The 144179-nt window shown below is 43.0% G+C and overlaps 2 protein-coding genes across 2 annotated transcripts; one reads left to right on the forward strand and one right to left on the reverse strand.

Moving 5' to 3' along the window:
• Positions 1 to 36654: 36654 nt before the first annotated feature.
• gareml (GRB2 associated, regulator of MAPK1-like) lies at positions 36655 to 88077 on the forward strand. The gene is made up of 8 exons (XM_041865626.2): positions 36655 to 36905; positions 37769 to 37909; positions 60146 to 60276; positions 63563 to 63728; positions 64431 to 64645; positions 64821 to 65420; positions 86860 to 87020; positions 87230 to 88077. Exons 1-8 carry the CDS (start codon positions 36791 to 36793, stop codon positions 87807 to 87809), a joined length of 2109 nt encoding a protein of 702 aa, XP_041721560.1. The 5' UTR covers positions 36655 to 36790; the 3' UTR covers positions 87810 to 88077.
• A 914-nt stretch (positions 88078 to 88991) lies between these two features.
• On the reverse strand, positions 88992 to 92665 carry LOC121552860. Its single transcript, XM_041865943.2, has 2 exons — positions 90811 to 92665; positions 88992 to 90774 (listed from the first exon to the last, which is right to left on the reverse strand). Exons 1-2 carry the CDS (start codon positions 91645 to 91647, stop codon positions 90655 to 90657), a joined length of 957 nt encoding a protein of 318 aa, XP_041721877.1. The 5' UTR covers positions 91648 to 92665; the 3' UTR covers positions 88992 to 90654.
• Positions 92666 to 144179: the final 51514 nt, after the last annotated feature.

Genomic DNA, 144179 nt, shown 5'->3' on the forward strand with positions numbered 1-144179 from the left:
CAGTTTAGTTCAGTAGAGTAGTTCAGTTTAGTTCAGTAGAGTAGTTCAGTTTAATTCAGTAGACTACAGTACCGTTTAGTTCAGTAGAGTAGAGTACAGTTTAGTTCAGTAGAGTAGAGTACAGTTTAGTTCAGTAGAGTACAGTACAGTTTAGTTCAGTAGAGTAGAGTTCAGTTTAGTTCAGTAGAGTAGAGTTCAGTTTAGTTCAGTAGAGTGCAGTTCAGTTTATTTCAGTAGAGTACAGTACAGTTTATTTCAGTAGAGTAGATTTTCGTTTAGTTCAGTAGAGTTCAGTTTAGTTCAGTAGAGTAGAGTTCAGTAGAGTACAGTTAAGTTTAGTTTAGTGGAGTAGAGTTCAGTTTAGTTCAGTAGAGTACAGTTCAGTTTAGTTCAGTAGAGTAGAGTTCAGTTTAGTTCAGTAGAGTAGTTTAGTTCAGTAGAGTAGTTCAGTTTAGTTCAGTAGACTACAGTTCAGTTTAGTTAAGTAAAGTAGAGGACAGTTTAGTTCAGTAGAGTACAGTACAGTTTAGTTAAGTAAAGTAGAGGACAGTTTAGTTCAGTAGAGTGCAGTTCAGTTTATTTCAGTAGAGTACAGTACAGTTTATTTCAGTAGAGTAGATTTTCGTTTAGTTCAGTAGAGTTCAGTTTAGTTCAGTAGAGTAGAGTTCAGTAGAGTACAGTTAAGTTTAGTTTAGTGGAGTAGAGTTCAGTTTAGTTCAGTAGAGTACAGTTCAGTTTAGTTCAGTAGAGTAGAGTTCAGTTTAGTTCAGTAGAGTAGTTTAGTTCAGTAGAGTAGTTCAGTTTAGTTCAGTAGACTACAGTTCAGTTTAGTTAAGTAAAGTAGAGGACAGTTTAGTTCAGTAGAGTACAGTACAGTTTAGTTCAGTAGAGTACAGTTCAGTTTAGTTCAGTAGAGTAGTTCAGTTTAGTTCAGTAGAGTAGTTCAGTTTAGTTCAGTAGAGTAGAGTTCAGTTTAGTTCAGTAGAGTGCAGTTCAGTTTAGTTCAGTAGAGTACAGTTTAGTTTAGTAGAGTAGAGTTCAGTTTAGTTCAGTAGAGTACAGTTCAGTTTAGTTCAGTAGAGTAGTTCAGTTTAGTTCAGTAGAGTAGTTCAGTTTAGTTCAGTAGAGTAGAGTTCAGTTTAGTTCAGTAGAGTGCAGTTCAGTTTAGTTCAGTAGAGTACAGTTTAGTTTAGTAGAGTAGAGTTCAGTTTAGTTCAGTAGAGTACAGTTCAGTACAGTTCAGTTTAGTTCAGTAGAGTAGTTCAGTAGAGTTCAGTAGAGTACAGTACAGTTTAGTTCATTAGAATACAGTACAGTTTATTTCAGTAGAGTAGAGTTCAGTTTAGTTCAGTAGAGTACAGTTCAGTTTAGTTCAGTAGAGTACAGTACCGTTTAGTTCAGTAGAGGTAGAGTACAGTTTAGTTCAGTAGGGTACAGTACAGTTTAGTTCAGTAGAGTAGAGTTCAGTTTAGTTCAGTAGAGTACAGTTTAGTTTAGTTCAGTAGAGTACAGTACCGTTTAGTTCAATAGAGGTAGAGTACAGTTTAGTTCAGTAGGGTACAGTATAATTTAGTTCAGTTCAGTAGAGTAGAGTTCAGTTTAGTTCAGTAGTGCAGTTCAGTTTATTTCAGTAGAGTACAGTTCAGTTTATTTCAGTAGAGTACAGTTCAGTTTAGTTCAGTGGAGTAAAGTTCAGTTTAGTTCAGTAAAGTACAGTTTAGTTCAGTAGAGTAGAGTTCAGTTTAGTTCAGTAGAGTAGTTCAGTTTAGTTCAGTAGAGTAGTTCAGTTTAATTCAGTAGACTACAGTACCGTTTAGTTAAGTAAAGTAGAGGACAGTTTAGTTCAGTAGAGTACAGTACAGTTTAGTTCAGTAGAGTACAGTTCAGTTTAGTTCAGTAGAGTAGTTCAGTTTAGTTCAGTAGAGTAGTTCAGTTTAGTTCAGTAGAGTAGAGTTCAGTTTAGTTCAGTAGAGTGCAGTTCAGTTTAGTTCAGTAGAGTACAGTTTAGTTTAGTAGAGTAGAGTTCAGTTTAGTTCAGTAGAGTACAGTTCAGTTTAGTTCAGTAGAGTAGTTCAGTTTAGTTCAGTAGAGTAGTTCAGTTTAGTTCAGTAGAGTAGAGTTCAGTTTAGTTCAGTAGAGTGCAGTTCAGTTTAGTTCAGTAGAGTACAGTTTAGTTTAGTAGAGTAGAGTTCAGTTTAGTTCAGTAGAGTACAGTTCAGTACAGTTCAGTTTAGTTCAGTAGAGTAGTTCAGTAGAGTTCAGTAGAGTACAGTACAGTTTAGTTCATTAGAATACAGTACAGTTTATTTCAGTAGAGTAGAGTTCAGTTTAGTTCAGTAGAGTACAGTTCAGTTTAGTTCAGTAGAGTACAGTACCGTTTAGTTCAGTAGAGGTAGAGTACAGTTTAGTTCAGTAGGGTACAGTACAGTTTAGTTCAGTAGAGTAGAGTTCAGTTTAGTTCAGTAGAGTACAGTTTAGTTTAGTTCAGTAGAGTACAGTACCGTTTAGTTCAATAGAGGTAGAGTACAGTTTAGTTCAGTAGGGTACAGTATAATTTAGTTCAGTTCAGTAGAGTAGAGTTCAGTTTAGTTCAGTAGTGCAGTTCAGTTTATTTCAGTAGAGTACAGTTCAGTTTATTTCAGTAGAGTACAGTTCAGTTTAGTTCAGTGGAGTAAAGTTCAGTTTAGTTCAGTAAAGTACAGTTTAGTTCAGTAGAGTAGAGTTCAGTTTAGTTCAGTAGAGTAGTTCAGTTTAGTTCAGTAGAGTAGTTCAGTTTAATTCAGTAGACTACAGTACCGTTTAGTTCAGTAGAGTAGAGTACAGTTTAGTTCAGTAGAGTAGAGTACAGTTTAGTTCAGTAGAGTACAGTACAGTTTAGTTCAGTAGAGTAGAGTTCAGTTTAGTTCAGTAGAGTAGAGTTCAGTTTAGTTCAGTAGAGTGCAGTTCAGTTTATTTCAGTAGAGTACAGTACAGTTTATTTCAGTAGAGTAGATTTTCGTTTAGTTCAGTAGAGTTCAGTTTAGTTTAGTAGAGTAGAGTTCAGTTTAGTTCAGTAGAGTACAGTTAAGTTTAGTTTAGTGGAGTATAGTTCAGTTTAGTTCAGTTGAGTACAGTTCAGTTTAGTTCAGTAGAGTAGAGTTCAGTTTAGTTCAGTAGAGTAGTTCAGTTTAGTTCAGTAGAGTAGTTCAGTTTAGTTCAGTAGACTACAGTTCAGTTTAGTTAAGTAGAGTAGAGTACAGTTTAGTTCAGTAGAGTACAGTACAGTTTAGTTCAGTAGAGTACAGTTCAGTTTAGTTCAGTAGAGTAGTTCAGTTTAGTTCAGTAGAGTAGTTCAGTTTAGTTCATTAGAGTACAGTACAGTTTTGTTCAGTAGAGGACAGTACAGTTTAGTTCAGTAGAGTAGAGTTAATTTTAGTTCAGTAGAGTACAGTTCAGTTTAGTTCAGTAGAGTACAGTACCGTTTAGTTCAATAGAGGTAGAGTACAGTTTAGTTCAGTAGGGTACAGTATAATTTAGTTCAGTAGAGTAGAGTTCAGTTTAGTTCAGTAGAGTAGTTCAGTTTAGTTCAGTAGAGTAGTTCAGTTTAATTCAGTAGACTACAGTACCGTTTAGTTCAGTAGAGTAGAGTACAGTTTAGTTCAGTAGAGTAGAGTACAGTTTAGTTCAGTAGAGTACAGTACAGTTTAGTTCAGTAGAGTAGAGTTCAGTTTAGTTCAGTAGAGTAGAGTTCAGTTTAGTTCAGTAGAGTGCAGTTCAGTTTATTTCAGTAGAGTACAGTACAGTTTATTTCAGTAGAGTAGATTTTCGTTTAGTTCAGTAGAGTACAGTTAAGTTTAGTTTAGTGGAGTAGAGTTCAGTTTAGTTCAGTAGAGTACAGTTCAGTTTAGTTCAGTAGAGTAGAGTTCAGTTTAGTTCAGTAGAGTAGTTTAGTTCAGTAGAGTAGTTCAGTTTAGTTCAGTAGACTACAGTTCAGTTTAGTTAAGTAAAGTAGAGGACAGTTTAGTTCAGTAGAGTACAGTACAGTTTAGTTCAGTAGAGTACAGTTCAGTTTAGTTCAGTAGAGTAGTTCAGTTTAGTTCAGTAGAGTAGTTCAGTTTAGTTCAGTAGAGTAGAGTTCAGTTTAGTTCAGTAGAGTGCAGTTCAGTTTAGTTCAGTAGAGTACAGTTTAGTTTAGTAGAGTAGAGTTCAGTTTAGTTCAGTAGAGTACAGTTCAGTACAGTTCAGTTTAGTTCAGTAGAGTAGTTCAGTAGAGTTCAGTAGAGTACAGTACAGTTTAGTTCATTAGAATACAGTACAGTTTATTTCAGTAGAGTAGAGTTCAGTTTAGTTCAGTAGAGTACAGTTCAGTTTAGTTCAGTAGAGTACAGTACCGTTTAGTTCAGTAGAGGTAGAGTACAGTTTAGTTCAGTAGGGTACAGTACAGTTTAGTTCAGTAGAGTAGAGTTCAGTTTAGTTCAGTAGAGTACAGTTTAGTTTAGTTTTGTAGAGTACAGTACCGTTTAGTTCAATAGAGGTAGAGTACAGTTTAGTTCAGTAGGGTACAGTATAATTTAGTTCAGTTCAGTAGAGTAGAGTTCAGTTTAGTTCAGTAGTGCAGTTCAGTTTATTTCAGTAGAGTACAGTTCAGTTTATTTCAGTAGAGTACAGTTCAGTTTAGTTCAGTGGAGTAAAGTTCAGTTTAGTTCAGTAAAGTACAGTTTAGTTCAGTAGAGTAGAGTTCAGTTTAGTTCAGTAGAGTAGTTCAGTTTAGTTCAGTAGAGTAGTTCAGTTTAATTCAGTAGACTACAGTACCGTTTAGTTCAGTAGAGTAGAGTACAGTTTAGTTCAGTAGAGTAGAGTACAGTTTAGTTCAGTAGAGTACAGTACAGTTTAGTTCAGTAGAGTAGAGTTCAGTTTAGTTCAGTAGAGTAGAGTTCAGTTTAGTTCAGTAGAGTGCAGTTCAGTTTATTTCAGTAGAGTACAGTACAGTTTATTTCAGTAGAGTAGATTTTCGTTTAGTTCAGTAGAGTTCAGTTTAGTTTAGTAGAGTAGAGTTCAGTTTAGTTCAGTAGAGTACAGTTAAGTTTAGTTTAGTGGAGTATAGTTCAGTTTAGTTCAGTTGAGTACAGTTCAGTTTAGTTCAGTAGAGTAGAGTTCAGTTTAGTTCAGTAGAGTAGTTCAGTTTAGTTCAGTAGAGTAGTTCAGTTTAGTTCAGTAGACTACAGTTCAGTTTAGTTAAGTAGAGTAGAGTACAGTTTAGTTCAGTAGAGTACAGTACAGTTTAGTTCAGTAGAGTACAGTTCAGTTTAGTTCAGTAGAGTAGTTCAGTTTAGTTCAGTAGAGTAGTTCAGTTTAGTTCAGTAGAGTAGAGTTCAGTTTAGTTCAGTAGAGTGCAGTTCAGTTTAGTTCAGTAGAGTACAGTTTAGTTTAGTAGAGTAGAGTTCAGTTTAGTTAAGTAGAGTACAGTTCAGTTTAGTTCAGTAAAGTACAGTTCAGTTTAGTTCAGTAGAGTAGTTCAGTAGAGTTCAGTTTAGTTCAGTAGAGTACAGTTCAGTTTAGTTCAGTAGAGTACAGTACAGTTTAGTTCAGTAGAGTACAGTTCAGTTTAGTTCATTAGAGTAGTTCAGTTTAGTTCAGTAGAGTAGTTCAGTAGAGTACCGTTTAGTTCAGTAGAGTAGAGTACAGTACAGTTCAGTAGAGTATTTTTCAGTTTAGTTCAGTAGAGTACAGTTCAGTTTAGTTCAGTGTAGTAGTTCAGTTTAGTTCAGTGGAGAAGTTCAGTTTAGTTCAGTAGAGTACAGTTCACTTTAGTTCAGGAGTGTACAGTACAGTTTAGTTCAGTAGAGTAGAGTTCAGTTTAGTTCAGTAGAGTAGAGTTCAGTTTAGTTCAGTAGAGTAGTTCAGTTAAGTTCAGTAGAGTAGTTCAGTTTAATTCAGTAGAGTAGTTCAGTTTAGTTCAGTAGAGTAGTTCAGTTTAATTCAGTACAGTAGTTCAGTTTAGTTCAGTAGAGTACTGTCACGATCGCTGACTGATGAAGCGGACCAAGGCGCAGCGTGATATGCGTACATTCCTTTAATAGTACTTAATACACGATACAAAACAACAAAACAAACGATACGTGAAGTCCTGGGTTGAACACAAACCTTCCGGAACAAGATCCCACAATAAACTGTGCCAAACAGGCTGCCTAAGTATGGTCCCCAATCAGAGACATCAAGCTACAGCTGCCTCTGATTGGGAACCACCCTGGCCAACATAGATATACACGAACTAGAACAAAACATACAAAACTATAACAAAGAAAAATCCACACCCTGGCTCAACATATAAGAGTCCCTAGAGCCAGGGCGTGACAAGTACAGTTCAGTAGGCTACAGTACAGTTTAGTTCAGTAGAGTACAGTTCAGTTTAGTTCAGTAGAGTACAGTACAGTTTAGTTCAGTAGAGTACAGTACTGTTTAGTTCAGTAGAGTAGGGTACAGTTTAGTTCATTAGAGTACAGTTCAGTTTAGTTCAGTAGAGTAGATTTCAGTATAGTTCAGTAGAGTAGAGTAGAGTACAGTTTAGTTCAGTAGAGTAGTTCAGTTTAGTTCAGTAGAGTAGTTCAGTTTAGTTCAGTAGAGTTCCTTTCAGTTTAGTTCAGTAGAGTTCAGTACAGTTTAGTTCAATAGAGTAGAGTTCAGTTTAGTTCATTAGGGTACAGTACAGTTTAGTTCAGTAGAGTAGAGTACAGTTCAGTAGGGTACTGTTCAGTTTAGTTCGGTAGAGTAGAGTTCAGTTTAGTTCAGTAGAGTAGAGTTCAGTTTAGTTCAGTAGAGTAGAGTTCAGTTTAGTTCAGTAGAGTACAGTACTGTTTAGTCAGTAGGGTACAGTACAGTTTAGTTCAGTAGAGTACAGTACTGTTTAGTCAGTAGGGTACAGTACCGTTTAGTTCAGTAGAGTAGAGTACAGTGAAGTTCAGTAGAGTAAAATACAGTTTAGTTCAGTAGAGTACAGTTCAGTTTAGTTCATTAGGGTACAGTACAGTTTAGTTCAGTAGAGTAGAGTACAGTTCAGTAGGGTACTGTTCAGTTTAGTTCGGTAGAGTACAGTACAGTTTATTTCAGTAGAGTATTTTTCAGTTTAGTTCAGTAGAGTAGAGTTCAGTTCAGTTCAGTAGAGTACAGTTCAGTTTAGTTAAGTATAGTAGTCCAGTTTAGTTCAGTGGAGAAGTTCAGTTTAGTTCAGCAGAGTACAGTTCAGTTAGTTCAGTAGAGTACAGTACAGTTTAGTTCAGTAGAGTTCAGTTTAGTTCAGTAGAGTACAGTACAGTTTAGTTCGGTAGAGTACAGTACCGTTTAGTTCAGTAGGGTACAGTTCAGTTTAGTTCAGTAGAGTAGAGTTCAGTTTAGTTCAGTAGGGTACAGTACAGTTTAGTTCAGTAGAGCAGAGTTCAGTTTAGTTCAGTAGAGTAGAGTTCAGTTTAGTTCAGTAGAGTAGAGTTCAGTAGAGTACAGTTCAGTTGAGTTCAGTAGGGTACAGTTAAGTTTAGTTCAGTAGGGTACATTACAATTTAGTTCAGTAGAGTAGAGTTCAGTTTAGTTCAGTAGAGTAGAGTTCAGTTTAGTTCAGTAGAGTACAGTACAGTTTAGTTCAGTAGGGTACAGTTCCGTTTAGTTCAGTAGAATAGAGTTCAGTAGAGTAGTTCAGTTTAGTTCAGTATAGTAGAGTTCAGTTTAGTTCAGTAGAGTTCAGTTTAGTTCAGTAGAGTAGAGTTCAGTTTAGTTCAGTAGAGTACAGTTTAGTTCAGTAGAGTAGAGTTCAGTAGAGCACATTTACATTTCGTCATTTAGCAGACGCTCTTATCCAGAGCGACTTACAGTTAGTGCATACATAATTTTTATTTTTATTTTCATACTTGTCCCCGTTCAGTAGAGTACAGTACAGTTCAGTAGAGTAAAGTACAGTTAAGTTCAGTAGAGTAGAGTTCAGTTTAGTTCAGTAGGGTACAGTTCAGTTTAGTTCAGTAGAGTACAGTACTGTAAAGTTCAGTAGAGTAGAGTTCAGTTTAGTTCAGTAGAGTACAGTACAGTTTAGTTCAGTAGAGTACAGTACTGTTTAGTTCAGTAGAGTACAGTACAGTTTAGTTCAGTAGAGTACAGTTCAGTTTAGTTCAGTAGTTCAGTTTAGTTCAGTAGAGTAGTTCAGTTTAGTTCAGTAGAGTAGTTCAGTTTAGTTCAGTAGAGTACAGTTCAGTTAGTTCAGTAGAGTACAGTTCAGTTAGTTCAGTAGAGTATAGTTCAGTTTAGTTAAGTAGAGTACAGTACAGTTTAGTTCAGTAGAGTTCAGTTTAGTTCAGTAGAGTACAGTACCGTTTAGTTCAGTAGGGTACAGTTCAGTTTAGTTCAGTAGAGTAGAGTTCAGTTTAGTTCAGTAGAGCACAGTACAGTTTAGTTCAGTAGATCAGAGTTCAGTTTAGTTCAGTATAGTAGAGTTCAGTTTAGTTCAGTAGAGTAGAGTTCTGTAGAGTACAGTTCAGTTGAGTTCAGTAGGGTACAGTTCCGTTTAGTTCAGTAGAGTACAGTTTAGTTCAGTAGGGTACAGTACAGTTTAGTTCAGTAGATCAGAGTTCAGTTTAGTTCAGTAGAGTAGAGTTCAGTTTAGTTCAGTAGAGTAGAGTTCAGTAGAGTACAGTTCAGTTGAGTTCAGTAGGGTACAGTTCCGTTTAGTTCAGTAGAGTACAGTTTAGTTCAGTAGGGTACAGTTCCGTTTAGTTCAGTAGAGTACAGTTCAGTTCAGTAGAGTAGAGTTAAGTAGAGTAGTTCAGTTTAGTTCAGTATAATAGAGTTCAGTTTAGTTCAGTAGAGTTCAGTTTAGTTCAGTAGAGTACAGTACAGTTTAGTTCAGTAGAGAAGAGTTCAGTAGAGCACATTTACATTTACGTCATTTAGCAGACGCTCTTATCCAGAGCGACTTACAGTTAGTGCATACATTATTTTTATTTTTATTTTCATACTTGTCCCCCGTTCAGTAGAGTACAGTACAGTTCAGTAGAGTAAAGTACAGTTTAGTTCAGTAGAGTAGAGTTCAGTTAAGTTCAGTAGGGTACAGTACAGTTTAGTTCAGTAGAGTAGAGTAAAGTTTAGTTCAGTAGGGTACAGTTCAGTTTAATTCAGTAGAGTAGAGTTCAGTATAGTTCAGTAGAGTACTGTTCAGTTTAGTTCAGTAGAGTAGTTCAGTTTAGTTCAGTAGAGTTCCTTTCAGTTTAGTTCAGTAGAGTTCAGTACAGTTTAGTTCAGTAGAGTAGAGTACAGTTTAGTTCAGTAGGGTAGAGTTTAGTTCAGTAGAGTACATTACAGTTCAGTAGAGTACTGTTCAGTTTAGTTCAGTAGAGTACAGTTCAGTTTAGTTCAGTAGAGTAGTTCAGTTTAGTTCAGTAGAGTAGTTCAGTTTAGTTCAGTAGAGTACAGTACAGTTTAGTTCAGTAGGGTAGAGTACAGTTTAGTTCATTAGAGTACAGTTTAGTTCAGTAGAGTAGAGTTTAGTTCAGTAGAGTACATTACAGTTCAGTACAGTACAGTTTAGTTCAGTAGAGTACTGTTCAGTTTAGTTCAGTAGAGTAGAGTTCAGTTTAGTTCAGTAGGGTACAGTACAGTTTAGTTCAGTAGAGTAGAGTACAGTTTAGTTCAGTAGAGTACAGTACAGTTTAGTTCAGTAGAGTACAGTACCGTTTAGTTCAGTACAGTACATTTTAGTCAGTAGGGTCCAGTACAGTTTAGTTGAGTAGAGTTCCGTTTAGTTCAGTAGAGTAGAGTACAGTTTAGTTCAGTAGAGTACAGTACAGTTTGTTCAGTAGAGGACAGTACAGTTTAGTTCAGTAGAGTAGAGTTAATTTTAGTTCAGTAGAGTACAGTTCAGTTTAGTTCAGTAGAGTACAGTACCGTTTAGTTCAATAGAGGTAGAGTACAGTTTAGTTCAGTAGGGTACAGTATAATTTAGTTCAGTAGAGTAGAGTTCAGTTTAGTTCAGTAGAGTAGTTCAGTTTAGTTCAGTAGAGTAGTTCAGTTTAATTCAGTAGACTACAGTACCGTTTAGTTCAGTAGAGTAGAGTACAGTTTAGTTCAGTAGAGTACAGTACAGTTTAGTTCAGTAGAGTAGAGTTCAGTTTAGTTCAGTAGAGTAGAGTTCAGTTTAGTTCAGTAGAGTGCAGTTCAGTTTATTTCAGTAGAGTACAGTACAGTTTATTTCAGTAGAGTAGATTTTCGTTTAGTTCAGTAGAGTTCAGTTTAGTTCAGTAGAGTAGAGTTCAGTAGAGTACAATTAAGTTTAGTTTAGTGGAGTAGAGTTCAGTTTAGTTCAGTAGAGTACAGTTCAGTTTAGTTCAGTAGAGTAGAGTTCAGTTTAGTTCAGTAGAGTAGTTTAGTTCAGTAGAGTAGTTCAGTTTAGTTCAGTAGACTACAGTTCAGTTTAGTTAAGTAGAGTAGAGTACAGTTTAGTTCAGTAGAGTACAGTACAGTTTAGTTCAGTAGAGTACAGTTCAGTTTAGTTCAGTAGAGTAGTTCAGTTTAGTTCAGTAGAGTAGTTCAGTTTAGTTCAGTAGAGTAGTGTTCAGTTTAGTTCAGTAGAGTGCAGTTCAGTTTAGTTCAGTAGAGTACAGTTTAGTTTAGTAGAGTAGAGTTCAGTTTAGTTCAGTAGAGTACAGTTCAGTTTAGTTCAGTAAAGTACAGTTCAGTTTAGTTCAGTAGAGTAGTTCAGTAGAGTTCAGTAGAGTACAGTACAGTTTAGTTCATTAGAATACAGTACAGTTTATTTCAGTAGAGTAGAGTTCAGTTTAGTTCAGTAGAGTACAGTTCAGTTTAGTTCAGTAGAGTACAGTACCGTTTAGTTCAGTAGAGGTAGAGTACAGTTTAGTTCAGTAGGGTACAGTACAGTTTAGTTCAGTAGAGTAGAGTTCAGTTTAGTTCAGTAGAGTACAGTTTAGTTTAGTTCAGTAGAGTACAGTACCGTTTAGTTCAATAGAGGTAGAGTACAGTTTAGTTCAGTAGGGTACAGTATAATTTAGTTCAGTAGAGTAGAGTTCAGTTTAGTTCAGTAGTGCAGTTCAGTTTATTTCAGTAGAGTACAGTTCAGTTTATTTCAGTAGAGTACAGTTCAGTTTAGTTCAGTGGAGTAAAGTTCAGTTTAGTTCAGTAAAGTACAGTTTAGTTCAGTAGAGTAGAGTTCCGTTTAGTTCAGTAGAGTAGTTCAGTTTAGTTCAGTAGAGTAGAGTTCAGTTAAGTTCAGTAGGGTACAGTACAGTTTAGTTCAGTAGAGTAGAGTAAAGTTTAGTTCAGTAGGGTACAGTTCAGTTTAATTCAGTAGAGTAGAGTTCAGTATAGTTCAGTAGAGTACTGTTCAGTTTAGTTCAGTAGAGTAGTTCAGTTTAGTTCAGTAGAGTTCCTTTCAGTTTAGTTCAGTAGAGTTCAGTACAGTTTAGTTCAGTAGAGTAGAGTACAGTTTAGTTCAGTAGGGTAGAGTTTAGTTCAGTAGAGTACATTACAGTTCAGTAGAGTACTGTTCAGTTTAGTTCAGTAGAGTACAGTTCAGTTTAGTTCAGTAGAGTAGTTCAGTTTAGTTCAGTAGAGTAGTTCAGTTTAGTTCAGTAGAGTACAGTACAGTTTAGTTCAGTAGGGTAGAGTACAGTTTAGTTCATTAGAGTACAGTTTAGTTCAGTAGAGTAGAGTTTAGTTCAGTAGAGTACATTACTGTTCAGTAGAGTACAGTACAGTTTAGTTCAGTAGAGTACTGTTCAGTTTAGTTCAGTAGAGTAGAGTTCAGTTTAGTTCAGTAGGGTACAGTACAGTTTAGTTCAGTAGAGTAGAGTACAGTTTAGTTCAGTAGAGTACAGTACAGTTTAGTTCAGTAGAGTACAGTACCGTTTAGTTCAGTACAGTACATTTTAGTCAGTAGGGTCCAGTACAGTTTAGTTGAGTAGAGTTCCGTTTAGTTCAGTAGAGTAGAGTACAGTTTAGTTCATTAGAGTACAGTACAGTTTTGTTCAGTAGAGGACAGTACAGTTTAGTTCAGTAGAGTAGAGTTAATTTTAGTTCAGTAGAGTACAGTTCAGTTTAGTTCAGTAGAGTACAGTACCGTTTAGTTCAATAGAGGTAGAGTACAGTTTAGTTCAGTAGGGTACAGTATAATTTAGTTCAGTAGAGTAGAGTTCAGTTTAGTTCAGTAGAGTAGTTCAGTTTAGTTCAGTAGAGTAGTTCAGTTTAATTCAGTAGACTACAGTACCGTTTAGTTCAGTAGAGTAGAGTACAGTTTAGTTCAGTAGAGTAGAGTACAGTTTAGTTCAGTAGAGTACAGTACAGTTTAGTTCAGTAGAGTAGAGTTCAGTTTAGTTCAGTAGAGTAGAGTTCAGTTTAGTTCAGTAGAGTGCAGTTCAGTTTATTTCAGTAGAGTACAGTACAGTTTATTTCAGTAGAGTAGATTTTCGTTTAGTTCAGTAGAGTTCAGTTTAGTTCAGTAGAGTACAGTTAAGTTTAGTTTAGTGGAGTAGAGTTCAGTTTAGTTCAGTAGAGTACAGTTCAGTTTAGTTCAGTAGAGTAGAGTTCAGTTTAGTTCAGTAGAGTAGTTTAGTTCAGTAGAGTAGTTCAGTTTAGTTCAGTAGACTACAGTTCAGTTTAGTTAAGTAGAGTACAGTACAGTTTAGTTCAGTAGAGTACAGTACAGTTTAGTTCAGTAGAGTACAGTTCAGTTTAGTTCAGTAGAGTAGTTCAGTTTAGTTCAGTAGAGTAGTTCAGTTTAGTTCAGTAGAGTAGAGTTCAGTTTAGTTCAGTAGAGTGCAGTTCAGTTTAGTTCAGTAGATTACAGTTTAGTTTAGTAGAGTAGAGTTCAGTTTAGTTCAGTAGAGTACAGTTCAGTTTAGTTCAGTAAAGTACAGTTCAGTTTAGTTCAGTAGAGTAGTTCAGTAGAGTTCAGTAGAGTACAGTACAGTTTAGTTCAGTAGGGTACAGTACAGTTTAGTTCAGTAGAGTAGAGTTCAGTTTAGTTCAGTAGAGTACAGTTTAGTTTAGTTCAGTAGAGTACAGTACCGTTTAGTTCAATAGAGGTAGAGTACAGTTTAGTTCAGTAGGGTACAGTATAATTTAGTTCAGTAGAGTAGAGTTCAGTTTAGTTCAGTAGTGCAGTTCAGTTTATTTCAGTAGAGTACAGTTCAGTTTAGTTCAGTAGAGTACAGTACCGTTTAGTTCAGTAGAGGTAGAGTACAGTTTAGTTCAGTAGGGTACAGTACAGTTTAGTTCAGTAGAGTAGAGTTCAGTTTAGTTCAGTAGAGTACAGTTTAGTTTAGTTCAGTAGAGTACAGTACCGTTTAGTTCAATAGAGGTAGAGTACAGTTTAGTTCAGTAGGGTACAGTATAATTTAGTTCAGTAGAGTAGAGTTCAGTTTAGTTCAGTAGTGCAGTTCAGTTTATTTCAGTAGAGTACAGTTCAGTTTATTTCAGTAGAGTACAGTTCAGTTTAGTTCAGTGGAGTAAAGTTCAGTTTAGTTCAGTAAAGTACAGTTTAGTTCAGTAGAGTAGAGTTCAGTTTAGTTCAGTAGAGTAGTTCAGTTTAGTTCAGTAGAGTAGTTCAGTTTAATTCAGTAGACTACAGTACCGTTTAGTTCAGTAGAGTAGAGTACAGTTTAGTTCAGTAGAGTAGAGTACAGTTTAGTTCAGTAGAGTACAGTACAGTTTAGTTCAGTAGAGTAGAGTTCAGTTTAGTTCAGTAGAGTAGAGTTCAGTTTAGTTCAGTAGAGTGCAGTTCAGTTTATTTCAGTAGAGTACAGTACAGTTTATTTCAGTAGAGTAGATTTTCGTTTAGTTCAGTAGAGTTCAGTTTAGTTCAGTAGAGTAGAGTTCAGTTTAGTTCAGTAGAGTACAGTTAAGTTTAGTTTAGTGGAGTATAGTTCAGTTTAGTTCAGTAGAGTACAGTTCAGTTTAGTTCAGTAGAGTAGAGTTCAGTTTAGTTCAGTAGAGTAGTTCAGTTTAGTTCAGTAGAGTAGTTCAGTTTAGTTCAGTAGACTACAGTTCAGTTTAGTTAAGTAGAGTAGAGTACAGTTTAGTTCAGTAGAGTACAGTACAGTTTAGTTCAGTAGAGTACAGTTCAGTTTAGTTCAGTAGAGTAGTTCAGTTTAGTTCAGTAGAGTAGTTCAGTTTAGTTCAGTAGAGTAGAGTTCAGTTTAGTTCAGTAGAGTGCAGTTCAGTTTAGTTCAGTAGAGTACAGTTTAGTTTAGTAGAGTAGAGTTCAGTTTAGTTCAGTAGAGTACAGTTCAGTTTAGTTCAGTAAAGTACAGTTCAGTTTAGTTCAGTAGAGTAGTTCAGTAGAGTTCAGTAGAGTACAGTTAAGTTTAGTTCATTAGAATACAGTACAGTTTATTTCAGTAGAGTAGAGTTCAGTTTAGTTCAGTAGAGTACAGTTCAGTTTAGTTCAGTAGAGTACAGTACCGTTTAGTTCAGTAGAGGTAGAGTACAGTTTAGTTCAGTAGGGTACAGTACAGTTTATTTCAGTAGAGTAGAGTTTAGTTTAGTTCAGTAGAGTGTAGTTCAGTTTAGTTCAGTAGAGTACAGTTTAGTTTAGTAGAGTAGAGTTCAGTTTAGTTCAGTAGAGTACAGATCAGTTTAGTTCAGTAGAGTACAGTTCAGTTTAGTTCAGTAGAGTAGAGTTCAGTTTAGTTCAGTAGAGTAGAGTTCAGTTTAGTTCAGTAGAGTGCAGTTCAGTTTATTTCAGTAGAGTACAGTACAGTTTATTTCAGTAGAGTAGATTTGAGTTTAGTTCAATAGAGTACAGTACAGTTTAGTTGAGTAGAGTACAGTACAGTTTAGTTCAGTAGAGTAGAGTACAGTTTAGTTCAGTAGGGTAGAGTTTAGTTCAGTAGAGTACATTACAGTTCAGTAGAGTAGAGTTCAGTTTAGTTCAGTAGGGTACAGTACAGTTTAGTTCAGTAGAGTACAGTACTGTTTAGTTCAGTAGAGTAGAGTACAGTTTAGTTCAGTAGAGTAGTTCAGTTTAGTTCAGTAGAGTTCCTTTCAGTTTAGTTCAGTAGAGTTCAGTACAGTTTAGTTCAGTAGAGTAGTGTACAGTTTAGTTCAGTAGGGTAGAGTTTAGTTCAGTAGAGTACATTACAGTTCAGTTGAGTACTGTTCAGTTTAGTTCAGTAGAGTACAGTTCAGTTTAGCTCAGTAGAGTAGTTCTGTTTAGTTCAGTAGAGTAGTTCAGTTTAGTTCAGTAGAGTACAGTAAAATTTAGTTCAGTAGAGTAGAGTTCAGTTAAGTTCAGTAGGGTACAGTACAGTTTAGTTCAGTAGAGTAGAGTAAAGTTTAGTTCAGTAGGGTACAGTTCAGTTTAATTCAGTAGAGTAGAGTTCAGTATAGTTCAGTAGAGTACTGCTCAGTTTAGTTCAGTAGAGTAGTTCAGTTTAGTTCAGTAGAGTTCCTTTCAGTTTAGTTCAGTAGAGTTCAGTACAGTTTAGTTCAGTAGAGTAGAGTACAGTTTAGTTCAGTAGGGTAGAGTTTAGTTCAGTAGAGTACATTACAGTTCAGTAGAGTACTGTTCAGTTTAGTTCAGTAGAGTACAGTTCAGTTTAGTTCAGTAGAGTAGTTCAGTTTAGTTCAGTAGAGTAGTTCAGTTTAGTTCAGTAGAGTACAGTACAGTTTAGTTCAGTAGGGTACAGTACAGTTTAGTTCAGTAGAGTAGAGTTTAGTTCAGTAGAGTAGAGTTTAGTTCAGTAGAGTACAGTACAGTTTAGTTCAGTAGAGTACTGTTCAGTTTAGTTCAGTAGAGTAGTTCAGTTTAGTTCAGTAGAGTTCCTTTCAGTTTAGTTCAGTAGAGTTCAGTACAGTTTAGTTCAGTAGAGTAGAGTACAGTTTAGTTCAGTAGGGTAGAGTTTAGTTCAGTAGAGTACATTACAGTTCAGTAGAGTACTGTTCAGTTTAGTTCAGTAGAGTACAGTTCAGTTTAGTTCAGTAGAGTAGTTCAGTTTAGTTCAGTAGAGTAGTTCAGTTTAGTTCAGTAGAGTACAGTACAGTTTAGTTCAGTAGAGTAGAGTACAGTTTAGTTCAGTAGAGTACAGTACAGTTTAGTTCAGTAGAGTACAGTACCGTTTAGTTCAGTACAGTACATTTTAGTCAGTAGGGTACAGTACAGTTTAGTTGAGTAGAGTTCCGTTTAGTTCAGTAGAGTGCAGTTCAGTTAAGTTCAGTAGAGTAGAGTACAGTTTAGTTCATTAGAGTACAGTACAGTTTTGTTCAGTAGAGGACAGTACAGTTTAGTTCAGTAGAGTAGAGTTAATTTTAGTTCAGTAGAGTACAGTTCAGTTTAGTTCAGTAGAGTACAGTACCGTTTAGTTCAATAGAGGTAGAGTACAGTTTAGTTCGTTAGGGTACAGTATAATTTAGTTCAGTAGAGTAGAGTTCAGTTTAGTTCAGTAGTGCAGTTCAGTTTATTTCAGTAGAGTACAGTTCAGTTTATTTCAGTAGAGTACAGTTCAGTTTAGTTCAGTGGAGTAAAGTTCAGTTTAGTTCAGTAAAGTACAGTTTAGTTCAGTAGAGTAGAGTTCAGTTTAGTTCAGTAGAGTAGTTCAGTTTAGTTCATTAGAATACAGTACAGTTTATTTCAGTAGAGTAGAGTTCAGTTTAGTTCAGTAGAGTACAGTTCAGTTTAGTTCAGTAGAGTACAGTACCGTTTAGTTCAGTAGAGGTAGAGTACAGTTTAGTTCAGTAGGGTGCAGTACAGTTTAGTTCAGTAGGGTACAGTATAGTTTAGTTCAGTAGAGTAGAGTTCAGTTTAGTTCAGTAGAGTGCAGTTCAGTTTAGTTCAGTGGAGTAGAGTTCAGTTTAGTTCAGTAGAGTACAGTACAGTTTAGTTCAGTAGAGTACAGTTCAGTTTAGTTCAGTAGAGTACAGTACAGTTTAGTTCAGTAGAGTAGAGTACAGTTTAGTTCAGTAGAGTACAGTTCAGTTTAGTTCAGTAGAGTACAGTACAGTTTAGTTCAGTAGAGTAGAGTACAGTTTAGTTCAGTAGAGTACAGTACAGTTTAGTTCAGTAGAGTACAGTTCAGTTTAGTTCAGTAGAGTAGTTCTGTTTAGTTCAGTAGAGTAGTTCAGTTTAGTTCAGTAGAGTACAGTACAGTTTAGTTCAGTAGAGTACAGTTCAGTTTAGTTCAGTAGAGTAGTTCTGTTTAGTTCAGTAGAGTAGTACAGTTTAGTTCAGTATATTTCAGTACAGTACAGTTTAGTTCAGTAGGGTAGAGTTCAGTTTAGTTCAGTAGAGTAGTTCAGTTTAGTTCAGTAGAGTAGTTCAGTTTAGTTCAGTAGAGTAGAGTACAGTTTAGTTCAGTAGAGTACAGTACAGTTTAGTTCAGTAGAGTACAGTACAGTTTAGTTCAGTAGAGTACAGTTCAGTTTAGTTCAGTAGCGTAGTTCAGTTTAGTTCAGTAGAGTAGTTCAGTTTAGTTCAGTAGAGTAGAGTACAGTTTAGTTCAGTAGAGTACAGTACAGTTTAGTTCAGTAGAGTACAGTACAGTTTAGTTCAGTAGGGTACAGTACCGTTTAGTTCAGTAGGGTACAGTACAGTGTAGTTCAGTAGAGTAGAGTTCAGTTTAGTTCAGTAGAGTAGAGTTCAGTATAGTTCAGTAGAGTAGAGTTCAGTTTAGTTCAGTAGGGTACAGTACAGTTTAGTTCAGTAGAGTAGAGTACAGTTTAGTTCAGTAGAGTACAGTACAGTTTAGTTCAGTAGAGTACAGTACAGTGTAGTTCAGTAGAGTAGAGTTCAGTTTAGTTCAGTAGAGTAGAGTTCAGTTTTGTTCAGTAGGGTACAGTACAGTTTAGTTCAGTAGAGTAGAGTACAGTTTAGTTCAGTAGAGTACAGTACCGTTTAGTTCAGTAGAGTACAGTACTGTTTAGTTCAGTAGAGTACATTTTAGTCAGTAGGGTACAGTACGGTTTAGTTGAGTAGAGTTCAGTTTAGTTCAGTATAGTGCAGTTCAGTTAAGTTCAGTAGAGTACAGTACAGTTTAGTTCATTAGAGTACAGTTCAGTTTTGTTCAGTAGAGTTCAGTTCAGTTAAGTTCAGTAGGGTACAGTACAGTTTAGTTCATTAGAGTACAGTTCAGTTTTGTTCAGTAGAGTAGGGTACAGTTTAGTTCAATAGAGGTAGAGTACAGTTTAGTTCATTAGAGTACAGTACAGTTTAGTTCAGTAGAGTAGAGTTAATTTTAGTTCAGTAGAGTACAGTTCAGTTTAGTTCAGTAGAGTACAGTACCGTTTAGTTCAATAGAGGTAGAGTACAGTTTAGTTCAGTAGGGTACAGTTCAGTTTATTTCAGTAGAGTACAGTACAGTTTATTTCAGTAGAGTAGATTTTTGTTTAGTTCAGTAGAGTTCAGTTTAGTTCAGTAGAGTGCAGTTCAGTTTATTTCAGTAGAGTACAGTTAAGTTTAGTTTAGTGGAGTAGAGTTCAGTTTAGTTCAGTAGAGTACAGTTCAGTTTAGTTCAGTAGAGTAGAGTTCAGTTTAGTTCAGTAGAGTAGTTCTGTTTAGTTCAGTAGAGTACAGTACAGTTTATTTCTGTAGAGTACAGTACAGTTTATTTCAGTAGAGTAGATTTTCGTTTAGTTCAGTAGAGTTCAGTTTAGTTCAGTAGAGTGCAGTTCAGTTTATTTCAGTAGAGTACAGTACAGTTTATTTCAGTAGAGTAGATTTTCGTTTAGTTCAGTAGAGTTCAGTTTAGTTCAGTAGAGTGCAGTTCAGTTTATTTCAGTAGAGTACAGTACAGTTTATTTCAGTAGAGTAGATTTTCGTTTAGTTCAGTAGAGTTCAGTTTAGTTCAGTAGAGTAGAGTTCAGTTTAGTTCAGTAGAGTACAGTTAAGTTTAGTTTGGTGGAGTAGAGTTCAGTTTAGTTCAGTAGAGTACAGTTCAGTTTAGTTCAGTAGAGTAGAGTTCAGTTTAGTTCAGTAGAGTAGTTCAGTTTAGTTCAGTAGAGTAGTTCAGTTTAGTTCAGTAGACTACAGTTCAGTTTAGTTAAGTAGAGTAGAGTACAGTTTAGTTCAGTAGAGTACAGTTCAGTTTAGTTCAGTAGAGTAGTTCAGTTTAGTTCAGTAGAGTGCAGTTCAGTTAAGTTCAGTAGAGTAGAGTACAGTTTAGTTCATTAGAGTACAGTACAGTTTAGTTCAGTAGAGTACAGTACAGTTTAGTTCAGTAGAGTAGAGTTAATTTTAGTTCAGTAGAGTACAGTTCAGTTTAGTTCAGTAGAGTACAGTACAGTTTAGTTCAATAGAGGTAGAGTACAGTTTAGTTCGTTAGGGTACAGTATAATTTAGTTCAGTAGAGTAGAGTTCAGTTTAGTTCAGTAGTGCAGTTCAGTTTATTTCAGTAGAGTACAGTTCAGTTTATTTCAGTAGAGTACAGTTCAGTTTAGTTCAGTGGAGTAAAGTTCAGTTTAGTTCAGTAGAAGTACAGTTTAGTTCAGTAGAGTACAGTTCAGTTTAGTTCAGTAGAGTAGTTCAGTTTAGTTCATTAGAGTACAGTACAGTTTAGTTCAGTAGAGTACAGTTCAGTTTAGTTCAGTAGAGTACAGTTCAGTTTAGTTCAGTAGAGTACAGTACCGTTTAGTTCAGTAGAGTACAGTACAGTTTAGTTCAGTAGGGTGCAGTACAGTTTAGTTCAGTAGAGTACAGTACAGTTTAGTTCAGTAGAGTAGAGTTCAGTTTAGTTCAGTAGAGTGCAGTTCAGTTTAGTTCAGTGGAGTAGAGTTCAGTTTAGTTCAGTAGAGTACAGTACAGTTTAGTTCAGTAGAGTACAGTTCAGTTTAGTTCAGTAGAGTACAGTACAGTTTAGTTCAGTAGAGTAGAGTACAGTTTAGTTCAGTAGAGTACAGTTCAGTTTAGTTCAGTAGAGTACAGTACAGTTTAGTTCAGTAGAGTAGAGTACAGTTTAGTTCAGTAGAGTACAGTACAGTTTAGTTCAGTAGAGTACAGTTCAGTTTAGTTCAGTAGAGTAGTTCTGTTTAGTTCAGTAGAGTAGTTCAGTTTAGTTCAGTAGAGTACAGTACAGTTTAGTTCAGTAGAGTACAGTTCAGTTTAGTTCAGTAGAGTAGTTCTGTTTAGTTCAGTAGAGTAGTACAGTTTAGTTCAGTATATTTCAGTACAGTACAGTTTAGTTCAGTAGAGTAGAGTTCAGTTTAGTTCAGTAGAGTAGTTCAGTTTAGTTCAGTAGAGTAGTTCAGTTTAGTTCAGTAGAGTAGAGTACAGTTTAGTTCAGTAGAGTACAGTACAGTTTAGTTCAGTAGAGTACAGTACAGTTTAGTTCAGTAGAGTACAGTTCAGTTTAGTTCAGTAGCGTAGTTCAGTTTAGTTCAGTAGAGTAGTTCAGTTTAGTTCAGTAGAGTACAGTACAGTTTAGTTCAGTAGAGTACAGTACAGTTTAGTTCAGTAGAGTACAGTACAGTTTAGTTCAGTAGGGTACAGTACCGTTTAGTTCAGTAGTACAGTACAGTGTAGTTCAGTAGAGTAGAGTTCAGTTTAGTTCAGTAGAGTAGAGTTCTGTATAGTTCAGTAGAGTAGAGTTCAGTTTAGTTCAGTAGGGTACAGTACAGTTTAGTTCAGTAGAGTAGAGTACAGTTTAGTTCAGTAGAGTACAGTACAGTTTAGTTCAGTAGGGTACAGTACAGTGTAGTTCAGTAGAGTAGAGTTCAGTTTAGTTCAGTAGAGTAGAGTTCAGTTTAGTTCAGTAGGGTACAGTACAGTTTAGTTCAGTAGAGTAGAGTACAGTTTAGTTCAGTAGAGTACAGTACCGTTTAGTTCAGTAGAGTACAGTACCGTTTAGTTCAGTAGAGTACATTTTAGTCAGTAGGGTACAGTACGGTTTAGTTGAGTAGAGTTCAGTTTAGTTCAGTATAGTGCAGTTCAGTTAAGTTCAGTAGAGTACAGTACAGTTTAGTTCAGTAGAGTACAGTTCAGTTTTGTTCAGTAGAGTTCAGTTCAGTTAAGTTCAGTAGGGTACAGTACAGTTTAGTTCATAGATACAGTTCAGTTTTGTTCAGTAGAGTAGGGTACAGTTTAGTTCAATAGAGGTAGAGTACAGTTTAGTTCATTAGAGAACAGTACAGTTTAGTTCAGTAGAGTAGAGTTAATTTTAGTTCAGTAGAGTACAGTTCAGTTTAGTTCAGTAGAGTACAGTACCGTTTAGTTCAATAGAGGTAGAGTACAGTTTAGTTCAGTAGGGTACAGTTCAGTTTATTTCAGTAGAGTACAGTACAGTTTATTTCAGTAGAGTAGATTTTGTTTAGTTCAGTAGAGTTCAGTTTAGTTCAGTAGAGTGCAGTACAGTTTATTTCAGTAGAGTACAGTTAAGTTTAGTTTAGTGGAGTAGAGTTCAGTTTAGTTCAGTAGAGTACAGTTCAGTTTAGTTCAGTAGAGTAGAGTTCAGTTTAGTTCAGTAGAGTAGTTCTGTTTAGTTCAGTAGAGTACAGTACAGTTTATTTCTGTAGAGTACAGTACAGTTTATTTCAGTAGAGTAGATTTTCGTTTAGTTCAGTAGAGTTCAGTTTAGTTCAGTAGAGTGCAGTTCAGTTTATTTCAGTAGAGTACAGTACAGTTTAGTTCAGTAGAGTAGATTTTCGTTTAGTTCAGTAGAGTGTCAGTTTAGTTCAGTAGAGTGCAGTTCAGTTTATTTCAGTAGAGTACAGTACAGTTTATTTCAGTAGAGTAGATTTTCGTTTAGTTCAGTAGAGTTCAGTTTAGTTCAGTAGAGTAGAGTTCAGTTTAGTTCAGTAGAGTACAGTTAAGTTTAGTTTGGTGGAGTAGAGTTCAGTTTAGTTCAGTAGAGTACAGTTCAGTTTAGTTCAGTAGAGTAGAGTTCAGTTTAGTTCAGTAGAGTAGTTCAGTTTAGTTCAGTAGAGTAGTTCAGTTTAGTTCAGTAGACTACAGTTCAGTTTAGTTAAGTAGAGTAGAGTACAGTTTAGTTCAGTAGAGTACAGTTCAGTTTAGTTCAGTAGAGTAGTTCAGTTTAGTTCAGTAGAGTAGTTCAGTTTAGTTCAGTAGAGTAGAGTACAGTTTAGTTCAGTAGAGTACAGTACAGTTTAGTTCAGTAGAGTACAGTACAGTTTAGTTCAGTAGGGTACAGTACAGTTTAGTTGAGTAGAGTAGAGTACAGTTTAGTTCAGTAGAGTACAGTTCAGTTTAGTTCAGTAGAGTACAGTACAGTTTAGTTCAGTAGAGTAGAGTACAGTTTAGTTCAGTAGAGTACAGTACAGTTTAGTTCAGTAGAGTACAGTTCAGTTTAGTTCAGTAGAGTAGTTCTGTTTAGTTCAGTAGAGTAGTTCAGTTTAGTTCAGTAGAGTACAGTACAGTTTAGTTCAGTAGAGTAGAGTACAGTTTAGTTCAGTAGAGTACAGTACAGTTTAGTTCAGTAGAGTACAGTACAGTTTAGTTCAGTAGGGTACAGTACAGTTTAGTTCAGTAGAGTAGAGTTCAGTTTAGTTCAGTAGAGTACAGTACAGTTTAGTTCAGTAGAGTACAGTACAGTTTAGTTCAGTAGAGTAGAGTACAGTTTAGTTCAGTAGAGTACAGTACAGTTTAGTTCAGTAGAGTACAGTTCAGTTTAGTTCAGTAGAGTAGTTCTGTTTAGTTCAGTAGAGTAGTTCAGTTTAGTTCAGTAGAGTACAGTACAGTTTAGTTCAGTAGAGTACAGTTCAGTTTAGTTCAGTAGAGTAGTTCTGTTTAGTTCAGTAGAGTAGTACAGTTTAGTTCAGTACAGTACAGTTTAGTTCAGTAGGGTAGAGTTCAGTTTAGTTCAGTAGAGTAGTTCAGTTTAGTTCAGTAGAGTAGTTCAGTTTAGTTCAGTAGAGTAGAGTACAGTTTAGTTCAGTAGAGTACAGTACAGTTTAGTTAAGTAGAGTACAGTACAGTTTAGTTCAGTAGAGTACAGTACAGTTTAGTTCAGTAGAGTAGAGTACAGTTTAGTTCAGTAGAGTACAGTACAGTTTAGTTCAGTAGAGTACAGTTCAGTTTAGTTCAGTAGAGTAGTTCTGTTTAGTTCAGTAGAGTAGTTCAGTTTAGTTCAGTAGAGTACAGTACAGTTTAGTTCAGTAGAGTACAGTTCAGTTTAGTTCAGTAGAGTAGTTCTGTTTAGTTCAGTAGAGTAGAGTTCAGTTTAGTTCAGTAGAGTAGTACAGTTTAGTTCAGTAGAGTACAGTGTAGTTCAGTAGAGTAGAGTTCAGTTTAGTTCAGTAGAGTAGAGTTCTGTATAGTTCAGTAGAGTAGAGTTCAGTTTAGTTCAGTAGGGTACAGTACAGTTTAGTTCAGTAGAGTAGAGTACAGTTTAGTTCAGTGGAGTACAGTACAGTTTAGTTCAGTAGGGTACAGTACAGTGTAGTTCAGTAGAGTAGAGTTCAGTTTAGTTCAGTAGAGTAGAGTTCAGTTTAGTTCAGTAGGGTACAGTACAGTTTAGTTCAGTAGAGTAGAGTACAGTTTAGTTCAGTAGAGTACAGTACCGTTTAGTTCAGTAGAGTACAGTACCGTTTAGTTCAGTAGAGTACATTTTAGTCAGTAGGGTTAAGTACAGTTTAGTTGAGTAGAGTTCAGTTTAGTTCAGTATAGTGCAGTTCAGTTAAGTTCAGTAGAGTACAGTACAGTTTAGTTCAGTAGAGTAGTTCAGTTTAGTTCAGTAGAGTACAGTACAGTTTAGTTCAGTTGAGTAGGGTACAGTTTAGTTCAATAGAGGTAGAGTACAGTTTAGTTCATTAGAGAACAGTACAGTTTAGTTCAGTAGAGTAGAGTTAATTTTAGTTCAGTAGAGTACAGTTCAGTTTAGTTCAGTAGAGTACAGTACCGTTTAGTTCAATAGAGGTAGAGTACAGTTTAGTTCAGTAGGGTACAGTATAATTTAGTTCAGTAGAGTAGAGTTCAGTTTAGTTCAGTAGAGTGCAGTTCAGTTTATTTCAGTAGAGTACAGTACAGTTTATTTCAGTAGAGTAGATTTTCGTTTAGTTCAGTAGAGTTCAGTTTAGTTCAGTAGAGTGCAGTTCAGTTTATTTCAGTAGAGTACAGTACAGTTTATTTCAGTAGAGTAGATTTTCGTTTAGTTCAGTAGAGTTCAGTTTAGTTCAGTAGAGTAGAGTTCAGTTTAGTTCAGTAGAGTACAGTTAAGTTTAGTTTAGTGGAGTAGAGTTCAGTTTAGTTCAGTAGAGTACAGTTCAGTTTAGTTCAGTAGAGTAGAGTTCAGTTTAGTTCAGTAGAGTAGTTCAGTTTAGTTCAGTAGAGTAGTTCAGTTTAGTTCAGTAGACTACAGTTCAGTTTAGTTAAGTAGAGTAGAGTACCGTTTAGTTCAGTAGAGTACAGTACAGTTTAGTTCAGTAGAGTACAGTTCAGTTTAGTTCAGTAGAGTGCGGTTCAGTTTAGTTCAGTAGAGTACAGTTTAGTTTAGTAGAGTAGTGTTCAGTTTAGTTCAGTAGAGTAGTTCAGTTTAGTTCAGTAGAGTAGTTCAGTTTAGTTCAGTAGACTACAGTTCAGTTTAGTTCAATAGAGTAGAGTACAGTTTAGTTCAGTAGGGTACAGTCCAGTTTAGTTCAGTAGAGTAGAGTTCAGTAGAGTGCAGTTCAGTTTAGTTCAGTAGAGTACAGTTTAGTTTAGTAGAGTAGAGTTCAGTTTAGTTCAGTAGAGTACAGTTCAGTTTAGTTCAGTAGAGTAGAGTTCAGTTTAGTTCAGTAAAGTACAGTTCAGTTTAGTTCAGTTCAGTAGAGTTCAGTACAGTTTAGTTCATTCGAGTACAGTACAGTTTAGTTCAGTAGAGGTAGAGTACAGTTTAGTTCAGTAGGGTAGTTCTGTTTAGTTCAGTAGAGTAGAGTTCAGTTTAGTTCAGTAGAGTAGTACAGTTTAGTTCAGTAGAGTACAGTGTAGTTCAGTAGAGTAGAGTTCAGTTTAGTTCAGTAGAGTACAGTTCAGTATAGTTCAGTAGAGTAGAGTTCAGTTTAGTTCAGTAGGGTACAGTACAGTTTAGTTCAGTAGAGTAGAGTACAGTTTAGTTCAGTGGAGTACAGTACAGTTTAGTTCAGTAGGGTACAGTACAGTGTAGTTCAGTAGAGTAGAGTTCAGTTTAGTTCAGTAGAGTAGAGTTCAGTTTAGTTCAGTAGGGTACAGTACAGTTTAGTTCAGTAGAGTAGAGTACAGTTTAGTTCAGTAGAGTACAGTACCGTTTAGTTCAGTAGAGTACAGTACCGTTTAGTTCAGTAGAGTACATCTTTAGTCAGTAGGGTACAGTACAGTTTAGTTGAGTAGAGTTCAGTTTAGTTCAGTATAGTGCAGTTCAGTTAAGTTCAGTAGAGTACAGTACAGTTTAGTTCAGTAGAGTAGTTCAGTTTAGTTCAGTAGAGTACAGTACAGTTTAGTTCAGTTGAGTAGGGTACAGTTTAGTTCAATAGAGGTAGAGTACAGTTTAGTTCATTAGAGAACAGTACAGTTTAGTTCAGTAGAGTAGAGTTAATTTTAGTTCAGTAGAGTACAGTACAGTTTAGTTCAGTAGAGTACAGTACCGTTTAGTTCAATAGAGGTAGAGTACAGTTTAGTTCAGTAGGGTACAGTATAATTTAGTTCAGTAGAGTAGAGTTCAGTTTAGTTCAGTAGAGTGCAGTTCAGTTTATTTCAGTAGAGTACAGTACAGTTTATTTCAGTAGAGTAGATTTTCGTTTAGTTCAGTAGAGTTCAGTTTAGTTCAGTAGAGTGCAGTTCAGTTTATTTCAGTAGAGTACAGTACAGTTTATTTCAGTAGAGTAGATTTTCGTTTAGTTCAGTAGAGTTCAGTTTAGTTCAGTAGAGTACAGTTAAGTTTAGTTTAGTGGAGTAGAGTTCAGTTTAGTTCAGTAGAGTACAGTTCAGTTTAGTTCAGTAGAGTAGAGTTCAGTTTAGTTCAGTAGAGTAGTTCAGTTTAGTTCAGTAGAGTAGTTCAGTTTAGTTCAGTAGACTACAGTTCAGTTTAGTTAAGTAGAGTAGAGTACCGTTTAGTTCAGTAGAGTACAGTACAGTTTAGTTCAGTAGAGTACAGTTCAGTTTAGTTCAGTAGAGTGCGGTTCAGTTTAGTTCAGTAGAGTACAGTTTAGTTTAGTAGAGTAGTGTTCAGTTTAGTTCAGTAGAGTAGTTCAGTTTAGTTCAGTAGAGTAGTTCAGTTTAGTTCAGTAGACTACAGTTCAGTTTAGTTCAATAGAGTAGAGTACAGTTTAGTTCAGTAGGGTACAGTCCAGTTTAGTTCAGTAGAGTAGAGTTCAGTAGAGTGCAGTTCAGTTTAGTTCAGTAGAGTACAGTTTAGTTTAGTAGAGTAGAGTTCAGTTTAGTTCAGTAGAGTACAGTTCAGTTTAGTTCAGTAGAGTACAGTACAGTTTAGTTCAGTAGAGTACAGTTCAGTTTAGTTCAGTAGAGTACAGTACAGTTTAGTTCAGTAGAGTAGAGTACAGTTTAGTTCAGTAGAGTACAGTACAGTTTAGTTCAGTAGAGTACAGTTCAGTTTAGTTCAGTAGAGTAGATTTTCTGTTTAGTTCAGTAGAGTAGTTCAGTTTAGTTCAGTAGAGTACAGTACAGTTTAGTTCAGTAGAGTAGAGTACAGTTTAGTTCAGTAGAGTACAGTTCAGTTTAGTTCAGTAGAGTACAGTACAGTTTAGTTCAGTAGAGTACAGTACAGTTTAGTTCAGTAGAGTAGAGTTCAGTTTAGTTCAGTGGAGTACAGTACAGTTTAGTTCAGTAGAGTACAGTACAGTTTAGTTCAGTAGAGTAGAGTACAGTTTAGTTCAGTAGAGTACAGTACAGTTTAGTTCAGTAGAGTACAGTTCAGTTTAGTTCAGTAGAGTACGTTCAGTTTAGTTCAGTAGAGTAGTTCAGTTTAGTTCAGTAGAGTACAGTACAGTTTAGTTCAGTAGAGTACAGTTCAGTTTAGTTCAGTAGAGTACGTTCTGTTTAGTTCAGTAGAGTAGTACAGTTTAGTTCAGTACAGTATTTCAGTTTAGTTCAGTAGGGTAGAGTTCAGTTTAGTTCAGTAGAGTAGTTCAGTTTAGTTCAGTAGAGTACAGTTCAGTTTAGTTCAGTAGAGTAGAGTACAGTTTAGTTCAGTAGAGTACAGTCCAGTTTAGTTCAGTAGAGTAGATTCAGTACTTCAGTTTAGTTCAGTAGAGTACAGTACAGTTTAGTTCAGTAGAGTAGAGTTCAGTTTAGTTCAGTAGAGTACAGTACAGTTTAGTTCAGTAGAGTACAGTTCAGTTTAGTTCAGTAGAGTAAGTTCTGTTTAGTTCAGTAGAGTAGTACAGTTTAGTTCATTCGAGTACAGTACAGTTTAGTTCAGTAGAGGTAGAGTACAGTTTAGTTCAGTAGGGTAGTTCTGTTTAGTTCAGTAGAGTAGAGTTCAGTTTAGTTCAGTAGAGTAGTACAGTTTAGTTCAGTAGAGTACAGTGTAGTTCAGTAGAGTAGAGTTCAGTTTAGTTCAGTAGAGTAGAGTTCTGTATAGTTCAGTAGAGTAGAGTTCAGTTTAGTTCAGTAGGGTACAGTACAGTTTAGTTCAGTAGAGTAGAGTACAGTTTAGTTCAGTGGAGTACAGTACAGTTTAGTTCAGTAGGGTACAGTACAGTGTAGTTCAGTAGAGTAGAGTTCAGTTTAGTTCAGTAGAGTAGAGTTCAGTTTAGTTCAGTAGGGTACAGTACAGTTTAGTTCAGTAGAGTAGAGTACAGTTTAGTTCAGTAGAGTACAGTACCGTTTAGTTCAGTAGAGTACAGTACCGTTTAGTTCAGTAGAGTACATTTTAGTCAGTAGGGTACAGTACAGTTTAGTTGAGTAGAGTTCAGTTTAGTTCAGTATAGTGCAGTTCAGTTAAGTTCAGTAGAGTACAGTACAGTTTAGTTCAGTAGAGTAGTTCAGTTTAGTTCAGTAGAGTACAGTACAGTTTAGTTCAGTTGAGTAGGGTACAGTTTAGTTCAATAGAGGTAGAGTACAGTTTAGTTCATTAGAGAACAGTACAGTTTAGTTCAGTAGAGTAGAGTTAATTTTAGTTCAGTAGAGTACAGTTCAGTTTAGTTCAGTAGAGTACAGTACCGTTTAGTTCAATAGAGGTAGAGTACAGTTTAGTTCAGTAGGGTACAGTATAATTTAGTTCAGTAGAGTAGAGTTCAGTTTAGTTCAGTAGAGTGCAGTTCAGTTTATTTCAGTAGAGTACAGTACAGTTTATTTCAGTAGAGTAGATTTTCGTTTAGTTCAGTAGAGTTCAGTTTAGTTCAGTAGAGTGCAGTTCAGTTTATTTCAGTAGAGTACAGTACAGTTTATTTCAGTAGAGTAGATTTTCGTTTAGTTCAGTAGAGTTCAGTTTAGTTCAGTAGAGTAGAGTTCAGTTTAGTTCAGTAGAGTACAGTTAAGTTTAGTTTAGTGGAGTAGAGTTCAGTTTAGTTCAGTAGAGTACAGTTCAGTTTAGTTCAGTAGAGTAGAGTTCAGTTTAGTTCAGTAGAGTAGTTCAGTTTAGTTCAGTAGAGTAGTTCAGTTTAGTTCAGTAGACTACAGTTCAGTTTAGTTAAGTAGAGTAGAGTACCGTTTAGTTCAGTAGAGTACAGTACAGTTTAGTTCAGTAGAGTACAGTTCAGTTTAGTTCAGTAGAGTGCGGTTCAGTTTAGTTCAGTAGAGTACAGTTTAGTTTAGTAGAGTAGTGTTCAGTTTAGTTCAGTAGAGTAGTTCAGTTTAGTTCAGTAGAGTAGTTCAGTTTAGTTCAGTAGACTACAGTTCAGTTTAGTTCAATAGAGTACAGTACAGTTTAGTTCAGTAGGGTAGTTCAGTTTAGTTCAGTAGAGTACAGTACAGTTTAGTTCAGTATGGTACAGTATAGTTTAGTTCAGTAGAGTAGAGTTCAGTTTAGTTCAGTAGAGTTTTTTTTATTTTTTTTTATTTCACCTTTATTTAACCAGGTAAGCCAGTTGAGAACAGGTTCTCATTTACAACTGCGACCTGGCCAAGATAAAGCAAAGTAGTGCAATAAAAACAACACAGAGTTACATATGGGGTAAAAAAAAACATAAAGTCAGAAATACAACAGAAAATATATATACAGTGTGTGCAAATGTAGCAAGTTATGGAGGTAAGGCAATAAATAGGCTATAGTGCAGAATAATTACAATAGTATTAACACTGGAATGCTAGATGTGCAAGAGATTATGTGCAAATAGAGATACTGGGGTGCAAAAGAGCAAAATAAATAACAATATAGGGATGAGGTAGTTGGGTGGGCTAATTTCAGATGGGCTGTGTACAGGTGCAGTGATCGGTAAGGTGCTCTGACAACTGATGCTTAAAGTTATTGAGGGAGATAAGAGTCTCCAGCTTCAGAGATTTTTGCAATTCGTTCCAGTCATTGGAAGCAGAGAACTGGAAGGAATGGCGGCCAAAGGAGGTGTTGGCTTTGCGAATGACCAGAGAGATATACCTGCTGGAGCGCAGACTACGGGTGGGTGCTGCTATGGTGACCAATGAGCTAAGATAAGGCGGGGATTTGCCTAGCAGTGATTTATAGATGGCCTGGAGCCAGTGGGTTTGACGACGAACATGTAGTGAGGACCAGCCAACAAGAGTGTACAGGTCACAGTGGTGGGTAGTGTATGGGGCTTTGGAGACAAAACGGATGGCACTGTGATAGACTACATCCAATTTGCTGAGTAGAGTGTTGGAGGCTATTTTGTAAATGACATCGCCGAAGTCAAGGATCGGTAGGATAGTCAGTTTTACGAGGGCATGTTTGGCAGCATGAGTGAAGGAGGCTTTGTTGCGAAATAGGAAGCCGATTCTAGATTTAACTTTGGATTGGAGATTCTTTATGTGAGTCTGGAAGTTGAGTTTACAGTCTAACCAGACACCTAGATATTTGTAGTTGTCCACATACTCTAGGTCAGACCCGTCGAAGTGGTGATTCTAGTCGGGTGGGCGGGTGCTAGCAGCGTTCGATTGAAAAGCATGCATTTAGTTTTACTAGTGTTTAAGAGCAGTTGAAGGCTACTGAAGGATTGTTGTATGGCATTGAAGCTCGTTTGGAGGTTTGTTAACACAGTGTCCAATGAAGGGCCAGATGTATACAAAATGGTGTCGTCTGCGTAGAGGTGGATCTGAGAGTCACCAGCAGCAAGAGCGACATCATTGATATACACGGAGAAAAGTGTCGGCCCAAGAATTGAACCCTGTGGCACCCCCATAGAGACTGCCATAGGTCCAGACAACAGGCCCTCCGATTTGACACACTGAACTCTATCTGAGAAGTAGTTGGTGAACCAGGCGAGGCAGTCATTTGAGAAACCAAGGCTATTTAGTCTGCCAATAAGAATGCGGTGGTTGACAGAGTCGAAAGCCTTGGCCAGGTCGATGAAGACGGCTGCACAGTACTGTCTATTATCAATCGCGGTTATAATATCGTTTAGGACCTTGAGCGTGGCTGAAGTGCACCCGTGACCAGCTCGGAAACCGGATTGCATAGCGGAGAAGGTACGGTGGTATTCGAAATGGTCGATGATCTGTTTGTTAACTTGGCTTTCGAATACTTTCGAAAGGCAGGGCAGGATGGATATAGGTCTGTAGCAGTTTGGATCTAGGAGTGTCACCCCCTTTGAAGAGGGGGATGACCGCGGCAGCTTTCCAATTCGGGGGATCTCAGACGTTATGAAAGAGAGGTTGAACAGACTAGTAATAGGGGTTGCGACAATTTCGGCGGCTAGTTTTAGAAAGAAAGGGTCCAGATTGTCTAGCCCAGCTGATTTGTAGGGGTCCAGATTTTGCAGCGCTTTCAAAACATCAGCTGTCTGAATTTGTGTGAAGGAGAAGCGGGGGGGGCATGGGCAAGTTGCAGCAGAGGGTGCAGAGTTGGTGGCCGGGTTAGTGGTAGCCAGATGGAAAGCATGGCCAGCTGTAGCAAAATGCTTGCTGAAATTCTCGATTATTGTAGATTTATCGGTGGTGATAGTGTTTCCTAGCCTCAGTGCAGTGGGCATCTGGGAGGAAGTGCTCTTATTCTCCATGGACTTTACAGTGTCCCAAAACTTTTTTGGAGTTAGTGCTACAGGATGCAAATTTCTGTTTGAAAAAAGTTAGCCTTTGCTTTCCTGACTGCTTGTGTATATTGGTTCCTAACTTCCCTGAAAAGTTGCATATCGCGGGGGCTATTTGATGCTAATGCTGTACGCCACAGGATGTTTTTGTGCTGGTCAAGGGCAGTCAAGTCTGAGAGAACCAGGGGCTATATCGGTTCTTAGTTCTGTATTTTTTTGAATGGGGCATGTTTATTTAAGATTGAGAGGAAATTACTTTTAAGGAACAACCAGGCATCCTCTACTGACGGAATGAGATCTATATCCATCCAGGATACCTGGGCCAGGTCAATTAGGAAGGCCTCCTCGCTAAAGTGTTTTAGGGAGCGTTTGACAGTGATGAGGGTGGTCGTTTGACCGCGGACCCGTTACGGACGCAGGCAATAAGGCAGTGATCGCTGAGATCCTGGTTGAAGACAGCTGAGATGTATTTAGAGGGTATGTTAGTCAGGATGATATCTATGAGGGTACCCATGTTTACGGATTTAGGGTTGTACCTGGTAGGTTCGTTGATAATTTGCGTGAGGTTGAGGGCATCTAGCTTGGATTGTAGGATGGCTGGGGTATTAAGTATATCCCAATTTAGGTCACCAAGCAGTACAAACTCTGAGGATAAATGGGGGGCAATCAATTCACATATGGTGTCCAGGGCACAGCTGGGGGCTGAGGGGGGTCTGTAGCAAGCGGCAACAGTGAGAGACTTATTTCTGGAAAGGTGGATTTTTAGAAGCAGAAGCTCAAACTGTTTGGGCACAGACCTGGATAGTATGATGGAGCTCTGCAGGCTATCTCTACAGTAGATTGCAACTCCACCCCCTTTGGCAGTTCTATCTAGACGGAAAATGTTATAGTTGGGGATGGAAATGTCAGAATTTTTGGTGGCCTTCCTGAGCCAGGATTCAGACACTGCTAGAACATCAGGGTTGGCAGAGTGTGCTAACGCAGTGAATAACTCAAACTTAGGAAGTAGACTTCTGATATTTATGTGCAAGAAACCAAGACTTTTGCGATTACAGAAGTCATCAAATGATAGCGCCTGGGGAGTAGGAGTGATACTGAGGGCTGCAGGGCCTGGGTTAGCCTCTACATCACCAGAGGAACAGAGGAGGACTAGAATAAGGATACGGCTAAAGGCTTTAAGAACTGGTCTTCTAGTGCGTTGGGTACATAGAATAAAGGGGGCAGATTTCCGGGTGTTATAGAAAAGATTCAGGGCATTATGTACAGACAAGGATATGGAAGGATATGAGTAAAGTGGAGGTAAACCTAAGCGTTGGGTAACAATGAAAGAGATAGTATCTCTAGAGGCATCAATTGAGTCGGTCTCTGAGTGTATGGGGGAGGGACAAAGGAGCTATCTAAGGCAGGTTTAGCTAGGCTGGGGGTCTACAGTGATATAGTACAATTAGAAATAACCAAAACAACAATAAACTAACCATGTTTGGGCTGAGGCTAAACATAAACAGGATGTAGTACCGTAAAAAGGAACAGTCCAGCAGATATCAGCTGTATAGCTGAGTTATCATAAGGTCCGGTGGTGAAGCACTTGTGAGTAAGAGGCCACGGATAGCGTGTGCTAGCGGGCCAGGGCTAGCAGATGGATGGAATCTTCGTGGTTAACGTCGTAACCACAGACGATTTCGTCGGCAGACCAGTCGTGTAGGATCGGCGGGGCTTCGTGTCAACACTAGGTGGTCCCGTCCGGTTGACAGAGAGGTAGATAGCCGGGAGATGGGCCTAGCTCAGGATGATTAGCCAGACCACAGCGTCCGTTTTGTTGTAGCCAGCTGGTAGCGATGAATCCGGAGTTAAAGGTCCAGTGATTCAGTGATTCCGGCGGAAAAACTGATATGATCTGGGTCGATAACGCGTGTGCAGACTGGCCGAATATCCGGTGATCAATGTCCAATGATTAAAATTAATCCCGCGAAAAAAAATCCAATGTTTTGGGTGAAACACCGCTAGCTGTGGCTAATAGCAAGTAGCTAGTTCAGTAGCTAGTTCAGTTTAGTGAGTAAGAGGCCACGGATAGCGTGTGCTAGCGGGCCAGGGCTAGCCGATGGATGGAATCTTCTTGGTTAACGTCGTAACCACATCAGACGATTTCGTCGGCAGACCAGTCGTGTAGGATCGGCGGGGCTTCGTGTCAACACTAGGTGGTCCCGTCCGGTTGACAGAGAGGTAGATAGCCGGGAGATGGGCCTAGCTCAGGATGATTAGCCAGGCCACAGCGTCCGTTTTGTTGTAGCCAGCTGGTAGCGATGAATCCGGAGTTAAAGGTCCAGTGATTCAGTGATTCCGGCGGAAAAACTGATATGATCTGGGTCGATAACGCGCTGTGCAGACTGGCCGAATATCCGGTGATCAATGTCCAATGATTAAAATTAATCCCGCGGAAAAAATCCAATGTTTTGGGTGAAACACCGCTAGCTGTGGCTAATAGCAAGTAGCTAGTTAGCTGGCTAGCTAGTTTCAACTGGAGATTCTAGATTCTAGATAAAGGTAAGTCAAAAATAGAATAGAATCCGTTCCACATTGAGTGAGGCGGGTTGCAGGAAAGTATATTTTGTAGAAGGATGAAAAGTCTGATAGGGAAATATGTACGAAAAATACAAAAAAACAGGGTATTTACAGGCTATTTACAGACACACGACAGAAACAGGACTGCACTACTTCGCCATCTTGGAATTGAGCTTGGAATTGCAGTTCAGTTTATTTCAGTACAGTACAGTACAGTTTATTTCAGTAGAGTAGATTTGAGTTTAGTTCAGTAGAGTTCAGTTTAGTTCAGTAGAGTAGAGTTCAGTTTAGTTCAATAGAGTACAGTTCAGTTTAGTTCAGTGTAGTAGAGTTCAGTTTAGTTCAGTAGAGTACAGTTCAGTTTAGTTTAGTTCAGTAGAGTAGAGTTCAGTTTAGTTCAGTAGAGTTGTTCAGTTTAGTTCAGTAGAGTAGTTCAGTTTAGTTCAGTAGACTACAGTTCAGTTTAGTTCAGTAGAGTAGAGTACAGTTTAGTTCAGTAGAGTACAGTACAGTTTAGTTCAGTAGAGTACAGTTTAGTTTAGTAGAGTAGAGTTCAGTTTAGTTCAGTAGAGTACAGTTCAGTTTAGTTCAGTAGAGTAGAGTTCAGTTTAGTTCAGTAGAGTAGTTCAGTTTAGTTCAGTAGAGTAGTTCAGTTTAGTTCAGTAGACTACAGTTCAGTTTGGTTCAGTAGAGTAAATTTTAGTTTAGTTCAGTAGAGTGCAGTTCAGTTTAGTTCAGTAGAGTACAGTTTAGTTCAGTAGAGTAGAGTTCAGTTTAGTTCAGTAGAGTAGTTCAGTAGAGTTCAGTAGAGTTCCTTTCAGTTTAGTTCAGTAGAGTACAGTTCAGTTTAGTTCAGTAGAGTACAGTACAGTTTAGTTCAGTAGAGTAGAGTTCAGTTTAGTTCAGTAGAGTAGTTCAGTTTAGTTCAGTAGAGTACAGTACATTTTAGTTCAATAGAGTACAGTTCAGTTTAGTTCAGTAGAGTAGAGTACAGTTTAGTTCAGTAGAGTACAGTACAGTTTAGTTCAGTATAGTAGAGTTCAGTTTAGTTCAGTAGAGTAGAGTTCAGTTTAGTTCAGTAGAGTACAGTTCAGTTTAGTTCAGTAGAGTACAGTACAGTTTAGTTCAGTAGAGTAGAGTTCAGTTTAGTTCAGTAGAGTAGAGTTCAGTTTAGTTCAGTAGAGTACAGTTCAGTTTAGTTCAGTAGAGTACAGTACAGTTTAGTTCAGTAGAGTAGAGTTCAGTTTAGTTCAGTAGAGTAGAGTTCAGTTTAGTTCAGTAGAGTACAGTTCAGTTTAGTTCAGTAAAGTACAGTACAGTTTAGTTCAGTAGAGTAGAGTTCAGTTTAGTTCAGTAGAGTACAGTACAGTTTAGTTCAGTAGAGTAGAGTTCAGTTTAGTTCAGAAGAGTAGAGTTCAGTTTAGTTCAGTAGAGTACAGTACAGTTTAGTTCAGTAGAGTAGAGTACAGTTTAGTTCAGTAGGGTACAGTACAGTTTAGTTCAGTAGAATAGAGTTCAGTTTAGTTCAGTAGAGTAGAGTTCAGTTCAGTAGAGTAGAGTTCAGTTTAGTTCAGTAGAGTACATTAAAGTAAAGTAGGGTACAATACAGTACACTTTACTGTACTGTGCTCTACTGTACTGTGATCTACTCTGCTGTCCAATCTTGTGAAATATAGATGTCCATGATTGGTTCAGATTTGGTCCGGTCTTGACCAAACCAAATCTTAACCAATTATAGACATCTTTGTTTTGGCCAAATATAGGCCGGGCCGGACCGGACATCTGTTGACTTTGAAATTAAGGCCGGTCCAGAACAGACCAAATCTGAACCAATCATAGATGACATGATCTGGACACAGTGATCAGGACCAAGAAAATACGCCCAAAAGACGTCACTGTTGGTAAATGCTTAGTGGGAGGTCTGTAGTAGAAGTCAGTCATTGATATTATGATTCCGTTAGATTAATTCACTGCTACCACAGGCTTCAGTCCGCTCCCTCAACCATTCACTGCTACCACTGGCTTCAGTCCGCTCCCTCAACCATTCACTGCTACCACTGGCTTCAGTCCGCTCCCTCAACTATTCACTGCTACCACAGGCTTCAGTCCGCTCCCTCAACCATTCACTGCTACCACAGGCTTCAGTCCGCTCCCTCAACTATTCACTGCTACCACAGGCTTCAGTCCGCTCCCTCAACCATTCTCTGCTACCACAGGCTTCAGTCCGCTCCCTCAACTATTCACTGCTACCACAGGCTTCAGTCCGCTCCCTCAACCATTCACTGCTACCACAGGCTTCAGTCCGCTCCCTCAACTATTCACTGCTACCACAGGCTTCAGTCCGCTCCCTCAACCATTCACTGCTACCACAGGCTTCAGTCCGCTCCCTCAACTATTCACTGCTACCACAGGCTTCAGTCCGTTCCCTCAACCATTTACTGCTACCACAGGCTTCAGTCCGCTCCCTCAACCATTCACTGCTACCACAGGCTTCAGTCCGCTCCCTCAACTATTCACTGCTACCACAGGCTTCAGTCCGTTCCCTCAACCATTTACTGCTACCACAGGCTTCAGTCCGCTCCCTCAACCATTCACTGCTACCACAGGCTTCAGTCCGTTCCCTCAACCATTTACTGCTACCACAGGCTTCAGTTCGCTCCCTCAACCATTTACTGCTACCACAGGCTTCAGTCCGTTCCCTCAACCATTCACTGCTACCACAGGCTTCAGTCCGCTCCCTCAACCATTTACTGCTACCACAGGCTTCAGTCCGTTCCCTCAACCATTCACTGCTACCACAGGCTTCAGTCCGCTCCCTCAACCATTCACTGCTACCACAGGCTTCAGTCCGTTCCCTCAACCATTCACTGCTACCACAGGCTTCAGTCCGCTCCCTCAACCATTGCACGACAGTTTGAGCATTTCAGTTGAGCTCATTCAGTAAACAACTCGCCCGGTCCCCTAGGTCTACTGGAGGATCTGCTGGAGTCAATGATTGGCTGTTCATGGGGAGGGAGTGACGCTCCATTAGAGAGAGAGAGAGATTGGAGGAGGAGGACATGTCCACGAGGAGGTTCCCACAGGAACAGAGCTAGCGAGCTCCCCACCTTGCACTTTCTCTCTCAAAAATGGCGAGACTCTCTGCGCGAGCAGCAGCACCCCGGTGTAGAGAGGTGTGGGGTATGATGACATCGAGCCGGTATGAGATATGATGGAGAAGCTTTGGGCCAGCCTGTTGGAGGTGTCATGGAGCCCGGCATCAGTTCCGTTAGATGCTGTGGTCAGCAAGGTCCGCTTGCCCTGTCTCGTCCGCCTGGCGCCCGGTAAGACCAGCCCTCTGGGATGTACCTCACACACTCCTCTATCCTCCCTTCTATCTCAATCTAGCCTCAGTGGTTTTCTATCTGACAATACACTTCTCTTAGTCTAACAATAGGGCTAAGTCTTATCACAATATCGTCTGGTAAACTGAACCATGTCTACAGACAGTGGAGAATAATAATATCTGAACTGTTGAGATGAACGGGGAGACGTTCACATCCATGGGAAAAAAATAGTTTATACAAATGTGCAAACGTTCTTTGGGTAAGTCTATGTTCTAAGCTGTATTAAAGATGACTAGTTGTCATCATGTCTTCAGTTTAACCATCAGTACCCAGTCAGTTGTTTAACAGTTTGGCCAAACCACCACAAAGTGTCTGTTGTGTAACTAAAGTCCTGCTCTGCTTTTCATATGTAAATGATGTAATCTGCCAGTGAATGTTCTGAATACTAACGAACTGCGTGAGGAAACCTAGGGCCAGATATTCTACACTGAACAACCCCCCCCTACACACACACACACCCTTTAAACCAAAAACACTATCTTCACTCAAGCGCTGCTATTTACACCCTGTTGGACCAGACACGGTTATTAATGTGAGAACATGACCTCTGTGTAGGCAGACAGACAGGCAGACAGGCAGACAGACAGACAGACAGACAGACAGACAGACAGACAGACAGACAGGCAGGCAGGCAGGCAGGCAGGCAGGCAGGCAGGCAGGCAGGCAGGCAGGCAGACAGACACCAAGTGGGTATTTATTTACAGGGCTGTTGACCCCACAGTGGGTTGTCACACACACACACATACACACAGTCAGGTCAGTGTGTTAATGGTTGTGTGTGTGTGTGTGTGTGTCTCTAGGGGAGTGTGTCGAGGGTCTGTGTGAGGATGATATGGTGCTACTCCACTCCTGTCGTCAGTGGACCACCGTCACCGCTCTCTCTCTGGAAGAAGGACACTACGTCATCGGACCAAAGATAGACATCCCTCTCCAGTACCAGGGTGAGAACACACACACCTCTCCACTACCAGGGTGATAACACACCTCTCCAGTACCAGGGTGATAACACACCTCTCCAGTACCAGGGTGATAACACACCTCTCCAGTACCAGGGTGATAACACACCTCTCCAGTACCAGGGTGATAACACACCTCTATAGTACCAGGGTGATAACACACCTCTCCAGTACCAGGGTGATAACACACCTCTCCAGTACCAGGGTGATAACACACCTCTCCAGTACCAGGGTGATAACACACCTCTCCAGTACCAGGGTGATAACACACCTCTCCAGTACCAGGGTGATAACACACCTCTCCAGTACCAGGGTGATAACACACCTCTCCAGTACCAGGGTGATAACACACCTCTATAGTACCAGGGTGATAACACACCTCTCCAGTACCAGGGTGATAACACACCTCTCCAGTACCAGGGTGATAACACACCTCTATAGTACCAGGGTGATAACACACCTCTACAGTACCAGGGTGATAACACACCTCTATAGTACCAGGGTGATAACACACCTCTCCAGTACCAGGGTGATAACACACCTCTCCAGTACCAAGGTGATAACACACCTCTCCAGTACCAGGGTGATAACACACCTATATAGTACCAGGGTGATAACACACCTCTCCAGTACCAGGGTGATAACACACCTCTATAGTACCAGGGTGATAACACACCTCTCCAGTACCAGGGTGATAACACACCTCTATAGTACCAGGGTGATAACACACCTCTCCAGTACCAGGGTGATAACACACCTCTCCAGTACCAGGGTGATAACACACCTCTCCAGTACCAGGGTGATAACACACACACCTCTACAGTACCAGGGTGATAACACACCTCTATAGTACCAGGGTGAGAACACACACACCTCTCCAGTACCAGGGTGATAACACACCTCTCCAGTACCAGGGTGAGAACACACACACCTCTCCAGTACCAGGGTGATAACACACCTCTCCAGTACCAGGGTGATAACACACCTCTCCAGTACCAGGGTGATAACACACCTCTCCAGTACCAGGGTGATAACACACCTCTCCAGTACCAGGGTGATAACACACCTCTATAGTATCAGGGTGATAACACACCTCTCCAGTACCAGGGTGATAACACACCTCTACAGTACCAGGGTGATAACACACCTCTCCAGTACCAGGGTGATAACACACCTCTCCAGTACCAGGGTGATAACACACCTCTCCAGTACCAGGGTGATAACACACCTCTCCAGTACCAGGGTGATAACACACCTCTATAGTACCAGGGTGATAACACACCTCTCCAGTACCAGGGTGATAACACACCTCTCCAGTACCAGGGTGATAACACACCTCTCCAGTACCAGGGTGATAACACACCTCTCCAGTACCAGGGTGAGAACACACACACCTCTATAGTACCAGGGTGATAACACACCTCTCCACTACCAGGGTGATAACACACACACCTCTCCAGTACCAGGGTGATAACACACCTCTCCAGTACCAGGGTGATAACACACCTCTCCAGTACCAGGGTGATAACACACCTCTATAGTACCAGGGTGATAACACACCTCTCCAGTACCAGGGTGATAACACACCTCTATAGTACCAGGGTGATAACACACCTCTATAGTACCAGGGTGATAACACACCTCTCCAGTACCAGGGTGATAACACACCTCTCCAGTACCAGGGTGATAACACACACACCTCTACAGTACCAGGGTGATAACACACCTCTCCAGTACCAGGGTGATAACACACCTCTACAGTACCAGGGTGATAACACACCTCTACAGTACCAGGGTGATAACACACCTCTCCAGTACCAGGGTGATAACACACCTCTCCAGTACCAGGGTGATAACACACCTCTCCAGTACCAGGGTGATAACACACCTCTATAGTACCAGGGTGATAACACACCTCTCCAGTACCAGGGTGATAACACACCTCTCCAGTACCAGGGTGATAACACACCTCTCCAGTACCAGGGTGATAACACACCTCTCCAGTACCAGGGTGATAACACACCTCTCCAGTACCAGGGTGATAACACACCTCTATAGTACCAGGGTGATAACACACCTCTCCAGTACCAGGGTGATAACACACCTCTCCAGTACCAGGGTGATAACACACCTCTCCAGTACCAGGGTGATAACACACCTCTATAGTACCAGGGTGATAACACACCTCTCCAGTACCAGGGTGATAACACACCTCTCCAGTACCAGGGTGATAACACACCTCTCCAGTACCAGGGTGATAACACACCTCTCCAGTACCAGGGTGATAACACACCTCTATAGTACCAGGGTGATAAAACACCTCTATAGTACCAGGGTGATAACACACCTCTATAGTACCAGGGTGATAACACACCTCTATAGTACCAGGGTGATAACACAACTCTATAGTACCAGGGTGATAACACACCTCTCCAGTACCATGGTGATAACACACCTCTCCAGTACCAGGGTGATAACACACCTCTCCAGTACCAGGGTGATAACACACCTCTCCAGTACCAGGGTGAGAACACACCTCTCCAGTACCAGAGTGATAACACACACACCTCTAGAGTACCAGGGTGATAACACACCTCTCCAGTACCAGGGTGATAACACACCTCTACAGTACCAGGGTGATAACACACCTCTACAGTACCAGGGTGATAACACACCTCTCCAGTACCAGGGTGATAACACACATCTATAGTATCAGGGTGATAACACACCTCTCCAGTACCAGGGTGATAACACACCTCTCCAGTACCAGGGTGATAACACACCTCTCCAGTACCAGGGTGATAACACACCTCTATAGTACCAGGGTGATAACACACCTCTATAGTACCTGGGTGATAACACACCTCTATAGTTCCAGGGTGATAACACACCTCTCCAGTACCAGGGTGATAACACACCTCTCCAGTACCAGGGGGATAACACACCTCTATAGTACCAGGGTGATAACACACCTCTCCAGTACCAGGGTGATAACACACCTCTCCAGTACCAGGGTGATAACACACCTCTCCAGTACCAGGGTGAGAACACACCACTCCAGTACCAGGGTGATAACACACCTCTCCAGTACCAGGGTGATAACACACCTCTCCAGTACCAGGGTGATAACACACCTCTCCAGTACCAGGGTGATAACACACCTCTATAGTACCAGGGTGATAACACACCTCTCCAGTACCAGGGTGATAACACACCTCTCCAGTACCAGGGTGATAACACACACACCTCTCCAGTACCAGGGTGATAACACACCTCTCCAGTACCAGGGTGATATACACACACCTCTCCAGTACCAGGGTGATAACACACCTCTATAGTATCAGGGTGATAACACACCTCTATAGTATCAGGGTTATAACACACCTCTATAGTACCAGGGTGATAACACACCTCTCCAGTACCAGGGTGATAACACACCACTCCAGTACCAGGGTGATAACACACCTCTCCAGTACCAGGGTGATAACACACCTCTCCAGTACCAGGGTGAGAACACACCTCTCCAGTACCAGGGTGATAACACACCTCTATAGTATCAGGGTGATAACACACCTCTATAGTATCAGGGTGATAACACACCTCTATAGTACCAGGGTGATAACACACCTCTATAGTACCAGGGTGATAACACACCTCTCCAGTACCAGGGTGATAACACACACACCTCTACAGTACCAGGGTGATAACACACCTCTATAGTACCAGGGTGATAACACACCTCTCCAGTACCAGGGTGATAACACACCTCTATATTACCAGGGTGATAACACACCTCTATAGTATCAGGGTGATAACACACCTCTATAGTACCAGGGTGATAACACACCTCTCCACTACCAGGGTGATAACACACCTCTCCAGTACCAGGGTGAGAACACACCTCTCCAGTACCAGGGTGATAACACACCTCTATAGTACCAGGGTGATAACACACCTCTATAGTACCAGGGTGATAACACACCTCTATAGTACCAGGGTGATAACACACCTCTCCAGTACCAGGGTGATAACACACACACCTCTCCAGTACCAGGGTGATAACACACCTCTCCAGTACCAGGGTGATAACACACCTCTATAGTACCAGGGTGATAACACACCTCTATAGTATCAGGGTGATAACACACCTCTATAGTATCAGGGTGATAACACACCTCTATAGTACCAGGGTGATAACACACCTCTATAGTACCAGGGTGATAACACACCTCTCCAGTACCAGGGTGATAACACACACACCTCTACAGTACCAGGGTGATAACACACCTCTATAGTACCAGGGTGATAATACACCTCTCCAGTACCAGGGTGATAACACACCTCTCCAGTACCAGGGTGATAACACACCTCTATAGTACCAGGGTGATAACACACCTCTATAGTACCAGGGTGATAACACACCTCTATAGTACCAGGGTGATAACACACCTCTCCAGTACCAGGGTGATAACACACCTCTCCAGTACCAGGGTGATAACACACCTCTATAGTACCAGGGTGAGAACACACACACCTCTCCAGTACCAGGGTGAGAACACACACACCTCTCCAGTACCAGGGTGATAACACACCTCTCCAGTACCAGGGTGATAACACACCTCTCCAGTACCAGGGTGATAACACACCTCTCCAGTACCAGGGTGATAATACACCTCTCCAGTACCAGGGTGATAACACACCTCTCCAGTACCAGGGTGATAACACACCTCTCCAGTACCAGGGTGATAACACACCTCTCCAGTACCAGGGTGATAACACACCTCTCCAGTACCAGGGTGATAACACACCTCTCCAGTACCAGGGTGATAACACACCTCTATAGTACCAGGGTGATAACACACCTCTCCAGTACCAGGGGGATAACACACCTCTATAGTACCAGGGTGATAACACACCTCTATAGTACCAGGGTGATAACACACCTCTCCAGTACCAGGGTGATAACACACCTCTCCAGTACCAGGGTGATAACACACCTCTCCAGTACCAGGGTGATAACACACACACCTCTACAGTACCAGGGTGATAACACACCTCTATAGTACCAGGGTGATAACACACCTCTATAGTACCAGGGTGATAACACACCTCTCCAGTACCAGGGTGATAACACACCTCTATAGTACCAGGGTGATAACACACCTCTCCAGTACCAGGGTGATAACACACCTCTCCAGTACCAGGGTGATAACACACCTCTCCAGTACCAGGGTGATAACACACCTCTCCAGTACCAGGGTGATAACACACCTCTCCAGTACCAGGGGGATAACACACCTCTATAGTACCAGGGTGATAACACACCTCTATATTACCAGGGTGATAACACACCTCTATAGTACCAGGGTGATAACACACCTCTATAGTACCAGGGTGATAACACACCTCTCCAGTACCAGGGTGATAACACACCTCTATAGTACCAGGGTGATAACACACCTCTACAGTACCAGGGTGATAACACACCTCTCCAGTACCAGGGTGATAACACACCTCTCCAGTACCAGGGTGATAACACACCTCTCCAGTACCAGGGGGATAACACACCTCTCCAGTACCAGGGGGATAACACACCTCTATAGTACCAGGTTGATAACACACCTCTATAGTACCAGGGTGATAACACACCTCTCCAGTACCAGGGTGATAACACACCTTTATAGTATCAGGGTGATAACACACCTCTCCAGTACCAGGGTGATAACACACACACCTCTCCAGTACCAGGGTGATAACACACCTCTCCAGTACCAGGGTGATAACACACCTCTATAGTACCAGGGTGATAACACACCTCTCCAGTACCAGGGTGATAACACACCTCTCCAGTACCAGGGTGATAACACACCTCTATAGTACCAGGGTGATAACACACCTCTCCAGTACCAGGGTGATAACACACCTCTCCAGTACCAGGGTGATAACACACCTCTATAGTACCAGGGTGATAACACACCTCTCCACTACCAGGGTGATAACACACCTCTCCAGTACCAGGGTGATAACACACCTCTCCAGTACCAGGGTGATAACACACCTCTCCAGTACCAGGGTGATAACACACCTCTCCAGTACCAGGGTGATAACACACACCTCTCCAGTACCAGGGTGATAACACACCCCTCCAGTACCAGGGTGATAACACACCTCTATAGTACCAGGGTGATAACACACCTCTCCAGTACCAGGGTGATAACACACCTCTCCAGTACCAGGGTGATAACACACCTCTATAGTACCAGGGTGATTACACACCTCTCCAGTACCTAGTTGATAACACACCTCTCCAGTACCAGGGTGATCACACACCTCTATAGTACCAGGGTGATAACACACCTCTATAGTATCAGGGTGATAACACACCTCTATAGTACCAGGGTGATAACACACCTCTCCACTACCAGGGTGATAACACACCTCTCCAGTACCAGGGTGAGAACACACCTCTATAGTACCAGGGTGATAACACACCTCTCCAGTACCAGGGTGATAACACACCTCTCCAGTACCATGGTGATAACACACCTCTATAGTACCAGGGTGATAACACACCTCTCCAGTACCAGGGTGATAACACACCTCTCCAGTACCAGGGTGATAACACACCTCTATAGTACCAGGGTGATAACACACCTCTCCACTACCAGGGTGATAACACACCTCTCCAGTACCAGGGTGATAACACACCTCTCCAGTACCAGGGTGATAACACACCTCTCCAGTACCAGGGTGATAACACACCTCTCCAGTACCAGGGTGATAACACACACCTCTCCAGTACCAGGGTGATAACACACCCCTCCAGTACAAGGGTGATAACACACCTCTATAGTACCAGGGTGATAACACACCTCTCCAGTACCAGGGTGATAACACACCTCTCCAGTACCAGGGTGATAACACACCTCTATAGTACCAGGGTGATAACACACCTCTCCAGTACCTAGTTGATAACACACCTCTCCAGTACCAGGGTGATCACACACCTCTATAGTACCAGGGTGATAACACACCTCTATAGTATCAGGGTGATAACACACCTCTATAGTACCAGGGTGATAACACACCTCTCCACTACCAGGGTGATAACACACCTCTCCAGTACCAGGGTGAGAACACACCTCTCCAGTACCAGGGTGATAACACACCTCTCCAGTACCAGGGTGATAACACACCTCTATAGTACCAGGGTGATAACACACCTCTATAGTACCAGGGTGATAACACACCTCTATAGTACCAGGGTGATAACACACCTCTCCAGTACCAGGGTGATAACACACACAAATCTCCAGTACCAGGGTGATAACACACCTCTATAGTACCAGGGTGATAACACACCTCTCCAGTACCAGGGTGATAACACACCTCTATAGTACCAGGGTGATAACACACCTCTCCAGTACCAGGGTGATAACACACCTCTCCAGTACCAGGGTGATAACACACCTCTCCAGTACCAGGGTGATAACACACCTCTCCAGTACCAGGGTGATAACACACCTCTATAGTACCAGGGTGATAACACACCTCTCCAGTACCAGGGTGAGAACACACCTCTCCAGTACCAGGGTGATAACACACCTCTATAGTACCAGGGTGATAACACACCTCTATAGTACCAGGGTGATAACACACCTCTATAGTACCAGGGTGATAACACACCTCTCCAGTACCAGGGTGATAACACACACACCTCTCCAGTACCAGGGTGATAACACACCTCTATAGTACCAGGGTGAGAACACACACACCTCTCCAGTACCAGGGTGAGAACACACACACCTCTCCAGTACCAGGGTGATAACACACCTCTCCAGTACCAGGGTGATAATACACCTCTCCAGTACCAGGGTGATAACACACCTCTCCAGTACCAGGGTGATAACACACCTCTCCAGTACCAGGGTGATAACACACCTCTCCAGTACCAGGATGATAACACACCTCTCCAGTACCAGGGTGATAACACACCTCTCCAGTACCAGGGTGATAACACACCTCTATAGTACCAGGGTGATAACACACCTCTCCAGTACCAGGGGGATAACACACCTCTATAGTACCAGGGTGATAACACACCTCTATAGTACCAGGGTGATAACACACCTCTCCAGTACCAGGGTGATAACACACCTCTCCAGTACCAGGGTGATAACACACCTCTCCAGTACCAGGGTGATAACACACACACCTCTACAGTACCAGGGTGATAACACACCTCTATAGTACCAGGGTGATAACACACCTCTATAGTACCAGGGTGATAACACACCTCTCCAGTACCAGGGTGATAACACACCTCTATAGTACCAGGGTGATAACACACCTCTACAGTACCAGGGTGATAACACACCTCTCCAGTACCAGGGTGATAACACACCTCTCCAGTACCAGGGTGATAACACACCTCTCCAGTACCATGGTGATAACACACCTCTCCAGTACCAGGGGGATAACACACCTCTATAGTACCAGGGTGATAACACACCTCTATAGTACCAGGGTGATAACACACCTCTCCAGTACCAGGGTGATAACACACCTCTATAGTATCAGGGTGATAACACACCTCTCCAGTACCAGGGTGATAACACACCTCTCCAGTACCAGGGTGATAACACACACACCTCTCCAGTACCAGGGTGATAACACACCTCTCCAGTACCAGGGTGATAACACACCTCTATAGTACCAGGGTGATAACACACCTCTCCAGTACCAGGGTGATAACACACCTCTCCAGTACCAGGGTGATAACACACCTCTATAGTACCAGGGTGATAACACACCTCTCCAGTACCAGGGTGATAACACACCTCTCCAGTACCAGGGTGATAACACACCTCTATAGTACCAGGGTGATAACACACCTCTCCACTACCAGGGTGATAACACACCTCTCCAGTACCAGGGTGATAACACACCTCTCCAGTACCAGGGTGATAACACACCTCTCCAGTACCAGGGTGATAACACACCTCTCCAGTACCAGGGTGATAACACACACCTCTCCAGTACCAGGGTGATAACACACCCCTCCAGTACCAGGGTGATAACACACCTCTATAGTACCAGGGTGATAACACACCTCTCCAGTACCAGGGTGATAACACACCTCTCCAGTACCAGGGTGATAACACACCTCTATAGTACCAGGGTGATAACACACCTCTCCAGTACCTAGTTGATAACACACCTCTCCAGTACCAGGGTGATCACACACCTCTATAGTACCAGGGTGATAACACACCTCTATAGTATCAGGGTGATAACACACCTCTATAGTACCAGGGTGATAACACACCTCTCCACTACCAGGGTGATAACACACCTCTCCAGTACCAGGGTGAGAACACACCTCTCCAGTACCAGGGTGATAACACACCTCTCCAGTACCAGGGTGATAACACACCTCTATAGTACCAGGGTGATAACACACCTCTATAGTACCAGGGTGATAACACACCTCTATAGTACCAGGGTGATAACACACCTCTCCAGTACCAGGGTGATAACACACACACCTCTCCAGTACCAGGGTGATAACACACCTCTATAGTACCAGGGTGATAACACACCTCTCCAGTACCAGGGTGATAACACACCTCTATAGTACCAGGGTGATAACACACCTCTCCAGTACCAGGGTGATAACACACCTCTCCAGTACCAGGGTGATAACACACCTCTCCAGTACCAGGGTGATAACACACCTCTCCAGTACCAGGGTGATAACACACCTCTCAGTACCAGGGTGATAACACACCTCTCCAGTACCAGGGTGATAACACACCTCTCCAGTACCAGGGTGATAACACACCTCTCCAGTACCAGGGTGATAACACACCTCTCCAGTACCAGGGTGATAACACACCTCTCCAGTACCAGGGTGATAACACACCTCTCCAGTACCAGGGTGATAACGCACGTCTATAGTACCAGGGTGATAACACACCTCTCCAGTACCAGGGTGATAACACACCTCTATAGTACCAGGGTGATAACACACCTCTCCAGTACCAGGGTGATAACACACCTCTATAGTACCAGGGTGATAACACACCTCTACAGTACCAGGGTGATAACACACCTCTCCAGTACCAGGGTGATAACACACCTCTCTAGTACCAGGGTGATAACACACCTCTCCAGTACCAGGGTGATAACACACCTCTCCAGTACCAGGGTGATAACACACCTCTATAGTACCAGGGTGATAACACACCTCTCCAGTACCAGGGTGATAACACACCTCTCCAGTACCAGGGTGATAACACACCTCTATAGTACCAGGGTGATAACACACCTCTCCAGTACCAGGGTGATAACACACCTCTATAGTACCAGGGTGATAACACACCTCTCCAGTACCAGGGTGATAACACACCTCTATAGTACCAGGGTGATAACACACCTCTACAGTACCAGGGTGATAACACACCTCTCCAGTACCAGGGTGATAACACACCTCTCTAGTACCAGGGTGATAACACACCTCTCCAGTACCAGGGTGATAACACACCTCTCCAGTACCAGGGTGATAACACACCTCTATAGTACCAGGGTGATAACACACCTCTCCAGTACCAGGTAGTCAGATCTCATAGTTTTACCAATTTGACTTCATATTCCAACGTTTGTCCACATTTCTCATGGTGTATTTCCCTATAGTTGTCTTGGTATTTAGTTTTAATTATTGTGATAGGCTCACATTTTACTGGTACGGTATATCCCCATTATTTATTTTATCCCCGTTATATATCCCCGTTATATATCCCCGTTATATGTCCCGTTATAAATCCCCATTATATATCCCCTTTATATATCCCCGTTATATATCCCCGTTATATATCCCCGTTATATATCCCCATTATATATCCCCGTTATATGTCCCGTTATATATCCCCATTATATATCCCCGTTATATATCCCGTTATATATCCCCATTATACATCCCCGTTATATATCCCCGTTATATATCCCCATTATTTATTTTATCCCCGTTATATATCCCCGTTATATATCCCCGTTATATGTCCCGTTATATATCCCCATTATATATCCCCATTATATATCCCTGTTATATATCCCCATTATATATCCCGTTATATATCCCCGTTATATATCCCCATTATTTATTTTATCCCGTTATATATCCCTGTTATATATCCCCATTATATATCCCGTTATATATCCCCATTATATATCCCCGTTATATATCCCGTTATATATCCCTGTTATATATCCCCATTATATATCCCGTTATATATCCCCGTTATATATCCCCGTTATATATCCCCATTATATATCAACATTATATATCCCCGTTATATATCCCCGTTATATATCCCCATTATATATTTCCCCGTTATATATCCCCATTATATATCCCCGTTATACAGTGGGGAAAAAAAGTATTTAGTCAGCCACCAATTGTGCAAGTTCTCCCACTTAAAAAGATGAGAGAGGCCTGTAATTTTCATCATAGGTACACGTCAACTATGACAGACAAAATGAGATTTTTTTTTCCAGAGAATCACATTGTAGGATTTTTAATGAATTTATTTGCAAATTATGGTGGAAAATAAGTATTTGGTTAATAACAAAAGTTTCTCAATACTTTGTTATATACCCTTTGTTGGCAATGACACAGGTCAAACGTTTTCTGTAAGTCTTCACAAGGTTTTCACACACTTTTGCTGGTATTTTGGCCCATTCCTCCATGCAGATCTCCTCTAGAGCAGTGATGTTTTGGGGCTGTCGCTGGGCAACACGGACTTTCAACTCCCTCCAAAGATTTTCTATGGGGGTTGAGATCTGGAGACTGGCTAGGCCACTCCAGGACCTTGAAATGCTTCTTACGAAGCCACTCCTTCGTTGCCCGGGCGGTGTGTTTGGGATCATTGTCATGCTGAAAGACCCAGCCACGTTTCATCTTCAATGCCCTTGCTGATGGAAGGAGGTTTTCACTCAAAATCTCACGATACATGGCCCCATTCATTCTTTCCTTTACACGGATCAGTCGTCCTGGTCCCTTTGCAGAAAAACAGCCCCAAAGCATGATGTTTCCACCCCCTGCTTCACAGTAGGTATGGTGTTCTTTGGATGCAACTCAGCATTCTTTGTCCTCCAAACACGACGAGTTGAGTTTTTACCAAAAAGTTCTATTTTGGTTTCATCTGACATTCTCCCAACCCTCTTCTGGATCATCCAAATGCACTCTAGCAAACTTCAGACGGGCCTGGACATGTACTGGCTTAAGCAGGGGGACACGTCTTGCACTGCAGGATTTGAGTCCCTGGCAGCGTAGTGTGTTACTGATGGTAGGCTTTGTTACTTTGGTCCCAGCTCTCTGCAGGTCATTCACTAGGTCCCCCCGTGTGGTTCTGGGATTTTTGCTCACCGTTCTTGTGATCATTTTGACCCCACGGGGTGAGATCTTGCGTGGAGCCCCAGATCGAGGGGAGATTATCAGTGGTCTTGTATGTCTTCCATTTCCTAATAATTGCTCCCACAGTTGATTTCTTCAAACCAAGCTGCTTACCTATTGCAGATTCAGTCTTCCCAGCCTGGTGCAGGTCTACAATTTTGTTTCTGGTGTCCTTTGACAGCTCTTTGGTCTTGGCCATAGTGGAGTTTGGAGTGTGACTGTTTGAGGTTGTGGACAAGTGTCTTTTATACTTATAACAAGTTCAAACAGGTGCCATTAATACAGGTAACGAGTCTAGGACAGAGGAGCCTCTTAAAGAAGAAGTTACAGGTCTGTGAGAGCCAGAAATCTTGCTTGTTTGTAGGTGACCAAATACTTATTTTCCACCATAATTTGCAAATAAATTCATTAAAAATCCTACAATGTGATTTTCTGGATTTTTTTTCCTCAATTTGTCTGTCATAGTTGACGTGTACCTATGATGAAAATTACAGGCCTCTCTCATCTTTTTAAGTGGGAGAACTTGCACAATTGGTGGCTGACTAAATACTTTTTTTTCCCCACTGTATATCCCCGTTATATATCCCCGTTATATATCCCCGTTATATATCCCCATTATTTATTTTATCCCGTTATATATCCCCATTATATATCCCCGTTATATATCCCCATTATATATCCCCGTTATATATCCCCGTTATATATCCCCGTTATATATCCCCATTATATATCCCCGTTATATATCCCCATTATATATTCCCGTTATATATCCCCGTTATATATCCCATTATATATCCCCATTATATATCCCCATTATATATCCCCGTTATATATCCCCATTATTTATTTTATCCCCGTTATATATCCCCGTTATATATCCCCATTATATATCCCCATTATATATCCCCGTTATATATCCCGTTATATATCCCCGTTATATATTCCCATTATATATCCCCATTATATTTCCCCATTATATATCCCCATTATATATCCCGTTATATATCCCCGTTATATATCCCCATTATATATCCCTGTTATATATCCCCATTATATATCCCTGTTATATATCCCCATTATATATCCCCGTTATATATCCCCATTATATATCCCCGTTATATATCCCCGTTATATATCCCCATTATATATCCCCATTATATATCCCCATTATATATCCCCGTTATATATCCCCATTATATATCCCCATTTTATATATCCCCGTTATATATCCCCATTATATATCCCCGTTATATATCCCCATTATTTATTTTATCCCCGTTATATATCCCCGTTATATATCCCCATTATATATCCCCGTTATATATCCCGTTATATATCCCCGTTATATATTCCCATTATATATCCCCATTATATTTCCCCATTATATATCCCCGTTATATATCCCGTTATATATCCCCGTTATATATCCCCATTATATATCCCTGTTATATATCCCTATTATATATCCCTGTTATATATCCACATTATATATCCCCGTTATATATCCCCATTAGTGGATCCCCATTAGTGTCATGGTTAGAATTAGGGTTAGGAGCTAGGGATTGTTTTAGGGTTAGGAGCTAGGGTTCGTTTTAGGGTTAGGAGCTAGGGTGAAGGTTAGGTTTTTGGGTTAAGGTTAGGGTTAGGGGTCATGGAAGTGAACTGTGTGTCCCCACAAGGTTAGTTGTACAAGACATTGTGTGCGTACGCGTCTATGAACGTGCAGACATTCCCAAACGTTCCCGTTGCATTCCATTTGTAACCTGATCCTAAACTTCCTCTCCCGGGAATCCTCCTCCAGTCGGCATGACGATGGAGTGAGGATGTCATCCTGTTGTCTTCCAACTCCACATGGTCAGACCTAGGCCCATATTCCCCTAGCCCCTAGCCCCTAGCCTCTAACCCATAGCCCCTAACCCCTAACCCCTAACCCCTAACCCCTAACCCCTAGACCCTAACCCCTAGCCCTTTACCCCTAGCCCATAACCCCTAGCCCATAACCCCTAGCCCCTAGCCCCTAACCCCTAGCCCTTTACCCCTAGCCCATAACCCCTAGCCCATAACCCCTTACCCCTAGCCCCTAGCCCCTAACCCTAACCCCTTGCCTTAACCTTCTCCTCCACTGCACTCCATACCTCTAGACTCTTCAGATTCAAATATGGACATGAAAGTTTCACTGCTCTTTTTCATTCCTCCTTAATCAGAGACTGATTCATTAACAGATAGAACAGCAGTAGTGTAATGTATAATATAATCATAATATATGTAATTTAACAGACACTTTTATCCAATGCGACTTAGTCATACATTTTACATATGGGTAGCCCCTGTGAGAATCAAACCCACAACCTTTAGGGCTGCAAGTAACATGCTCTACCGACTGTACTGCACTCCACACTGAGATACCCCTGCTGTAGAACTTAGATATGAAAGGGTTAGACATGGAAGAGTTAGATATGGAAGAGTTAGATATGGAAGAATTATATACAGTGGGGAAAAAAAGTATTTAGTCAGCCACCAATTGTGCAAGTTCTCCCACTTAAAAAGATGAGAGAGGCCTGTAATTTCCATCATAGGTACACGTCAACTATGACAGACAAATTGAGATTTTTTTTCTCCAGAAAATCACATTGTAGGGTTTTTAATGAATTTATTTGCAAATTATGGTGGAAAATAAGTATTTGGTCACCTACAAACAAGCAAGATTTCTGGCTCTCACAGACCTGTAACTTCTTCTTTAAGAGGCTCCTCTGTCCTCCACTCGTTACCTGTATTAATGGCACCTGTTTGAACTTGTTATCAGTATAAAAGACACCTGTCCACAACCTCAAACAGTCACACTCCAAACTCCACTATGGCCAAGACCAAAGAGCTGTCAAAGGACACCAGAAACAAAATTGTAGACCTGCACCAGGCTGGGAAGACTGAATCTGCAATAGGTAAGCAGCTTGGTTTGAAGAAATCAACTGTGGAAGCAATTATTAGGAAATGGAAGACATACAAGACCACTGATAATCTCCCTCGATCTGGGGCTCCACGCAAGATCTCACCCCGTGGGGTCAAAATGATCACAAGAACGGTGAGCAAAAATCCCAGAACCACACGGGGGGACCTAGTGAATGACCTGCAGAGAGCTGGGACCAAAGTAACAAAGCCTACCATCAGTAACACACTACGCCGCCAGGGACTCAAATCCTGCAGTGCCAGACGTGTCCCCCCTGCTTAAGCCAGTACATGTCCAGGCCCGTCTGAAGTTTGCTAGAGTGCATTTGGATGATCCAGAAGAGGATTGGGAGACTGTCATATGGTCAGATGAAACCAAAATAGAACTTTTTGGTAAAAACTCAACTCGTCGTGTTTGGAGGACAAAGAATGCTGAGTTGCATCCAAAGAACACCATACCTACTGTGAAGCATGGGGGTGGAAACATCATGCTTTGGGGCTGTTTTTCTGCAAAGGGACCAGGACGACTGATCCGTGTAAAGGAAAGAATGAATGGGGCCATGTATAGTGAGATTTTGAGTGAAAACCTCCGTCCATCAGCAAGGGCATTGAAGATGAAATGTGGCTGGGTCTTTCAGCATGACAATTATCCCAAACACACCGCCCGGGCAACGAAGGAGTGGCTTCGTAAGAAGCATTTCAAGGTCCTGGAGTGGCCTAGCCAGTCTCCAGATCTCAACCCCATAGAAAATCTTTGGAGGGAGTTGAAAGTCCGTGTTGCCCAGCGACAGCCCCAAAACATCACTGCTCTAGAGGAGATCTGCATGGAGGAATGGGCCAAAATACCAGCAACAGTGTGTGAAAACCTTGTGAAGACTTACAGAAAACGTTTGACCTGTGTCATTGCCAACAAAGGGTATACAGTAATCCCTCGTTTATCGCGGGTTACGTTCGAAAATGACCCGCGATAAGTGAAATCCGCGAAATAGAAAACTTTTTTTTTTTACAATTAGCAACTATTACATGTATACAAATACAGTGACTCACGTGTAGGCCGTTTCACTGCTCTTCAGACTGGGCCGCTGCATCCTGACTGCGCTCTGCAGTGTTCTCTTCTTCTGAAGCCCGCGGTGCAGGTGTGTTTGTTCGGGAGAAGAACATAGTGATAGGCAGCTGTTGTCGCTCTTTTTTCTTCTTTGCAAAAAGATCCTTGTACACCGACATGCCACCATCGATTACGTTGGAGAACTGTAACGAACGGCTCATCAAAGGGTCCCATTTCATTAGGAGATGTTCGAAATTACAAGATAATTTGGCCAACTTAATGTAAATTTGCCAAGCTGTTTTATGTACGTACACATAACTGCACGAGACGACAAAATGATAGCACAATTCGTAGCATGTTTTGATACAAGAAGCGGGAGTGAGTTTTTAGCGAATCAGAATGCAGAGCACAATGCACCAAAAAAAAAATGCATTATGAAAATCCGCGAAATAGCGAATCCGCGATAAGTGAACCGCGAAGTGGCGAGGGATCACTGTATAACAAAGTATTGAGAAACTTTTGTTATTGACCAAATACTTATTTTCCACCATAATTTGCAAATAAATTCATTAAAAATCCATTTTTTTCATTTTGTCTGTCATAGTTGACGTGTACCTATGATGAAAATTACAGGCCTCTCTCATCTTTTTAAGTGGGAGAACATGCACAATTGGTGGCTGACTAAATACTTTTTTTCCCCGCTGTATGGAAGGGTTAGATATGGAAGGGTTAGGGCTGAGGGGAAGGAAGGTTAGGAAGGGGAAACGAGAAATCTGTCTTGTTGTGGATCATGAGAGGAGGAGGAGGAGGAGGAGGAGGAGAGAAAGAGTAGGGGATGAAGAGGATGAGGGAAAGAGAGATGTGGATGAGGAGGAGAGAGGGGGAGGAGAAAGAGAGAGGGGAGGAGAAAGTGAGAGAGGGGAGGAGAAAGAGAGAGAGGGGGAGGAGAAAGAGAGAGAGGGGAGGTTTACATCGAAAGTTTACATACACTTAGGTTGGAGTCATTAAAACTAGTTTTCAACCACTCCACAAATTTCTTGTTAACAAACTATAGTTTTGGCATGTCGGTTAGGACATGTACTTTGTGCATGACACAAGTAATTTTTCCAACAATTGTTTACAGACAGAATTTTTCACTTATAATTCACTGTACCACAATTCCAGTGGGTCAGAAGTTTACATACACTAAGTTGGCTGTGCCTTTAAACAGCTTGGAAAATTCCAGAAAATGATGTCATGGCTTTAGAAGCTTCTGATAGGCTAATTCACATCATTTGAGTCAATTGGAGGTGTACCTGTGGAAGTATTTCAAGGCCAACCTTCAAACTCAGTGCCTCTTTGCTTGACATCATAGGAAAATCAAAATTAATCAGCCAAGACCTCAGAAAAAAAATTGTAGACCTCCACAAGTCTGGTTCATCCTTGGGAGCAATTTCCAAACGCCTGAAGGTACCACGTTCATCTGTACAAACAATAGTACGCAAGTATAAACACCATGGGATCACGCAGCCTTCATACCGCTCAGGAAGGAGACGTGTTCTGTCTCCTAGAGTTGAATGTACTTTAGTGCGAAAAGTGCAAATCAATCCCAGAACAACAGCAAAGGACCTTGTGAAGATGCTGGAGGACACAGGTACAAAAGTATCTATATCCACAGTTAAACAAGTCCTATATCGACATAACCTGAAAGGCTGCTCAGCAAGGAAGAAGCCACTGCTCCAAAACCGCCTTAAAAAAACCAGACTACAGTTTGCAACTGCACATGGGGACAAAGATCGTACTTTTTTGAGAAATGTCCTCTGGTCTGATGAAACAAAAATAGAACTGTTTGGCCATAATGACCATCGTTATGTTTGGAGGAAAAAGGGGGATGCTTGCAAGCCGAAGAACACCATCCCAACCGTGAAGCACGGGGGTGGCAGCATCATGCTGTGGGGGTGCTTTGCTGCAGGAGGGACTGGTGCACTTCACAAAATAGATGGCATCATGAGGAAGGAAAATTATGTGGATATATTGAAGCAACATCTCAAGACATCAGTCAGGAAGTTAAAGCTTGGTCGCAAATGGGTCTTCCAAATGGAAAATGACCCCAAGCATACTTCCAAAGTTGTGGCAAAATGGCTTAAGGACAACAAAGTCAAGGTATTGGAGTGGCCATCACAAAGCCCTGACCTCAATCCTCTAGTAAATTTGTGGGCAGAACTGAAAAAGCTTGTGCAAGCAAGGAGGCCTACAAACCTGACTCAGTTACACCAGCTCTGTCAGGAGGAATGGGCCTAAATTCACCCAACTTATTGTGGGAAGCTTGTGGAAGGCTACCCGAAATGTTTGACCCAAGATAAACCATTTAAAGGCAATGCTACCAAATACTAATTGAGTGTATGTAAACTTCTGACCCACTGGGAATGTGATGAAAGAAATAAAAGCTGAAATAAATCATTCTCTCTACTACTATTCTGACATTTCACATTCTTAAAATAAAGTGGTGATCCTAACTGACGTAAGACAGGGAATTTCTACTAGGATTAAATGTCAGGGATTGTGAAAAACTGAGTTTAAAAGTATTTGGCTAAGGTGTATGTAAACTTCCGACTTCAACTGTACATACCCCAACCAGAAGCCATGGATTACAGGCAACATCCGCACTGAGCTAAAGGGTAGAGCTGCCGCTTTCAAGGAGCAGGACTCTAACCCGGACACTTATAAGAAATTCCACTATGCCCTCCGACGAACAATCAAACAAGCAAAGAGTCAATACAGGACTAAGATTGAATCATACTACACCGGCTCTGATGCTCGTCGGATGTGACAGGGCTTGAAAACTATTACAGACTACAAAGGAAAGCACAGCCGCGAGCTGCCCAGTGAAAAAAGCCTACCAGACAAGCTAAATCACTTCTATGCTCGCTTCGAGGCAAGCAACACTGAAGCATGCATGAGAGCATCAGCTGTTCCGGATGACTATGTGAGTAAGACTTTTAAGCAGGTCAACATTCACAAGGCCACTGGGCCAGACGGATTACCAGGACGTGTACTCCGAGCATGCACTGACCAACTGGCAAGTGTCTTCACTGACATTTTCAACATGTCCCTGTCTGAGTCTGTAATACCAACATGTTTCAAGCAGTCCCTGTGCCCAAGAACACTAAGTTAACCTGCCTAAATGACTACCGACCCGTAGCACTCACGTCTGTAACCATGAAGTACTTTGAAAGGCTGGTCATGGCTCACATCAACACCATTATCCCAGAAACCCTAGGCCCACTCCAATTTGCATACCGCCCCAACAGATTCACAGATGATGCAATCTCTATTGCACTCCACACTGCCCTTTCCCACCTGGACAAGAGGAACACCTACGTGAGAATGCTATTCATTGACTACAGCTCAGCGTTCAACACCATAGTGCCCTCAAAGCTCATCACTAAGCTCAGGACCCTGGGACTAAACACCTCCCTCTGCAACTGGATCCTGGACTTCCTGACGGGCCTCCCCCGGGTGGTAAGGGTAGCAACACATCTACCACGCTGATCCTCAACACGGGGGCCCCTCAGGGGTGCGTGCTCAGTCCCCTCCTGTACTCCCTGTTCACCCATGACTGCATGGCCAGGCACGACTCCAACACCATCATTAAGTTTGCCGATGACACAACAGTGGTAGGCCTGATCACCAACACCGATGAAACAGCCTATAGGGAGGAGGTCAGACACCTGGCCATGTGGTGCCAGGATAACAAACTCTCCCTCAATGTGATCAAGACAAAGGAGATGATTGTGGACTACAGGAAAAAGAAGAGGACTGAGCACGCCCCCATTCTCATCGACGGGGCTGTAGTGGAACAGGTTGAGAGCTTCAAGTTACTTGGTGTCCACATCACCAACAATCTATCATGGTCCAAACACACCAAGACAGTCGTGAAGAGGGCACGACAAAGCCCATTCCCCCTCAGGAGACTGAAAAGATTTGGCATGGGTCCTCAGATCCTCAAAAGGTTCTACAGCTGCACCATCGAGAGTATCCTGACTGGTTGCATCACCGCCTGGTATGGCAACTGCTTGGCCTCCGACCGCAAGGCACTACAGAGGGTAGTGCGTACAGCCCAGTACATCACTGGGGCCAAGCTTCCTGCCATCCAGGACCTCTATACCAGGCGGTGTCAGAGGAAGGCCCTACAAATTGTCAAAGACTCCAGCCACCCTAGTCATGGACTGTTCTCTCTGCTACTGCATGGCAAGCGGTACCATAGCGCCAAGTCTAGGTCCAAAAGGCTTCTTAACAGCTTCTACCCCCAAACCTTAAGAGGCTTTTGCAATTATGTTAGCACAGCTGAAAACTGTTGTGCTGATTAAAGAAGCAATACAACTGGCCTTCTTGAGACTAGTTGAGTATCTGGAGCATCAGCAATTGTGGGTTTGATTAATTTTCTTCTGAAACTCGTCAGTCTATTCTTGTTCTGAGAAATGAAGGCTATTCCATGCGAGAAATTGCCAAGAAACTGAAGATCTCGTACAACGCTGTGTACTACTCCCTTCACAGAACAGTGCAAACTGGCTCTAATCAGAATAGAAAGAGGAGTGGGAGGCCCCGGTGCACAACTGAGCAAGAAGACAAATACATTAGAGTGTCTAGTTTGAGAAACAGATGCATCACAGGTCCTCAACTGGCAGCTTCATTAAATAGTACCCGCAAAACACCAGTCTCAACGTCAACAGTGAAGAGGCAACTCCAGGATGCTGACCTTCTAGGCAGAGTTGCAAAGAAAAAGCCATATCACAGACTGGCCAATGAAAAGTAAAGATTAAGATGGGCAAAAGAACACAAACACTGGACTTTTTTGCAACTCTGCCTAGAAGGTCAGCATCCCGGAGTCGCCTCTTTTCACCTGTAGTTTTCGGCGCATGTGGCAAATAAAATTTGATTTGATTTGATTTGGGAAATATAGAGGAGGAGGAGGAGAAGAGAAAGAGAGAAGGAGAGAAAGAGAGAGGGGAGGAGGAGAAATGAAAGAGTGAGGGAGGAAAAGAGAAAGAGAGAAAAAGAGGAGAGAAAGAGAGAGGGGGAGGAGAGAAAGAGAGAGGAGGAGGAGAGAAAGAGAGAGGAGGAGGAAGAGGAGAAGAGAAGTATAGAGGAGGAGGAGGAGAGAAATATAGAAGAGGAGGAGGAGGAGGAGGAGGAGGAGGAGGAGGAGGGCTGCTTTTGTTGCTCTGTATCCTGGGGTTGTTCTGTGTGTGTGTGTGTGTGTGTGTGTGTGTGTGTGTGTGTGTGTGTGTGTGTGTGTGTGTGTGTGTGTGTGTGTGTGTGTGTGTGTGTGTGTGTGTGTGTGTGTGTGTGTGTGTGTGTGTGTGTGTGTGTGTGTGTGTGTGTGTGTGTGTGTGTGTGTGTGTGTGTGTGTGTGTGTGTGTGTGTGTGTGTGTGTGTGTGTGTGTGTGTGTGTGTGTGTGTAGGGGGGTTGCTATCCATCCGTCAGCCTGGTCTCCTGAGCTGTGGAGTGTTTGTTTAATCATCTCCATGTTGATCTCTGCTCAGTGTGAGAATGGAGCTTCTTTAACGGTTACCATGAGAACCCTGTTGACTTCGGATTGGCTGAGAGAGGTCAGAATTCACTGTTGCTCCTCCAGAAGGATGTGTGTGTACCAACAGTAGGTTTCCATAGTGACACACACACTTCTTGGAAACTTGTTGGGACAGTTTATTTTTCAGTTTATTTTTCTCTCTGACTAAAATCCCTGTCTCCTCCATGTGTGTGTGTGTATGTGTGTGTATGTGTGTGTGTGTGTAGGTAGATTCCGTCTAGTTGATGAAGACAGAGACGTCAGGGATCCCGTCCAGTATTTTTCCTCGGTGGAGGAAGTGGCCGGAGTGTTCCCTGACCGAGTCTTCACCATGGAAACCATCAGCTTCACTGTCAAGGTCAGGGGTTAGGGGTCAGGGGTAGGGTTTTTTTAAACATATTTTAGTTCCTGCTTTGCTTCAATGGGTACACTCGCAATGTCCGCCAGTCTACCCATTCTGCCATCATTGACTTGAATGGGGACACCCGGTCTATTCATTCTATTTCTATGGCAGCACATACAGTCAGGATTTTAAAATGTTTTGTTGTTTGAACGGTTATTACGGTGATCGCGGTCATTTGACTGGCCAATTACCATCATCCAAAATTCCATGACCATCACAGCCCTGGTCAGGGGTCAGGGGTTAGGGGGAGGAGCTACAACACTACTCAGCTATATACAATAGGGTTAGGGGGAGGAGCTACAACACTACTCAGCTATATACAATAGAGTTAGGGGGAGGAGCTACAACACTACTCAGCTATATACAATAGGGTTAGGGGGAGGAGCTACAACACTACTCAGCTATATACAATAGGGTTAGGGGGAGGAGCTACAACACTACTCAGCTATATACAATAGGGTTAGGGGGAGGAGCTACAACACGACTCAGCTATATACAATAGGGTTAGGGGGAGGAGCTACAACACGACTCAGCTATATACAATAGGGTTAGGGGGAGGAGCTACAACACTACTCAGCTATATACAATAGGGTTAGGGGGAGGAGCTACAACACTACTCAGCTATATACATGACAAACACTGGGTTAACTATACATGACAAACACTGGGTTAACTATACATGACAAACACTGGGTTAACTATACATGACAAACACTGGGTTAACTATACATGACAAATACTGGGTTAACTATACATGACAAACACTGGGTTAACTATACATGACAAATACTGGGTTAACTATACATGACAAACACTGGGTTAACTATACATGACAAACACTGGGTTAACTATACATGACAAATACTGGGTTAACTATACATGACAAATACTGGGTTAACTATACATGACAAACACTGGGTTAACTATACATGACAAATACTGGGTTAACTAAACATGACAAATACTGGGTTAACTATACATGACAAACACTGGGTTAACTATACATGACAAATACTGGGTTAACTATACATGACAAACACTGGGTTAACTATACATGACAAATACTGGGTTAACTATACATGACAAACACTGGGTTAACTATACATGACAAATACTGGGTTAACTATACATGACAAACACTGGGTTAACTATGTGTGTGGTCCTCTGTAGCTCAGCTGGTAGAGCACGGCGCTTGTAACGCCAAGGTAGTGGGTTCGATCCCCGGGACCACCCATACACAAAAAAAAAAATGTATGCACGCATGACTGTAAGTCGCTTTGGATAAAAGCGTCTGCTAAATGGCATATTATATTATTATTACATGACAAATACTGGTCTATGTATCTGTGGTGTGTGTGGGTTGGTTCTTCTCTCCTTGTGGGGACCTAAAATCCCCAAAATCCCCACAAGGAGAGAAAAACAAGGATAATTCTCCTTCTTGGGGACATTTCCCACATCCCCATGAGGACAAAGGCTATTTTAAGGTCAGGAGTTAGGTTTAGGGTTAGGAGTTAGGTTTAGGGTTAGGAGTTAGGTTTAGGGTTACGGTTAGGAGTTAGGATTAGGGTTAGGAGTTAGGTTTAGGGTTAGGAGTTAGGTTTAGGGTTAGGGTTAGGAGTTAGGTTTAGGGTTACGGTTAGGAGTTAGGAGTTAGGTTTAGGGTTAGGAGTTAAGTTTAGGGTTAGGAGTTAGGAGTTAGGTTTAGGGTTAGGAGTTAGGTTTAGGGTTAGGGTTAGGAGTTAGGTTTAGGGTTAGGGTTAGGAGTTAGGTTTAGGGTTAGGGTTAGGAGTTAGGTTTAGGGTTAGGGTTAGAAGTTAGGGTTAGGAGTTAGGAGTTAGGAGTTAGGAGTTAGGTTTAGGGTTAGGAGTTAGGTTTAGGGTTAGGAGTTAGGGTTAGGGTTAGGAGTTAGGTTTAGGTTTAGGTTTAGGGTTAGGAGTTAGGGTTAGGAGTTAGGTTTAGGGTTAGGAGTTAGGTTTAGGGTTAGGGTTAGGAGTTAGGTTTAGGGTTAGGTTTAGGGTTAGGAGTTAGGTTTAGGGTTAGGAGTTAGGTTTAGGGTTAGGAGTTAGGTTTGGGTTAGGGAGTTAGGTTTGGGTTAGGAGTTAGGTTTTAGGTTAGGAGTTAGGTTTAGGAGTTAGGTTTAGGTAGGTTAGGTTTCAGGGTTCGGTTAGGAGTTAGGTTTAGGTTTAGGAGTTAGGGGTTTTAGGTTAGGAGTTAGGTTTAGGGTTAGGGTTAGGAGTTAGGTTTAGGGTTAGGAGTTAGGTTTAGGGTTAGGAGTTAGGTTTAGGGTTAGGAGTTAGGTTTAGGGTTAGGAGTTAGGTTTAGGGTTAGGAGTTAGGGTTAGGGTTAGGAGTTAGGTTTAGGGTTAGGAGTTAGGTTTAGGGTTAGGAGTTAGGTTTTGAGGTTAGGAGTTAGGTTTAGGTAGGAGTTAGGTTTAGGTTAGGTTAGGAGTTAGGTTTAGGGTTAGGAGTTAGGTTTTAGGGTTGGGAGTTAGGTTTAGGTAGGGTTAGGAGTCAGGGTTTAGGTTAGGGTAGGAGTTAGGTTTAGGGTTAGGAGTTAGGTTTAGGGTTAGGGTTAGGAGTTAGGTTTAGGGTTAGGAGTTATGTTTAGGGTTAGGGTTAGGAGTTAGGTTTAGGGTTAGGAGTTAGGTTTAGGGTTAGGGTTAGGAGTTAGGTTTAGGGTTGCAAACAGGGTTAGAATTAGGGTTAGGAGTTAGGTTTAGGATTAGGGTTAAGCTTATGGTAAGGGTTAGGGCTAGGGTAAGGGTTAGGTTAGGGGTTAGGGAAAATAGGACGTAGAAGAACAAAACGTATGTGTGTCTCTGTGTGGTGTGGTGTGGTTGTGTCTCTGTGTGGTGTGGTGTGGTGTGGTTGTGTCTCTGTGTGTGTCTCTGTGTGGTGTGGTGTGGTGTGGTTGTGTCTCTGTGTGGTGTGGTGTGGTGTGGTTGTGTCTCTGTGTGGTGTGGTGTGGTGTGTGTGTGTGTCTCTGTGTGGTGTGGTGTGGTTGTGTCTCTGTGTGGTGTGGTGTGGTTGTGTCTCTGTGTGGTGTGGTGTGGTGTGGTTGTGTCTCTGTGTGGTGTGGTGTGTGTGTGTGTCTCTGTATGGTGTGGTGTGGTGTGGTTGTGTCTCTGTGTGGTGTGGTGTGTGTGTGTGTGTCTCTGTGTGGTGTGTGTCTCTGTGTTGTGGTGTGTCTCTGTGTGTCTCTGTGTGTGTGTCTCTGTGAGTGTGTATGTATACCTCTCCAGGTCGTGTCGAGGGAGTTCAGTGAGGACAGTGAGTCGTACAGTGTGACGCTGCAGGCCGGAGATCAGCTGTCACTAATGGGGAAGGCGGAGCTTCTCACGGCCACGCCTACCAGGGAGAAAACCGGACTGAGCGCTCTCCTGAGACGCCTGGGGAAAACCCCCCGCAGTAAGAAACACACCCCCCACAACCCTAACCCTAACCCTAACCCTAACCCCCCACAACCCTAACTCCTAACCCTAACCCTAACTCCTAACCCTAACCCCCCACAACCCTAACCCTAACCCTAACTCCTAACCCTAACCCTAACCCCCCACAACCCTAACTCCTAACCCTAACTCCTAACCCCCCACAACCCTAACTCCTAACCCTAAACCTAACCCCTAAACCTTGTGGGAACCGGCAACATGTCCCCACTTGTCCGACTTTTCCTTGTTTGAAGTAAAACCAAACACACACACACCCTCCCTGCCCTGTCCCTCTCTCAGGTAAAACTCCCTGTCCCTCTCTTAGGTAAAACTCCCTGTCCCTCTCTCATGGGAAACTCCTGTCCCTCTCTCAGGTAAAACTCCCTGTCCCTATCTCAGGTAAAACTCCCTGCCCCTCTCTCAAGGGAAACTCCTGTCCCTCTCAAAGGTAAAACTCCCCATCCCTCTCTCAGGTAAAACTCCCTGTCCCTCTCTCAGATAAAACTCCCTGTCCCTCTCTCAGGTAAAACTCCCTGTCCCTCTGTCCTCAGGTAAAACTCCCTGTCCCTCTCTCAGATAAAACTCCCTGTCCCTCTCTCAGGTAAAACTCCCTGTCCCTCTGTCCTCAGGTAAAACTCCCTGTCCCTCTCTCAGGTAAAACTCCCTGTCCCTCTGTCCTCAGGTAAAACTCCGTGTCTGGTGTGTATGAACCATCGGACCAATCAAAGACTTTCTCTGCCCTTCACCTGCCGAGGACGGTTCTGCACGCGCTCCCCGCTGGAGCAGGGCATTCTGGGAGCTGACCACACGGTGCGCAGCATCATCGAGAGGGTCAGACTTCCTGTTAACGTTACTGTGCCGACAAGACCACCACGGAACCCCTATGACCGCCACGTGGTAAGACATGGCCGACACTAACGATGTGTGTGTGTGTGTGTGTGTGTGTGTGTGTGTGTGTGTGTGTGTGTGTGTGTGTGTGTGTGTGTGTGTGTGTGTGTGTGTGTGTGTGTGTGTGTGTGTGTGTGTGTGTACGGAAGGTGACTAACCCTAGCTCTCTCTGTATTGTTTCCAGGTGAGAGAGGGGCATCGCTACAAGCTGTTGAACATCGTCAGTAAAACTGTGGTGTTGTGTCTCGTCCTGCGTCCCACCCAACTGGTTCCCTCCCACTTTCTGTTGCTACGCTGCATGCCCCGCTTCTCCATGGCGATGCCAACGGCAACCATGGACAGCCTGTTGCTACGGCAACATGCCAGCTTCGACCCTGACGGTTACAGCCGAGCCGTCCGAGAGACGCGTCCAGAACTCAGCGAGGAGAGTGTGAACGTGCAGCGAGTGTGCGTGAGCGAGGACTCTCAGCAGCTGTCTATGTGTGTGTTCGCTGGTGGTGGAGTTACAGACAACGTCAGCCAATCCCAGCACTGCAGAGACTCTGTGGGGGAGGGGCCAGAGTACATCTCTCCCGATTGGCCGGAAGCTGAGCTGCAGACCAATGAGGATATCGCCTATGAAGAACTCTGGACCAATCAGATAGCAGAGGACCTGGGGAAGGCGGAGCCAAACCTCATCTCCTTCCATTCCTCTTCCTCAATGGACGGATCGCTGGGGACCGCCCACCTCGCCATGGTGACACGAGTTCCAACTCCTCCCCCTGTACCTCCAAAATCAGACGCAGTGAGTCTCCACCCCCCTCCTCTCTCCCCCTCCTCTCTCCCTGCATTCAGACACTCGTGGTAGAAATGTGCCAAAACATCGGCCATAGAGACAGCAGAAGCAGTGGAAAATAGAACATTGCCACCAGAAAATGTTGGAGTTTTAGATTGGTTTAAGCTCTTCCAGATGTGATGGGGAAGAGCTGAGCCATTAAGAGGTGAGACATTATTAGTACACGTTTACTTGCGGAAGCGAATTTTGACGCTAGTCTAGTATGGGAATGCAAGTTTACTTACTATCTCCTTCGGACCCTTTAGAAAACTGTTTATATGTTGACCCACTAACTCCTTGAGACTCTATATAATCTAGTCTCTATGTTGACCCACCAACTCCTTCAGACTCTATAGAAACCAGTATTTATGTTAACCAAACATCTCCTTCAGACTCTGGAGAAATCTGTCTATATGTTGACCCAACACCTCCTTTAGACTCTATAGAAAACAGTCTTTATATTGACCCACCAACTCCTTCAGACTCTATAGAGTCCTACCTTCTATAGAGTCCTACCTTCATGTTGACCCATCATCTCCTTCAGACTCTATAGAGTCCTACCTTCATGTTGACCCATCATCTCCTTCAGACTCTATAGAGTCCTACCTTCATGTTGACCCATCATCTCCTTCAGACTCTATAGAGTCCTACCTTCATGTTGACCCATCATCTCCTTCAGACTCTATAGAGTCCTACCTTCATGTTGACCCATCATCTCCTTCAGACTCTATAGAGTCCTACCTTCATGTTGACCCATCAATCTCCTTCAGACTCTATAGAGTCCTACCTTCATGTTGACCCATCATCTCCTTCAGACTCTATAGAGTCCTACCTTCATGTTGACCCATCATCTCCTTCCAGACTCTATAGAGTCCTACCTTCATGTTGACCCATCATCTCCTTCAGACTCTATAGAGTCCTACCTTCATGTTGACCCATCATCTCCTTCAGACTCTATAGAGTCCTACCTTCATGTTGACCCATCATCTCCTTCAGACTCTATAGAGTCCTACCTTCATGTTGACCCATCATCTCCTTCAGACTCTATAGAGTCCTACCTTCATGTTGACCCATCATCTCCTTCAGACTCTATAGAGTCCTACCTTCATGTTGACACATCATCTCCTTCAGACTCTATAGAGTCCTACCTTCATGTTGACCCATCATCTCCTTCACTCTATAGAGTCCTACCTTCATGTTGACCCATCATCTCCTTCACTCTATAGAGTCCTACCTTCATGTTGACCCATCATCTCCTTCACTCTATAGAGTCCTACCTTCATGTTGACCCATCATCTCCTTCACTCTATAGAGTCCTACCTTCATGTTGACCCATCATCTCCATTTTTATTTCACCTTTATTTAACCAGGTAAGAAGCCAGTTGAGACCAAGTTCTCATTTACAACTGGAACCTGGCCAAGATAAAGCAAAGCAGTGCGATAAAAACAACAACAACACAGCGTTACATATGGGGTAAACAAAATGTACAGTCAATAACACAATAGAACATCTATATACAGTGTGTGCAAATGTAGTAAGTTATGGAGGTAAGGCAATAAATAGGCCATGGTGCAACATAATTATAATTTAGTATTAACACTGGAATGATAGATGTGCAGAAGATGATGTGCAAATAGAGATACTGGGGTGCAATTGAGCAAAATAAATAACAATATGGTGATGAGGTAGTTGGGTGGGCTAATTACAGATGGGCTGTGTACAGGTGCAGTGATCGGTAAGCTGCTCTGACAACTGATGCTTAAAGTTAGTGAGGGAGATAAGAGTCTCCAGCTTCAGAGATGTTTGCAGTTCGTTCCAGTCATTTGCAGCAGAGAACTGGAAGGAATGGCGACCAAAGGAGGTGTTGGCTTTGGGGATGACCAGTGAGATATACCTGCTGGAACGCATACTACGGGTGGGTGTGGCTATGGTGACCAATGAGCTATGATAAGGCGGGGATTTGCCTAGAAGTGATTTATAGATGACCTGGAGCCAGTGGGTTTGGCGACGAATATGTAGTGAGGGCCAGCCAACAAGAGCATACAGGTCACAATGGTGGGTAGTATATGGGGCTTTGGTGACAAAACGGATGGCACTGTGATAGACTACATCCAATTTGCTGAGTAGAGTGTTGGAGGCTATTTTGTAAATGACATCGCCGAAGTCAAGGATCGGCAGGATAGTCAGTTTTACGAGGGCATGTTTAGCAGCATGAGTGAAGGAGGCTTTGTTGGGAAATAGGAAGCCGATTCTAGATTTCACTTTGGATTGGAGATGCTTAATATGAGTCTGGAAGGAGAGTTTACGGTCTAACCAGACACCTAGGTATTTGTAGTTGTCCACATATTCTAAGTCAGACCCGCCGAGAGTAGTGATTCTAGTTGGGCAGGCGGATGCAAGCAGCGTTCGATTGAAGAGCATGCATTTAGTTTTACTAGTGTTTAAGAGCAGTTGGAGGCCACGGAAGGAGTGTTGTATGGCATTGAAGCCCATTTGGAGGTTTGTTAACACAGTGTCCAATAAAGGGACAGATGTACACAAAATGGTGTCGTCTGCGTAGAGGTGGATCTGAGAGTCACCAGCAGCAAGAGCGACATCATTGATATACACAGAGAAAAGAGTCGGCCTGATAATTGAACCCTGTGGCACCCCCATAGAGACTGCCATAGGTCCAGACAACAGGCCCTCCGATTTGACACATTGAACTCTATCTGAGAAGTAGTTGGTGAACCAGGCGAGGCAGTCATTTGAGAAACCAAGGCTATTTAGTCTGCCAATAAGAATGCGGTGGTTGACAGAGTCGAAAGCCTTGGCCAGGTCAATGAAGATGGCTGCACAGTACTGTCTTTTATCAATCGCGGTTATTATATCGTTTAGGACCTTGAGCGTGGCTGAGGTACACCCATGACCAGCTCGTAAAACAGATTGCATAGCGGAGAAGGTACGGTGGGATTCGAAATGGTCGGTGATGATGTTTGTTAATTTGGCTTTCAAATACTTTCGAAAGGCAGGGCAGGATGGATATAGGTCTGTAACAGTTTGGATCTAGAGTGTCACCCCTTTTGAAGAAGGGGATGACCGCAGCAGCTTTCCAATCTCTGGGGATCTCAGACTATACGAAAGAGAGGTTGAACAGGCTGGTAGTAGGGGTTGCGACAATTTCGGCAGCTAATTTTAGAAAGAAAGGGTCCAGATTGTCTAGCCCAGCTGATCTGTAGGGGTCCAGATTTTACAGCTCTTTCAGAACATTAGCTATCTGAATTTGGGTGAAGGAGAAGCAGGGGAGGGGGGCATGGGCATGTTGCAGCGGAGGGTGCAGAGTTGGTGGCCGGGGTAGGGGTAGCCAGGTGGAAAGCATGGCCAGCCGTAGCAAAATGATTGTTGAAATTTTCGATTATCGTAGATTTATCGGTGGTGACAGTGTTTCCTAGCCTCAGTGCAGTGGGCAGCTGGGAGGAGGTGCTCTTATTCCCCATGGACTTTACAGTGTCCCACAACTTTTTGGAGTTAGTGCTACAGGATGCACATTTCTGTTTAAAAAAGTTAGCCTTTGCTTTCCTAACTGCTTGTGTATATCGGTTCCTGACTTCCCTGAAAAGTTGCATATCGCGGGGGCTGCTCGATGCTAATGCAGTACGCCACAGGATGTTTTTGTGATGGTCAAGGGCAGTCAAGTCTGGGGTGAAACAGGGGCTATATCTGTTCTTAGATCTGAATTTTTTGATTGGGGAATGCTTATTTAAGATGGAGAGAACACTTTTAAAGAACAACCAGGCATCCTCTACTGATGAAGGTCAATATCCATCCAGGATAACCGGGCCAGGTCAATTAGAAAGGCCTGCTCACTGAAGTGTTTTAGGGAGCGTTTGACAGTGATGAAGGGTGGTCGTTTGACCGCGGACCGATTACGGACGCAGGCAATGAGGCAGTGATCACTGAGAACCTGGTTGAAGACAGCGGAGGTGTATTTAGAGGGTAAATGAGTCAGGATGATATCTATGAGGGTGCCCATGTTAACGGATTTAGGGTTGTACCTGGTAGGTTCCTTGATAATTTGTGTGAGATTGAGGGCATCTAGTCTAGATTGTAGGATGGCCGGGGTGTTAAGCATATTCCAGTTTAGGTGACCAAGCAATATGAACTCTGAGGATAGATGGGGGGCAATCAATTCACATATGGTGTCCAGGGCACAGCTGGGGGCTGAGGGGGGTCTGTAGCAAGCGGCAACAGTGAGAGACTTATTTCTGGAAAGGTGGATTTTTAGAAGTAGAAGCTCAAACTGTTTGGGCACAGACCTGTCACGCCCTGGCTCTGGGGACTCTGAAATGTTGAGCCAGGGTGTGGATTTTCTATGTTTAGTTTCACGGGGTAGCTTCTATGTTGTGTTTTCTATGTTTTGGGTTTTGTTCTAGATCATATAGATCTATGTTGGTCAGGGTGGTTCCCAATCAGAGGCAGCTGTTGCTTGTTGTCTCTGATTGGGAGCCATACTTAGGTAGGCTGTTTTCAGCTATTCTTTGTGGGATCTTGTTCTGATTTGGTTTGTGTTATACCGTAGACGTCACGTTATCGTTGTTGTTTTGATCGTGTGATCATTCTAAATAAATAATATGTTCACCTTCAACGCTGCGCCTTGGTCCGCTTCATCATGTGTCAACGATCGTGACAGAAGATCCCACCTCGACTGGATCAAGCAGCGTGACGAGGAGAGAGGATGGACGTGGGAGGAGATGAGTGCGAGTCTGGCAAGAGGGATGGAGGCCTTGGCCAAGGGTAGGAGTGAAGCCCATAAATTTTTTTAGGGGGCTAACGCCGTGGACGACGGGGCAGCAGGAGGACGCCAGGTTACGGGAGTCACTGGTCACCAGGGGGAAGGAGGTTGTAGAGGCACGGCGAGAGGTACTGGCGTGTGTTGCCAGTCCGGTCCGGCCTGTTCCTGATCCCCACGTAGGGCCAGTGGTGTGTGTTCCCAGTACGGTCCGGCCTGTTCCTGCCACTCGCACCAAGTCTACGGTAGCGTCGCCAGCCCAGTCCGGCCCATTCCTGCTCCCCGCACCAAGTCAGGGGTGCGCTCGACAGCCCGGCTCGGCCGTGTCCTGCTCCCCGCACCAAGCCAGTGGTGCGCTTCGTCAGTCCGGCTCGCCCGTGCCTGTTCCCCGCACCAAGTCAGGGGTGCGCCGACAGCCCGGCTCGGCCGCTCCTGCTCCCCACACCAAGCCAGTGGTGTGCGTCGCCAGTCCGGCACGGCTCCGTGCCTGTTCCCTGCACCAGTTAGGGGTGCGCTCGACAGCCCGGCTCGCCCGCTTCCTGCTCCCCACACCAAGCCAGTGGTGTGCGTCGCCAGTCCGGCACGGCCCGTGCCCTGTTCCCCGCACCAAGTCAGGGGGTGCGCTCGACAGCCCGGCTCGCCCGCTCCCTGCTCCCCACACCAAGCCAGTGGTGTGCGTCGTCCAGTCCGGCACGGCCGGTGCCTGTTCCACCGGTGGCTGGTCCGGCACCGGTCAGATGCTTCACGTCGGAGCTAGAGCAATCCGCTCCACCAGTGTTCAGTCCAGCTCCGGCCAGCAGGGCCAGACCGGACCAGGGGTACTGTGGGGGGTTAGAGAGGGAGTGGGGATCATGCCCAGAGCCGGATCCGCCGCCAAGGCGGAGTGCCCACCCGGTCCCTCCCCTGTGGTGTTCTGTTGGCGCGGTCGGAGTCCGCGCCTTTGGGGGTACTGTCACGCCCTGGCTCTGGGGACTCTGAAATGTTGAGCCAGGGTGTGGATTTTCTATGTTTAGTTTCACGGGGTAGCTTCTATGTTGTGTTTTCTATGTTTTGGGTTTTGTTCTAGATCATATAGATCTATGTTGGTCAGGGTGGTTCCCAATCAGAGGCAGCTGTTGCTCGTTGTCTCTGATTGGGAGCCATACTTAGGTAGGCTGTTTTCAGCTATTCTTTGTGGGATCTTGTTCTGATTTGGTTTGTGTTATACCGTAGACGTCACGTTATCGTTGTTGTTTTGATCGTGTGATCATTCTAAATAAATAATATGTTCACCTTCAACGCTGCGCCTTGGTCCGCTTCATCATGTGTCAACGATCGTGACAAGACCTGGATAGTATGATAGAGCTCTGCAGGCTATCTCTACAGTAGATTGCAACCCCACCCCCTTTGGCAGTTCTATCGAGACGGAAAATGTTGTAGTTGGGGATGGACATTTCTGAATCTTTGGTGGCCTTCCTAAGCCAGGATTCAGACACTGCTAGAACATCAGGGTTGGCGGAGTGTGCTAACGCAGTGAATAACTCAAACTTAGGGAGGAGGCTTCTGATGTTAACATGCAAGAAACCAAGGCTTTTGCGGTTACAGATGTCAACAAATGATAGCGCCTGGGGAGCAGGAGTAATACTGGGGGCTACAGGGCCTGGGTTAACCTCTACATCACCAGAGGAACAGAGGAGGAGTAGAATAAGGATACGGCTAAAGGCTTTAAGAACTGGTCTTCTAGTGCGTTGGGTACAGAGAAAAAATTGGGCAGGTTTCCGGGCGTTGTAGAATAGATTCAGGGCATTATGTACAGACAAGGATATCGAAGGACATGAGTACAGTGGAGGGAAACCTAAGCGTTGGGTAACAATGAAAGAGATAGCATCACTGGAGGTACCGATTGAGCCAGTCTCCGCGTGTATGGGGGGTGGGACAAAGGAGCTATCTGAGGCAGGTTGAGCGGGACTGGGGGCTCTACAGTGAAATAGTACTATAAGAACTAACCCAAACAGCAATAGGCAAGGCATATTGACATGGGAGAGAGGCATAACGCAATCACAGGTGCTATTCGAGAGAGCTAAGACAACAGCTGGTAATGGTGACGAAAGATTGAGCTGAGGCTAAACAGATAAACAGGATGGGGTACCGTATAAAGGAACAGTCCAGCAGGCATCAGCTGTGTAGCTGAGTGATCATAAGGTCCAGTGAACAGCAATAGGTTAGTCCGGGAGCAGTTCAGTGGCTGCTAAAGCACAGGCGAGCAGGAGGCACAGCTGTTGATTGCGTTTGCTAGCGGGCCGGGGCTAGCAGATGGATCTTCATGGTCGTCACAACGGGAAGCCTGTTGAAACCACATCAGACGATTATGTCGGCAGACCAGTCGTGTTGGATCGGCGGGGCTCCGTGTCAACACCAGGAGGTCCCGTCCGGTTGACAGAGAGGTAGATAGCCGGAAGATGGGCCTGGCTCGAGGCTAGCTCAAGGCTAACTGGGGTTAGCTTCAGGACAGTGGTGATTAGCCAACAATGACAACAGCCATTCGGTTGCAGCTAGCTAGTTGCGATGGTCCGGCGTTAAGGTCCAGTGATTCCGGCAGAAAAACCGGTATGCTCTGGGTCGATAGCGCGATGTGCAGACTGGCCGATAATTGTCCAGGCTAGAGCTGGCTGGTAGGTAGTGCAGGCCAAGGACAGTGGTGAAGACCGCTAACGGTGGCTAATAGCAAGTAGCTAGTTAGCTGGCTAGTTTCAGCCGTAGGTTCTTGATAAAAAGGTATAAGAAATAATAGAATCCGTTCCACATTGGGTGAGGCGGGTTGCAGGAAAGTATATTTAGTTAAAGGATGGAAAGTGAGATTGAGAAATATATATGAAAAATACAAAAAAAACTAAAAAAACTGGCTATCTACAGAAAACACAACCGCACTGCTATGCCATCTTGGATATCTTTCAGCCTCTAGAGAATCCAGTCTTTAAGTTGACCCACCAACTCCTTCAGACTCTATAGAATCAGTCTCTATGTTGACCAACCAGCTCCTTCGGACTATATAGAAAACATACTTCATGTTGACCCACCATCTCATTCATATTCTATAAAAAACACTCTATGTTGACCCACCATCTTGTTTACACTCTATAGAACACAGCCTCTATGTTGACCCACCATCTCCTTTACACTCTATAGAACACAGTCTCTATGTTGACCCACCATCTCCTTTACACTCTATAGAACACAGTCTCTATGTTGACCCACCATCTTCTTTACACTCTATAGACCACAGTCTCTATGTTGACCCACCATCTCCTTTACACTCTATAGAACACAGTCTCTATGTTGACCCACCATCTCCTTTACACTCTATAGAACACAGTCTCTATGTTGACCCACCATCTCCTTTACACTCTATAGAACACAGTCTCTATGTTGACCTACCATCTCCTTTACACTCTATAGAACACAGTCTCTATGTTGACCCACCATCTCCTTTACACTCTATAGAACACAGTCTCTATGTTGACCCACCATCTCCTTCAGACTCTATAGAACACAGTCTCTATGTTGACCCACCATCTCCTTTACACTCTATAGAACACAGTCTCTATGTTGACCCACCATCTCCTTTACACTCTATAGAACACAGTCTCTATGTTGACCCACCATCTCCTTTTACACTCTATAGAACACAGTCTCTATGTTGACCCACCATCTCCTTTACACTCTATAGAACACAGTCTCTATGTTGACCCACCATCTCCTTTACACTCTATAGAACACAGTCTCTATGTTGACCCACCATCTCCTTTACACTCTATAGAACACAGTCTCTATGTTGACCCACCATCTCCTTTACACTCTATAGAACACAGTCTCTATGTTGACCCACCATCTCCTTTACACTCTATAGAACACAGTCTCTATGTTGACCCACCATCTCCTTTACACTCTATAGAACACAGTCTCTATGTTGACCCACCATCTCCTTTACACTCTATAGAACACAGTCTCTATGTTGACCCACCATCTCCTTTACACTCTATAGAACACAGTCTCTATGTTGACCCACCATCTCCTTTACACTCTATAGAACACAGTCTCTATGTTGACCCACCATCTCCTTTGCACTCTATAGAACACAGTCTCTATGTTGACCCACCATCTCCTTTACACTCTATAGACCACAGTCTCTATGTTGACCCACCACCTCCTTTACACTCTATAGAAAACAGTCTCTATGTTGACCCACCAGCTCCTTCAGACTCTATAGAACACAGTCTCTATGTTGACCCACCATCTCCTTTACACTCTATAGAACACAGTCTCTATGTTGACCCACCATCTCCTTCAGACTCTATAGAACACAGTCTCTATGTTGACCCACCATCTCCTTCACCTCTATAGAATCAGTCTTTATGTTGAAAAACCAGCTCCTTCAGACTATATAGAATCAGTCTTTATGTTGACCCACCATCTCCTTCACCTCTATAGAAACCAGTCTCTTTGTTGACCCACCATCTCCTTCACCTCTATAGAAACCAGTCTCTATGTTGACCCACCATCTCCTTCACCTCTATAGAAACCAGTCTCTATGTTGACCCACCATCTCCTTCACCTCTATAGAAACCAGTCTCTATGTTGACCCACCATCTCCTTCACCTCTATAGAAACCAGTCTCTATGTTGACCCACCATCTCCTTCACCTCTATAGAAACCAGTCTCTATGTTGACCCACCATCTCCTTCACCTCTATAGAAACCAGTCTTTATGTTGACCCACCATCTCCTTCACCTCTATAGAAAACAGTCTCTATGTTGACCCACCATCTCCTTCACCTCTATAGAAACCAGTCTCTATGTTGACCCACCATCTCCTTCACCTCTATAGAAACCAGTCTCTATGTTGACCCACCATCTCCTTCACCTCTATAGAAACCAGTCTTTATGTTGACCCACCATCTCCTTCACTTCTATAGAAACCAGTCTCTATGTTGACCCTCCATCTCCTTCACCTCTATAGAAACCAGTCTTTATGTTGACCCACCATCTCCTTTACACTCTATAGAACACAGTCTCTATGTTGACCCACCATCTCCTTTACACTCTATAGAACACAGTCTCTATGTTGACCCACCATCTCCTTTACACTCTATAGAACACAGTCTCTATGTTGACCCACCATCTCCTTTACACTCTATAGAACACAGTCTCTATGTTGACCCACCATCTCCTTTACACTCTATAGAACACAGTCTCTATGTTGACCCACCATCTCCTTTACACTCTATAGAACACAGTCTCTATGTTGACCCACCATCTCCTTTTACACTCTATAGACCACAGTCTCTATGTTGACCCACCATCTCCTTTACACTCTATAGAAAACAGTCTCTATGTTGACCCACCAGCTCCTTCAGACTCTATAGAACACAGTCTCTATGTTGACCCACCTTCTCCTTTATACTCTATAGAACACAGTCTCTATGTTGACCCACCATCTCCTTCAGACTCTATATAACACAGTCTCTATGTTGACCCACCATCTCCTTCACCTCTATAGAATCAGTCTTTATGTTGAAAAACCAGCTCCTTCAGACTATATAGAATCAGTCTTTATGTTGACCCACCATCTCCTTCACCTCTATAGAAACCAGTCTCTATGTTGACCCACCATCTCCTTCACCTCTATAGAAACCAGTCTCTATGTTGACCCACCATCTCCTTCACCTCTAGAGAAACCAGTCTCTATGTTGACCCACCATCTCCTTCACCTCTATAGAAACCAGTCTCTATGTTGACCCACCATCTCCTTCACCTCTATAGAAACCAGTCTCTATGTTGACCCACCATCTCCTTCACCTCTATAGAAACCAGTCTCTATGTTGACCCACCATCTCCTTCACCTCTATAGAAACCAGTCTTTATGTTGACCCACCATCTCCTTCACCTCTATAGAAACCAGTCTCTATGTTGACCCACCATCTCCTTCACCTCTATAGAAACCAGTCTCTATGTTGACCCACCATCTCCTTCACCTCTATAGAAACCAGTCTCTATGTTGACCCACCATCTCCTTCACCTCTATAGAAACCAGTCTTTATGTTGACCCACCATCTCCTTCACTTCTATAGAAACCAGTCTCTATGTTGACCCTCCATCTCCTTCACCTCTATAGAAACCAGCCTTTATGTTGACCCACCAACTCCTTTACACTCTATAGAACACAGTCTCTATGTTGACCCACCATCTCCTTCAGACTCTATAGAACACAGTCTCTATGTTGACCCACCATCTCCTTTACACTCTATAGAACACAGTCTCTATGTTGACCCACCATCTCTTTTACACTCTATAGAACACAGTCTCTATGTTGACCCACCATCTCCTTTACACTCTATAGAACACAGTCTCTATGTTGACCTACCATCTCCTTTACACTCTATAGAACACAGTCTCTATGTTGACCCACCATCTCCTTTACACTCTATAGACCACAGTCTCTATGTTGACCCACCATCTCCTTTACACTCTATAGAAAACAGTCTCTATGTTGACCCACCATCTCCTTCACCTCTATAGAAACCAGTCTCTATGTTGACCCACCATCTCCTTTACACTCTATAGAAAACAGTCTCTATGTTGACCCACCCTCTCCTTTACAGTCTATAGAAAACAGTCTCTATGTTGACCCACCAGCTCCTTCAGACTCTATATAGTCCTACCTTCATGTTGACCCACCATCTCCTTTACACTCTATAGAACACAGTCTCTATGTTGACCCACCCTCTCCTTTACACTCTATTGAACACAGTCTCTATGTTGACCCACCATCTCCTTTACACTCTATAGACCACAGTCTCTATGTTGACCCACCATCTCCTTTACACTCTATAGAAAACAGTCTCTATGTTGACCCACCATCTCGTTTACACTCTATAGACCACAGTCTCTATGTTGACCCACCAACTCCTTTACACTCTATAGAACACAGTCTCTATGTTGACCTACCATCTTCTTTACACTCTATAGAACACAGTCTCTATGTTGACCCACCATCTCCTTTACACTCTATAGAACACAGTCTCTATGTTGACCCACCATCTCCTTCAGACTCTATAGAACACAGTCTCTATGTTGACCCACCATCTCCTTTACACTCTATAGAACACAGTCTCTATGTTGACCCACCATCTCCTTTACACTCTATAGAACACAGTCTCTATGTTGACCCACCATCTCCTTTACACTCTATAGAACACAGTCTCTATGTTGACCCACCATCTCCTTTACACTCTATAGAACACAGTCTCTATGTTGACCCACCTTCTCCTTTACACTCTATAGAACACAGTCTCTATGTTGACCCACCATCTCCTTTACACTCTATAGAACACAGTCTCTATGTTGACCCACCATCTCCTTTACACTCTATAGAACACAGTCTCTATGTTGACCCACCATCTCCTTTACACTCTATAGAACACGGTCTCTATGTTGACCCACCATCTCCTTTACACTCTATAGAACACAGTCTCTATGTTGACCCACCATCTCCTTTACACTCTATAGAACACAGTCTCTATGTTGACCCACCATCTCCTTTACACTCTATAGAACACAGTCTCTATGTTGACCCACCATCTCCTTTACACTCTATAGAACACAGTCTCTATGTTGACCCACCATCTCCTTTGCACTCTATAGAACACAGTCTCTATGTTGACCCACCATCTCCTTTACACTCTATAGACCACAGTCTCTATGTTGACCCACCATCTCCTTTACACTCTATAGAAAACAGTCTCTATGTTGACCCACCAGCTCCTTCAGACTCTATAGAACACAGTCTCTATGTTGACCCACCATCTCCTTTACACTCTATAGAACACAGTCTCTATGTTGACCCACCATCTCCTTCAGACTCTATAGAACACAGTCTCTATGTTGACCCACCATCTCCTTCACCTCTATAGAATCAGTCTTTATGTTGAAAAACCAGCTCCTTCAGACTATATAGAATCAGTCTTTATGTTGACCCACCATCTCCTTCACCTCTATAGAAACCAGTCTCTTTGTTGACCCACCATCTCCTTCACCTCTATAGAAACCAGTCTCTATGTTGACCCACCATCTCCTTCACCTCTATAGAAACCAGTCTCTATGTTGACCCACCATCTCCTTCACCTCTATAGAAACCAGTCTCTATGTTGACCCACCATCTCCTTCACCTCTATAGAAACCAGTCTCTATGTTGACCCACCATCTCCTTCACCTCTATAGAAACCAGTCTCTATGTTGACCCACCATCTCCTTCACCTCTATAGAAACCAGTCTTTATGTTGACCCACCATCTCCTTCACCTCTATAGAAACCAGTCTCTATGTTGACCCACCATCTCCTTCACCTCTATAAAAACCAGTCTCTATGTTGACCCACCATCTCCTTCACCTCTATAGAAACCAGTCTCTATGTTGACCCACCATCTCCTTCACCTCTATAGAAACCAGTCTTTATGTTGACCCACCATCTCCTTCACTTCTATAGAAACCAGTCTCTATGTTGACCCTCCATCTCCTTCACCTCTATAGAAACCAGTCTTTATGTTGACCCACCATCTCCTTTACACTCTATAGAACACAGTCTCTATGTTGACCCACCATCTCCTTTACACTCTATAGAACACAGTCTCTATGTTGACCCACCATCTCCTTTACACTCTATAGAACACAGTCTCTATGTTGACCCACCATCTCCTTTACACTCTATAGAACACAGTCTCTATGTTGACCCACCATCTCCTTTACACTCTATAGAACACAGTCTCTATGTTGACCCACCATCTCCTTTACACTCTATAGAACACAGTCTCTATGTTGACCCACCATCTCCTTTACACTCTATAGAACACAGTCTCTATGTTGACCCACCATCTCCTTTACACTCTATAGAAAACAGTCTCTATGTTGACCCACCAGCTCCTTCAGACTCTATAGAACACAGTCTCTATGTTGACCCACCTTCTCCTTTATACTCTATAGAACACAGTCTCTATGTTGACCCACCATCTCCTTCAGACTCTATATAACACAGTCTCTATGTTGACCCACCATCTCCTTCACCTCTATAGAATCAGTCTTTATGTTGAAAAACCAGCTCCTTCAGACTATATAGAATCAGTCTTTATGTTGACCCACCATCTCCTTCACCTCTATAGAAACCAGTCTCTATGTTGACCCACCATCTCCTTCACCTCTATAGAAACCAGTCTCTATGTTGACCCACCATCTCCTTCACCTCTATAGAAACCAGTCTCTATGTTGACCCACCATCTCCTTCACCTCTATAGAAACCAGTCTCTATGTTGACCCACCATCCCCCTTCACCTCTATAGAAACCAGTCTCTATGTTGACCCACCATCTCCTTCACCTCTATAGAAACCAGTCTCTATGTTGACCCACCATCTCCTTCACCTCTATAGAAACCAGTCTTTATGTTGACCCACCATCTCCTTCACCTCTATAGAAACCAGTCTCTATGTTGACCCACCATCTCCTTCACCTCTATAGAAACCAGTCTCTATGTTGACCCACCATCTCCTTCACCTCTATAGAAACCAGTCTCTATGTTGACCCACCATCTCCTTCACCTCTATAGAAACCAGTCTTTATGTTGACCCACCATCTCCTTCACTTCTATAGAAACCAGTCTATGTTGACCCTCCATCTCCTTCACCTCTATAGAAACCAGCCTTTATGTTGACCCACCAACTCCTTTACACTCTATAGAACACAGTCTCTATGTTGACCCACCATCTCCTTCAGACTCTATAGAACACAGTCTCTATGTTGACCCACCATCTCCTTTACACTCTATAGAACACAGTCTCTATGTTGACCCACCATCTCCTTTACACTCTATAGAACACAGTCTCTATGTTGACCCACCATCTCCTTTACACTCTATAGAACACAGTCTCTATGTTGACCTACCATCTCCTTTACACTCTATAGAACACAGTCTCTATGTTGACCCACCATCTCCTTTACACTCTATAGACCACAGTCTCTATGTTGACCCACCATCTCCTTTACACTCTATAGAAAACAGTCTCTATGTTGACCCACCATCTCCTTTACACTCTATAGAAAACAGTCTCTATGTTGACCCACCATCTCGTTTACACTCTATAGACCACAGTCTCTATGTTGACCCACCAACTCCTTTACACTCTATAGAAAACAGTCTCTATGTTGACCTACCAGCTCTTTCAGACTCTATATAGTCCTACCTTCATGTTGACCCACCATCTCCTTTACACTCTATAGAACACAGTCTCTATGTTGACCCACCATCTCCTTTACACTCTATAGAACACAGTCTCTATGTTGACCCACCATCTCCTTTACACTCTATAGACCAACAGTCTCTATGTTGACCCACCATCTCCTTTTACACTCTATAGAAAACAGTCTCTATGTTGACCCACCAGCTCCTTCAGACTCTATAGAACACAGTCTCTATGTTGACCCACCATCTCCTTTACACTCTATAGAACACAGTCTCTATGTTGACCCACCATCTCCTTTACACTCTATAGAACACAGTCTCTATGTTGACCCACCATCTCCTTCACCTCTATAGAATCAGTCTTTATGTTGAAAAAAAAGCTCCTTCAGACTATATAGAATCAGTCTTTATGTTGACCCACCATCTCCTTCACCTCTACAGAAACCAGTCTCTATGTTGACCCACCATCTCCTTCACCTCTATAGAAACCAGTCTCTATGTTGACCCACCATCTCCTTCACCTCTATAGAAACCAGTCTCTATGTTGACCCACCATCTCCTTCACCTCTATAGAAACCAGTCTCTATGTTGACCCACCATCTCCTTCACCTCTATAGAAACCAGTCTCTATGTTGACCCACCATCTCCTTCACCTCTATAGAAACCAGTCTCTATGTTGACCCACCATCTCCTTCACCTCTATAGAAACCAGTCTTTATGTTGACCCACCATCTCCTTCACCTCTATAGAAACCAGTCTCTATGTTGACCCACCATCTCCTTCACCTCTATAGAAACCAGTCTCTATGTTGACCCACCATCTCCTTCACCTCTATAGAAACCAGTCTCTATGTTGACCCACCATCTCCTTCACCTCTATAGAAACCAGTCTTTATGTTGACCCACCATCTCCTTCACCTCTATAGAAACCAGTCTCTTTGTTGACACTCCATCTCCTTCACCTCTATAGAAACCAGTCTTTATGTTGACCCACCATCTCCTTTACACTCTATAGAACACAGTCTCTATGTTGACCCACCATCTCCTTTACACTCTATAGAACACAGTCTCTATGTTGACCCACCATCTCCTTTACACTCTATAGAACACAGTCTCTATGTTGACCCACCATCTCCTTTACACTCTATAGAACACAGTCTCTATGTTGACCCACCATCTCCTTTACACTCTATAGAACACAGTCTCTATGTTGACCCACCATCTCCTTTACACTCTATAGAACACAGTCTCTATGTTGACCCACCATCTCCCTTTACACTCTATAGACCACAGTCTCTATGTTGACCCACCATCTCCTTTACACTCTATAGAAAACAGTCTCTATGTTGACCCACCAGCTCCTTCAGACTCTATAGAACACAGTCTCTATGTTGACCCACCTTCTCCTTTATACTCTATAGAACCCAGTCTCTATGTTGACCCACCATCTCCTTCAGACTCTATAGAACACAGTCTCTATGTTGACCCACCATCTCCTTCACCTCTATAGAATCAGTCTTTATGTTGAAAAACCAGCTCCTTCAGACTATATAGAATCCAGTCTTTATGTTGACCCACCATCTCCTTCACCTCTATAGAAACCAGTCTCTATGTTGACCCACCATCTCCTTTACACTCTATAGAAACCAGTCTTTATGTTGACCCACCATCTCCTTCACCTCTATAGAAACCAGTCTCTATGTTGACCCACCATCTCCTTTACACTCTATAGAAACCAGTCTCTATGTTGACCCACCATCTCCTTCACCTCTATAGAAACCAGTCTCTATGTTGACCCACCATCTCCTTCACCTCTATAGAAACCAGTCTCTATGTTGACCCACCATCTCCTTCACCTCTATAGAAACCAGTCTTTATGTTGACCCACCATCTCCTTCACCTCTATAGAAACCAGTCTCTATGTTGACCCACCATCTCCTTCACCTCTATAGAAACCAGTCTCTATGTTGACCCACCATCTCCTTCACACTCTATAGAAACCAGTCTCTATGTTGACCCACCATCTCCTTCACCTCTATAGAAACCAGTCTTTATGTTGACCCACCATCTCCTTCACTTCTATAGAAACCAGTCTATGTTGACCCTCCATCTCCTTCACCTCTATAGAAACCAGCCTTTATGTTGACCCACCAACTCCTTTACACTCTATAGAACACAGTCTCTATGTTGACCCACCATCTCCTTCACCTCTATAGAAACCAGTCTCTATGTTGACCCACCATCTCCTTTACACTCTATAGAAAACAGTCTCTATGTTGACCCACCCTCTCCTTTACAGTCTATAGAAAACAGTCTCTATGTTGACCCACCAGCTCCTTCAGACTCTATATAGTCCTACCTTCATGTTGACCCACCATCTCCTTTACACTCTATAGAACACAGTCTCTATGTTGACCCACCCTCTCCTTTACACTCTATAGAACACAGTCTCTATGTTGACCCACCATCTCCTTTACACTCTATAGACCACAGTCTCTATGTTGACCCACCATCTCCTTTACACTCTATAGAAAACAGTCTCTATGTTGACCCACCATCTCGTTTACACTCTATAGAACACAGTCTCTATGTTGACCCACCATCTCCTTTACACTCTATAGAAACCAGTCTCTATGTTGACCCACCAGCTCCTTTCAGACTCTATAGTCCACCTTCATGTTGACCCACCATCTCCTTTACACTCTATAGAACACAGTCTCTATGTTGACCCACCATCTCCTTTACACTCTATAGAACACAGTCTCTATGTTGACCCACCATCTCCTTTACACTCTATAGAACACAGTCTCTATGTTGACCCACCATCTCCTTTACACTCTATAGAACACAGTCTCTATGTTGACCAACAAGCTCCTTCACCTCTATAGAAACCAGTCTCTATGTTGACCCACCATCTCCTTCAGACTCTATAGAACACAGTCTCTATGTTGACCCACCATCTCCTTCACCTCTATAGAAACCAGTCTCTATGTTGACCCACCATCTCCTTCACCTCTATAGAAACCAGTCTCTATGTTGACCCACCATCTCCTTCACCTCTATAGAAACCAGTCTCTATGTTGACCCACCATCTCCTTCACCTCTATAGAAACCAGTCTTTATGTTGACCCACCATCTCCTTCACCTCTATAGAAACCAGTCTCTATGTTGACCCACCATCTCCTTCACCTCTATAGAAACCAGTCTCTATGTTGACCCACCATCTCCTTCACACTCTATAGAAACCAGTCTCTATGTTGACCCACCATCTCCTTTACACTCTATAGAAACCAGTCTTTATGTTGACCCACCATCTCCTTCACCTCTATAGAAACCAGTCTCTATGTTGACCCACCATCTCCTTCACCTCTATAGAAACCAGTCTCTATGTTGACCCACCATCTCCTTCACCTCTATAGAAACCAGTCTTTATGTTGACCCACCATCTCCTTCACCTCTATAGAAACCAGTCTCTATGTTGACCCACCATCTCCTTCACCTCTATAGAAACCAGTCTCTATGTTGACCCACCATCTCCTTTACACTCTATAGAACACAGTCTCTATGTTGACCCACCATCTCCTTTACACTCTATACAACACAGTCTCTATGTTGACCCACCATCTCCTTTACACTCTATAGAAACCAGTCTCTATGTTGACCCACCATCTCCTTTACACTCTATAGAACACAGTCTCTATGTTGACCCACCATCTCCTTTACACTCTATAGAACACAGTCTCTATGTTGACCCACCATCTCCTTTACACTCTATAGAACACAGTCTCTATGTTGACCCACCATCTCCTTTACACTCTATAGAACACAGTCTCTATGTTGACCCACCATCTCCTTTACACTCTATAGAAACCAGTCTTTATGTTGACCCACCATCTCCTTCACACTCTATAGAACACCAGTCTCTATGTTGACCCACCATCTCCTTTACACTCTATAGAAACCAGTCTTTATGTTGACCCACCATCTCCTTCACCTCTATAGAAACCAGACTCTATGTTGACCCACCATCTCCTTCACCTCTATAGAAACCAGTCTCTATGTTGACCCACCATCTCCTTCACCTCTATAGAAACCAGTCTCTATGTTGACCCACCATCTCCTTCACCTCTATAGAAACCAGTCTTTATGTTGACCCACCATCTCCTTCACCTCTATAGAAACCAGTCTTTATGTTGACCCACCATCTCCTTCACCTCTATAGAAACCAGTCTCTATGTTGACCCACCATCTCCTTCACCTCTATAGAAACCAGTCTCTATGTTGACCCACCATCTCCTTCACCTCTATAGAAACCAGTCTTTATGTTGACCCACCATCTCCTTCACCTCTATAGAAACCAGTCTCTATGTTGACCCACCATCTCCTTCACCTCTATAGAAACCAGTCTTTATTTTAACCCACCATCTCCTTCACCTCTATAGAAACCAGTCTCTATGTTGACCCACCATCTCCTTCACCTCTATAGAAACCAGTCTTTATGTTGACCCACCATCTCCTTCACCTCTATAGAAACCAGTCTCTATGTTGACCCACCATCTCCTTTACACTCTATAGAACACAGTCTCTATGTTGACCCACCATCTCCTTCACCTCTATAGAAACCAGTCTTTATGTTGACCCACCATCTCCTTCACCTCTATAGAAACCAGTCTTTATGTTGACCCACCATCTCCTTCACCTCTATAGAAACCAGTCTTTATGTTGACCCACCATCTCCTTCACCTCTATAGAAACCAGTCTCTATGTTGACCCACCATCTCCTTTACACTCTATAGAACACAGTCTCTATGTTGACCCACCATCTCCTTCACCTCTATAGAAACCAGTCTTTATGTTGACCCACCATCTCCTTCACCTCTATAGAAACCAGTCTTTATGTTGACCCACCATCTCCTTCACCTCTATAGAAACCAGTCTCTATGTTGACCCACCATCTCCTTCACCTCTATAGAAACCAGTCTCTATGTTGACCCACCAGCTCCTTCAGACTCTATATAGTCCTACCTTCATGTTGACCCACCATCTCCTTTACACTCTATAGAACACAGTCTCTATGTTGACCCACCATCTCCTTTACACTCTATAGAACACAGTCTCTATGTTGACCCACCATCTCCTTTACACTCTATAGAACACAGTCTCTATGTTGACCCACCATCTCCTTTACACTCTATAGACCACAGTCTCTATGTTGACCCACCATCTCCTTCACACTCTATAGAACACAGTCTCTATGTTGACCAACAAGCTCCTTCACCTCTATAGAAACCAGTCTCTATGTTGATCCACCATCTCCTTCACCTCTATAGAAACCAGTCTTTATATTGACCCACCATCTCCTTCACCTCTATAGAAACCAGTCTCTATGTTGACCCACCAGCTCCTTCAGACTCTATATAGTCCTACCTTCATGTTGACCCACCATCTCCTTTACACTCTATAGAACACAGTCTCTATGTTGACCCACCATCTCCTTTACACTCTATAGAACACAGTCTCTATGTTGACCCACCATCTCCTTTACACTCTATAGAACACAGTCTCTATGTTGACCCACCATCTCCTTTACACTCTATAGAACACAGTCTCTATGTTGACCCACCATCTCCTTTACACTCTATAGACCACAGTCTCTATGTTGACCCACCATCTCCTTCACACTCTATAGAACACAGTCTCTATGTTGACCAACAAGCTCCTTCACCTCTATAGAAACCAGTCTCTATGTTGACCCACCATCTCCTTCACCTCTATAGAAACCAGTCTTTATATTGACCCACCATCTCCTTTACACTCTATAGAACACAGTCTCTATGTTGACCTACCATCTCCTTTACACTCTATAGAAACCAGTCTCTATGTTGACCCACCATCTCCTTCACCTCTATAGAAACCAGTCTCTATGTTGACCCACCATCTCCTTCACCTCTATAGAAACCAGTCTTTATATTGACCCACCATCTCCTTCACCTCTATAGAAACCAGTCTTTATGTTGACCCACCATCTCCTTCACCTCTATAGAAACCAGTCTTAATATTGACCCACCATCTCCTTCACCTCTATAGAAACCAGTCTCTATGTTGACCCACCATCTCCTTCACCTCTATAGAAACCAGTCTTTATGTTGACCAACAAGCTCCTTCAGATTCTATAGAAACCAGTCTTTACTTTGACCCATCAGCTACTTCAGACTTTTTAGAAACCAGTCTTTATGTTGACCAACCAACCAGCTCCTTGAGACTCTATATAATCCAGTCTTCATGTTGACCCACCATCTTCTTCAGTCTATTATTATTATCTAATTATTCAGAAACCACTATGTGTGTCTGTGGTTGTGTGGTTGTTTATGTGTGCAGGTGAGAGAAGAGTGCAGGTTCCTGATCCCTCCTCCAGTTCCTCCTCGATGCTGTAAAGGAGAGTCATCCCCTTCCTGTCCTAGCCCCGCCCCCAGCCCACCGATCCCACCCCGCTTCCCTCGGACACACCTCTCATGCTACTCCTCTGGAACAACAGACAGGTACACACACGCAAAGACACACACACACACACCTCTGGAACAACAGACAGGTACACACACGCAAAGACACACACACACACACACCTCTCATGCTACTCCTCTGGAACAACAGACAGGTACACATGGACACACCTTAATCCTATCTCTCTCTCTCTCTCTCTCTCTCTCTCTCTCTCTCTCTCTCTCTCTCTCTCTCTCTCTCTCTCTAGTTGTTCCGTATCTCTTCCAGACTCATTTGTCTACTGTTATCCCTGTTCCTGGACTGATCCCTCCCTCTCCAGCCCTGAGCCAATCTCTGCTCTCCCTGCCGACAGCCTGGCCAATCCCCAGCCTGCGCAGGCCTCCTGGGCGGAGCCATGGAGCTGTAACTCCTCTTCCTGGCTGAGGCCTCCGCCCCCTCAGAGCCGATTCGCTCCCTTCGGAGCGCTGAACCCCTTTAACCCTAGTCGCTTCACCTGCCCATCTCCAGAGCCAGTACCATCCAATCAGATATCAGAGTTCTCCAGAGGCGCCGAGGGAGGCGGGACTTTCGAGGGGTCGACTCAGCCTAGTGACCCTGCCTGGCGCCCGCCCACTGACCTGTCTGCGCTCTCATTGGAGGAGGTGTCTGCCAGTCTGAGGTTCATCGGCCTATCAGAGGCGGCAGTGGGCGTGTTCCAGAGAGAGCGTGTTGACGGGAGCCTCCTGGTGCGGCTCGATGAGGAGACCCTGTCACATGACTTCCACCTCAGCCGACTGCACGTCACAAAGATCACACAGTTTATACAGGGCTGGAGGCCCAAGATATAACCCTAACCCACAGCTGCCTGTCTTCACTATTAGAGCCATCCTAAATCTACCTTCTGATTGGTTGAACTGCCTGCTGTGTGCCTTCTGATTGGTTGAACTGCCTACTGTGTGCCTTCTGAATGGTTGAACCGGCTGCTGTGAGCCTTCTGATTGGCTTGAGGAGAGATAGTGACTTGGAGGGTGATCAGTGAACTGTACATTTTACATTTTAGTCATTTAGCAGACGCTCTTATCCAGAGCGACTTACAGTTAGTGAGTGCATACATTTTCATACTGGCCCCCCGTGGGAAACGAACCCACAACCCTGGCGTTGCAAACGCCATGCTCTACCAACTGAGCTACAGGGAACTGTAGCTGACAGTCCAGAGACAGACGGGTCTTATCAACCCAGCGCTGCTCTCTCTCATTTCCTCTGTTATGGATCTGTAACCGTGGAGACAGAGGGTGTTCTGCTGTAACTACAGACTGTACTTTACTAACCACTGGCTGCTACAGCTGGTCTCCATGGTAACCACTGGCTGCTACAGGTGGTTGCTGTAGCGATTTGCTATGGTAAGGGCTGCTGTACGGTGTCTCTTTATTGTTTAAAGGTGCTCTATGAAGCCACAAAGTGATAACTTATTGTTTATGATGATAACCTGAGATAGCTAATGGCATGTTGCATAGAACACATTTAACCAGAGAATATACTGTATGTAAGCCACAGGCAGGTTAGTTCTAATATGGTCTAAACTTAAGGATGTCAAAGATCATTAAATAGATAATTAAATAACCTCTCAACAGGGCACTTGGTTTGTCTGTAACAAACAAACACACACACACACCTACACACCTACACACCTACACACACACACACACACACACACACACACACACACACACACACACACACACACACACACACACACACACACACACACACACACACACACACACACACACACACACACACACACACACACAGAGAGAGTGGAGGCTGTGTGGGTTGTTGGAGAAGGCCAGGCACAGTCATCAAGTAAATAACATCAGACGCGCACACACGCACGCACGCACGCACGCACGCACGCACGCACGCACGCACACACACACACACACACACACACACACACACACACACACACACACACACACACACACACACACACACACACACACACACACACACACACACACACACACAGGCACACAGACACACACACACACACACACACACACATACACACACAAACATGTTTAGCACCAAAATGCAACCTTCCCTGACTTCACCAGAAGCTACAGTATTATGACCGGATAAACAGTACGTGGTGACGTGAATAAACAGTACAGTGGCAGCCCAGAAGCCAAAAGGGTTGAAGGAGAGACGAAGTGGGCAGGGTTACCTGTGGAACTTCCTGGTTGGGTCCTTGGCGTGGTCCAATAGCAGCTGACAGGGTGAGAACTAATTACGATAAACATCCTCATGATGATGTATCATCCTTAAAAGTAACACCTAGACAACACAGTTAGAATCAGTCACCTAGACAACAGAGTTACAGTCAGTAACCTACACAACAGTTGCAGTCAGTAACCTAGACAACAGTCAGTTACAGAGAGTCATCTAGACAACAGTCAGATAGTCAGTCTCCTAGACAACACAGTTACAGTCAGTCTCCTAGACAACACAGTTACAGTCAGTCTCCTAGACAACACAGTTACAGTCAGTCTCCTAGACAACACAGTTACAGTCAGTCTCCTAGACACAACAGCTACAGTCAGTCACCTAGACAACACAGTTACAGTCAGTCTCCTAGACAACACAGTTACAGTCAGTCTCCTAGACAACACAGTTACAGTAAGTCACCTAGACACAACAGCTACAGTCAGTCACCTAGACAACACAGTTACAGTAAGTCACCTAGACAACACAGTTAGTCAGTTATCTAGACAACATTGTTAATCAGTCACATAAACAACAGACAACTACAGTCAGTAGTTAGTAGACAAATAATAGTAGACAAAATACATACTTTCAGTCACATAGACAAAACAGTTACATTCAGTCACCTAGACAATAAACAGTTAGTCAGATAACTAGACAACACATTTACAGTCCATTACCTATATAATGTTCTATCAAAGCTTATTATCCAAAGTTATATAAACTTATCATACACATTCATTTAATTGATTATGCACTCTTTCAAATTAAAATTACCCTCTGCTCTTTGTTCATAAAATAGCCTGTTGTTCCATATACCTCGATGCCATCTGGTGAACAAAAAATGGTTGCATCGAGTTTACTTAAAAGGTCTCTTCCCATGAACGCCATAGTAGTTGTAGCGTTTACTATAAATTAATGTTGAAAATTAATATCCTCCTAATCAATTTGTAATGGGAGAGATATATGATCACTTTGCATAGTTCCACTAATTCTGGACTTCCTGTTTACTTAAAGGACACCTTCAACCTCTCTAGGTTTATTCTGGGAGTTAGGGTGCGGTTGGGCAGGAGTCCAATTTCCTCTCTCTACCTCCCTCGAGTATTACGGTTCCCTTGTTTCAACAAAAAATTCCATAATTGTATTTGCTAATCTATTGTTTAAATCAACCTTTTGGTTCTGGTTGATTATTGTAAATATCATTTTATATTCCTTGCTCTCTAGTAGATCTAATTATTTCAATGTTTATTCGTCCTGTATGACCTCTAAACTTTCTTTCTGCCGGTTCAAAAGCTCTACCAAACCTTTGTAACCACAATGCCATGCATTCCTCGCGCCACCGTTTGATCTCAAAGTTATTTATTTTAACTATAGGAAACATGTATGTTGACCTGAGTTTAGGGAATAGCCCACGTGGACTGACTCTTTTCATAAAGGTAGATTATGTTGCTCCATTACCAAATGACCTAATATCATAACTGACTTTTCCTCCTTCCTTATTATATTTACCAGCCATTGTAAACACATTAAGTCCCATAATTGATACACCTCTTTCATATAATCTAAATCCCATAATTTATACACCTCTTTCATATAATCTAAATCCCATAATTTATACACCTCTTTCATATAATCTAAATCCCATAATTTATACACCTCTTTCATATAATCTAAGTCCCATAATTTATACACCTCTTTCATATAATCTAAGTCCCATAATTTATACACCTCTTTCATATAATCTAAATCCCATAATTTATACACCTCTTTCATATAATCTAAGTCCCATAATTTATACACCTCTTTCATATAATCTAAATCCCATAATTGATACACCTCTTTCATATAATCTAAATCCCATAATTTATACACCTCTTTCATATAATCTAAGTCCCATAATTTATACACCTCTTTCATATAATCTAAATCCCATAATTTATACACCTCTTTCATATAATCTAAATCCCATAATTGATACACCTCTTTCATATAATCTAAATCCCATAATTTATACACCTCTTTCATATAATCTAAATCCCATAATTTATACACCTCTTTCATATAATCTAAATCCCATAATTGATACACCTCTTTCATATAATCTAAATCCCATAATTTATACACCTCTTTCATATAATCTAAATCCCATAACTTATACACCTCTTTCATATAATCTAAATCCCATAATTTATACACCTCTTTCATATAATCTAAGTCCCATAATTTATACACCTCTTTCATATAATCTAAGTCCCATAATTTATACACCTCTTTCATATAATCTAAATCCCATAATTTATACACCTCTTTCATATAATCTAAGTCCCATAATTTATACACCTCTTTCATATAATCTAAATCCCATAATTGATACACCTCTTTCATATAATCTAAATCCCATAATTTATACACCTCTTTCATATAATCTAAGTCCCATAATTTTTACACCTCTTTCATATAATCTAAATCCCATAATTTATACACCTCTTTCATATAATCTAAATCCCATAATTGATACACCTCTTTCATATAATCTAAATCCCATAATTTATACACCTCTTTCATATAATCTAAATCCCATAATTTATACACCTCTTTCATATAATCTAAATCCCATAATTTATACACCTCTTTCATATAATCTAAATCCCATTCCGGGTTCTTATGGCTGTATTATCCATTATACCTGTAATTGATCCCTTTTAAAACTACCGTCTTGAGGATACTCATTATCTGTCCATGCTGATAATTCACTAAGATATGGTTCCACATAGAAAAATCCTAATTTACTTAACATCCATTTGCAAATTATTTGATTTATATTACTTTTACAAGAGACTTGTTCTAAATGCAGATTTGTCTGTAATAATTCCGTCATTTCCAGTCTCTCTCTTGGAGTTAAATGAAGCTCTGCTTTACTCTTAATGGTGACTGTTTTTCCAGATACCGGTCTACTAAGCTGGCCATTCATTACTACTATTAGTTCATGCAATATTAGTAATCAAATACTTAAATCAAATCTCAATCTTGATCTGTATTAAAATGTAATTTGCCTATTTTGTCTTTGGTGCTATGATTCAACATGTTACTGCTCCCTCTCCTGGCCATTTTGAGTAATTTACAAGGGACTAATTCTCTCATAGGGCTTTTATAACACGGTTGAGGCCTTGAACCTTTTCACATCTATCTCTTTATTCTGTTTCCTTGAGGACTCGAACCTCTGAACAATGTTTATTCTTTCATCACAGGACTTGAACCTATTTATCACACCTTATAATCTCGTCATCTTGAGGACTCGAACCTCTGACCTATTTTATAATGTTTCTTTTGACTTTATTGGACTCAAACCTATTATATAATGTCATACCCTTTATAATCTCGTCATGTTGAGGACTCGAACCTCTGACCTATTTTATAATGTCATACACATTAAAAGACCCTAAACCCAATCCTGTTAAACCCACTCTCCTTCTCCTCCTTTGTTTTTAGTCATTACTCTGATCTGATCTAATCCTGCTCAGAATCATAGCACCCTGTTATTGTCTAATTTGATCCCTCTACTTATATCCATTATACACCTCAACACCCTCTACTTATATCCATTATACACCTCAACACCACTCATCGTCCCCCTTTAAAATATATATATTTTTTTAAATGTTCGTTACAGCTTAGCTTTACCACAGGTAAGCAGAGTTTGACATAATCAAGTCTGCTTCCCTGTTAGTTCGGCTGTGAACTGCATCAAGTCTGCTTCCCTGTTAGTTCGGCTGTGAACTGCATCAAGTCTGCTTCCCTGTTAGTTCGGCTGTGAACTGCATCAAGTCTGCTTCCCTGTTAGTTCGGCTGTCTGCTTCCCTGTTAGTTCGGCTGTCTGCTTCCCTGTTAGTTCGGCTGTCTGCTTCCCTGTTAGTTCGGCTGTCTGCTTCCCTGTTAGTTCGGCTGTGAACTGCATCAAGTCTGCTTCCCTGTTAGTTCGGCTGTGAACTGCATCAAGTCTGCTTCCCTGTTAGTTCGGCTGTGAACTGCATCCTGTTCGTTTAGACACCAATCTGCTATGATGAGTTTCTGGTATTGAGAAGTTCAGGATGCAAGAGAGTAGGTTACACAGATGGAGATTGGATTCAGTCATTATTTGATGGTCACAATATTGGATTCAATGATAGGGGGTATGGACATAGCCTCCTGCCATCTGAATGACTTCCATACAACATCTCTCAGCTTATATAATGCACTTCCAATCTATTCTTATCTTACACAGTTGCTAGCCATCATTGCCTACTTGGTATCATGTGGCACCCTAGCCAGGCCATTCCATCACGCACCCATCCTAAGATTAGCAACAGTGGCCCCCAATCTATCTTGGCACACTGAAGTTCTGTTACTCACTTGTGACACCAATAACACATTTCTTATCCTTGTTCTCTGTCCACATACAGATTATGATTTAACCATTCATGAATGAATCACAAATCATCATAACAACAACCGAGTTACAGTCACCTGGACAACAGGGTTATAGACAGTCACCTAGACAACATACAGTTACAGACAGTCACCTAGACAACAAACAGTTAGTCAGTCACCAAGACAACACAGTTATAGTCAGTCACCTAGACAACAGACAATTAGTCAGTCACCTGGAAAACAAACACATATTCAATCACCTAGACAACACAGTTACAGTCTGTCATCTACACAACAGAGTTACTGTCAGTCACCTAGACAACACATTTACAGTCAGTCACCTCAAGAACACAGTTAAAGTCAGTCACCTGGACAACAAAGTTAGTCAGTCAACTAGACAACATACAGTTAAAGTCAGTCACATTTACGTCACAGTTACAGTCACTCACCTGGAGAACACAGTTAGTCAATCAATGGACAAAAAACATTTATTCAGTCACCTAGACAAAAGTTAGTCATTCACATAGACAACACATTTACAGTTAGTCACCTAGACAACAGATAGGTAAAGTCAGTCACTGAGACAACACACTTACAGTCAGTCACTTAGAAAACAGAGATACAGTCAGTCCCATTGACAACAGAGTTATAGTCAGTAACCAAGACAACATAGTTACATTCAGTCACCTAGACAACACAGTTAGTCAGTCACATAGACAACAGAGTTACAGTCACCTGGACAACAGAGTTATAGTCAGTCACCAAGACAATATAGTTACATTCAGTCACCGAGACAACACAGTTAGTCAGTCACTTAGAAAACAGTATTACAGTCACCTAGACAACATAATGACAGTCAGTCACCTAGACAAAAGACAGTTACAGAAAGTCACCCAGACAACAAGACAGTTACAGTCAGTCACCTAGACAACACAGTCACAGTCAGTCACCTAGACAACACAGTCACAGTCAGTCACCTAGACAACACAGTCACAGTCAATAACCTAGACAACACAGTTACAGTCAGTCACCTAGACAACACAGTCACAGTCAGTCACCTAGACCACAAACAGTTAGTCATTCACCTAGATAACACAGTCACAGTCAATCACCTAGACAACAGAGTTACAATCAGTCACCTACACAATAGAGTTACAATCAGTGACCTAGACAACACAGTTAGTCAGTCATGAAACAACACAGTTACAGTCAGTCAACTACACAACAGGGGTTACAGTCAGTCACCTGGACAACACATTTACTGTCAGTCACTTAGACAACAAACTTACAGTAATCTAGACTACATCATTATTGTCAGTCACCTAGACAACAGTGTTCTAGTCAGTCAAGTAGACAATACATACAGTCAGTCACCTAGAGAGCACAGTTAAAGTCGGTCACCTTGACAACAAATTTACAGTCAGTCAACTAGACAACATACACTTACTTTGAGTCACATAGACAAAATAGTTACATTCAGTCACCTACATTTACATTTCAGTCATTTAGCAGACACTCTTATCCAGAGCGACTTACAGTTAGTGAGTGCATATATTTTCATACTGGCCCCCCAAGGGAATCGAACCCACAACCCTGGCGTTGCAAGCGCCATATTCTACCAACTGAGCTACACGGGACCTAGACAATAAAAAGTTAGTCATATAACTAGACAACACAGTTACAGTCTGTTACCTAGACAACACAGTTACAGTTAGTCACCTAGACATCAGAATTACAGTCACCTCGACAAAATAGTTATAGTCAGTCACCTGGACAACAGAGTTAAAGTCAGTCACCTAAACAACACAGCTACAGTTAGTCACCTAGAGAACACACAGTTAGACTGTCAGCTAGACAACACAGTTACAGTCAGTCTCCTCAATGACACATTTAGTCAGGTCACCTAGACAGCACAGTTACATTCAGTCACCCAAACATAACTTTTAGTCAGTCACCTAGACAACACAGTTACAGTCAGTCACCTAGACAACAGACATTTAAAGTCAGTCACATAGACAACAAAGTTACAATCAGTCAACTAAACATAACTTTTAGTCAGTCACCTAGACAACAGTCAGTCAGTCACCTAGACAACACAGTAACATTCAGTCAACTAAACATAACTTTTAGTCAGTCATCTAGACAACACAGTCAGTCAGTCAGACAACACAATTAGTCAGTCACCTAGACAACACAGTTAGTCAGTCTCCTAGACAACACAGTTAGAATCAGTCACATAGAGAACAAACAGTTAGTCAGTCAACTACACAACACTGTTAAAGTCAGTCATGTAGACAACCTAGTTAAAGTCATTAACCTAGACAAAACAGTCACCTACAAAACACAGCAACAGTCTGTCACCTAGACAACATAGCTAAAGTAGGTAACCTACAAAACAGTCACCTAGGCTACACAGTTAGTCCAGTCACCTAGACAACAGACAGTTAAAGTCAGTCACATAGACAACACAGTTACCGTCTGTCACCTAGACAACACAGTTAATCAGTCACCTAGACAGCGTAGTTACAGTCACCTACACAAAAAAGCTACAGTAAGTCAACTACACAACACAGTTATAGTCAGTCACATTGAAAACACAGTTACAGTCAGTCACCTAGACATCAAAAGGTTAGTCAGTCACCTTGACAACATAGTTGCAGTCAATCACCTAGACAACAGAGTTACAATCAGTCACCTAGAAAACAAACAGTTAGTCATTCACCTAGATGTCACAGTCAGTAACATAGACAACACAGTTACAGTCAGTCATGCAGACAGCCCAGTTACAGTCAGTCACCTAGACAGCAGAGTTACAGTCACCTAGACATCAAAGGTACAGTCAGTGACCTAGACAACACAATTAGTCAGTCACCTACACAACAGGGGTTACAGTCAGTCACCTGGACAACACATTTACTGTCAGTCACCTAGACAACAGACTTACAGTAACCTAGACAAAATCATTATTGTCAGTCACCTAGACAACAGTGTTGTAGTCGGTCACCTAGACAACAGTGTTCTAGTCAGTCACCTAGACAACAAGTTACATTCAGTCACCAAGACATTTACATTTACATTTACGTCATTTAGCAGACGCTCTTATCCAGAGCGACTTACAAATAGGTGCATTCACCTTATAGCCAGTGGGCTAACCACTTTACAATGACTTACCTAGACAATAAACAGTTAGTCAGATAACTAGACAACACATTTACAGTCCATTACCTAGACAACACGGTTACAGTTAGTCACGTAGACTACTTTTTTTTTGGGGGGTGGGTTGGGGTAAGGGTGGTGTAGAAGGATTACTTTATCCTATCCCAGGTATTCCTTAAAGAGGTGGGGTTTCAAATGTCTCCGGAAGGTGGTGAGTGACTCCGCTGTCCTGGCGTCGTGAGGGAGCTTGTTCCACCATTGGGGTGCCAGAGCAGCGAACAGTTTTGACAGGGCTGTCAGTCACATAGACAACACAGCTCCAGTCAGTCACATAGACAACACATTTAAACTAAGTCATCTATAAAACACAGTTTAAGTCACCAAGACAACACCGTTTTTCAGTCAACTAGACAAATGACAGTTAAAGTTAGTCACCTAGACAACAGTGAAAGTCAGTCACATAGACAACAGTGAAAGTCAGTCATCTAGACAACACCGTTTCAGTCAGTCACCTAGACAACACAGTTAGTCAGTCACCAAGACAACAGAGTTAAATTCAGTCATATCTACAACACAGTTACAGTCAGTCACCTAGACAACAGAGTTAGTCAGTCATCTAGACAACAGAGTAACAGTCACCTACACAACCCAGTTACATTCAGTTACCTAGAATACAGTGTTACAGTCAGCTAGACAAAATAGTTCTAGTCAGTCACATAGACAACAGAGTTGCAGTCAGTCATCTAGACAACACAGTTTTAGTCAGTCACCTAGACAACAGACAGTTAAAATCAGTCACATAGACAACACAGTTACAATCAGTCACCTAGAAAACCCAGTTACATTCAGTCACCTAGAATACAGTGTTACAGTCAGCTAGACAAAATAGTTATATTTAGTCACCTAGACAACATAGAGTTAAAGTCAGTAAGATAGATAACAACGTTAGTCAGTCACCCTGCAACAGAGTTACAGTCACCTACACAACACAGCTACAGTCTGTAAACTAGACCACAAACAGTCAGTCACTCAATTAGACAACAAGGTTACAGTCAGTCACGTAAACAACCCAGTTGCAGTCAGTCACCTAGAAAACAGAGTTACAGTCACCTAGACAAAAGAGTTCTAGTCAATCACATAGACAACACAGTTACAGTTAGTCACCTACCCAACCCAGTTAGTTAGTCACCTAGACAACACAGTTAGTCAGTCACCTAGACAGCGTAGTTACAGTCACCTACACAAAAAAGCTACAGTAAGTCAACTACACAACACAGTTATAGTCAGTCACATTGAAAACACAGTTACAGTCAGTCACCTAGACATCAAAAGGTTAGTCAGTCACCTTGACAACATAGTTGCAGTCAATCACCTAGACAACAGAGTTACAATCAGTCACCTAGAAAACAAACAGTTAGTCATTCACCTAGATGTCACAGTCAGTAACATAGACAACACAGTTACAGTCAGTCATGCAGACAGCCCAGTTACAGTCAGTCACCTAGACAGCAGAGTTACAGTCACCTAGACATCAAAGGTACAGTCAGTGACCTAGACAACACAATTAGTCAGTCACCTACACAACAGGGGGTTACAGTCGGTCACCTGGACAACACATTTACTGTCAGTCACCTAGACAACAGACTTACAGTAACCTAGACAAAATCATTATTGTCAGTCACCTAGACAACAGTGTTGTAGTCGGTCACCTAGACAACAGTGTTCTAGTCAGTCACCTAGACAACAAGTTACATTCAGTCACCAAGACATTTACATTTACATTTACGTCATTTAGCAGACGCTCTTATCCAGAGCGACTTACAAATAGGTGCATTCACCTTATAGCCAGTGGGATAACCACTTTACAATGACTTACCTAGACAATAAACAGTTAGTCAGATAACTAGACAACACATTTACAGTCCATTACCTAGACAACACGGTTACAGTTAGTCACGTAGACTACTTTTTTTTGGGGGGGTGGGTTGGGGTAAGGGGGGTGTAGAAGGATTACTTTATCCTATCCCAGGTATTCCTTAAAGAGGTGGGGTTTCAAATGTCTCCGGAAGGTGGTGAGTGACTCCGCTGTCCTGGCGTCGTGAGGGAGCTTGTTCCACCGTTGGGGTGCCAGAGCAGCGAACAGTTTTGACTGGGCTGAGCGGGAACTATGCTTCCGCAGACAACATTGTTAATCAGTCACATAGACAATGGACAACTACAGTCAGTCAACTACACAGCAGACACTTACATTCAGTCATCTAGACAAGAAACAGTTAGTCATATAACTTTACAACACAGTTACAGTCCATTACCTAGACAACACAGTTACAGTCCATTACCTAGACAACACAGTTACAGTCCATTACCTAGACAACACAGGTACAGTCAGTCACCTAGAGAACACACAGTTAGACTGTCAGCTAGACAACACAGTTAGTCAGTCACCTGGCAACAGAGTTGCAGTCAGTCACCTAGACAACACAGCTGCAGTCAGTCACGTAGACAACACAGTTACAGTCAGTCACCTAGAGAACACACAGTTAGACTGTCAGCTAGACAACACAGTTACAGTCAGTCACTTTCGATAACACATTTAGTCAGTCACCTAGACAGCACAGTTACATTCAGTCACCCAAACATAACTTTTAGTCAGTCACCTAGACAACAAAGTTACAGTCAGTCACCTAGAAAACAGACTGTTAAAGTCAGTCACATAGACAACACAGTTACAGTCAGTCACTTAGACAACACATTCACAGTCAGTCAGCTAGACAACACAATTAGTCAGTCACCTAGACAACACAGTTACAGTCAGTCACGTGGACAACCCAGTTGCAGTCAGTCACCTAGACCACAACCAGTTAGTCTCTCAACTAGACAACCCAGTTACAGTCAGTCATCTAGACAACACAGTTACAGTCAGTCATCTAGACAACCCAGTTGCAGTCAGTCACCTAGAAAAAATAGTTACAGTCACCTAGACAAAATGTTCTAGTCAGTCACATAGAAAACAAACAGTTAGTCAGTCACGTAGACAACCCAGTTACAGTCAGTCACAAAGACAACACAGCTCCAGTTAGTCACCTAGACAACACAGTTAAACTAAGACACCTGTAAAACACAGATACAGTCACCTAGACAACACAGTTTGTCAGTCACCTAGACAACAGACAGTTAAAGACAGTCACAAAGACAACACAGTTAGTCAGTCACCTAGACAACACAGTTAGTCAGTCACCTAGACAACACAGTTAGTCAGTCACCTAGACAACACAGTTAGTCAGTCACCTAGATAACACATTTAAACTAAGTCACAAAGAAAACACAGTTACAGTCACCTAGACAATAGAGTTACAGTCACATACACAACACAGCTACAGTCAGTCAGCTAGACCACAACCAGTCACTCAACTAGACAACACGGTTACAGTCAGTCATTTATAAAACATAGTTACGGTCACCTATACAAAAGAGTTCTACATTTACATTTTAATGTTCGTCATTTAGCAGACGCTCTTATCCAGAGCCACTTACAAATTGGTGCATTCACCTTATAGCCAGTGGGACAACCACTTCACAATTTGTTTTTTTTCTTCTCTTTGGGGTGGGGTAAGTGGGGGTAGAAGGATTACTTTCTCCTATCCCAGGTATTCCTTAAAGAGTTGGGGTTTCAAGTGTCTCCGGAAGGTGGTGAGTGACTCCGCTGTCCTGGCGTCGTGAGGGAGCTTGTTCCACCATTGGGGTGCCAGAGCAGCGAACAGTTTTGACAGGGCTGTCAGTCACATAGACAACACAGCTCCAGTCAGTCACATAGACAACACATTTAAACTAAGTCATCTATAAAACACAGTTTAAGTCACCAAGACAACACCGTTTTTCAGTCAACTAGACAAATGACAGTTAAAGTTAGTCACCTAGACAACAGTGAAAGTCAGTCACATAGACAACAGTGAAAGTCAGTCATCTAGACAACACCGTTTCAGTCAGTCACCTAGACAACACAGTTAGTCAGTCACCAAGACAACACAGTTAAATTCAGTCATATCTACAACACAGTTACAGTCAGTCACCTAGACAACAGAGTTAGTCAGTCATCTAGACAACAGAGTAACAGTCACCTACACAACCCAGTTACATTCAGTTACCTAGAATACAGTGTTACAGTCAGCTAGACAAAATAGTTCTAGTCAGTCACATAGACAACAGAGTTGCAGTCAGTCATCTAGACAACACAGTTTTAGTCAGTCACCTAGACAACAGACAGTTAAAATCAGTCACATAGACAACACAGTTACAATCAGTCACCTAGAAAACCCAGTTACATTCAGTCACCTAGAATACAGTGTTACAGTCAGCTAGACAAAATAGTTATATTTAGTCACCTAGACAACATAGAGTTAAAGTCAGTAAGATAGATAACAACGTTAGTCAGTCACCCTGCAACAGAGTTACAGTCACCTACACAACACAGCTACAGTCTGTAAACTAGACCACAAACAGTCAGTCACTCAATTAGACAACAAGGTTACAGTCAGTCACGTAAACAACCCAGTTGCAGTCAGTCACCTAGAAAACAGAGTTACAGTCACCTAGACAAAAGAGTTCTAGTCAATCACATAGACAACACAGTTACAGTTAGTCACCTACCCAACCCAGTTAGTTAGTCACCTACCCAACCCAGTTAGTTAGTCACCTACCCAACCCAGTTAGTTAGTCACCTAAACAACACAGTTAATCAGTCACCTAGACAGTGTAGTTACAGTCACCTAGACAAAACAGCTACAGTTAGTCACCTAGACAACACAGCTACAGTTAGTCACCTAGACAACACAGTTACAGTCAGTCACCTAGACAATATGGCTAAAGTCAGTCACCTAGACAACACAGTTACAGTCAGTCACCTAGACAACACAGCTACAGTTAGTCACCTAGACAACACAGTTACAGTCAGTCACCTAGACAATATGGCTAAAGTCAGTCACCTAGACAACAGTTACAGTCACCTAAAGAACACAGCTACAGTCAGTCAGCTAGACAACCAAGAGTTAGTCGGTCAACTAGACAACACGGTTACAGTCAGTCACGTAGAAAACCCAGTTACAGTCATTCACCTTGAAAACAGAGTTACAGTTACCTAGACAAAAAAACTTGTTTTTCAACCACTCCACAAATTTCTTGTTAACAAACTATAGTTTTGGCAACTTTATGCGTGACACAAGTAATTTTTCCAACAATTGTTTACAGACAGATTAATTCACGTAAAATTCACTGCGTCAAAATTCCACTGGGTCAGAAGTTTACATACATTAAGTTGACTGTGCCTTTAAACAGCTTGGAACATTCCAGAAAATGATGTCATGGCTTTAGAAGCTTCTGATAGGCTAATTTACGTTTACATTTAAGTCATTTAGCTGACGCTCTTATCCAGAGCGACTTACAAATTGGTACATTCACCTTAGGATAGCCAGTGGGACAACCACCCTTTTTTTATGGGGGGGTAGAAGGATTACTGTTATACTATTCCAGGTATTCCTTAAAGAGGTAGGGTTTCAAGTGTCTCCAGAAGGTGGTCAGTGACTCCGCTGTCCTGGCGTCGTGGGGGAGCTTGTTCCACCATTGGGGTGCCAGAGCAGCGAATAGCTTTGACTGGGGTGAGTGGGAACTGTGCTTCCGTAGAGGTAGGGGGGTATAGCAGGCCAGAGGTGGATGAACGTAGTGCCCTCGTTTGGGTGTAGGGTCTGATCAGAGCCTGAAGGTAAGGAGGTGCCATTCCCCTCAGAGCTCCGTAGGCAAGCACCATGGTTTTGTAGTAGATGCAAGCTTCAACTGGAAGCCAGTGGAGTGTGCGGAGGAGCGGGGTGACATGAGAGAACTTGGGAAGGTTGAACACCAGACGGGCTGCAGCGTTCCGGATAAGTTGTAGGGGTTTAATGGCACAGGCAGGGAGCCCAGCCAACAGCGAGTTGCAGTAATCCAGACGGGAGATGACAAGTGCCTGGATTAGGACCTGTGCCGCTTTCTGTGTAAGGTAGGGTCGTACTCTGCGAATGTTGTAGAGCATGAACCTGCAGGATCGGGTCACCGCTTTGATGTTAGCGGAGAATGACAGGATGTTGTCAAGGGTCAAGCCAAGGTTCTTTGCACTCTGGGAGGAGGACACAATGGAGTTGTCAACCGTGATGGCGAGATCATGGAGTGGGCAGTCCTTCCCCGGGAGGAAGAGCAGCTCCGTCTTGCCGAGGTTCAGCTTGAGGTGGTGATCCGACATCCACGCTGATATGTCTGCCAGACATGCAGAGATGCGATTCGCCACCTAGTTATCAGAAGGGGGAAAGGAGAAAATGAATTGTGTGTCATCTGCTTAGCAATGATAGGAGCGACCATATGAGGATATGACAGAGCCAAGTGACTTGGTGTATAGAGATAATAGGAGAGGGCTGAGCCCTGGGGGACACCAGTGGTGAGAGCATGTGGTGCGGAGACAGATTCTCGCCACGCCACCTGGTAGGAGCGACCTGTCAGGTAGGAAGCAATCCAAGAGTGAGCAGCGTTGGAGATGCCCAACTCGGAGAGGGTGGAGTGGAGAATCTGATGGTTCACAGTATCAAAGGCAGCAGATAGGTCTAGAAGGATAAGAGCAGAGGAGAGAGAGTTAGCTTTAGCAGTGCGGAGAGCCTCCATGACACAGAGAAGAGCAGTCTCAGTTGAATGACCAGTCTTGAAGCCTGATTGGTTTGGATCAAGATGGTCATTCTGAGAGAGATAGCAGGAGAGTTGGCTAGAGACGGCACGCTCAAGAGTTTTGGAGAGAAAATAAAGAAGGGATACTGGTCTGTAGTTGTTGACATTGGAGGGATCGAGTGTAGATTTTTTGAGGAGGGGTGCAACTCTCGCTCTCTTGAAGACGGAAGGGACCAGGTTGAGTTGATGAGCGAGGTGAGGTAAGGGAGAAGGTCTCCGGAAATGGTCTGGAGAAGAGAGGAGGGGATAGGGTCAAGCGGGCAGGTTGTTGGGCGGCCGGCCGTCACAAGTCGCAAGATTTTATCTGGAGAGAGAGGGGAGAAAGAAGTCAAAGCATAGGGTAGGGCAGTGTGAGCAGGACCAGCGGTGTCAATTGACTTAATAAATGAGGATCGGATGTCGTCAACCTTCTTTTCAAAATGGTTGACAAAGTCATCCACAGAGAGGGAGGAGGGAGGGGGAGGAGGAGGAGGAAATTTAGAGTGGTAGAAAGTGGCTTTAGCAGCAGAAACAGAGGAAGAAAATGTAGAGAGGAGGGAGTGAAAAGATGACAGGTCCGCAGGGAGTCTAGTTTTCCTCCATTTCCGCTCGGCTGCCCGGAGCCCTCTTCTGTGAGCTCGCAATGAGTCGTCAAGCCACAGAGCAGGAGGGGAGGACCGAGCCGGCCGGGAGGATAGGGGACATAGAGAGTCAAAGGATGCAGAAAGGGAGGAGAGGAGGGTTGAGGAGGCAGAATCAGGAGATCGGAGGGAGAAGGATTGAGCAGAGGGAAGAGATGATAGGATGGAAGAGGAGAGAGTAGCGGGAGAGATACAGCGAAGGTGGCGACGGCGCATTACCATCTGAGTAGGGGCAGAGTGAGTAGTGTTGGAGGAGAGCGAGAGAGAAAAGGATACAAAGTAGTGGTCGGAGACTTGGAGGGGAGTTGCAGTGAGATTAGTAGAAGAACAGCATCTAGTAAAGATGAGGTCAAGCGTATTTCCTGCCTTGTGAGTAGGGGGGGACGGTGAGAGAGTGAGGTCAAAAGAGGAAAGGAGTGGAAAGAAGGAGGCAGAGAGAAATGAGTCAAAGGCAGACATAGGGAGGTTAAAGTCACCCAGAACTGTGAGGGGTGTCACGCCCTGGCTCTGGGGACTCTTTAAGGTTGAGCCAGGGTGTTAGTTTCTATGTTTAGTTTTCTAGGTTTCTGTTCTAGATCGTTGTATTTCTATGTTGGCCAGGGTGGTTCCCAATCAGAGGCAGCTGATTCTCGTTGTCTCTGATTGGGAACCATACTTAGGCAGCCTGTTGGCACTTTTGTATTGTGGGATCTTGATCCATAAGGTTTGTGTTTAACCCTAGGACTTCACGTATCGTTTATAGTTTTTTTTGTGTGTGTACTCATTAAAAGAATGTACGCTTATCACGCTGTGCCTTGGTCCGGTTCATGTAACGATCGTGACAGAAGATCCCACCAAAGGAGGACCAAGCAGCGTGTCCAGGAACGGACAGCCTGGACTTGGGAGGAGATCCTGGACGGGAAGGGATCCTGGACTTGGGAAGAGATCCAGGCCGGAATGGATCGCTGTCCTTGGGAGGAGACTGTGGAGGTGCGCTACAGAGAGGAGCAGCGCCAACGCAGTGGGTACCGGCCGAGGACGAAGCCTGAGAGACAGCCCCAAGAAAAAAAATGTTGGGGGCTAAAAGGGCAGGCTCCGTGTTATGCGGAGCCACGTACTGTGCCGTGAGTGTTCCGGCACAGTCCTGTACGTCCTGTGCTAGCACCACGCACGTGTCGTGCTAAGGTGGGCATGCAGCCAGGACGGAGTGTGCCGGCTCAACGCTCGTGGCCTCCAGTACGCCTCCTCGGTCCCGTATATCCTGCGCCAGTGCCACGTGCTGTAGCGCCAGTACGAGTGCACAGCCCTGTACGTCCTGTGCTGATGCCTCACACATATTGTGTGGAAGTAGACATTCAGCCAGGACGGGTTGTGTCAGCTCTCTGCTCCAGACCTCCAGTCTGCCTCCACAGTCCGGCCCGGCCCGTTCTGGCTACCCGCACCATGCTAATGGTGCGTGTTCCCAGTCCAGCCCGGCCCGTTCCGGCCCTCCGCACCAAGCCTATGGTACGTGTTCCCAGTCCAGCCCGGCCTGTTCCTGCTCCCCGCACCAAGCCAGTGGTGCACGTCGCCAGCCCGGTCCGGCCTGTTCCTGCTCCCCGCACCAAGCCCATGGTGCGCGTCGCCAGCCCGGTCCGGCCTGTTCCTGCTCCCCGCACCAAGGCAGTGGTGCGTGTCGTCAGCCCGGTCCGGCCCGTTCCTGCTCCCCGCACCAAGCCAGTGGTACGCGTCGTCAGCCCGGTCCGGCCCATTCCTGCTCCCCGCACCAAGCCAGTGGTGCGCGTCGTCAGCCCGGTCCGGCCCGTTCCCGCTCCCCGCACCAAGCCAGTGGTGCGCGTCGTCAGTCCGGCACGGTCCGTGCCTGTTCCACCTGTGCCTGGTCCGGCACCGGTCAGCTGCTCCACGCCGGAGCCAGAGCAATCCGCTCCACCGGTGTTAAGTCCAGCTCCGGCCAGCAGGGCCAGACCACGTGGGCGAGAGAGAGAGTGGTGGTCACGCCCGGAGCCGGATCCGCCTCCGAGGCGGAATGTCCACCCGGCCCCTCCCTTTGGGGGGGCTACTGTCACGCCCTGGCTCTGGGGACTCTTTAAGGTTGAGCCAGGGTGTTAGTTTCTATGTTTAGTTTTCTAGGTTTCTGTTCTAGATCGTTGTATTTCTATGTTGGCCAGGGTGGTTCCCAATCAGAGGCAGCTGATTCTCGTTGTCTCTGATTGGGAACCATACTTAGGCAGCCTGTTGGCACTTTTGTATTGTGGGATCTTAATCCGTAAGGTTTGTGTTTAACCCTAGGACTTCACGTATCGTTTATAGTTTTTTTAGTGTGTGTACTCATTAAAAGAATGTACGCTTATCACGCTGCGCCTTGGTCCGGTTCATGTAACGATCGTGACAAGGGGTGAGCCATCCTCAGGTGACATCATTTGAGTTAATTGGAGGTGTACCTGTGGATGTATAACTCAGTGCCTCTTTGCTTGACATCATGGGAAAATCAAAATAAATCAGCCAAGACCTCAGAAAGAAATATTGTAGACCTCCACAAGTCTGGCTCATCCTTGGGAGCAATTTCCAAACGCCTGAAGGTACCATGTTCATCTGTACAAACAATAGTACGCAAGTATAAACACCATGGGACCACGCAGCCGTCATACCGCTCAGGAAGGAGACGCGTTCTGTCTCCTAGAGATGAACGTACTTTGGTGCGAAAAGTGCAAATCAATCCCAGAACAACAGCAAAGGACCTTGTGAAGATGCTGGAGGAAACGGGTACAAAAGTATCTATATCCACAGTAAAACGAATCCTATATCGACGTAACCTGAAAGGCCGCTCAGCAAGGAAGAAGCCACTGCTCCAAAACCGCCGTAAAAAAAGCCAGACTACGGTTTGCAACTGCACATGGGGACAAAGATCGTACTTTTTGGAGAAATGTCCTCTGGTCTGATGAAACAAAAATAGAACTGTTTGGCCATAATGACCATTGTTATGTTTGGAGGAAAAAGGGGGTAACTTGCAAGCCGAAGAACACCATTCCAATCGTGAAGCACGTGGGTTGCAGCATCATGCTGTGGGTGTGCTTTGCTGCAGGAGGGACTGGTGCACTTCACAAAATAGATGGCATCATGAGGAAGGACAATTATGTGGATATATTGAAGCAACATCTCAAGACATCAGTCAGGAAGTTAAAGCTTGGTCGCAAATGGGTCTTCCAAATGGACAATGACATTTTACATATTAGTCATTTAGCAGACGCTCTTATCCAGAGCGACTTACAGTTAGTGAGTGCATACATTATTATTTTATTTTTTCATGCTGGCCCCCAGTGGGAATTGAACCCACAACCCTGGCGTTGCTCTACCAACTGAGCTACATCCCTGCCGGCCATTCCCTCCCCTACCCTGGACGACGCTGGGCCAATTGTGCGCCGCCCCATGGGTCTCCCGGTCACAGCCGGCTACGACAGAGCCTGGATGACCTCAAGCATACTTCCAACATTGTGGCAAAATGGCTTAAGGACAACAAAGTCAAGGTATTGGAGTGGCCATCACAAAGCCCTGACCTCAATCCTATAGAACATTTGTGGGCAGAATTGCTTTTATTTATAATTGATACATTAGCCTATGGTTTCAATATATGAATATATCGTCTCTCTTTCAATAATAAATAGCCTACTCAATAAATTATCCAATTTTCTAAAGCAACATAGCTCTCTTAATCACAACAGTTGTATGTAAATCTATATATGGATTACATATGTAATCATGTCCAGTGTTCATGCTGTAAATTGTTGTAATTACAGCAGATGCAATGTTAATTATATTCTATAATTGTGATTCATATGTCATTATTTTTCACCTTTTTATTTTTCAGAGAGTAGTGTCCAAAACTAACCTCGGGTTTCCCAGAAAGTGGTCAGCACATTTTCCTATAGTTGGAAGAAGCAGAAAGCCCTGACAGGTGCACAGGATAAACTGCCCCTCCACAAGCTCATCACGGAGTCCCCAACAAGGTGGGGATCTCGACTGCAGATGATGGAAAGAGTCCTGGAGCAGGAAAAGGCCATCACACAGTCCTGGCAGCAGACAAAAAAACACGGCACCTTGCACCCTCCTGGCAAGACATTGAGGTATATGAATCTATCACGGCAGCACTTAAGCCCCTCCAGGATTTCACAGATGCCCTGTCAGGAGAGACATACGTGCGTGTGTCCTATCTGAAGCCGGTCCTCCATTTGTTCAAGATGGAGGTTCTGAAATCAAATGCGGGCGAAGCCAAACTGACCGGAGAGATTAAGATGAGGGTCCTCAATTACCTGAATGACAAATACACCGACCCTGAGAGAAAGAAGCTGCCACTGCTCCACAATCAGCAAAGAAGTCCAAGAAGAGCCTTGGGAGCTTCTTTAAGAAAACCAGAAGTGCTGGACAGCTACACTCTGATGAAGGCAGCAGACAGAGCTGGACAGCTACACTCTGATGAAGGCAGCAGACAGAGATGGACAGCTACACTCTGATGAAGGCAGCAGACAGAGCTGGACAGCTACACTCTGATGAAGGCAGCAGACAGAGCTGGACAGCTACACTCTGATGAAGGCAGCAGACAGGCTGATCCTTTGGAGTGGTGGCGAGTTCACGCATCCAACTTCCCACAAGTGAGTTGTCTGACAAAAAAATACTTATGCATCCCTGCCACAAGTTCACCCTCTGAGAGAGCATTTAGCACTGGGGGCAATGTGGTCACATGCCACAGGACAACTTTGAAGCCAGAAACTGTCAATAGGCTGGTGTTCCTGGCAGGGAACTTGTGAAGAGGGAGGCAGTGAACTGTTACATGCTGAACTGAGAAACAGACTGTCTGGTTATATTAATATTAATTAAGCATTATTATATGCTTGAAGAAGTTAGTTTGAAAAGGTTTTACTGACCGGTGTTGTGCTGAAAAAAGACTGCCCGTCTTATATTTGGCAGGAAAAATATTTCTAAAAAAACTAAAACAAATCTTTGCATCCTGAGTACTTTTTTTTGCATATTTACATTTACATTTTAGTCATTTAGCAGACGCTCTTATCCAGAGCGACTTACAGTTAGTGAATACATATTTTTTTTATACTGGCCCCCCGTGGGAATCGAACCCACAACCCTGGCGTTGCAAACGCCATGCTCTATCAACTGAGCTACATCCCTGCAGGCCATTCCCTCCCCTACCCTGGACCAATTGTGCACCGCCCATGAGTCTCCCGGTCGCGGCCGGCTGCGACAGAGCCTGGATTCGAACCAGGATCTCTAGTGGCACAGTTAGCACTGCGATGCCTTAGACCACTGCGATGCCTTAGACCACTGCGATGCCTTAGACCACTGCGATGCCTTAGACCACTGCGATGCCTTAGACCACTGAGATGCCTTAGACCACTGCGATGCCTTAGACCACTGCGATGCCTTAGACCACTGCGATGCCTTAGACCACTGCGATGCCTTAGACCACTGCGATGCCTTAGACCACTGAGGTGCCTTAGACCACTGCGATGCCTTAGACCACTGCGATGCCTTAGACCACTGCGATGCCTTAGACCACTGCGATGCCTTAGACCACTGCGAAGCCTTAAACCACTGCGATGCCTTAGACCACTGCGATGCCTTAGACCACTGCGATGCGATGCCTTAGACAACTGAGATGCCTTAGACCACTGCGATGCCTTAGACCACTGCGATGCCTTAGACCACTGCGATGCCTTAGACCACTGCGATGTCTTAGACCACTGCAATGCCTTAGACCACTGCGATGCCTTAGACCACTGCGATGCCTTAGACCACTGCGATGCCTTAGACCACTGCGATGCGATGCCTTAGACCACTGCGATGCCTTAGACCACTGCGATGCCTTAGACCACTGCGGTGCCTTAGACCACTGCGATGCCTTAGACCACTGCGATGCCTTAGACCACTGCGATGCCTTAGACCACTGCGATGCCTTAGATCACTGCGATGCCTTAGACCACTGCGATGCGATGCCTTAGACCACTGCGATGCCTTAGACCACTGCGATGCCTTAGACCACTGCGATGCCTTAGACCACTGCGATGCCTTACACCACTGCGATGCGATGCCTTAGACCACTGAGATGCCTTAGACCACTGCGATGCCTTAGACCACTGCGATGCCTTAGACCACTGCGATGCCTTAGACCACTGCGATGCCTTAGACCACTGCGGTGCCTTAGACCACTGCGGTGCCTTAGACCACTGCGATGCCTTAGACCACTGAGATGCCTTAGACCACTGCGATGCCTTAGACCACTGCGATGCCTTAGACCACTGCGATGCCTTAGACCACTGCGATGCCTTAGACCACTGCGATGCCTTAGACCACTGCGATGCCTTAGACCACTGCGATGCCTTAGACCACTGAGATGCCTTAGACCACTGCGATGCCTTAGACCACTGCGATGCCTTAGACCACTGCGATGCCTTAGACCACTGCGATGCCTTAGACCACTGAGGTGCCTTAGACCACTGCGATGCCTTAGACCACTGCGATGCCTTAGACCACTGCGATGCCTTAGACCACTGCGATGCGATGCCTTAGACCACTGAGATGCCTTAGACCACTGCGATGCCTTAGACCACTGCGATGCCTTAGACCACTGCGATGCCTTAGACCACTGCGATGCGATGCCTTAGACCACTGAGATGCCTTAGACCACTGCAATGCCTTAGACCACTGAGATGCCTTAGACCACTGCGATGCCTTAGACCACTGCGATGCCTTAGACCACTGCGATGCCTTAGACCACTGCGATGCCTTAGACCACTGCGATGCCTTAGACCACTGAGGTGCCTTAGACCACTGCGATGCCTTAGACCACTGCGATGCCTTAGACCACTGCGATGCCTTAGACCACTGAGATGCCTTAGACCACTGCGATGCCTTAGACCACTGTGATGCCTTAGACCACTGAGGTGCCTTAGACCACTGCGATGCCTTAGACCACTGCGATGCTTTAGACCACTGAGATGCCTTAGACCACTGCGATGCCTTAGACCACTGCGATGCCTTAGACCACTGCGATGCCTTAGACCACTGCGATGCCTTAGACCACTGAGGTGCCTTAGACCACTGCGATGCCTTAGACCACTGCGATGCCTTAGACCACTGCGATGCCTTAGACCACTGCGATGCGATGCCTTAGACCACTGAGATGCCTTAGACCACTGCGATGCCTTAGACCACTGAGATGCCTTAGACCACTGCGATGCCTTAGACCACTGCGATGCCTTAGACCACTGAGGTGCCTTAGACCACTGCGATGCCTTAGACCACTGCGATGCCTTAGACCACTGAGATGCCTTAGACCACTGCGATGCCTTAGACCACTGCGATGCGATGCCTTAGACCACTGCAATGCGATGCCTTAGACCACTGCGATGCCTTAGACCACTGCGATGCCTTAGACCACTGCGATGCCTTAGACCACTGCGATGCGATGCCTTAGACCACTGCGATGCCTTAGACCACTGCGATGCCTTAGACCACTGCGATGCCTTAGACCACTGCGATGCCTTAGACCACTGCGATGCCTTAGACCACTGCGATGCGATGCCTTAGACCACTGCGATGCCTTAGACCACTGCGATGCCTTAGACCACTGCGATGCCTTAGACCACTGCGATGCCTTAGACCACTGCGATAACTTAGACCACTGCGGTGCCTTAGACCACTGCAATGCCTTAGACCACTGAGATGCCTTAGACCACTGAGGTGCCTTAGACCACTGCGATGCCTTAGACCACTGCGATGCCTTAGACCACTGCAATGCGATGCCTTAGACCACTGCGATGCCTTAGACCACTGCGATGCCTTAGACCACTGTGATGCCTTAGACCACTGCGATGCCTTAGACCACTGCGATGCCTTAGACCACTGAGATGCCTTAGACCACTGCGATGCCTTAGACCACTGCGATGCCTTAGACCACTGCGATGCCTTAGACAACTGCGATGCGATGCCTTAGACCACTGCGATGCCTTAGACCACTGCGATGCCTTAGACCACTGCGATGCCTTAGACCACTGCGATGCCTTAGACCACTGCGATGCCTTAGACCACTGCGATGCCTTAGACCACTGCGATGCCTTAGACCACTGCGGTGCCTTAGACCACTGTGATGCCTTAGACCACTGAGGTGCCTTAGACCACTGCGATACCTTAGACCACTGCGATGCGATGCCTTAGACCACTGCGATGCCTTAGACCACTGCGATGCCTTAGACCACTGCGATGCCTTAGACCACTGCGATGCGATGCCTTAGACCACTGCGATGCCTTAGACCACTGAGATGCCTTAGACCACTGCGATGCCTTAGACCACTGCGATGCCTTAGACCACTGCGATGCCTTAGACCACTGCTATGCCTTAGACCACTGCGATGCCTTAGACCACTGCGATGCCTTAGACCACTGCGATGCGATGCCTTAGACCACTGCGATGCGATGCCTTAGACCACTGCGATGCCTTAGACCACTGAGATGCCTTAGACCACTGCGATGCCTTAGACCACTGCGGTGCCTTAGAACACTGCGATGCCTTAGACCACTGCGATGCCTTAGACCACTGCGATGCCTTAGACCACTGCGATGCCTTAGACCACTGCGATGCCTTAGACCACTGCGATGCCTTAGACCACTGCGATGCCTTAGACCACTGCGATGCCTTAGACCACTGCGATGCCTTAGACCACTGCGATGCCTTAGACCACTGCGATGCGATGCCTTAGACCACTGAGATGCCTTAGACCACTGCGATGCCTTAGACCACTGCGATGCCTTAGACCACTGCGATGCCTTAGACCACTGCGATGCGATGCCTTAGACCACTGAGATGCCTTAGACCACTGCGATGCCTTAGACCACTGAGATGCCTTAGACCACTGCGATGCCTTAGACCACTGCGATGCCTTAGACCACTGCGATGCCTTAGACCACTGCGATGCCTTAGACCACTGCGATGCCTTAGACCACTGAGGTGCCTTAGACCACTGCGATGCCTTAGACCACTGCGATGCCTTAGACCACTGCGATGCCTTAGACCACTGAGATGCCTTAGACCACTGCGATGCCTTAGACCACTGTGATGCCTTAGACCACTGAGGTGCCTTAGACCACTGCGATCCTTAGACCACTGCGATGCCTTAGACCACTGAGATGCCTTAGACCACTGCGATGCCTTAGACCACTGCGATGCGATGCCTTAGACCACTGCAATGCGATGCCTTAGACCACTGCGATGCCTTAGACCACTGCGATGCCTTAGACCACTGCGATGCCTTAGACCACTGCGATGCGATGCCTTAGACCACTGCGATGCCTTAGACCACTGCGATGCCTTAGACCACTGCGATGCCTTAGACCACTGTGATGCCTTAGACCACTGCGATGCCTTAGACCACTGCGATGCGATGCCTTAGACCACTGCGATGCCTTAGACCACTGCGATGCCTTAGACCACTGCGATGCCTTAGACCACTGCGATGCCTTAGACCACTGCGATGCCTTAGACCACTGCGGTGCCTTAGACCACTGCGATGCCTTAGACCACTGAGATGCCTTAGACCACTGAGGTGCCTTAGACCACTGCGATGCCTTAGACCACTGCGATGCCTTAGACCACTGCAATGCGATGCCTTAGACCACTGCGATGCCTTAGACCACTGCGATGCCTTAGACCACTGCGATGCCTTAGACCAATGCGATGCCTTAGACCACTGCGATGCCTTAGACCACTGAGATGCCTTAGACCACTGCGATGCCTTAGACCACTGCGATGCCTTAGACCACTGCGATGCCTTAGACAACTGCGATGCGATGCCTTAGACCACTGCGATGCCTTAGACCACTGCGATGCCTTAGACCACTGCGATGCCTTAGACCACTGCGATGCCTTAGACCACTGCGATGCCTTAGACCACTGCGATGCCTTAGACCACTGCGATGCCTTAGACCACTGCGGTGCCTTAGACCACTGCGATGCCTTAGACCACTGAGGTGCCTTAGACCACTGCGATGCCTTAGACCACTGCGATGCGATGCCTTAGACCACTGCGATGCCTTAGACCACTGCGATGCCTTAGACCACTGCGATGCCTTAGACCACTGCGATGCGATGCCTTAGACCACTGCGATGCCTTAGACCACTGAGATGCCTTAGACCACTGCGATGCCTTAGACCACTGCGATGCCTTAGACCACTGCGATGCCTTAGACCACTGCTATGCCTTAGACCACTCCGATGCCTTAGACCACTGCGATGCCTTAGACCACTGCGATGCGATGCCTTAGACCACTGCGATGCGATGCCTTAGACCACTGCGATGCCTTAGACCACTGAGATGCCTTAGACCACTGCGATGCCTTAGACCACTGCGGTGCCTTAGACCACTGCGATGCCTTAGACCACTGCGATGCCTTAGACCACTGCGATGCCTTAGACCACTGCGATGCCTTAGACCACTGCGATGCCTTAGACCACTGCGATGCCTTAGACCACTGCGATGCCTTAGACCACTGCGATGCCTTAGACCACTGCGATGCCTTAGACCACTGCGATGCCTTAGACCACTGCGATGCCTTAGACCACTGCGATGCCTTAGACCACTGCGATGCGATGCCTTAGACTAATGCGATGCCTTAGACCACTGCGATGCCTTAGACCACTGCGATGCCTTAGACCACTGCGATGCGATGCCTTAGACCACTGCGATGCCTTAGACCACTGCGATGCCTTAGACCACTGCGATGCCTTAGACCACTGCGATGCGATGCCTTAGACCACTGAGAAGCCTTAGACCACTGCGATGCCTTAGACCACTGCGATGCCTTAGACCACTGCGATGCCTTAGACCACTGCGATGTCTTAGACCACTGCGATGCCTTAGACCACTGCGATGCCTTAGACCACTGCGATGCCTTAGACCACTGAGATGCCTTAGACCACTGCGATGCCTTAGACCACTGCGATGCCTTAGACCACTGCGATGCCTTAGACCACTGCGATGCCTTAGACCACTGCGATGCCTTAGACCACTGAGATGCCTTAGACCACTGCGATGCCTTAGACCACTGCGATGCCTTAGACCACTGAGGTGCCTTAGACCACTGCGATGCCTTAGACATCTGCGATGCCTTAGACCACTGCGATGCCTTAGACCACTGCGATGCCTTAGACCACTGCGATGCGATGCCTTAGACCACTGCGATGCGATGCCTTAGACCACTGCAATGCCTTAGACCACTGCGATGCCTTAGACCACTGCGATGCCTTAGACCACTGCGGTGCCTTAGACCACTGCGATGCCTTAGACCACTGCGATGCCTTAGACCACTGCGATGCCTTAGACCACTGCGATGCCTTAGACCACTGCGATGCGATGCCTTAGACCACTGAGATGCCTTAGACCACTGCGATGCCTTAGACCACTGCGATGCCTTAGACCACTGCGATGCCTTAGACCACTGCGATGCCTTAGACCACTGCGATGCCTTAGACCACTGCGGTGCCTTAGACCACTGCGATGCCTTAGACCACTGAGATGCCTTAGACCACTGCGATGCCTTAGACCACTGCGATGCCTTAGACCACTGCGATGCCTTAGACCACTGCGATGCCTTAGACCACTGCAATGCCTTAGACCACTGCGATGCCTTAGACCACTGCGATGCCTTAGACCACTGAGATGCCTTAGACCACTGCGATGCCTTAGACCACTGCGATGCCTTAGACCACTGCGATGCCTTAGACCACTGCTATGCCTTAGACCACTGCGATGCCTTAGACCACTGCGATGCCTTAGACCACTGCGATGCGATGCCTTAGACCACTGCGATGCGATGCCTTAGACCACTGCAATGCCTTAGACAACTGAGATGCCTTATACCACTGCGATGCCTTAGACCACTGCGGTGCCTTAGACCACTGCGATGCCTTAGACCACTGCGATGCCTTAGACCACTGCGATGCCTTAGACCACTGCGATGCCTTAGACCACTGCGATGCCTTAGACCACTGCGATGCCTTAGACCACTGCGATGCCTTAGACCACTGCGATGCCTTAGACCACTGCGATGCCTTAGACCACTGCGATGCCTTAGACCACTGCGATGCCTTAGACCACTGCGATGCCTTAGACCACTGCGATGCGATGCCTTAGACTAATGCGATGCCTTAGACCACTGCGATGCCTTAGACCACTGCGATGCCTTAGACCACTGCGATGCGATGCCTTAGACCACTGCGATGCCTTAGACCACTGCGATGCCTTAGACCACTGCGATGCCTTAGACCACTGCGATGCCTTAGACCACTGCGATGCCTTAGACCACTGCGATGCGATGGCTTAGACCACTGCGATGCGATGGCTTAGACCACTGAGATGCCTTAGACCACTGCGATGCCTTAGACCACTGCGATGCCTTAGACCACTGCGATGCCTTAGACCACTGCGATGTCTTAGACCACTGCGATGCCTTAGACCACTGCGATGCCTTAGACCACTGAGATGCCTTAGACCACTGCGATGCCTTAGACCACTGCGATGCCTTAGACCACTGCGATGCCTTAGACCACTGCGATGCGATGCCTTAGACCACTGAGATGCCTTAGACCACTGCGATGCCTTAGACCACTGCGATGCCTTAGACCACTGCGATGCCTTAGACCACTGCGATGCGATGCCTTAGACCACTGAGATGCCTTAGATCACTGCGATGCCTTAGACCACTGAGATGCCTTAGACCACTGCGATGCCTTAGACCACTGCGATGCCTTAGACCACTGCGATGCCTTAGACCACTGCGATGCCTTAGACCACTGAGGTGCCTTAGACCACTGCGATGCCTTAGACCACTGCGATGCCTTAGACCACTGCGATGCCTTAGACCACTGAGATGCCTTAGACCACTGCGATGCCTTAGACCACTGTGATGCCTTAGACCACTGAAGTGCCTTAGACCACTGCGATGCCTTAGACCACTGCGATGCCTTAGACCACTGAGATGCCTTAGACCACTGCGATGCCTTAGACCACTGCGATGCGATGCCTTAGACCACTGCAATGCGATGCTTTAGACCACTGCGATGCCTTAGACCACTGCGATGCCTTAGACCACTGCGATGCCTTAGACCACTGCGATGCGATGCCTTAGACCACTGCGATGCCTTAGACCACTGCGATGCCTTAGACCACTGCGATGCCTTAGACCACTGTGATGCCTTAGACCACTGCGATGCCTTAGACCACTGCGATGCGATGCCTTAGACCACTGCGATGCCTTAGACCACTGCGATGCCTTAGACCACTGCGATGCCTTAGACCACTGCAATGCCTTAGACCACTGCGATGCCTTAGACCACTGCGGTGCCTTAGACCACTGCGATGCCTTAGACCACTGAGATGCCTTAGACCACTGAGGTGCCTTAGACCACTGCGATGCCTTAGACCACTGCGATGCCTTAGACCACTGCAATGCGATGCCTTAGACCACTGCGATGCCTTAGACCACTGCGATGCCTTAGACCACTGCGATGCCTTAGACCACTGCGATGCCTTAGACCACTGCGATGCCTTAGACCACTGCGATGCCTTAGACCACTGAGATGCCTTAGACCACTGCGATGCCTTAGACCACTGCGATGCCTTAGACAACTGCGATGCCTTAGACAACTGCGATGCGATGCCTTAGACCACTGCGATGCCTTAGACCACTGCGATGCCTTAGACCACTGCGATGCCTTAGACCACTGCGATGCCTTAGACCACTGCGATGCCTTAGACCACTGCGATGCCTTAGACCACTGCGGTGCCTTAGACCACTGCGGTCCACGCATGCCTTAGACCACTGAGGTGCCTTAGACCACTGCGATGCCTTAGACCACTGCGATGCGATGCCTTAGACCACTGCGATGCCTTAGACCACTGCGATGCCTTAGACCACTGCGATGCCTTAGACCACTGCGATGCGATGCCTTAGACCACTGCGATGCCTTAGACCACTGAGATGCCTTAGACCACTGCGATGCCTTAGACCACTGCGATGCGTTAGACCACTGCGATGCCTTAGACCACTGCTATGCCTTAGACCACTGCGATGCCTTAGACCACTGCGATGCCTTAGACCACTGCGATGCGATGCCTTAGACCACTGCGATGCCTTAGACCACTGAGATGCCTTAGACCACTGCGATGCCTTAGACCACTGCTATGCCTTAGACCACTGCGATGCCTTAGACCACTGCGATGCCTTAGACCACTGCGATGCGATGCCTTAGACCACTTCGATGCGATGCCTTAGACCACTGCGATGCCTTAGACCACTGAGATGCCTTAGACCACTGCGATGCCTTAGACCACTGCGGTGCCTTAGACCACTGCGATGCCTTAGACCACTGCGATGCCTTAGACCACTGCGATGCCTTAGACCACTGCGATGCCTTAGACCACTGCGATGCCTTAGACCACTGCGATGCCTTAGACCACTGCGATGCCTTAGACCACTGCGATGCCTTAGACCACTGCGATGCCTTAGACCACTGCGATGCGATGCCTTAGACTAATGCGATGCCTTAGACCACTGCGATGCCTTAGACCACTGCGATGCCTTAGACCACTGCGATGCGATGCCTTAGACCACTGCGATGCCTTAGACCACTGCGATGCCTTAGACCACTGCGATGCCTTAGACCACTGCGATGCCTTAGACCACTGTGATGCGATGCCTTAGACCACTGAGATGCCTTAGACCACTGTGATGCCTTAGACCACTGCGATGCCTTAGACCACTGCGATGCTTTAGACCACTGCAATGTCTTAGACCACTGCGATGCCTTAGACCACTGCGATGCCTTACACCACTGCGATGCCTTAGACCACTGAGATGCCTTAGACCACTGCGATGCCTTAGACCACTGCGATGCCTTAGACCACTGCGATGCCTTAGACCACTGCGATGCCTTAGACCACTGCGATGCCTTAGACCACTGAGATGCCTTAGACCACTGCGATGCCTTAGACCACTGCGATGCCTTAGACCACTGAGGTGCCTTAGACCACTGCGATGCCTTAGACATCTGCGATGCCTTAGACCACTGCGATGCCTTAGAACACTGCGATGTCTTAGACCACTGCGATGCCTTAGACCACTGCGATGCGATGCCTTAGACCACTGCGATGCCTTAGACCACTGCGATGCCTTAGACCACTGCGGTGCCTTTGACCACTGCGATGCCTTAGACCACTGCGATGCCTTAGACCACTGCGATGCCTTAGACCACTGCGATGCCTTAGACCACTGCGATGCGATGCCTTAGACCACTGAGATGCCTTAGACCACTGCGATGCCTTAGACCACTGCGATGCCTTAGACCACTGCGATGCCTTAGACCACTGCGATGCCTTAGACCACTGCGATGCCTTAGACCACTGCGGTGCCTTAGACCACTGCGATGCCTTAGACCACTGAGATGCCTTAGACCACTGCGATGCCTTAGACCACTGCGATGCCTTAGACCACTGCGATGCCTTAGACCACTGCGATGCCTTAGACCACTGCGATGCCTTAGACCACTGCGATGCCTTAGACCACTGCGATGCCTTAGACCACTGAGATGCCTTAGACCACTGCGATGCCTTAGACCACTGCGATGCCTTAGACCACTGCGATGCCTTAGACCACTGCTATGCCTTAGACCACTGCGATGCCTTAGACCACTGCGATGCCTTAGACCACTGCGATGCGATGCCTTAGACCACTGAGATGCCTTAGACCACTGCAATGCCTTAGACCACTGCGATGCCTTAGACCACTGCTATGCCTTAGACCACTGCGATGCGATGCCTTAGACCACTGAGATGCCTTAGACCACTGCAATGCCTTAGACCACTGCGATGCCTTAGACCACTGCGATGCCTTAGACCACTGCGATGCGATGCCTTAGACCACTGAGATGCCTTAGACCACTGCGATGCCTTAGACCACTGCGATGCCTTAGACCACTGCGATGCCTTAGACCACTGCGATGCCTTAGACCACTGCGATGCCTTAGACCACTGAGATGCCTTAGACCACTGCGATGCCTTAGACCACTGCGATGCCTTAGACCACTGAGATGCCTTAGACCACTGCGATGCCTTAGACCACTGCGATGCCTTAGACCACTGAGGTGCCTTAGACCACTGCGATGCCTTAGACCACTGCGATGCCTTAGACCACTGCGATGCCTTAGACCACTGCGATGTCTTAGACCACTGCGATGCCTTAGACCACTGCGATGCCTTAGACCACTGCGATGCCTTAGACCACTGCGATGCGATGCCTTAGACCACTGCGATGCCTTAGACCACTGCGATGCCTTAGACCACTGCGGTGCCTTAGACCACTGCGATGCCTTAGACCACTGCGATGCCTTAGACCACTGCGATGCCTTAGACCACTGCGATGCCTTAGACCACTGCGATGCCTTAGACCACTGCGATGCGATGCCTTAGACCACTGCGATGCCTTAGACCACTGCGATGCCTTAGACCACTGCGATGCCTTAGACCACTGCGATGCCTTAGACCACTGCGATGCGATGCCTTAGACCACTGAGATGCCTTAGACCACTGCGATGCCTTAGACCACTGCGATGCCTTAGACCACTGCGATGCCTTAGACCACTGCGATGCCTTAGACCACTGCGATGCCTTAGACCACTGCGATGCCTTAGACCACTGCGATGCCTTAGACCACTGCGATGCCTTAGACCACTGCGATGCCTTAGACCACTGCGATGCCTTAGACCACTGCGATGCGATGCCTTAGACCACTGAGATGCCTTAGACCACTGCGATGCCTTAGACCACTGCGATGCCTTAGACCACTGAGATGCCTTAGACCACTGCGATGCCTTAGACCACTGCGATGCCTTAGACCACTGCGGTGCCTTAGACCACTGCGATGCCTTAGACCACTGAGATGCCTTAGACCACTGCGATGCCTTAGACCACTGCGATGCCTTAGACCACTGCGATGCCTTAGACCACTGCGATGCCTTAGACCACTGCACCACTCAGCAGTGTATATACCTTTGTTTATGTTTTATGTTTGCACAGGTTTACCCCCCACAAAAAAAAAGGTGCAATGCCCCCTTTTTGTTTCTATAAGGTTAAAAGCAATATTTTGCATTTATTAGCTTTGAAGGGCTCATAAAATTATTATTTTTTATTGTACAGTATATCGTGACATTATATCATTATCGTCCGGACAGTGGAATATATCATGATATTTATTTTAGTTCATATCGTCCACCCCTACAATATACTACACTGTACTAAACTATACTTCATTATTCTGTAGTACACTTCATTACACTGTATTATACTTAGTTATTCTATACTATACTATTCTATACTGTACTATACTATATTATATTTCATTATACTATACTGTACTATACTTCATTATACTGTACTATACTTCCGTATTCTATACTCTACTATAATATACTGCATTATTCTATACTACACTTCATTACACTATACTGTATTATACTTTATTATTCTATTCTTTAATATGCTATACTTCCTTATACTATACTGTACTATACTTCAATATACTATACTTATTTTTTCTATACTGTACTATACTTCATTATTGTATTATTTACTATACTTCATTATACTATACTATACTGTACTATGCTTCATCATTCTATTCTCTAATATGCTTCAATATTCTATACTATACTCAGTACACTATACTGTACTATACTTCAATATTCAATAATATACTTCATTATTGTATACTATACTTCAATACACTATACTGTACTGTATTTTAATTATTCTATACTATACTATACTATATTTAGTTATACTATACTGTACTATGCTTGATTATACTGTACTATACGTCATTATAGTATACTGTGCTAAACTATACTTAATTACTCTATACTACATTATACTATACTGTACTATAATATACTGCAGTATTCTATACTTCATTATACTATACTGTACTATAATATACTGCATTATTCTATACTACATTATACTATACTGTACTAAAATATACTGCATTATTCTATACTACATTATACTATACTGTACTATAATATACTGCATTATTCTATACTACACTTCACTACACTATACTGTATTACACTTTATTATTCTATACTATAATATACGTCATTATTATATACTGTACTATACTTTGTTTTTCTATACTCTACCATACTTCATTTTTCTATACTGTACTATACTTCATTATTCTATACTGTACTTCATTATTCTATTATATACTATACTTCATTATTCTATACTGTACTATACTTCATTATTCTATACTGTATTTCATTATTCTATTATATACTATACTTCATTATTCTATACTGTACTTCATTATTCTATTATATACTATACTTCATTATTCTATACTGTACTTCATTATTATATTATATACTATACTTCATTATTCTATACTGTACTTCATTATTCTATTATATACTATACTTCATTATTCTATACTGTACTTCATTATTCTATTATATACTATACTTCATTATTCTATACTGTACTTCATTATTCTATTATATACTATACTTCATTATTCTATACTGTACTATACTTCATTATTCTATACTGTACTATACTTCATTATACTATACTGTACTATACTTCATTATTCTATACTATACTTCATTATTCTATATTATACTTCATTATTCTATACTGTACTATACTTCATTATTCTATACTATACTTCATTATTCTATACTGTACTGTACTTCATTATTCTATACTATGCTTCATTATTCTATACTATACTTCATTATTCCATACTGTACTATACTTCATTATACTATACTATACTTCATTATTCTATACTGTACTATACTTCATTATTCTATACTTTAATCCATTATTCTATACTATACTTTATTATTCTATACTGTACTATACTTCATTATTCTATACTGTACTATACTTCATTATACTATACTGTACTATACTTCATTATTCTATACTATACTTCATTATTCTATATTATACTTCATTATTCTATACTGTACTATACTTCATTATTCTATACTATACTTCATTATTCTATATTATACTTCATTATTCTATACTGTACTATACTTCATTATTCTATACTATACTTCATTATTCTATACTGTACTGTACTTCATTATTCTATACTATGCTTCATTATTCTATACTATACTTCATTATTCCATACTGTACTATACTTCATTATACTATACTATACTTCATTATTCTATACTGTACTATACTTCATTATTCTATACTTTAATCCATTATTCTATACTATACTTTATTATTATATTTTGTACTATACTTCATTATACTATACTATACTCCATTATTCCATTCTATACTTCATTTTTCTATAACTCTACTATTCTTCATTATTCTATACTGTACTATACTTCATTATACTATACTATACTTCATTATTCTATACTGTACTATACTTCATTATTCCATACTTTACTATACTCCATTACTCTGTACAATACTTCATTGTTCTATACTATACTTCATTATTCTATACTATACTATACTTCATTATTCTATTATGTACTATACTTCATTATTCTATTCTATACTATACTCCATTATTTTATACTGTACTGTACTTCATTATTCTATACTATACTTCATTATTCTATATTATACTTCATTATTCTATATTATACTTCATTATTCTATACTGTACTATACTTCATTATTTTGTACTGTACTTCATTATTCTATACTATACTTCATAATTCTATATTATACTTCATTATTATATACTGTACTATACTTCATTATTCTATACTATACTGTACTTCATTATTCTATACTATACTTCATTATTCTATACTGTACTGAACTTCATTATTCTATACTATACTTCATTATTCTATACTATACTTAATTATTCTATACTATACTTTATTTTTCTATAACTCTACTATACTTCATTATTCTATACTGTACTATACTTCATTATACTATACTATACTACATTATTCTATACTGTACTATACTTCATTATACTATACTATATTCCATTATTCTATACTATACTTCATTATTATATTCTGTACTATACTTCATTATACTATACTATACTTCGTTATTCTATACTGTACTATACTTCATTATTCTGTACTATACTTCATTATTCTATACTGTACTATACTTCATTATTCTATACTATACTTCATTATTCTATACTGTACTATACTTCATTATTCTGTACTATACTTCATTATTCTATACTGTACTATACTTCATTATTCTATACTATACTTCATTATTCTATACTGTACTATACTTCATTATGATATACTATACTTCATTATTCTATACTGTACTTCATTATTCTATACTGTACTATACTTCATTATGCTATACTCCACTATATTTCATTATTCTATGCTATACTTCATTATTCTGTACTATACTTCATTATTCTATACTGTACTATACTTCATTATTCTATACTATACTTCATTATTCTATACTATACTTCATTATTCTATACTGTACTATACTTCATTATTCTGTACTATACTTCATTATTCTATACTGTACTATACTTCATTATTCTATACTATACTTCATTATTCTATACTGTACTATACTTCATTATTCTATACTATACTTCATTATTCTGTACTATACTTCATTATTCTATACTATACTTCATTATTCTGTACTATACTTCATTATTCTATACTGTACTATACTTCATTATGCTATACTGCACTATATTTCATTATTATATACTGTACTATACTACATTATTCTATACTGTACTATACTTCATTATTCTATACTATACTATACTTCATTATGCTATACTGCACTATATTTCATTATTCTATGCTATACTGTACTATACTTCACTATACTGTACTAGGCAGGGCTTTTTCCTACAGAGCTCGATTCTGTCCGGTTTTGCGCCCCTTCGGGCTCATGCGGTGGAGGAGATCTTCGTGGGCTATACTCAGCCTTTTCTCAGGGTAGTAGGTTGGTGGTCTGTTGATATCCCTCTAGTTGTGTGGGGGCTGTGCTTTGGCAAAGTGGGTGGGGTTATATCCTGCCTGGTTGGCCCTGTCCGGGGGTATCGTCAGACAGGACCAGTCTCCCCCGACCCCCCCTGTCTCAGCCTCCAGTATCTATGCTGCAATAGGCTATGTGCCGGGGGGCTAGGGTCAGTCTGTTATATCTGATGTAATTCTGCTGTCTTATCTGGTGTCCTGTGCGAACTTAAGTATGCTCTCTCTTTCTCTCTCTCTCTCTTTCTCTTCCCTCCCCTCCCCTCCCGGAGCACCTGAGCCCTAGGACCCTGCCTCAGGACTACCTGGCCTGATGACTCCTGGCTGTCCCCAGTCCACCTGGTCGTGCTGCTGCTCCAGTTTCAACTGTTCTGCCTGCGGCTATGGAACCCTGACCTGTTCACCGGACATGCTACCTTGTCCCAGACCTGCTGTTTTCAACTCTCTCTCTCTCCCTCCCTCGCTCTCTCCCTCTCTACCGCACCTGCTGTCTCGACCTCTGCTCGGCTATGAAAAGCCAACGGACATTTACTGCTGAGGTGCTGACTTGTTGCACCCTCTATAACCACCTGCTGGTCATTTATGAACAGAAAACAGAATATTGCAAGCCTGACACAACTTCACTTCCTGTTGAACGCGGAATGAGGCAGCGCTTGGTTTGTTGGTTTGGAAAGTTTGGAAAGTGTCTGAAAAAGTGTTCTATTGGAAAGGTTTCCAGCTAGTTACATTGTCAGTGTGGATCCCGTGACACGGTTGGCTTCAGTTTCTGGGACCGCTACTATCTGTCCAGGCATCCTGCTGACCGTGGGTCAGAGGATGTGCTGCTTGGCGTAGCAGCTAGCCTAGCTGCCACTGTTAGCTGCCTATCAAGCTAGCGGGGTTTCCTTGAGGGCTTGAAAGCAGCCCGCAACGCGGTTAGCCCTTGTGGCTGGGACTGTGGATTGTCCCCGGCTTGTGGCTGTCTAGATCCATACTGTTTGTTGCTGTTTCCATCTTCCCTGTGACCTGCCCTGTCAGGAAATTTGAGGAGTAACAGCGTAGCCTACATTGCTACCATGACAAGGACCAAAGCCGGTGGGAGTACCGTTGAAGACAGTGGTATCTCTCTATCACAGGTGAGTTCTACAAGCAGTTGTTACAACAACAAGAAAATAGCTTAAAGTGTTGTGTCCAAATACTGGTGGAGTCAACTAATAAAATAATGGACGACCTGACCAGAGAGGTCCAGGACCTGAAGAACAGTTTGCAGTTCTCCCAGGGTCAGCTCAATGAGTTGAAACAGGAGAACGGCAAGATGACAGCAATCTGTAAGTCATTGAGAGAGGACATCAGTTCTGTGTGTAAATCCATAATTAACAATGACGGAGAAATCAGATTATCTCGAAGGTCAATCAAGGCGGAACAACATAGTTGTGGACGGAATTGCAGAGTCTCCACATTAGACCTGGACGGAGTCTGAGGACAAAGTGAGGGAAATTATCTCTGAGAAACTGAAGATGGACCACAGGAAGATTGAGTTGGAGTGTGCCCACAAGACTGGAAAACCCATTTTTTTGGACAAAATGTTTAATAATATTCGTAAATGATATCATCGGTAGGACTGGTGGAGTTATGTCGCACATGCAGCTAACAAAAACATATGGAAATGTCTGCTCTACCTAAAATTAGAACCAAATAATTGCAGCATTACCGCAAAAATTGAAGAGGAAAGTGGAAGGGGGAAAAAGTAAGGAACTTGTCTGTCGGCCTTGCATTAAAGAACATCATTGGTTAAAGAACACTGTGATAAATAACAAAGTATACCAGTTTCATTTAAGGACCAAAGGATTGACAGCCGTCCCATATAGATTGCAAAATAGTTGGGAAGAGATTTTTGACGTACCGATCCCATGGCATAGTGTTTATGAACTGATAAGCAAAACGACGCCGGATTCAAAACTTAGAATTTTTCAATTTAAATTATTATATAAAATTCTTGCTACCAATAGAATGTTTTTATATGGGGGATACAATCTTCCCAGCTCTGCAGATTTTGTTTGCGAAGAGACAGAATCATTAGATCATTTGTTTTGGTACTGTCCATTTGTAGCTTGTTTTTGGACACAGGTCCAGGAATGGCTAAAGGATTGCAATATTTACCTGGAGCTAACCCTGCAGATAGCATTACTGGGTGATCTGAAAAGTCATAGTCAATCGATCAATAATATAATAATACTTTTAGCAAAAAATTGTATTTTCAATTTACAATCTGTAAAAACAATGAGAATAGAAAAGTTCAGAACTTTAGTAAAACATCACAGTACAGTTGAAAAATATATGGCAAATAGAAATCCAATATGGATGGTGTTAAGAGATAGATGGGTGGTGTTGAATGGAGTTGAAGGATGGGACTAATAACAACTAACAACAACTAATAACAACAAGATAACTAATGTAACGCATACTGTGTCCATAATAAGTATATAGGTTATAGGTTGAGAGCTTTTGTGAAAGAGCACAGTTAGAAAGATAAGGCATAGAGAAGCAAACCGGATGGACATCATGAAAATGATCGGAGAGGTTGAGGGTAGAGGAAGTTCAGGAGTAAAGACAAACAAAATAGAATTATTGTAAAATTGACTGTGACCATAAAATGTATATAGTATGTATAAGCTGGAAGTAGAGGCCTAAGCATTGTTGTTCACTAGTTTACTCCAATTAGGGAAGGGGTGTTGGGGTTGGAAAGTAATAAATGGAAATATATTTTTTTAAAGGAAATGTATATGTATCTGTATATATGTATGTATGTGTATATACAGTGGGGAAAAAAGTATTTAGTCAGCCACCAATTGTGCAAGTTCTCCCACTTAAAAAGATGAGAGAGGCCTGTAATTTTCATCATAGGTAAACGTCAACTATGACAGACAAAATGAGAAAAAAAAATCCAGAAAATCACATTGTAGGATTTTTAATGAATTTATTGGCAAATGATGGTGGAAAATAAGTATTTGGTCAATAACAAAAGTTTCTCAATACTTTGTTATATACCCTTTGTTGGCAATGACACAGGTCAAACGTTTTCTGTAAGTCTTCACGAGGTTTTCACACACTGTTGCTTGTATTTTGGCCCATTCCTCCATGCAGATCTCCTCTAGAGCAGTGATGTTTTGGGGCTGTCGCTGGGCAACACAGACTTTCAACTCCCTCCAAAGATTTTCTATGGGGTTGAGATCTGGAGACTGGCTAGGCCACTCCAGGACCTTGAAATGCTTCTTACGAAGCCACTCCTTCGTTGCCCGGGCGGTGTGTTTGGGATCATTGTCATGCTGAAAGACCCAGCCACGTTTCATCTTCAATGCCCTTGCTGATGGAAGGAGGTTTTCACTCAAAATCTCACGATACATGGCCCCATTCATTCTTTCCTTTACACGGATCAGTCGTCCTGGTCCCTTTGCAGAAAAACAGCCCAAAAGCATGATGTTTCCACCCCCATGCTTCACAGTAGGTATGGTGTTCTTTGGATGCAACTCAGCATTCTTTGTCCTCCAAACATGACGAGTTGAGTTTTTACCAAAAAGTTATATTTTGGTTTCATCTGACCATATGACATTCTCCCAATCCTCTTCTGGATCATCCAAATGCACTTCAGATGGGCCTGGACATGTACTGGCTTAAGCAGGGGGACACGTCTCGCACTGCAGGATTTGAGTCCCTGGCGGCGTAGTGTGTTACTGATGGTAGGCTTTGTTACTTTGGCCACAGCTCTCTGCAGGTCATTCATTAGGTCCCCCGTGTGGTTCTGGGATTTTTGCTCACCGTTCTTGTGATCATTTTGACCCCACGGGGTGAGATCTTGCGTGGAGCCCCAGATCGAGGGAGATTATCAGTGGTCTTGTATGTCTTCCATTTCCTAATAATTTCTCCCACAGTTGATTTCTTCAAACCAAGCTGCTTACCTATTGCAGATTCAGTCTTCCCAGCCTGGTGCAAGTCTACAATTTTGTTTCTGGTGTCCTTTGACAGCTCTTTGGTCTTGGCCATTGTGGAGTTTGGAGTGTGACTGTTTGAGGTTGTGGACAGGTGTCTTTTATACTGATAACAAGTTCAAACAGGTGCCATTAATACAGGTAACGAGTGGAGGACAGAGGAGCCTCTTAAAGAAGAAGTTACAGGTCTGTGAGAGCCAGAAATCTTGCTTGTTTGTAGGTGATCAAATACTTATTTTCCACCATAATTTGCAAATAAATTCATTAAAAATCCTACAATGGGATTTTCTGGAATTTTTTTTCTCAATTTGTCTGTCATAGTTTACGTGTACCTATGATGAAAATTACAGGCCTCTCTCATCTTTTTAAGTGGGAGAACTTGCACAATTGGTGGCTGACTAAATACTTTTTTCCCCCACTGTATATATATATATATATATATATATACATATATACATACATACATACATACATATATACATACATACATATATACACATACATATACATTTCTTTTTTAAAATATATTTCCCTTTATTACTTTCCAACCCCACCACCCCATCTCCCATGTTTTTTTTCTCGCAAATATATATACTGTATATATTTGCGAGAAAAAAAAACATATGGGGGATTGGAAGTGATGCAGACAATTACATTGATGGAAGTTACAATCTATCTGCAAAATTAAAGCTGATCTACCCCCTAAGAAAAAAGAAGGAAAAAAAAAGACTGGAAAACCCACCACCGGCCCAGGTGACAGGCCCAGGTGACAGGCCCAGGTGACAGGCCCAGGCTGAGAGCCGTCAAGTTCCTGAGGTTCAAGGACAAGGTAGCAGTTCTGGAAAAAGCCCAGAACTTGAGAAGAACGTACATCTTCCTCAACGAGGACTATCCTGAATCTGTGCGGCAAAAGATAAAATAACTTATCCCGGCCATGAAAGCTGCCAGAGCGCATGGTGACATTGCTTACATCCGATATGACATTGTCCTACCTTCCTTCCAAAGGGATGAGAGAGCCAAGCCTATGGGTTCGTAGCTTAAACCCCGCAGCACACACACACTCTTACACACACACCAACTGATTAATGGACTGCTGAATGTTAATATATGTAGCCTTAGAAATAAGGTTCATGAAATCAATCACTTGCTAACATCACATAACATTAATATATTTGCCATTTCTGAGACTCACTTAGACAATTCCTTTGATGATACAGCAGTAGCAATACAAGGATATAACATATTTTATAAGAAACAGGAATGCTAATGGGGGAGGTGTTGCTATAGATATTCAGAGCCATATCCCTGCAATGCTTAGAGAAGATCTTATGTCAAGTGTTATTGAACTGTTGTGGTTGCATGTTCACTTGCCACATCTAAAGCCTTTTCTTTTGTGGTGTTGCTATTGGCCACCAAGTGCTAACACTCAGTATATAAATAATATGTGTGAAATGCTTGATAGTGTATGTGATGTAAACAGAGAGGTCTACTTTCTTGGGGACCTGAATATTGACTAGTTTTCATCAAGCTGGCCACTCGAGGAAGCTTCTCACTGTAACCAGTGCCTGTAATCTGGTTCAGTTTATTAATCGCTTCTCCTTCACCCTACATATCAGCTGGGCTAGACAATCTGGACCCTTTCTTTCTAAAATTAGCCGCCAAAATTGTCGCAACCCTTATCACCAGCCTGTTCAACCTCTCTTTCGTATCGTCTGAGATCCCCAGAGATTGGAAAGCTGCCGCGGTCATCCCCCTCTTCAAAGGGGGTGACACTCTAGATCCAAACTGTTACAGACCTATATCCATCCTGCCCTGCCTTTCGAAAGTATTTGAAAGCCAAGTTAACAAACAGATCACCGACCATTTAGAATCCCACCGTACCTTCTCCGCAATGCAATCTGGTTTCCGAGCTGATCATGGGTGTACCTCAGCCACGCTCAAGGTCCTAAACAATATAATAACCGTGATCGATAAAAGACAGTACTGTGCAGCCGTCTTCTTTGACCTGGCCAAGGCTTTCTTGGCCAAGACCCGGACATAACCACATTCTTATTGGCAGACTAAATGTCCTTGGTTTCTCAAATCCTGGTTCACCAACTACATCTCAGATAGAGTTCAATGTGTCAAATCGGAGGGCCTGTTGTCTGGACCTCTGGCAGTCTCTATGGGGGTGCCACAGGGTTCAATTCTCGGGCCGACTCTATTCTCTGTGTATATCAATGATGTCGCTCTTGCTGCTGGTGACTCTCAGATCCACCTCTACGCAGACGACACCATTTTGTATACATCTGGCCCTTCATTGGACACTGTGTTAACAAACCTCCAAACGAGCTTCAATGCCATACAACACTCCTTCCGTGGCCTCCAACTGCTCTTAAACGATAGTAAAACTAAATGCATGCTCTTCAATCGAACGCTGCTTGCACCTGCCTGCCCGACTAGAATCACTACTCTCGGCGGGTCTGATTTAGAATATGTGGGCAACTACAAATACCTAGGTGTCTGGTTAGACTGTAAACGCTCCTTCCATACTCACATTAAGCATCTCCAATCCAAAGTAACATCTAGAATCAACTTCCTATTTCGCAACAAAGCCTCATGCCTCTGAACATGCCTCGTAAAACGGACTATCCTACCGATCCTTGACTATGGCGATGTCATTTGCAAAATAACTTCCAACACTCTACTCAGCAAATTGGATGTTGTCTATCACAGTGCCATCCGTTTTGTCACCAAAGCCCCATATACTACCCACCATTGTGACCTGTACGCTCTCGTTGGCTGGTCCTCACTACATATTCGTCGCCAAACCCACTGGCTCCAGGTCATCTATAAATCCCTTCTAGGCAAATCCCTGCCTTATCTTAGCTCATTGGTCACCATAGCAACACCCACCCGTAGTATGCGTTCCAGCAGGTATATCTCACTGGTCATCCCCAAAGCCAACACCTCCTTTGGTTGCCATTCCTTCCAGTTCTCTGCTGCAAATGACTGGAACGAACTGCAAAAATCTCTGAAGCTGGAGACACTTATCTCCCTCACTATCTTTAAGCATCAGTTATCAGAGCAGCTTACCGATCACTGCACCTGTACACAGCCCATCTGTAATTAGCCCACCCAACTACCTCATCCCCATATTGTTATTTACATTGTTATTTATTTAGCTCATTTGCACTCCAGTATCTCTATTTGCACATCATCTTCTGCACATCTATCACTCCAGTGTTAATACAAAATTATAATTGTAATTGTTTTGCACTATGGCCTATTCATTGCCTTACCTCCATAACTTACTACATTTGCACACACTGTATATATATTTTCTATTGTGTTATTGACTGTACGTTTTGTTTATTCCATATGTAACTCTGTGTTGTTGTTGCTTTTTCCGCACTGCTTTGCTTTATCTTGGCCAGGTCGCAGTTGTAAATGAGAACTTGTTCTCAACTGGCTTACCTGGTTAAATAAAGGTGAAATAAATAAATAAAAAGTCAACCTACCAGGGTGTTTACAAACACTACAGGAACAAGATCATCCACATGTATTGATCACGTTTTTACTAATACTGTAGAACTCTGTTCTAAACCTGTATCCGTACCTATTGGATCCAGTGATCACAATATAGTGACTATATCCATGAAAGCCAAAGTTCCAAAAGCTGGGCCTAAAATAGTGTATAAGAGATCATGCAACATTTTTTGCTGTGACTCTTATGTGGATGATGATAAAAATATTTGTTGGTCTGATGTGATTACTAAGGAGCCTCCAGATGCTGCACTTGATGAATTTATGAAATTGCTTCTTCCAATTATTGATAAACATGCACCTGTTAAGAAACTGACTGTTAGAACTGTTAAGGCTCCATGGATTGATGAGGAATTGAAAAACTGTCTGGTTGAAAGAGACGGGGCAAAAGGAGTGGCTAATAAGTCTGGATGCACATCTGGCTGGCTGACTTACTGCAAATAGAGTAATTATGTGACTAAACTCAACAAAAAGAAGAAAAAACTGTATTATGAAGCCAAGACCAATGATATAAAGAATGATGGAAAAATACTTTTAAATGAAATTATGGGCAGAAAGACAAATTCAACTTCATCTTTCATCGAATCAGATGTCTTATTCATCACAACACCATTTGATGTTGCCAATTATTTAAATGATTACTTCATTGGTAAAGTGGGCAAACTTAGGCAGGAAATGCCAACAACGAACAGTGAGCCATCGTATTCATGCATAAAAATAAAAGAAATGAAAGAAAATCATTGACAGTTTGAATTTTGTAAAGTTAGTTTGGGAGAGGTGGAAAATGATTGTTATAGATCTATAATGACAAACCTTCTGGCATTGACAACTTAGATGGAATGATACTGAGGATGGTAACTGACTCTATAGTCACTCTTATCTGTCATATCTTTAATCTGTGTCTAGAGGAAGGTGTTTGTCCTTAGGCCTGGAGGGAAGCCAAAGTCATTCCGATACCCAAGAAAGGTAAAGCGGCCTTTACTGATTCTAACAGTAAACCTATCAGCTTGCTGCCAGCTCTTAGCATACTGTTAGAAAACATTTGTGTTTGACCAAATACAATACTATTTCTCTGTAAACAAATTAACAACAGACTTTCAGCATGCTTATAGAGAAGGGCACTCAACATGTACTGCACTGAACAAATGACTGATGATTGGTTGAAATAAATTAAAATAAATTGATCATAAGAAGATTGTGGGAGCTGTACTGTTAGATTTCAGTGCAGCCTTTGATATTATTGACCATAACCTGTTGTTATGGGTTTTCAACCTCTGCCACCTCGTAGATTCAGAGCTATCTATCTAATAGAAATCAGAGGGTTTTCTTTAATGGAATCTTCTCTAATGTCAAACATATAGGGTGTGGTGTACCACAGGGCAGTTCTCTAGGCCCTCTACTTTTTTAAAACTATTTTTACCAATGACATGCCACTGGCATTAAACAAAGCCTGTGTGTCCATGTATGCTGATGATTCAACCATATACGTGTCAGCAACCACAGCTAATTAAGTCACTGAAACCCTTAACATAGAGTTGTGGTCAGTTTTGGAATGGGTGGCCAGTAATAAACTGGTCTTGAAGATCTCTAAAACTAAGAGCATTGTATTTGGTACAAATCATTCCCTAAGCATTAGACCTCAGCTGAATCTGGTAATGAATGGTGTGGCTGTTGAACAAGTTGTTTACTTGGTGTTTACTTAGATTGTAAACTGTCATGGTCAAAACATATAGATTCAATGTTTGGAAAGACGGTGAGAGGTCTGGCAGTAGTAAAGAGATGCTCTGCTTTTTTGACACCACACTCCAAAAAGCAAGTTCTGCAGGCTCTCGTTTTGTCTAATCTTGATTATTGTCCAGTCGTGTGGTCGAGTGCTGCAAGGAAAGACCTAGTTAAGCTGCAGCTGGCCCAGAACAGAGCGGCACGTCTTGGCTGATATAAATACTATGCATGCCAGTCTCTCTTGGCTAAGTGTTGAGGAGAGACTGACTGCATCACTTCTTCTTTTTTTGAGAAACATTAAATTGTTGAAAAGCACTGACACACACACTTACCCCACCAGACATGCTACCAGGGGTCTTTTCATAGTCCCCAAATCCAGAACTAATTCAAGAAAGCGTACAATATTATATAGAGCCATTATTGCACGGAACTCCTTTCCATCTCATATTGCTCAAATAAACAGCAAACCTTTTTTTTTTTAAACAGACAAAGCAACACCTCACGGCGCAACGCCTCTCCCCTATTTGACCTAGATTTGCAACAGCTAATGGGGATCCTAATAAAATACAAAATATACCAAATACCTTGATGATAAGTAGCCTCGTCGAGAACCAGGCTTCCCTCGGCGTGACAACAACGTGATTTTGGAGGTATGGCTATGCAAGACTAGATGATAAGAGACATGTTCTGTATCTGTGTGTCTCGTAGTCGTGGTAACCCCAGCAGTACCACTTGTTAAACACATCTAAAACCCTCAGTTGGTTGTTTGTGTGTGTGCTCCAGGGTTTGTTAATGCTAGTTGTCACAGGGAGCAGTTATGGAAATAAAACCTATGTTTTACTGTTGAGGCAAAACGGAGCTCAATGTAAATAGCAGCAGGTTTTGTTCTGAAGCTTCAAACCGTTTCCACACTGCGAGAAGTAGAGACAGGGAGAGCCTGCACAGCTTTGATCAGACCGAAGCCTTTTATATGGGGTGACTGGAGGATGCTCCGCTGCTGTCACCACAAATATACCTCACACTACATATCACACACACACACTCCTCGCAGCAGGAGGTGGGGAAAGAGGGAAGGAGGAGGAAGGGAGGGTAGCAGACTTTCATCTTGTCCTCAGGGGCTCAGGCAGGAGACACCTGCTGAAAACGGAGCATGAAAGCAGCACTTGACTCGCCTGTGAGTGTGTTTGCTGAGTAATATACCGGAGGTGTATACAGTGCATTCATAAAGTATTCAGACCTCTTCCCTTTTTCCACATTTTATTACATTACAGCCTTATTCTAAAATGGATTAAATAAAAAATGTGCCTCATCAATCTAAACACAATACCCCATAATGATCAAGTGAAAACTGGGCTTTAGAAATGTTAGGCAAATTTATAAAAAATTGAAAACAAAAATACCTTATTTACATAAGTATTCAGACCCTATGCTATGTGACTCAAAATCGAGCTCAGGTGCATCCTGTTTCCATTGATCATCCTTGAGATGTTTCTACAACTTGATTGGAGTCCACCTGTGGTGAATTCAATTGATTGGACATGATTTGGAAAGGCACACACCTGTCTATATATGGTCCCACAGTTGACAGTGCAAGTCAGAGCAAAAACCAAACTATGAGGTCGAAATAATTGTCCGTAGAGCTCCGAGACAGGATTGTGTTTAGGCACAGATCTGAGGAAGGGTACCAACACATTTCTGCAGCACTGAAGCTCCCCAAGAACACAGTGGCTTCCATCATTCTTAAATGGAAGAAGTTTGGAACCACCAAGACTCTTCCTAGAGCTGGCCGCTTGGCCAAACTGAGCAATCGGGGGAGAAGGGCCTTGGTCAGGGAGGTGACCAAGAATCCAATGGTCACTCTGACAGAGCTCCAGAGTTCTTCTGTGGAGATGGGAGAACCTTCCAGAAGGACAACCATCTCTGCAGCACTCCACTAATCAGGTCTTTATGGTAGAGTGGCCAGACGGAAGCCACTCCTCAGTAAAAGGCACATGACAGTCCACTTGGAGTTTGCCAAAAGGCACCTAAAGACTCTGACCATGAGAAACAAGATTCTCTGGTCTGATTAAACCAAGATTGAACTCTTAACCCATTCACACACTATACACACACACACACTATACACACACACTATACACACACTATACACACACTATACACACACTATACACACACTATATACACACACTATACACACACACACTATACACACTACACACACACTATACACACACACTATACACACACACTATACACACACACACACTATACACACACACTACACACTATACACACACACACTATATACACACACACTATACACACACACTATACACACACTATACACACACACTATACACACTATACACACACTATATACACACACACTATACACACACACTATACACACACACAACACACTATACACACACACTATACACACTACACACACACTATACACACACACACTATACACACACACACTATACACACACACTATACACACACACTATACACACACACTATACACACACACTATACACACACACACTATACACACACACTATACACACACTATACACACACACTATACACACACACACTATACACACACACTATACACACACTATACACACACTATACACTACACACTATACACACACACTATACACGCACACTATACACACACACTACACAAACACTACACACACACTATAAACACACACTATACACACACACTATACACACACACTATACACACACTATACACTACACACTATACACACACACTATACACGCACACTATACACACACACTACACAAACACTACACACACACTATAAACACACACTATACACACACTATACACACACTATACACTACACACTATACACACACACTATACACGCACACTATACACACACACTACACAAACACTACACACACACTATAAACACACACTATACACACACTATACACACACTATACACACACACTATACACACACACTATACACACACACACACTATACACTACACACTATACACACACACTATACACGCACACTATACACACACACTACACACACACTACACACACACTATACACACACACTATACACACACTATAAACACACACTATACACACACACTATACACACACACTATACACACACTATACACACACACTATACACACACTATACACACACACTATACACACAAAATACACACACTATACACACACACTATACACACACTATACACACACACTATACACACAAAATACACACACTATACACACACTATACACACACACACTATACACACACTATACACACACTATACACACACACTACACACACACTATACACACTATACACACACTATACACACACACACTATACACACTACACACACACTATACACACACTATACACACACACTATACACACACTATACACACACACTATACACACTATACACACACTATACACACACACTATACACACACACTATACACACACACTATACACACACACTATACACACACACTATACACACACTATACACACACACTATACACACACACTATACACACACTATACACACACACACTATACACACACACTATACACACACACTATACACACACTATACACACACTATACACACACACTATACACACACTATACACACACTATACACACACACTATACACACACTATACACACACACTATACACACTATACACACACTATACACACACTATACACACACACTATACACACACACTATACACACACACTATACACACACTATACACACACACTATACACACACACTATACACACACACTATACACACACTATACACACACACTATACACACACACTATACACACACACTATACACACACACTATACACACACTATACACACACACTATACACACACACTATACACACACACTATACACACACACTATACACACACACTATACACACACACTATACACACACTATACACACACACACACTATACACACACACTATACACACACTATACACACACACTATACACACACTATACACACACTATACACACACTATACACACACTATACACACACTATACACACACACTATACACACAAACTATACACACACACTATACACACTATACACACACTATACACACACTATACACACACTATACACACACTATACACACACACTATACACACACACTATACACACACACTATACACACACTATACACACACACTATACACACACTATACACACACTATACACACACACTATACACACACTATACACACACTATACACACACTATACACACACTATACACACACTATACACACACACTATACACACACTATACACACACACTATACACACACTATACACACTATACACACACTATACACACACTATACACACACACTATACACACACTATACACACACACTATACACACACTATACACACACACTATACACACACACTATACACACACACATATACACACACTATACACACACACTATACACACACTATACACACACTATACACACACACTATACACACACTATACACACACTATACACACACTATACACACACTATACACACACTATACACACACACTATACACACACACACACTATACACACACACTATACACACACTATACACACACTACACACACACTATACACACACTATACACACACACACTATACACACACACTATACACACACACTATACACACACTATACACACACTATACACACACACTATACACACACTATACACACACACTATACACACACACTATACACACACACTATACACACACTATACACACACACTATACACACACTATACACACACACTATACACACACACATACACACACTATACACACACACTATACACACACACTATACACACACACTATAAACACACTATACACACACACACTATACACACACTATACACACACTATACACACACACTATACACACACACTATACACACACTATACACACACACTATACACACACTATACACACACTATACACACACTATACACACACTATACACACACTATACACACACTATACACACACTATACACACACTATATACACACTATACACACACACTATACACACACACTATACACACACTATACACACACACACTATACACACACTATACACACACTATACACACACTATACACACACTATACACACACACTATACACACACACTATTCACACACTATACACACACTATACACACACTATACACACACACTATACACACACACTATTCACACACTATACACACACTATACACACACTATACACACACTATACACACACACTATACACACACACTATACACACACTATACACACACACTACACACACTATACACACACTATACACACACACTATACACACACTATCCACACACACTATACACACACACTATCCACACACACACACTATACACACACTATACACACACACTATACACACACTATACACACACACTATACACACACACTATACACACACTAAACACACACACTATACACACACTATACACACACACTATACACACACTATCCACACACACTATACACACACTATACACACACACTATACACACACTATACACACACACTATACACACACTATACACACACTATACACACACACTATACACACACTATACACACACACACTATACACACACACATACACACACTATACACACACACTATACACACACTATACACACACACACTATACACACACTATCCACACACACCAATACACACACTATACACACACAACACACACTATACACACACACTACACACACACACTATACACACACACTATACACACACACTATACACACACACTACACACACACACTACACACACACACTATACACACACACACTACACACACACTATACACACACACTATACACACACACTATACACACACTATACACACACAATACACACACTATACACACACACTATACACACACACATATACACACACACAACACACACACTATACACACACACCACACACACACTATACACACACACACACACACACTATACACACACACTATCACACACACACTATACACACACACTATACACACACACTATACACACACACTATACACACACACTATACACACACACTATACACACACACTATACACACACTATACACACACACTATACACACACACTATACACACACTATACACACACACACAACACACACTATACACACACACTATACACACACTATACACACACACTATACACACACTATACACACACACTATACACACACACTATACACACACTATACACACACACTATACACACACTATACACACACTATACACACACACTATACACACACTATACACACACACACTATACACACACACTATACACACACTATACACACACACTATACACACACTATACACACACACTATACACACACTATCCACACACACTATACACACACACTATACACACACTATACACACACTACACACACACACTACACACACACACTATACACACACACTACACACACACACTATACACACACACTATACACACACACTATACACACACACTATATACACACACTATACACACACACTATACACACACTATACACACACACTATACACACACACTATACACACACACTATACACACACACTACACACACACTATACACACACACTACACACACACTATACACACACACTATACACACACACTACACACACACTATACACACACACTATCCACACACACACTATACACACACACTATACACACACTATACACACACACTATACACACACACTACACACACACTATACACACTCACTATACACACACTATAAACACACTATACACACACTATACACACACTATACACACACACTATACACACACACTATACACACACACTATACACACACTATACACACACTATACACACACTATACACACACTATACACACACACTATACACACACACTACACACACACTATACACACACACTATCCACACACACACTATACACACACTATACACACACACTATACACACACTATACACACACTATACACACACACTATACACACACACTATACACACACACTATACACACACTATACACACTATACACACACTATACACACACACTATACACACACTATACACACACTATACACACACACTATACACACACTATCCACACACACACTATACACACACTATACACACACTATACACACACACTATACACACACTATACACACACTATACACACACACTATACACACACACTATACACACACTATACACACACACTATACACACACACTATACACACACACTACACACACACTATACACACACTATACACACTATACACACACACTATACACACACTAATACACACACCTATACACACACCTATACACACACACTATACACACACTATACACACACACTATACACACACTATACACACACACTATACACACACATATACACACACTATACACACACACTATACACACACACTATACACACACTATACACACACATACACACACACTATACACACACTATACACACACTATACACACACACTATACACACACACTATACACACACTATACACACACACTATAAACACACTATACACACACTATACACACACACTATACACACACTATACACACACTATACACACACTATACACACACAATACACACACTATACACACACTATATACACACTATACACACACACTATACACACACACTATACACACACTATACACACACACTATACACACACTATACACACACTATACACACACTATACACACACTATACACACACACTATACACACACACTATACACACACTATACACACACTATACACACACTATACACACACTATACACACACACTATACACACACACTATTCACACACTATACACACACTATACACACACTATACACACACTATACACACACACTATACACACACACTATACACACACTATACACACACACTACACACTTTCTATACACACACTATACACACACACACTATACACACACTATACACACACACTACACACACACACTATACACACACACACTATACACACACTATACACACACACTATACACACACTATACACACACACTATACACACACTATACACACACTAACACACACACTATACACACACTATACACACACACTATACACACACTATACACACACACTATACACACTATACACACACACTATACACACACTATACACACACTATACACACACTATACACACACACTATACACACACACTATACACACACTATACACACACACACTATACACACACACCTATACACACACACTATACACACACACTATACACACACTATACACACACACTATACACACACTATCCACACACACTATACACACACACTATACACACACTATACACACACTATACACACACACTATACACACACACTATACACACACACTATACACACACACTATACACACACACTACACACACACACTATACACACACACTATACACACACACTATACACACACACTATACACACACACTATACACACACACTATACACACACACTATATACACACACTATACACACACACTATACACACACTATACACACACACTATACACACACACTATACACACACACTATACACACACACTACACACACACTATACACACACACTACACACACACTATACACACACACTATACACACACACTACACACACACTATACACACACACTATACACACACACACTATACACACACACTATACACACACACTATACACACACACTATACACACACTATACACACACACTATACACACACTATACACACACATACACACACACTATACACACACACACTATACACAAACACACTATACACACACACTATACACACACTATACACACACACTATACACACACCTATACACACACACTATACACACACTATACACACACTATACACACACACACTATACACACACACTATACACACACTATACACACACACTATACACACACTATACACACACACACTATACACACACACTATACACACACTATACACACACACTATACACACACTATACACACACACTATACACACACTATACACACACACTATACACACACACTATACACACACTATACACACACTATACACACACACTATACACACACACTATACACACACACTATACACACACACTATACACACACACTATACACACACACTATACACACACTATACACACACACTATAAACACACTCTATACACACACACTATAACACACACACTACACACACACTATACACACACACTATACACACACACTATACACACACACTACACACACACTATACACACACACTATACACACACACTATACACACACACTATACACACACACTATACACACACACTATACACACACACACTATACACACACACTATACACACACTATACACACACACTATACACACACTATACACACACACACAC

Source organism: Coregonus clupeaformis, chromosome 36, assembly GCF_020615455.1.
Source record: "Coregonus clupeaformis isolate EN_2021a chromosome 36, ASM2061545v1, whole genome shotgun sequence".
NCBI classification, from domain to species: domain Eukaryota; kingdom Metazoa; phylum Chordata; class Actinopteri; order Salmoniformes; family Salmonidae; genus Coregonus; species Coregonus clupeaformis.

Excerpts from the sequence above, each read along its gene's own strand:
- gareml (XM_041865626.2), top strand. The coding sequence starts at position 36,791 with ATGATGGAGAAGCTTTGGGCCAGCCTGTTGGAGGTGTCATGGAGCCCG. Across the intron at positions 64,646-64,820 it reads ACCCCTATGACCGCCACGTG|GTGAGAGAGGGGCATCGCTA; the intron begins GTAAGACATGGC and ends TATTGTTTCCAG. Across the intron at positions 87,021-87,229 it reads TCCTCTGGAACAACAGACAG|TTGTTCCGTATCTCTTCCAG; the intron begins GTACACACACGC and ends CTCTCTCTCTAG.
- LOC121552860 (XM_041865943.2), bottom strand. The coding sequence starts at position 91,647 with ATGAAAGAGGTGTATAAATTATGGGATTTAGATTATATGAAAGAGGTG. Across the intron at positions 90,775-90,810 it reads ATTTAGATTATATGAAAGAG|GTGTATCAATTATGGGACTT; the intron begins GTGTATAAATTA and ends TATATGAAAGAG.